The sequence below is a fragment of the Eumetopias jubatus genome, unplaced genomic scaffold (assembly GCF_037043125.1).
Source record: "Eumetopias jubatus isolate StellerSeaLion01/CBP00866 unplaced genomic scaffold, mEumJub1_p1.0 scaffold_7, whole genome shotgun sequence".
Lineage (NCBI taxonomy): Eukaryota > Metazoa > Chordata > Mammalia > Carnivora > Otariidae > Eumetopias > Eumetopias jubatus.
This window is the reverse complement of record NW_028274813.1, coordinates 114,519,624-114,660,890: the sequence shown is the minus strand read 5'-3', so window position 1 is coordinate 114,660,890 and position 141,267 is coordinate 114,519,624. Positions and strand designations below refer to the sequence as shown.

General features: G+C 55.7%; 1 protein-coding gene and 1 long non-coding RNA gene across 7 annotated transcripts; one reads left to right on the top strand and one right to left on the bottom strand.

Annotated features, from left to right (window-relative positions):
• Positions 1 to 40,667: 40,667 nt before the first annotated feature.
• Positions 40,668 to 116,248, bottom strand: LINGO1 (leucine rich repeat and Ig domain containing 1). 6 transcript variants are annotated; one of them, XM_088024901.1, is made up of 3 exons: positions 116,128 to 116,248; positions 102,552 to 102,637; positions 40,668 to 43,556 (listed from the first exon to the last, which is right to left on the bottom strand). In XM_088024901.1, exon 3 carries the CDS (start codon positions 43,542 to 43,544, stop codon positions 41,700 to 41,702), a length of 1,845 nt encoding a protein of 614 aa, XP_087881027.1. In that variant the 5' UTR covers positions 43,545 to 43,556; positions 102,552 to 102,637; positions 116,128 to 116,248; the 3' UTR covers positions 40,668 to 41,699. The 6 variants fall into 6 exon arrangements, with proteins under 6 accessions (XP_087881027.1, XP_087881023.1, XP_087881024.1 ...); XM_088024897.1 differs by lacking the exon at positions 116,128 to 116,248 and adding an exon at positions 70,720 to 70,861 and having other exon boundaries at positions 102,552 to 102,638; XM_088024898.1 differs by lacking the exons at positions 102,552 to 102,637; positions 116,128 to 116,248 and adding an exon at positions 92,840 to 93,051.
• Positions 60,204 to 64,869, top strand: LOC114206290 (uncharacterized). Its single transcript, XR_003608592.2, has 3 exons — positions 60,204 to 60,309; positions 61,301 to 61,537; positions 64,733 to 64,869. It is a non-coding gene; the product is annotated as an uncharacterized LOC114206290 (long non-coding RNA).
• Positions 116,249 to 141,267: the final 25,019 nt, after the last annotated feature.

Genomic DNA, 141,267 nt, shown 5'->3' with positions numbered 1-141,267 from the left:
TACTCTGGTGCAAGACGTTGATCATGGGGGAGGCTTTGCATGTGTGTGGGCAGGGATTATATGAGAAAACTCTGTAACTTCTGCTCAGTTTTGCTGTGAACCTAAAACTACACTACAAAACTAAAGTCTATTTAAAAATAAGTCTATTAATAAATGCCAGGGACCCAAAATAGACAAAGTAATCTTGAAAAAGAACAAAGTTGGCAGACTCATATTTCTCAATTTCAAAATTCACTGCAAAGCTACTAATCAAGACAATGTGGTACTGGCATAAGGACAGACACATAGAGATCAACGGAATAGAAATGAGAGTCCAGAAATAAACCCTCACATTTATGACCAATTGATTTTTAGCAAGAAAACTAAGACAATTCAATGGGGTAAAGAATAGTCTTTTCACCAAACGATGCTGAGACAACTGAATAGCCACACACACAAAAAATGCCATTGGACCCCTTCCTCACACCATACATAAAAATTAACTCAACATGGATCAAAGACCTAAATGTAAGGCCTGAGACTGGGAAAGGCCATGGTGTTGGGGGCTGGAGGCAGGAGAATTAGATTACCACCTAGGCAGGCCCTCTGAGTCTTCCACAATAATCATTACTTTTTCCCCTGGAATTTAGAGGTCAGTAAGTGTCAGTAACAGATCCTGGGGTGAATCAGTAGAGACAGAAAGGGTCTGTAAAGGTTTCCATTTCCCTCAATTTATCTGCTTTGAAAGTTAGTGGGAATGGTCATTGGTACAAACTTTTGGAGGACAACTTTGTAGTTAATAATACCCTCCCCCAAGAATGTGAGAGCCTTTCCATCCCATCATCCCTCCTTTGGCATCTGCAGAAATACCAGCCTGATGGAGCAGAGAGAAGTAGGTACAAAGGTGTCCACCACAGAACTGTTTGTGACAGCTTCTTCCTTAGATCAATTACAGAACATGTCCCAATTCCCCCATACTTTCCTGTATCCCTTTCATTCCCACTCTGCAAATCTTTCCATCAAGAGGTGGAGTTGGCTTCCCCACCCCTTGAATCTGGACTGGCTTCTGACTAGCTTTGGCCAATGGAACGTGGTGGAAGCGATCACGTGCCAGTTGCAAGTGTTGGCCTCAAGAGCCCTGGTATGCTCCCATTTGCTCTCTTGGAAACCTGCTACCAACATAAGGACAAGCCCAGGCTGGTCTGCTGCAGGATGAGAGACCACATGAAAGAGAATCGTCTCAGGGGAGGCCATCTTTGACCAGCCAGCCCCTAGCTGATCCTCCAGCTGACTGCAGATGCCCACGTGGCCCCACCTATAGGAATCAGCCTCACCTGGCCCAGACTGGGGCTGTTCAGCCGGCTTCCAGACTCATGAGCATAATAAATGTTTTCTTTTTTTTTAAACCACTAAGCTTTGGGGTTGTCAGGGAATCATTACTTATAGTGCTAAAAAACCCGATATAACCCCAAACTGGAGGTAACCCAGATGTCCATCGATGATGCAGGGCTGGAGGTATCAACAGTGGTAGCTGGAACACCCTGTAGCCATTAAGAAATGAGGTCAATCCATATGTACTGACCTGGAAGATGTCCATGATATATTGGTGAGGGAAAAAAGCAAGTGACTGATCAATATAGATGCCATGACCCCATTTTTGCGCTTTAAAAAAATCTGTATATGAAAATATAGAGAGTAGATACACTTAGGAAACAGCCTGTAATGATGTACGGCAAACTTTTCATAAGGGTTGCCTGTAGAGGAGACAAGAAGGAGTTTTATATTTTTTGCTTTCTTTCTTGTTTTTTTTTTTTTTTTAAGTGAAGATTATTTGGAAGCAAAACAAAGTTGGTGTTTTCAATAACGGGATTTGTTGAAATTGAGGCCCAGCTGTCCGCATGCAGATTTTGCAGCTTTTTCTCTTCTGCCCTGGCTCACGTGCACTCCTTCCTGCAGCAAGACCCACATCCTTGACCCCTTGACCACTCAGGCATTCACTGCACATCCCGAACCCCTCAGGTATTTATCTTCCAATATTAGAGCAGGAAGATCCTTTGGGGATTCAAGTCCCACCTTCATGGTACAGAAATAGGGAAACTGGGGCACAAAGGGGTCAAGGACATGTTGGAGGCCTCTTTGAGAGGCTGCAACTGAGCTGAGACAAGACACAGGTGTCCTGAAGAGCCATCCACTTCAAGTAGCCCAGAGCAACCCCCATGACCAGCCCTGACTCTGCCGGTCCCAATTCCCTGGAAGGGGGCGGGAGGATCAGGGACAACCTTGGTCCTTCTCAGGAGATGGAGGAGGGGCCGTGAGGAGAGGTAAAGGGACAGAGCCAAAGAGGAGGAGGGATGGGGGGGGCATCAGTGCCGGCCTCAGCCTAGAGCCTCCAGCAGCCGCTAGATAATAAGCAAGAATAATAGAGGAAAGAGAGCGAAATGTCACACACGCTCTGGTGCCATTAGCCACCAGAGAAGGGAAATATCACATAATTAGGCCAGGCCTTTGTTTGCCTTTGTGGAGGGGGAGTGTGAGGGGGTCTGGCTGTTGGTGGGGGGATGCTGCGCCTCTGGGGGCAGGGGGAGGAGGCTATGAGAGGGGGATTTCAGGGCTGGGGTTCCTGGACCCTTGGGCCTCCACTCCCCAGGCCCTGAGCTCCGCCCCCACCATGTGACTGGCAGGGGCTGGGGTGGCAATGGGGACAGCGAAGGCATGGGACTTGTTCCCCTCGGACCGAGACACAGAGCTCTGAGCCTCCTCGCTTAACTGTCTTTGCTGCTGTTTGTTTATATTTCCCTCGTTATTACCCAAGTCACAGAAACGCCCGGGTAATAGCTGTAAAATTACACACTCGCAGCTAATTCGGGGACGACTCTTGGCATAGCAGCCGCGTTTTAAGGAGAAATAAACAAGGCCTGAAATAAAAGTCGGCAGGAATACAAATCTGCAGCAATGAGGCCGGCTCCCCCCTCCCCCTCGCAACGAGCAGCACGAAGCTCACTCTGCGCGTGCGCACACGCACACCCAGGCCCGGGACGCGCAGGCCGGCCCTTCCCATTCCCTACGGGGCCTCTGAGAAGGCTCTTAGCACGGGCCTGTCCTACGTCGTCCCGTCTCCCCCGACCCCCGTCCCCGGAGTCCCAAATCCACGGCCGGGGCAGGTTACTCCCTTGCCCTGATTTCCCACCTCTCTGGGTACTCACCTTCCTTTCTCCCCTAGCCATGGCGGCTCTAAGCACCAGCTCAGCCTTCCTCTCTTCACTCCACGTGTTTCCTGAGCACATAATTTGTGCCACGCATTGTGCTCTAGTGGTAAACAGACACACATCCGGGTTCTTTCTTGTCTGGTGCATGATATTAGACAACAAAGTGCATGAACTAACTAACAAAGTGCATATACTAACAAGTGAGGATATGGGCTCTAAAGGAAGAGAACAGCGTGGAATGGGAGAGGAAAGGGTAGGAACTGCTTCAGATTGGGGGTTCAGGAAAGACCTCTCTTAGAGGAAAGGAGAGGCCTATTTGAATTGAGTACTGGAAGTGAGAGTTTTCTGGTTTGGGGGGGCGTCCAGTATTCGGGGGGGGGGGGAAACAGCATAAGCAAAGGCCCTGAGGCAGGAAGGCTGGTGAGGCACTGTGATGTGGCTGGCCTGACCACATAGGTGCTGTAGGCTTCTTTAATGATCTGGGAAGGTTTATGAGATTCTAAAGAAAGGGGGAATGAAATGCGATTTATGGTTTTGTGACAACTCCCTGCTTGGCTGCGAGAGGCTTGCAGAGGAGTGAGAGGGAAGGCCAGCAGCCGGGGGAGGCTGTTGCGGTCATCCTGGTGAGGGATGACAGTAGCTTGGGGAAAGGACTGTGGTGATGTGGACAGGAGGGGCATGAGAGAGATCCCAAAGGCAGACAGGACTTGGGTTTCTAGAGTGAAGGAGAAGGAGTCAAGGAGGCTGGAAGCTGAAGGTGCATTTCCTGAGATGGGGAGACTAGGAGGGGCAGGTTTGGGACATGTGTCTGAGGTGGATTGGTGCCTGTTGTCCTGGGGTTGGACCATGGGCCTTCTCTGGGAGCCTCACATTGACCGGTAGCTGTCCTGGAAGAGATGGGGGCTCCCCCTTGTTGTCAGGCTGGTGGGCTAGGCTGGGGGCAGAAGGACCCAGGGTCCTAGGACCTGCTGAGGGGAGACTGCTTTGGGACAACTGGCCTGGGGCTGCGAAGGGAGCTATGCACCTCAGCAATGACAAACTGGGCCCTGTGTACCCTGGACAGGGTCTGGCTCCAGCCTCCTTGCCTCTTGGCAGAGCCCTGGGAGGGAGAGGCTGCAGGCTAAACGGCCTCCTCATAACCAAGGACACCTGGTTAAGGGAGGTCTCACCATGCATTGTTAAATGACGTTTGGCTTACACACCATAGATTGGGTTCTTCCAGGTCTGGCCCTGCCACCGACATGCCCTTGATGCCCGACAACTCCCTCCTCCCAGGGCTTCCATTAGATCACCTGGGGTGTGGTATGGGGGTGGACCGGGTGTCCCCTGAGGACCTGTTTGGCTCTAATCCTTTCTTGCCTAATTGAGGCTGAGGCCAGCAACCCTTGGCCACTGAAGACCAGCCCTGTGGCACGAGTGGGTGGTCACGGGCAGGAAATCCAGAGAGCACAGCAGTGGAAGCAGTCCTAGGACCCTGCTGGCCACCAATGCACTTGCCCTGCTTTACATCACTCCACCCCTGCAGGATGGAGAGCCTGACCCTCAAACCTTGAGGGTCACTTAACAACTAGTCTGACTCTATGCCCCGGCAGGCCCACCGGGAGACAGACACTGTGCCATCTCCAGCCATGAGAGCTTGGAGACGCTCGTGTGGACGTCTGGCTCTCCCCCACGCCCCCACCCATGGCCCCCATGGAGGTCCACATCTATACCTTCCCATCTTCGCTCCTGCATCTAGACACAACTAGGGAGAGAAATAGTGGCTCCAGGAACAGCTGAAACATTTTATTTCTTATTTTGGAAAGGGAAAATAAAAATAATAATCTGGCATGGAACAACAAACTTTCCTCCTCGTCTTTATCCTGTAAGTCATCCTCTTAGTTTCTTGTGTGTCCGGCGGTCAGGATTTCATTTGCTTTCAGAAACCAACTCGAACGCAAACGGATGACTAAGTACTCTGGGGGCTTTCACGGCACAGCGAGGGCCGGGCCCCTGTCCCCGCCCACCCTCCAGCCCAGGGCTGCCACCATCACAGGAGGAGAATCAATCGGACACTTTCAAATATTTATGAAACACTGATGGATTTTCTCAGACCGGAGATGTAGCATTCATGGAATTTGGCTTTATTAGCCAGAAAGTCAATATTTTCCCTGGACCACCGCCGAGAGGCCTGCGTTCCTCTCATGCCCCCGGTCCTGCAGGCCCAGCTGCTCCTGCCGTGTCAGCTTCTTGTCGTTGGCTCTCGACTTCTCTGCCAATGGAAGCTGGTGGGGAGGGACACAGAGAGGCCAAGCCTCAGGAGTCTCCCTCCCTAAGCCTCAGCTACCCAATCTGGAAGAAGGGAAGCCCGGTGGATCGTTGAGTTCCATCGCTGCTCACGGGAGGCCTCTCCCAGCCTGGGGGCTCCCTAAGTGCAGGCCTCGATCTCTCTCTTCCCTGCATCCCCAGACACCGGGCAAAGCTTGGGTTGGGACGGCACAATCAAGGCTCCAGTATTCTGAGAGGAGGGCGTTTCCATGCGATCTAATGGGCCAGGACCTCTGGGCTTTGCCGCGTCGTGCGTCGTGGCTTCTTCCCACTGGGCCAGGGAGAGCCACTGTTGCAGAGCTGATGGGCTCCCAGTCTGATCGGGGTGAGGGATGGTCACAGAGCATGGCAGAGGTCAGAACCGGGGGAAGATGGGAGAACTAATGAGCTTGGCTGTGATGGGGGGGTGGGGGAGTGGGGGAGCGGGATGCCAGGGGAGAGGCAGGCAGGCGCCCTCCTGGCATGGGGGGGGGCTCTGCCGGGCCTACTTACCCCCGCCCAGCCTTTGGAAGTGTGTGTATGTATTTAATTTTATGGTCTTTTGATCTTAAAAAATATTTAAACATATATTCAAGTAATATGAATACATGAATACATTTTCACCACAATATACAGGCTTCCTCTCCCTACTGAGTATCCTCCACTGTTTACCATCCTTAACAGTCTGAGATGCAGCTTGCAGACTTTTCCCCATATATTATATTTATATACACAATACGTACATGTACATTGATACGATGTTCTTTAATAACATAAATAAGATCCTACTAAGATATATCCTAAGTTTGGGGATTTACTTTTTTCCCCATAAGCTTTAGGGATCTTTCCACATTATTATATGTAGATCTGCCTTCATTTAGCTGCTCCCAGGTATTTCTTACAAAGGATGGGTCTTAGTTCTTTTAACAATTTCTCTGCTGATGGGCATTCAGGCTGTTTCTGTTTTTTTGCTATTACAAACAGTGGTGCTGGAACATCCTGGATGATCCTGCTCTCCTGGCCTAGCCCAGACGTCCCTCAGTCTCCAGGTGTATGGGGCTCACCTGGTTGAGAGGAAGTGTCTGATACACACACACACACACACACACACACACACACACACACACACACACATGCCCCGAGTAGGAAGGGTGGAAGGCCTGGTCCCTTCTGTGGGAGAAGCTGAATGCTGAGCCCAAGGGCAGCTTGTCCAGCTCCGTGCTGGTCCCCAGTGGGGAAGTATTTCGGTGGGGGACAAATGAAGGAAGCCCTGTCCCACCCCCTCAGAGAAGCCCAGGCAGGCCTGGTGGACAAATTCCAAGCCAAGCCACAGAATTTGGACCCTGGGGCTGCAGGAGTTCAGGGAAGGAAGGAGCCCAGGGCCTGGATCCATCAACAAATGAGGCTCTGACATTGGCAGATGGCTTTAGCCGCACACAGGCAAGGCAGGCTTCCTGGAGGAGGAGGGAGACTGCATTGAGCGCGCCTCCTATGCATGTGCCCTGGTGCCAGACATGCCTGGTAACCCTCCCACCTCATCACTGTTTGGATGTGCAACCAGGAACAGCTGGCTTTGCTTCTCTGTGCCACAGTGCCCTTGTCTGTGAAATAGGAATTATAATAGCTGTGAACCCAGAGGGCTGTCGTGAGGATCCCAACTGTTTATAATGGTGCCTGGGACAAAGCAACTGCTCCACAAAGATGAGTCGTTTTTGTGATTATTTTCATCAGTATGATTAAAGGGTGGAAAGAATCTGAAAAACTGAAGGAGCAGTATGCACTCCAGGTGGCCGCCAGTGTGGGGCCAAGAGCCCCAAAGGCTGCGCTAATCTCAGAGGCTCCACCTCTCCAGGAACAAGGGGGCCCAGCACGGGTTTACAAGCAGCTGGGTTATCTAATGCCTGCTCTAGCACCCCCTCCCAGGGTACCGAACTTTGCCAGCTTTCTCCCCCAAGCTGTATGACAACCGGCCCCACCCTAAAGATCCAGTGCATGACTGGTGGAATCAGGGAGAGTGAAGGTTCGGGAAGATATGCAGTGGGGCAGGAAGTAAGTGGATGGCCACCCGCTTTGACCGTGCACAAGGTCAGCTCTCGTGGGAGGGAGCAGGTGGGTGGATCAGTCAGTCAACAGCTCTCAAGGGACAGACCAGGTGCTTTTCCTGGTCTGGGCCTCTACTTTCTCATCCATACAATGGGAAGGCGATGGTTGGACCAGGTGCCAGGACCCTCTCTGTCAGTGGCTGTCTCTGAGCTAGCAGTTCAGGGCAGAAGACGGATGTGGACGGTGGGGTAGGTCTGCTCTTGGGGAGAACCCCCCAGAGGGAAGGGCGGCAGAAACTGGGATAAGACAGACCCTGTCCCTCCCTGCTTACTGTCCCACAGGTGACATTTCCTCCACTCCCTGAAAGAGACTGAGGCTGACTGACAAGAAGGCTCCAGAGCCAAGCTGGCAGCAAGTGCCCCTGCCACCTTTGTGTGGCTAATTTGCATAAAATCTGCATGAATCTGCATAATTCAGGAAGCAGCCAGAGCTCATCTCAGGCAGTCCAATTCACTGATTTTATGAGCTTTGAAGTAGCCCTTTCTTTTCCTGCCCACTCCCCCTCCTTCCCTTTTCTCTGAGTCTGGCCTGTCAGATCCCACTGCCTCTGCTCACCTGTCCCAGGCTGGAGGCCGGGCCTCCCAGGCTTGCTTGGGTTCCCAGAGGGGGAGCCCTCTGAAGCTGCTGAGTGTCATTGCCTAGGAGCTTGACATAGGTCCCGGCCCAACCTTCTAAGAGGCATTCACAAAGGAGGTCTGGAGACTCTGAGAAAGCTCTAGGTGACTCCAAGAACGAGTCAGGTCAAAGTAACCAAACCCTTTGTCCTAACAGGGCATGAGGGTGCAGAGTGTGTCTAGATTCCTTCGAGACTTTGCACCTGATGTTGGGAAGACCAGGATGGTGTCCCGAGTCTCAGTGACGGGGCCAGGACTATGACCAATCAAACAGCTGTCCCCAAGGGAACTGACTCGTGGATTACTGTCAGTCCAGATGGATGTCCCTACAGCTATGCCACCAAGCTCGTCCCTGCCCTTCCAACATTTTTATTCTTGGATTAGTCAAGATTCCTTTGGGTACAAGTGACAATAACTCAACTCCAACTGGCTTAAGCAAAAGAAAAAAAAAGAGAGAGGAGGGATTTATTGGCTGATATAACTGAGAAAGCCAGGGATATTTGGACTTCTAGATCTAGAGGCTCAATTGTTATCAAGAGGGCATTGTCTCTATGCTCTGCGTCCCTTGGTGTTGGCTAAAGCTGTCATCATACCTGGAAGCTCCTGTGTTATATCCTACCAGCTCCAAGTCCAGAAGAGTCAGAGCTTCTTTCCACTAGTTCCAGTTCAAGTGTAGAACACAGTCTTATTGGGGTTAGCTTGGGTTGCATACCCAAAGCTGAAGCCATCACAGTGACCGGAAGTGTGTGGTCCTCTCGTTGGCCAGGCACAGGTCACATGGCCACCTGGGGCTGGGAAGGAGTCAGCCCTACTACACGGATTGAGAGTGGGAAGGGGGGGGTTCCTCTGGGGAAAATCAGGGACGCTTTCCTGAAGACAGAGAGATGGGGTACTGAGCAGGCTGACTCCAGCTGGGCACACAGTGCTTTCCATGAAAGAATATGTGGATGCCAACCTGAAGGGCAAGGAGCTGGAGACTGGTAAAGGGGAGGTCTGGGAGACTCTGGAGGGAGAGTGCGTGGTGGGTGCCTAGTGATGTGAATTTGCCTCCCTTCAGAAGCTAAGACAAGACTTGGATGGGATTTGCTGCCAGCCCCACTGGTACCTGGGCACTTGGTGGGGAAGCCAGGGTATCCAGTGAGTGCAGAGCCCTGAGCCACCTGGCCTCTGCAAAACAAAGACAATGAGCAACTGAGAGCAGAAGGGACTGCAGTGACTGTCTGGGTAAGGAACGGGAGACATTGTCATTTAGCTCTGATGGAGGGTAGGCAGGGAAGACCCTGGATTTCTTTCCAATAAACGCTGACCAAGCCCTGGCCCTTTAAAGCTAGGGAAGCAGAGAGAAGGCAGTAATCACAGACCCAAGAAGCCTCCATTTTAACACAATCCTTTATCAACTGCAGGCCCTCCATCCCATCAGAGGCTAGAATTGCTGAGTCTGCCCTCCTGCCTCAGATGAGCTCAGCACTTTCCCTGCACACACAGGTCCCTGTGCTGCCCTGTCCGGGATGGAGGCTGGAGCTCAGACCTGGGGCTCCCCGCCCTGCACGCACTCTGCTGCCTAGGCCAATGCAGTGGGGCAGACCCCGCCAGCTTCGCCTGGGGTCTAGCAGAGCTCAGGCTTTTCTTCATGCAGACTCTGTCTCCGGGAAAGGCCAACACTTGCCAGCACTCAGGATGAGCCAGGCACTGGGCTAAGTGCTGTTACTTGTTTAATCCTCAACAACCCACGAGACAGATGCGATGATCACTATCCACCTTCTCCCTGTTTTAAGAACAAAGAGACTTGAGACCCAGAGAAGTTAAGCAAATTGCTCAAGGTGGCACAACCAGCAAATAGCAGTGGGGTCTGAACTTCCAAGACCTGGGTTCTTTATATTGTACTGTGTCCCTTCCTGCTTTTGTACCTCAGTCCCACCATCTGCACAATGGGCAAAATATCACCTGTGTGCCATGCTGCCAGAGCTGTAGGGAAAATCACACAGCACTGTAAAAGACAGAGCTTGGGAAAGTACCCTGTAAGCCAGAGCCCTTGTCCTCATTGCCACGGACGAGCAGGGGGAGGTAGGAGCCCCAGAAGATCCGGGTAGACAGAATGTGTGGAGGAAGATGGTCAGCTGTGTTTCCCACTGCAAAGTGGAGGAGGAGGAGGAGAATGGCCTTTAGGGGTGGAGATTGGGGCCTTAAGTGCGGAGGCCTGAGGGTGGAGGATTTTAGCTAGCAAGGGGAGGAGGGAAGAAGGGAGAGTGGGGAACAGAGCTACTAGGAGAGAGCTTTCTGATCCTGAGGAAATGGGACATGCTTGGGTCAGAGTAGGGGCTGCCTGGAGGAGGAAGGGGCAAATGCTTCATCGCTTGGTTCCAGAGGCCCTGCTGGGGGCAGCTCTGTGGCAATTAACCATTGTCTCCTCACCACGGTCCCCTGCAATACTGGTGTCGTGCCCATTTTATGGAGGAGGAAATTGAAGCTCAGAGAAGCAAAGCCACTGACGGATCTCCCAGCTTGGGGGGGCGGGTTGCAGGGGATGGAGTTCACACAGGGCAGAGCTGCCTGACCACTCACTGTCTGTGGTTTGGGATACACGGATATTTGGGATGTTTCTGTACACTGTCCTACAGTTTTCCAGTCCTTGAGCATCAAGCCCTCTGTTGGAGGGCTCAGGGGTTCCCAGGGCAGGAGGGAAGCCCCCTTGGGATCATCACAGCCTTACATGTGACCAGCAATATCTCCCTTAGCCCCTGCCTTCCCCTACAAGGAGTTTCAGGAAGGTTCAGAGGAAGAGGCCCAGCATCAGGAACTTTCTCCCAGTCACTGCTCTCACCAAGATGACAAACTGCTTCTTGAGGTGGTGAGCTTCCCATTCCTCAGGATGTGCAGGCAGAGGCTAGATGCTGTCTGGTCTGGGCCACTGCAGCTGAGATGCTGCCCTGCATGTACATCATGCCTCCAATGCCCCTCCCGATTCTTAGGGAAGCTTCATACCGGATGATGAATTTCTAGAAGGCCAGGTCGCAGGAGTTGGGATGGGGGTGGGGCTGTCCCAGAGCCCTTCCGACTTCACTGTACAGCCCTTCTCTACTTTGTGTACACATGTCCCTGTCCCAGGTTGTCCCTGGACATAGGCTGGGCAGGTCCTCATAGAAATAGCCAGCATACGCTTGTGTGCGCCTGTGGCAGGTCTCCAGAGCAAAAGTGGAGAGAGTGGCCCGGGCCTGTGGGCCAGAGCCACAGGAGCTCCTTTGTGAGCTGCCTCAGGCTGCCTGGGGCTCCCTGGGAAGCCTCCTGCCTCCTGGGGGTGGGGGCAGCTTCCGGAGGATCAGCACACCCCACGCAGGAGACATTTGGGGCACTTCCCGACTTCACCGACTGTTTCTGCTTCCAAGCCCTGGGCGGCTGTGAATTTCCTTCCAAGTCTCAGTTCTGCAGATGCCAGCTTTCGGGGCCAACTGGTGGTTACCCGGCAACGCAGCAAATATTTGGGCCAGCCAGGCTGGTCTGTACCCCCCATCCTGGGTTTAGTGAGACCCTAGAAGGCATGCAACCCTGTTGGCTCAGCCTATTTTTTTTTTAAATATCGGGGCACGAAGTAAAAATAACTACCCTGGGCAAACACCTTCCTGCTGACCCCGTCTCGGGGGCTTTCTATTTAGGGATTTGGCCGGATAACTGGGGGGAACTGGCAGAGATAAGGTGGGGATGGGATGAGAAGGTAGCATGTGACAGTGGAAGGAGGAAGCACGGGCTTTGGGGTTTAAGCCTGGCTCCCCAACCTTTGGCAGGTGGGAAGGAGTGGGCCCCTCCCCCTCAGATCTGCTCTGCTCCCCACCCCCGGAGTTCCCCAACCCAGTCCCTGGCCTACCGTGTCCTCCCCTGCTTTGCCCCAGCTAAACAGGGCTCCTCCCCGTGACTCCCATACTGTGCCCCCACTGCCACCGCACTCAGACATCCATCTCTTTCCTGGATACTTGGTCCTCCTGGCTTCTCCATTTCAACCGCCATAGGGGAGCCAGAGAGCCTGCGCCGAAGCGCACCTCAGATTCCCACGTCAGATCCCGCTCGCAATACCTGGGGCCTGCCCAGCCTCTCCGCACAGCCTCTCCGCCACTCCTCTGCTCTGCCAGTTGCTACCATCGAAACCAAGGTTCTTCCAGGCCCTCGTGGGGGCCGCTCCCCTGGCACCACCCACACCCTCCTCCCCACCCTCCTGTGTCCACCTGGCTACCCCCAGCGCCTTCCTGATGATGTTCAGCCTGGGTTAGCTCCTCCGGCATCCCTGGCCCCTCCCGCCCTCCTCACGAGTGCTGCCTGGGCTGGACTTCAGGCCCTCCCTCTCTCCCAGCCAGACACTGTGACCCTGAACTTGGCTTGTCTCGGCTGCCTCCCCCAGGGCTGGTGCCGCCCCTTCACAGCGTGGGGACTCAGAAGAAGTCTGTGTGTCCAGCCTTCTGCCCCGAACTGGTCAGGTCTCCTGCGGAGGGCTTACGTTTTCTTCTCAGCTGTGGGGGCTTTCTGCTGTGTCTATTGCAATAGGGCTCTCACCGGGGTGGGGCTCCCCACTCCCATCCGGCCGGGCTCTGTCTGGCACTCTCTCCATCTTTGTAGAGGTTCGTTCTCATCAACTGAATTGATTTCATTCCTGTTCTTGTTGAGATTGCACAAACAGAATCGGTGGTTGGAACTGACGGGCTGGGCGTCCAGGATATGGAGGGCACTGGGAATGTGAGGCGGGAGGGCGGCTAGCTCCCACGGCAGGACAAGGCAGACCCTGGGACCCAGCCGCTGTGGTCCAGGGGTTGTCCTGAGGCAGAAGGGCCTGCGGAGGGGCTGGGGCCCCGGGGTCTACTCTGCCTCCCCACCCCCCATCCTTTCCTGTTCCAGGCTGCAGTTGCCTCCAGGGCTTCCCTGGGAAGAGTCAAGGCCTCCAACCTATCTACCCTGTCTTTGGGGAGCAGGCACCTGGCTCACTGGGGCACCGAAAGGGATGACACTCACTTATCAAGGGAGAAGGCTAACCCTGCCAGGGTTCCTGTCACCCTCAGAGAAGAAAGCCCTGGCCCTCACAGCGGCCTACATGGCCTTCATGATTTGGTCCTCTGCCCTCTCTGGCCTCTGGTTTTCCGCTCTCCCCCTCCCCCGCTCACACTGCTTCTACCATGCTGGCGTCTTTGATGGTCCTCCAACATGTCCGACACACTCGCACCTCAGGGCCTTTGTGCTTACTGTTCCCTCGATCTCAGATTCTGTTCTCCCAGACCCAAGGGAATCACTGCCTCACCCCCTGTGCACCTATTCTCAAAGGCCACCTTCCCAGCGAGGCCCTTCCTGACTGCTTGCATAAATTGCAGCCCCTCCCAGAACCCCCAGGTTCCTGCTGATTTTCTTCCACAGCACCTATCACCATCGAAAATGTAATTTATTTTACTTTCTTACTTGGTTTGGTGTTGGTCTCCCCTCTAGAATGAAGCCCCAGGAGGTCAGGCACTTTTCACTGCTCTCCCCCCCATGCCTGGCAGAGGGTAGGCAGAACGGAGTTTGTAGAATGAACGAATGAATGACTAAATAACCATAGTGATAAAAAAAATAACTGCCAGGTATGAGAGCAGCGGTGCCTGCCCTTTGCACCCCTTGTCTCCTCGAGTCCTGCCAACACCCCAAGAGTGAGAAAATTGAGCCTTAAGAGATTAAATGACTTCCCCAGGGTCACTCAGCCAGTCGGTGGTTGAGCCAGGCTGGGGGGAACCCTGGTCCCCAAATGTACCCACAGTGTGGCCACTACTGCAGGAGGGGTACAACCTCAGCTACCGCCATCTGCAGGCTCACTTGGCTTTGGCCTTGGTATCATCCCACTCTACCTGCAGGCCCTGACATTCCCGACCAGCGACGACCAGCGACGGGCCAGGGCCTTGGGCTGGGGAGGAGGTGGGAGGGGATAAGCGAGCATCTGTCCTCTGTGCGGGGAGCCCTCCTTTCTGGCCCCTGCAGGGTCCCTCCATGCGCGCAGGCCTCTGACGTCCTCCCATGGCTGGCCTACATCGGTGCTCCACTTGCAGCTTCCCAAGAGCACGACTTAGAAGGCACAGCCTTTCATCTCCCTGCTGCCTGGCCTGCTCCCCCGCCAGGCATTTCAGCAGTCCATGAAATATTGTCCGACTCAACCTCTTTCTAAATCTACTTGTCCTTCTCTCTTCTCCTATCAGCCCCCAGCCCCCATTCCCCGCCATCCTCCGCCACGGCCTCCTCAAGCAGGGCCCCCAGGAAATGTTGTATATGAAATTATTTTGTGAAATCCAATAAAAATTTTAACCAGGTCAACATCATTACAGGAAAAGGAAATGATGGATCTTCCGTGGTGCAGAAAAAATGTGAAGAAAGCAAACCCCCACCAATCCACCCGTGCGTGCAGTCAGGTGCACTTGCGTCCATGAGCGCGCACCCCCACTGAGACACGGGGTACCCTGCATTTGCACACACGTATGCATGCTCCTGGGGTTTGTGTACATCAGTGACAAGTCCTTGGAACACTCTAGGCCTCGGTTTTGCCATCTGTACAATGGGGAGTTCATTGCTGAACTCAAATCCCTACCAGCTGGGAGACGCCACAGGCTGGGGCTTGCTCGCAACTGTGCCCAGAGTCACATCACCTGGTGGCGGTGACTGCCTTGCCCCGCACCGCTGACAGAGACCTTCTCAGAGCATAGAAAACTGGGTCTAATGCCCCAGCCTCCCTCCCCAGGCTCACAGCTAACATTTGTGGGATCTGGGGCAACGGCACAAACAGAAGTCTATATGCCATAGGTCTAGATGTTTAAATTATAAATCAAGTTAACAAACTGTTAAACATGTTCTAGGCTCCTACTTTGACAAATATACCTTCATAGCAACTTGAAAGGCCAGGTTCAGATATAGAATTCTCGGGAAGAGCCGGCCCCCAGACTCTAGCCCTGGGCCCTGGCCAGCCCTCCGACTTCCCTCTATCCCTGGCTCTGTCCCATCCTGAAAAGGGCCTTGCTCACATACAGGGGGACAGACAACCTAGCCTGCAAGGCCACGCTCTGTCCCCATCCTGTGCACAGAGCCCCTGGGATGACCCTCAGACCCTGAGTGTGGACATCAGAGGCATGGTGCCCTCTCAGAAAGGTGGCCCAGGGAGGAGGTCCCTCTTGGCAGGGTTCCAGGGCCAGAACAGGCTGTCTAAAACGCAGGGCTCAGGGCAGGAGCCCCTCTTACCTGGTTTTAGGGTTTAGGGCCCTGACACCTGTGGCGTTGGCTCAGCAGTCTGCCCTTAGGCCCCTCTTTCTCCACACTTGTCTCCAGAGGCTCCCTCCATGGCTGGCGTACAGCATTTAAGGGGCGCATGCCAGGGCTACCCTGGGCACACAGGCATGGCCCCAAGTGGACAGGAAGCTTCTCTGCATCCGCCCAGTGTGGTGAGCTTCCTCACTCAGGGTTGTGGGTGGAAGCTGGCCGTGAGGAGACAGAGGGCGAGGGACGCCCAGCCAGGCACTTATGCTCGGGAGCAGTTGGCCCTTCTCAGATGGTCAGGGCGGATGTGCCCACGGGAGAAGCTATTAGGGCCCAGGCGGGTGTTTCGTGGGTACTGTAAGAGCCCTGCTCCAAGGCTACTCCAGGCTGCCAGAAACACTCCGTGTGTATGATTCTGGAAGACAAATGTATTAACCCACTGGTGCCCACTGCCCCTACTGCAAGGAAGAGGGTCCCGAACGTAACCAAGGGAAGACACAGCCTCCCTCTGATTCATTTCCCCGTTCATAGCATGCAGCAGTGACACTGGTCACGCTGGGGTTCTTGGGGCAGTTACAGGGGTTGCATCTCTGAGGTGAATAGGGTAGGGACAGAGGAGACCCCCCACTCCTCCCCTTCTCCACCTTTGTCTTTACCTCCCCTCCCCCACCCCCTCTCCACTTTTGCCTCTACCTCCCCTCCCCCACCCCCTCTCCACTTTTGCCTCTACCTCCCCTCCCCCACCCCCTCTCCACCTTTGCCTCTACCTCCCCTCCCCCACCCCTCCACCTTTGCCTCTACCTCCCCTCCCCCACCCCCTCCACCTTTGCCTCTACCTCCCCTCCCCCACCCCCTTCTCCACCTTTGCCTCTACCTCCCCTCCCCCACCCCACCCTCCACCTTTGCCTCTACCTCCCCTCCTCCCCTTCTGACGCTTACGGTGCCTGTCTCTCCTTTCCTCCCAGGTGACACCCGTGCCTCCATCTGGGCCAGCAGGGCAGTCTTGAGGGCAGGCCTGGGAAGCTGCTTAGCCTGACCCTCTCTGGGGGTGGGGGGCAAACGTCTGAGTTTCTGCCCTACCCAAGGCTGATAGGGGTGGAGAAGTAAAACAGAGCCAGAAGGATTGGGGGGAGGCTCCCCCTGCAAGCACAGCACCTCTCTTCTCCCTCCTCACCTCCTCCCAGGACTCCTCCACCGCCCCCCAGGATGAAGAGGTCTTGACCCCACGGTAATGTCCTCAGCTTTTCATTAGATGCTCATTCTGTAATCGGGGCCCGAGATTGCTCAGTGTCCTACACAGCCTGTCTCCTTCCTCCTTGGTCTTCCTGGCCCTGTGGCCTCCCCGACAACCAGGGTCTGGGATGAAGAGGGGGCAGGGCTTGCTCTCTGTGGATGCCCAGACCCCTGGGCAGTGCCCTGCAGGCTTCCCTGCCCCGTATGTCCAGTGGCACAGGCTGGTGGCACGCCTGGTGCCTGGAGCCAGGCTGAGAGGCATAGGCTGTCAGCCCTGGGAAAGTCCTCAGCTGCGCCCGATGGCCTTCCTAGTGGCTCTGAGCACCTGAAGAATAATCATTTACTCATGCTTCTGTTTATGGGCCTGGGGCTCTACCAGGGACTAGGCCCTGGGCAGTCATGAATGACCCCACAGCTCAAAAAATGGCTTTAGGATAGTCAACAGTGTTGCCAAAGAAGGAAAGAAATCTTTATTGAGCCTCTACTATGTGATGGGCACTGAGCTACTGTTATCTCATTTAAAGTTCAAAAAACTATGCCCATGTTATAGGTGAGCAGATTAAGGCTCAGAAGTTACATAACTTTCCCAAATGCACTGTGTAGCAGATGCCACTGGGCCCTGCCCATGACCCCTTCATGCCATGCAAGGCGACCCCCAGCTTCCCGTGCAAACGTTTGCAACTCTTCGCTAAGAGCTTCCTCTGGCCCAGGAGCTAGCTCAGCCCATGGGTCGGGACCCCAGCAGTGTCAGCTACTATCTTTGCCGAGAGTGCCTCAACCAAGGGACAGGGGTGGGCGGGGTGTGGATAACTACTCTAGCTCCTCACCCCACAATAACACAGCTCCGAGGGCGTGGTCCCTCAGGGGTCCCTGGGCAGGCGAGACCCTGGTTGCCCACAGCAGTGCCCCACATTGGCTTCCTTCCCTTTGCCCTCACTTCCCTTCTCCCCTTCCGGTGCTTCCTGGGCTCGCTTCCTGATTAAACTATTGCACTCAAATCCAGTAGATAAATAAGCAACATCTGCCAGACTATATAATGGTTAGATATCGAGAAATGCTAGGGAGAAAAATGAATCAAAAGAGTATAGAAAGTGTCAGTGGTGGTGGGGGTGATGGTGGGGCTGGAAGGCCTGCGATTTTGGGGGGCCAAGGAGGACCGCACTGAGGAGGGGACATTTGAGCAAGTTCTGAAGGAGGTGAGGGAGGAGGTCATGTAGGTCCTGGGAGAAAGCAGATCCAGCAAAGGGAACAGCAAGCCCTGAGGTGGGTCCTGTGGCTGAGGAGGTGGGGGGCTGGCAGGGAGGAGTTGGGAGACGTGAGGGAAGGAGATGGAGGGGTCATGCGAAGGACTTTGGCTCTTGCTCTCAGAAGGTGGGAGCCACTCAGGCACTAGGGAGAGGAGTGAGAGGACCTGACATGTGCTTTGACAAGTCACCATGGCCACTGAGGGGAAATGAGGCAAGGTGGCAGCCCGGACCCCGCCAGGAGGCTGCTGAGCCCGTCTTGGTGAGGGAGATGGCCCGGGGGTCCTGACGCGAGGGCTAACCTGGCGGGAACTGGTGATGACTGATGGTAGGGAGGTGGTTTTATGTCAGACATGGACAAGTCATCATGTCATTAAATGGTCACTTGATGGGAAATTTATTCTGCTTTCAGTTAGTCTCAAAAGCCTTCTGGAAATATTGAGAAAGTCTCGGTTCGCCTTCAGCACCTCTAACTCTTGCAAATTTCCTCCCCTTCAACAAAAATGACCAAAATGACAGGCCTCAGACTCAAAGACTGCCGACTTCCACAACTAGTTAATATTTTAGAATGGGGTTTCATTTTTATCACTGTAATTGTATTTGGTTTTACACGTACCTTCTATTTATGAAAATTGAGACCAGATTTTTTTCTGAAGTCACTAGTAGAAAGGTTTTCTTTTAATTTTATTATGCCCATGAGAGAGAGAGAGCATGAGCAGGAGGGGCAGAGAAAGAGGGAGAGAGAATCTGAAGCAGACTCCCTGCCAAGCAGACTCTCAAGACCCTGAGATCATGACCTCACTGGAAACCAAGAGTCAGATGCTTAACTGACTGTGCCCCCCAGGCACCCCTGGATAAATATATTTTAGAAAGAAACTTTTCTGGGGCTCAGGTCGTGATCTCAGGGTCATGAGATGGAGCTCCACATCAAATCCCGCGTGGAGCCCCACATTGGGCTCCGCTGATTACAGAGTCTGCTTAAGATCCTCTCTTCCTGGGGCGCCTGGGTGGCTCAGTTGGTTAAGCGATTGCCTTCGGCTCAGGTCATGATCCTGGAGTCTCGGGATTGAGTCCCACATCGGGCTCCCTGCTCAGCAGGGAGTCTGCTTCTCCCTCTGACCCTCTTCCCTCTCGTGCTCTCTATCTCTCATTCTCTCTCTCTCAAATAAATAAATAAAATCTTTAAAAAAAAAAAGATCCTCTCTTCCTTTGCCCCTGCCCCCCAGCTCTCTCTCGCTCGCTCGCTCTTAAATGAATAAATAAATAAATCTTTTTTAAAAAAATAAATAAATAAAATAAATTTATCAAAGTAAAAAAGTAAGTTGGCTTAAAGAGTATTAGAAAAAGAATACAAATAGTATAGCAGTTCAGCAAAAGTCGTGGGTGGAACCTGAAAGCCTGCGGTTCGGGAGTCTCCTAGCTGAGGTGGGGAGCCTGTCTGCCGCTGTGCACTGCCTCCGTACTTCCCGGACGCAAAACAGACATGGATGTGCCAAGGCCCTGTGGCCCTGAGCAATGCTTTGCACTTCCTGGTGTCCCCAGGCCTCCAAGGGCCCCCAAATCCCCACAGTGCCTCCCCTGACCAAGTCTGCTCTCTCTGCCCCTCCCCCATCCTGCTCTGGGAAGAGCTGGAGCGGGGGCAGGGGGCCAGGGGGCCGGAGGCCACAGGTTAAGAGCTGGGAAAGAAGGTGCCACACAGGGTACGGCTAGCACAGGAAACAGAGACCGATTCCTCTGGCTGCGCCTTGGCAACACGAGACAATAGCCTTTACCACCCCCTCCAAGGGAGTGTCTTAAGAGTAGGGGGAGAAGGCATTGGTGTCCGGAGGAAGCTGGGGAGGACTTCAAATACCATGACCATCAGGACCCTGAGCGAGCCTCCTGCTCTTGCCAGCCCCTTGGGAGCTGAACCGCCGTCACATTTTCTTAGCCTTCTCTTCAGTCTCAACTAGCCCTTTCTCCACATGCGGCCCGTACATCATCCTTGAAGGCTGGCACAAACCAGAAGGGAGGGAGCAAGGCGAGGGGAGTGGCCTGTGGGGACATCCCCAGGAAAGAGGTTTGTTTTGGCCCCAGTGTAGCTGTCTTGAGGCTCCATTCAAGAAGGATAGGCCTGGACAGCCACCCGCCCAGCCTTGGGGCTGGCTGGAGCCCTCCTGCCCTGCCCAGAACACGTGTGGTCAGGGCCAGGCCGGCTGAGCCTGGGGCTGACCATTTTGAGTGGTGTCATGTGACCCCATTGTCCCACCCATCCATTCTGCACACGGTGCTCCTGGGTTCCCATTCTGGCCACTCTCCTGTTCATGCATTGGCTCCTTATGACCTACAGATTTGGATTCAGAGCAAGCATACTGAGTACCTCCTGCTCTCCAAGCAAGATTCTGGGTGCTTCCATTAATATCACCCCTTTTGAAAGACTCTTCCAGGATTCCAAGGCTGTTTTGGCTAGAGAAGATCAGACCTCTGCTGCCTGCCTGCCCTTGCTGTTCCGGCTGTTGCTCCTGGGCCCAGGTCCTAGCCTCCCTCCAAGGTCAAAGTCCCAGTGCAGAGTTCAGGTTCTTGTCCTGAATCCCCTGACTTTTCCACCTTGGATGGCCACATCCAAGAAAGACCAGGAGGACAGGGGACATGCAGCCCGAATACCCAGGTGCATCCCCTTTGGCTCTTCTCCAACTGTGTGAGCTCCCCCCACACCTTTCTCTCCAGCCAGGACCCATTCTGGCCTGGCTCTGCCATTGACTTACTACTACATTAATCGGAGATATGGGGAGTGAGGATGGACATTGCACAGACAGGCCAACTTTAAACCCCAGGATTGGCTGGCCTGGCCTTGCCCACCTGTTCCTTTGTCTGACTCTCCCCCAGCCTCAGCAGCCCCACACTCTCCAAACCCTCCTCTGATGCCTCATGAGGGCTTTGCCACCTGTTACACAGGGGCTGGGGCCATCTCGGCTGGTTATCGAGGTCCCAGATGGTTCCTTGAGGGCTTCTTCTCCAGGTTTTGTCAGATAAGTTGGGAGGAGGGCACTGTACCTTCATGGACCCAGAACTTGACCTAGGAGCCTGGGTCAGTGAGGAGCAGAGAGTCAGGCAGGCTGTCCTGCCAGCTGGGCCCCTTCTTCCTTGGAGGGCTGGGCGCCTGGGTTGCCAGTTTCTTCTGGGTTCTGACTGAAGGGCCCCGCTGCTCTCGAGCCCTCCTCTGGGATAGCTAGGAGACAGTCTGTCAAATTTCTAGGGTGTTCTGGAGCAGCCCTGCCTGGATATCAGGAATGACAAGGAGAATTCCCAAGAGCCTTCCTGCCCTAAGGAATTAGAGTGCACAAAGGATTCAAGACCAAAGGTCGAGAGGGTAGGCAGTGGGGTTGTGGGATAGTGGTGGGAAGACAACACAGGAAGCCTGAGGAGAAGAAAGCATGGGAGCTAGGGTATGAGCAACAGCAGAGTTTTACCAGAACATTCCAAATCCCTAGAGTCAAGGGTTTAGACATTCACAGTAGTGTATGACAAGGACATGCAAAGCAAATAGGTCCCAACTATGGTGCATCTGGGAGGAAAATCCTGGGATGGCCCTGGGTCAAGGCAAATCAGTTTAGACCATGTTCTACCCCGAGCAGGGGCAGTGGGGAGGGGTGGGGAGGAGAAAGTGAGAGGGAAGGGGCCTGCCTCTGGGGAACACCTACACTCTGGGGAGACAGGGCATCCTCTGGTTTGGCTCTCTCTTCTCTGCCCCACCGGGAGGCCCCTAAGTTTAGAGCAGCAGCTGCTAGGTGTGGAGGGAGAGAGTGAGCAAAGGACGGTCTGGTTTCTCCTGTCTGCTAATGTGCCTTCCCTCCTCTTACCTGCCTAGACCCTCCAGGTCCAATTTCCCAGGGTCGGGCTCCTCTCCTCCGCACACCCTAGAGAACTAAGGTGGGGAATGCATCGCTTATATTCCTCCCTGTGGTTTTCCTCCTACAGGTCTCCTTGCTTGAGTGGGCTCAGACTGACCTTGAAGCAGGAACTCCATCCTCTCCTTTCTCGTGGTGTTTTACCAGCACACGGGGTGTGGCTGTCCAAGGCTGCGCTGTCCCACACGGAGCCCCCGGCCATACGTGGCCACTGGGCACTTGACATGGGGCTCATCTGAATCCAGCTGTGCCCTAAGTGGAAAATACGCACCAGATTTCAGAGACTGACGACTATAAAAGAACGTAAAAGAGCTCCATCGTTTTTAATACTGATTATACGTAGAAATGATACTATTTTAGATGCATTGGGTTAAATATATATATAAACTCATTACACTTGTTTCTTTTTTCCTTAAATGTGGTTACTTACTAGCAATTTTAAGTTGGTGTGTGCCTTGCACTTGTGGCTCATGTTACATTGCTGCTAGCTAATGTTGACTTAAGGGCAGGCTTTCAGATGTCCCTGACCCACAGAGCTGTCCGTGCAGGAGAACTCGGGGGGCTTGGAGGTGTTGACGGCGGGAGCCCTCGAGGAGTTTTAGCCTCTCACCTGAAAGCCAGTTCCGGGTTTGTGAGGAGGTACCTGAGGGGCGGTTGTGGCAGGTGTGGGGCCAACCTGGAGGGGGACTGGGGTCTCTGGGGCTCCTGGTGATGGAGGTCACAGAGTCTTGGCAGTGAGGTCCCAACACTGTGGCGCTGAGGGCTTAAGGCTCTGGAAGAAGCAGCACTTCGTTTAAATCCTAGCTCCACCATCAACCAGCTGCTGAGACTGGGGGCTCTGGGCCTCAGTTTCTTCATGTTAACATAGAGTTAATATGAATACCTCCCTCACGGGTGTTTGGAAGATTAAATGGGTTAATGCCGGTGAAGGAGAGAATAGTGTATAGCACGCGGTAAGCGCTCAGCGCCCGGCAGCCCAGGGTATCAGAGCCCTGAGGGGAGAGGAGAGAGGAGGTAAGGGGGTGGGGCAGGCCAGCTTGAGCGCCATTTCTGCTATGGCCTCACTGTCCTCAGTTTCCTCCCTGTCACACGAGGGCAACCAGACCCGGGACAGCCCGGGGTGGTAATGGTGGCCCAGGGAGCTCACACCCACCTCCTGATCCTCTTGCCCCTCAGGGGTCCCACCATGTCCCCCGGAAAGCCTGCGTGGAAGACTAGAGTCCCCCTGGGGCCTGGCTGGCTGGGGAAGGTGACCTTGAGGCCTGGGGGCAGCAGGGAGCAGGCCAGGCTGGTGAAGGGCTAATAGCTGGAGGAACCAGGAGCCTCGACTCTGCCAGCCCCTTGGAAAGCCTGGTCTTAACACCGCTGGAAATTCTTAAGCTGGGATTTCGGTTTAATTACATATTGATTAAATGGAACAAAGGCACAGGGGCTCCAGGGAGCAGGCTCAGTGAGTGCCTGATGGAATTTCAATCCTGCTTTTTTCCTGCTTCCTTCTCTCTTAGAGGCTTGGAGCCCTACCCGCTGAGGAGGTCTGGATCTACATGGGCCCTGCTCTGCGGGCATCACAGCCCCTGCCTTGGACAGAGGGGCAGCACGTGCCCTGGGCTCAGCTCCCTGCCCCAGCCCCGAGCATTCCCATCTACCCACCATTCCCAAACCCTGGTCAGGCCCAGAGAAGTCCTGCCCAAGATCACACCCAAGGTCAGAGGGAGATCTGGCACTTGAACTGGGGTCTCCTGACCTGGCCTCTCCCTGAGCAGGGTACTACTCTCTATAAGGCCCTGGGTGGCATGGGGACCTGCTCTGTCTTCCAGGCTCACCACAACTCCACAAGGAGAAGTGCCCAAAGATGGTCCTATTCCACACGCATTTATTAAGCACCTACTCTGTATAGGTTCTGTGCCAGGCACTGGGAAGTGAGTATGCTATGGTCTCTGTCCCTCATGGAGCCCTCGGTCTGATCTGGGGGACCAGGTGTGGTCTTCCTATGGAGATGGCATCTGGCCTGAAGCTTAGAGGACGAGAGGAAGTAGCCAGGCAAAGGTGAGGAGAGAGGCAGAGAATGGGAAAAGCATTTCAAGGAGACGGAACAGCATGTAGGAAGCCTTAAAGGCAAAGGAAGGCACTTCGGTGGGCCAGAGGAGGCTAGATCATAGAGTGTGAGGCCAAGGGTGGTGGGGATGCGCTGGAGGCATGAGCGGAACCCATGGCAAGAGAGCCGTCCTGGACGGCGGGCTGTTACCACATCCTCCCCACGCTTCCCCAACGCAGCTGGGGAATTGACCTCAGCGCGGGGTAGCGGAGGGGCCAGTCTATATCTTTACCAGTGAATGATTGGTTCGGGGATGGGCATGTGACCCGGTTCTGGCCAATGAGAAGTGAGGGGAGGTCCACCTACTTAGACTTCCTGCTTTGTGAGTACATTTGATTAGGTTTAAGGCAGTGCTAGTGTGACATTTTGTTACTTGCAGCAAAAACCATCCTGACATATATCCCTGTAGACCACAGGAAGGGACTTTGGACTTCACTTTGAGAGCAACGGGGAGCCACTGAAGAATCTTAACATGAAAATATTATGGATATATTGGCTTAAACTATATTATTAAAATTAATTTCACCTGTTTTGTTTCACTTTTTTAATGAAGCTACTAAAAATCTTAAATTACCCATGTGACTCACATTATCCTTCTATCGGATAGGTTGCACCAGACCGAGGATTGACAAACTAGGGCCCATGGGCCAAATTTAGCCAGCAATCTGTTTCTGTGCAGCCCATGAACTAAGAATCATTGATGCATTCTTAAAGGGTTGTAAGAATACAAATAAAGACGAATGTGCAACAAAGGCTGTATGTGGCCCATGTAGCATAAAATATTTACTTCCAGCCTTTACAGAAAATGTTTACACAAGACCCTATGATTGACAAAGGCAAGAACTTGTCTGGGTTTTTTTCTTCACTGTCCCCAGTGCCTACAGCTGGAGGAGCACTGCCTGGAACACAGTAGGTGTTGAATTAACTTTCGATGAATGAATGAATTGTTCCTACCCCGGATGCTGCTCCACCAGCTGGCCTGGCCGCCCTTTCCCCATGTACCCCACTACACAGCTAAACATGAGGCCTGCGGGTTGGGGTTGGGGGCAGGAACAATACACTCTGGGCGTGTGCTGCTTCCTCCCACCCCTTCAGAGGCCAAAGTCACCTCCATTATTCCTGCTGCTCCATCATCCCTGCTTGGGGGCAGGGGAGGTGGACAGAATTCACCCACCCCTTAAATCAGAGAAATCCAGATCCCTGTAAGGGACGAATCTCTTGACAGAGAGAGGGAATCAGCGTTGGCCTGGGCAGCTGGGTTTGGATTATTTCTTCTTCAGGGTCAGTTCTTCTCCAAGGAGTCTGTCAGTGAAAGGCAAGGTGGCCCAGAGTCACAGAGGCCCAGAGCCACCAGGCCCAGCAGACACGAGGCTCTACCTGCCCTGCACAGGACGCTGTGGCCTTGACAGATTAGAAACTGGGGCTTGGCAGTCATGTTCTCATGCTTTAAGAGAAAAAGTGTGTCTTGACGGTTTGTTTTTGGCTCCTTTGTGCTTTGTTTTTATTTTTTTTAAGATTTTTATTTATTTGAGAGAGAGCACGAGGAGGGGAAGGGGGAGGGGCAAGGGGCAGAGGGAGAGGGACAAGCAGACTCCCTGCTGAGTGGGGAGCCCAACTTGGACAGGGGCTTGAGCCCGATTCGGGGCTTGATCCCTGGACCCTGAGATCATGAACTGAGCCAAAGTCAGATGCTTAACCAACTGAGCCACCCAGGCGCCCCTGTGCTTTGTTTTTACATCCCTTGCAATAAAAATGCTTCTGACCATCTTCACCCATTCAGTATATGCAGTGAGAAAGGAGAAAGGATTTTGGTGGCTTTCCTTGTCCATTCTCAAGGCAGAGAGAAGAAAAGCGAGAGAATGTGGCCCTTGCTGGGGCAGCAGAGGTAATGGTGGGATTGCCCCGGAGATGCTCAAACCACCCCTCAGAGGGGGTCGGCTTGTTCATGTGGGAGGCAGCATAGTTTCATGGAAAGTGCAGACCTTGAAATCAGACCTACTTCCTAGTGGGCAATCACTTTATCTTTCTGGACCTCAGTTTCCCCCCTCTGGAATGGCCATGGTAAGTGTTCCTATGATGATCATAGCAGTGGTTGAGCCAAGTGCCCGACACACAGAAGGCCCTCAATAAACGGCAGTTGCAAAGGATTATCTTCATTTAGGAGACAATTCTCCCATCAGGGACCAGAGAGAGAGAGAGGTCTAGAGAGCTCCTACCTGCCCGGTGTAGCCAAGAAGGTCTCTGGCCTGGAGAGGCCCCAGTACAACTCATCTTGGAGCCAGAGATGATGAGGAGGTACCAGTGTGAGAACCACTCTCCGGTCTGAAAACCTCCCTCCCACCGCCTTTGTCCTGGCTCAGAGCTCCCGGGATGCCGCAGTGAGAGACTGGCAGCGTCTGCACTTTTCTTCCCTCCTTTATTTGTTACTTGTTACATGGGCTGTAATTAAGGAGGAAAAATCTGTAAAAATTAAGTGATTCTGAAGGTGCTGAGCAGGGACTTGGGAGAGAGTGGGGAAGGGATTGGAGGGAGGCTATGTCCTTCCTTCTTGCCAAGGGCTCTTTGGAGAAAAGGTACTGGAGGAAGCTCCTAGAACAATTCCCCCCTTGCTTCTTCTGGAAATCCAACAGAGGAGTGTACCTGTGTGCCTAGCACTGGGTGAGACAGACCTGGACTCTGGTCTCTCAAGTAGATGTAGCTGGTGGGGGAGACAAACACCTAAATAGACAACCACACCTCAGATGACAGAGAGAAGCTGGGGCCCTGTCCTGACCTCTGCTTTCTTCTTGACTTGCTTAGGAGCAAGCCCTTCAGGGCAATTCCTCATGGGGAAAGTGGGCTTTCTTTTAAATTTTTCCAAGATTACAGGGGTGCCTGGGTGGCTCAGTTGTTAAGCGTCTGCCTTCGGCTCAGGTCATAATCCCAGGGTCCTGGGATTGAGCCCCACGTCGGGCTCCCCGCTCGGCGGGAAGCCTGTTTTTCCCTCTCCCACTCCCCCTGCTTGTGTTCCCTCTTTCGCTGTGTCTCTCTCTGTCAAATAAATAAATAAAATCTTTAAAAAATATTTGTCCAAGACATAACCTCTCTTGTGGGTGGTTCCCTTAGGTGGCCCCAGAGAGAGGGACTACATAACCCAACCTGGGATGGGTGGTGGTCAGGGAAGCCTTCCTAGAGGAGGTAACACTGGCACAGGGGTTTGAAGGCTGCTCAGGAGTTTAGCGGCCTGGAGCAGAGCTAGGGAAAAAACAGAGTTGAATTTCCAGTCAGAGGAAGTAGCATGTGCAAAGCACAAATCTGTATGCAGGGGGTTGGGGTGGGGAGCTGGGTGGAGAAGTAACTACTAGAGAGGTGGAAAGAACCAGGCCAGGTGGCCTTGAATGCCGGCCTTAGGAGCTTAGGAATGTTGGCCTAGGGGCGCCTGGGTGGCTCAGTCAGTTGAGCGTCCATTGGACACTTAATTTCAGTTTGGGTCATGATCTCAGGGTTGTGAAATTGAGCCCCAGGTTGGGCTCTGCACTCAGCAGGGAGTCTGCTTAAGATTCTGTCTCTCCCTCCCCCTCTGCTTACCCCCTCAAATAAATAAATAAATAAATCTTTTAAAAAAATCTTGGCCTGTAGGTGATGGAAGCTACAGCGCTAAGTGTGTGTGTGTGTGTGTGTGTGTGTGTGTGTGTGTGTGGCGGGGAGGGGCACTTATGCCCCAATTTATAGGTGAGGGCCCTGAGATGTGAAGGCCTTGCTCAAGTTCCCTAGACTGTGGGCTGGGCCTAGGAGGCAGGCGCCAACCTCTGCCTGCCTCTGATAACAGTGTTAATGACTCTAATTCACTTAAGTCCATTAATGAGTCTTTATTGAGCAGAAGCAGGCGCCAGTGGTGAGTGTGTATCAGCTGCCATGTGGGCACTCCAGAGCCCTGCCCCCAGAGAAGATGGCCATCTGAGTCACCCTGGACAGCAACCTGGGAGGCCAAGATATCTCCTCCTGCTCCCTGTCACCACCCCTGGGCTGCAGTGCCCCCACATGTCCCTCCAGGCTAGTGAAGCCTTTATTCAGGAAGTAGATGGCAGACAAGGAGGTGGGCCATCACTGTAGTCGCTTATGACCTGCCTCTGCCTCATCCCTCTTGGGGTCCAACTTAGACCTTGGGGAGGTGACAGGATGTGTGGCAGCACTGGCCTGGCTGATGCAAATGTTCCTTCCCACCAGGTGGAAGGGTGCAGAAGCAGCCATAGCAGCAACCGGAGGAAGAAGGAAGGTATCCCAGCACCCAGAAGGAGCTCCCTGCCCAGTTTCCCCCTTCAGCTCCCAGTGCGTGTTGTTGTGGAGTAAAGAGGGCCTATCGGTGGGCTCCCTGAAGGAAACCTAGGAACATTGGTTGACAGAGAGGGCCCTAGAGCACAGGAGGACCTAGCTGGAAAGTACCGCCTTAGCTCAGCTTATAATAGGAATAAATCATACATATGCATGAGGCCTCATGACTATGCATGTCCAGAAGAAGCCTAAATGCTCCAAGGGGCTGGCTCAGCTGAGCTTGGGACAAGGCAGGGGTCTCTGGCCCCAACATCCCTGTGGCCCTAGGACTCTGGTTTATGTGGCTGACAGCTGTCAAAGCAGCTGGAGCTGGAACCAGAACCCCCCAGTTCCTGCCTTGGTTCTCCTCCTCTCTCCTGCTGTGAAACAGAGAAAATTACTGCCCTGAATTAGGCCTCAACTATCCTATCTGCAGAATTGGGATAAATTTCTGCTCAAATGCCTTTGTAGATTGTGCTGAAGGTCAAACCCAGGCAAAAGCCTTCATTTGGATTGGATTCCCCTGGGAAGTTCAAGAAGAGTCTTTTAGAGTCAGGGGTTGCCCAGGACTCGCAGTCAACGTCCCAAAGAAGCAGTGCTACAAAATTAACTCCTTTCACGGACTTGAATCCTGTGGCTCAGAAAGGTAGAGAGAGACTTGACCAAGGTTACACTAGGGGATTCTAAGCCCCGCGGCCCGGCCCTCGCCCGGGTCAACTTCAGCACCGCGGGCAGGACTGCTTCGGCCCAACCTAGGCACCCGTGCTGTTCAGTCATTTCCCCAGGGCTTTCTGAGCCATTTGTTTTTATGTCTGTCTGTCGGGCAGCCTGCGAGCAGGGCTGGCGTCCGCCTGTGAGTATAAAACTGACAAGAGGCGCTGGCGGAGTGTGGAAACTGTCAGCGGAGCAGCCGCCTGTGAAATTAACATGATATCGAAAGCGTCAATGTTTATTTACTGGAAATATCTGGACAGGATGCAAAGCAGGCCTGCAGCTGCTGCCTCAGGGGTGAGGGTGAGGGTCACCCCTGCCCGGCTCTCTGCCAGCTCCCCGGCCCCGCTAGCAGAATCAGCCGACCCCCTTGTTAAGACTTCCACTCTCTTCTTGACTTGCTGAGGATCAAACTCTCATGGAGAAAGTGTGGTTTCATTTAAGTTTATCCGAACGTAATCTCCCTCTTGTCCCAGAGTTCCAAGGACGGTGTCCAGGAGCTGGTGAGCAAGGGTGGGTCCTTGTTCTCCATGGCAGCCCTCCCCCGGCCCCAGCCGATTGGACCAGGTTGAGGTCACCTGACTACAACTCGGCCAATCAGAGTGTGTCTCATGGGAATTTAAAATCAGAGCACACCTATTAGGTTAGCTGCAGGGAACTGAGATTCCATGTTGTGAGGGCTCCTGGCAGGGGCTGCTATCTTGGGGTGGTCAAGCTCAGCTAAGTGCATGTTGGTAAGTAAAATATAAAAGCTTGGTTGTCAGAGATGAGGAGAATGGAGCAAATATGACAGAAGAGCAGAGATGAGAGAACTTCTAGATGGTTTTCAGTTTGGGGCAGGGAAACCTGGCAGTTCATGGTGCACCGTGTTTCTTTAAATTTCTCTGTAACCTTACATTCAAAGGGCGTTTTTCTGGAAAAGGAAAAAAATGCACTGAAACTGGCCCTGAAACAGAGGCTGACCCTAGGATTCAGGTGACAAGAAACAGACCTCAGATAAAATGTGGGATTAGCTGGGAAGGGGTAGCCAGTGGCCCGTGGTATGTGGTAGGAAAGGCGCTAATTATGCTGTGCCCATAGTTCTTGGGACTCAGACCTGGGGCCAACCAAGAGCCAGGCTCAGGGTACCACAGAGAAAAGCAGAATCAGGGACACTCCCTACAGTTTGCCTCTGCTTCTCCCTGCCTCCTCTGTGAACTGGAGGCTCATGGTAACTCCCAGATTCACCTTTCCCAGTCTGTACTCCAGAGAAACACCAATATTGGTATTCTCTGGTTCCAAGTTCAAATATCCTAGGGAAGGTTTCTGACTAGCTACACATGGGGTAGGTGCCATTTTTTCTTGTCTCCTCACACCAACAAAGAGAGGTGGCTATGGATCGGCTCAGCTGGTGTTGGGTACCCTCTCCTAGACGGAGCCATGGCTAGGAGAGAAGGTTCCATTAGAAGACAGAAGACAAGGGCACCTGGGTGGCTCAGTCAGTTAAGTGTCTGTCTTTGGCTCGGGTCATGATCCCAGGGTCCTGGGATCGAGCCCTGCATCGGGCTCCCCGCTCAGTGGGAAGCCTGCTTCTCCCTCTCCCACTCCCCCTGCTTGTGTTCCCTCTCTCGTTGTATCTCTCTCTGTCAAATAAATAAATAAAATATTTAAAAAAAAAAAGACAGAAGACAGTTCTTAGTCTCACCACGTGGTTGGAGGGCAGGCACCTCACACAAGGCAGACGGGACAATGGATGTCCACACTGTTCTTTGAGCATGGAGATCTGGGGGTGTCAGGCCTGCTCCCATCACTGACTTCTCTACAGAGGGGACAGGTGGGCCTCTGCTGATGGCAACTGTACAGTGCTGGCCTGGAAGCTTTTTTCTACTCCCCCTGCCTTGCTCCATGGAAGCGTTCACTGCACTTGGGGTGATTTCCCCCATGACTGAATGTCAGCTGCATGCAGAGTGGGTAACGTTATCATTTATCCCAGTGTCCCCACCTTGCTTGGTGATAAGAATCAGCAGAGCTCCTCTCCCAGTGTTCAGATTCAGTAGGGATTGACTGGACTGGGGAATCAGGATTCTGACCTTATCTTATCCGGGGGATGGCTTGGGAATCACTGATTTAGGCCATGGAGGATGAATTTCTCATCTGGCCCAAAGGGAGACCAACCTAGAGGAATGGATGACACTGCAATGTGGACTCAGCCAGCAGGAATTCTTGAAAGTAGTAGTCTGTACCTTGGCTGCACTTTAGAATCACCTGGGGAACTCTTGAAAATTTTATTACCCTGGCATCACCCCAAGCCAATGAATTCAGAATCTCTGGGAGTGGGAGTTAGGTAGCAGTATTTTTTTAAAGCTCCCCTGGTGACTCCAATGTGCAGCCAGCATTGTGAACCACAAGTCTAGAGAAAGCCACCTTTTTCACTATACTCACACTCCTACTTAAAGATCGCACTCCTCCTAAATCCCAGAAGAGGTGGCCTTCCCTACCTTCTGGTCCCTACCTCAGCTGATTGGACAAAGGGTGGACACCTGACCTCATCCTGCCCCATCATGGTTTCTTTAGAATTGAACACAGAGGCCATGGGGAGCCTTCCTAGCTTAGCTGTACTCAGTCAGACAGCCTCCGATCATCTCTGCAGAGACAGACAGGTGACCCGAGCCCCTGTGCAGCCAGAACCTGAGCCACCAGGAGAGAGGGGAAGCTGGCTGTGATGGGCTTCCCTGAGACTATCTGCTTACAGAAAATCCCTTGTGAGAGTACGTTTTTAAGTGGGTTTCTGCTCCTCGTCATCAAATCATTTTGGATACAGACAGCCCTGAAATCTAAAATGTACCCCAGCCTGGAGCCCCGTAGTCCTGGAGGGCCCAGCAAAGGACTGCAGCTGGCCCCTACTGGGCATATCCCACAAGCCAGGTACTTTCCATGGGAATTGAGGCCAAACTTCCCAACAAACTGTAAGGTGGGAATGATTATCCCTGTTTTAGGGAGAAGTGCAGTATTATGCTCCAGGGCGCCTGGCGTATCTGATTAGTGTGGAGCACTGACATAAACCAGGGTGTGCCAAATCGCTTCCAATGGATCTCACCAGAAGCCAATTATGCAAAGCAGGGCAGAGTGGAAGTCCTGCTGCGATGGGGGTGGAGGGCTGCTGCTTACCCACCCCCGAGAGTGGGCACGGGGATGAGAGGATGGGGGCTGGCCATTTGAAAACAACTCCAATTGGCCCAGGCCCTGAGAGAGACTGAAGAACTGGAGGCCAGGACCACACACAGGGCTTGCTCAGAGGTGGGGCACTGTGATCACGCTCGAAATCACTGTGGCTGTTATGCAGGCCACAGAGTGACAGAGTGATAAAAGACACCATGGACTCTTAATTTCTGCCCCAGTGGGACAAGTCTCCCTCTTGGACAGGGCACTTGGTGTTGGAATAAGTCTGGCCGTGTACCAGGGGCAAACCCTCCATTGCTCACCACCTTTGAGTCTCCTGGTCCATGGCCTCATGTTCTGAATGAGGCCGGGGTCTGGAAGCTCTGTGGGGAAGGTGGCATTATTTATAATGGGGAGTCCATAAGAAGAATTATAGCAGAAGCATTTACTGGTCAGTTGCTCCATGCCAGACACTGTTCTAAGTGCTTTGCAGGCATGACCTAATTTAATCCTCACAAGTTCCATGGGCAACTTGCCCAAAGTCACACATAGCTGCTCTATGTGGCAGAGGCAGGATTTAGACCCAGGTTGTCTGGCTCCAGATCCCTTGCATTCCTACACTTGACCCTTTTGACCAGCCTCCATCTCTTGGTATCGCCTGTGTTTCCAAATGCTCACGGTGTGCTCTTGCTAGTCCCGGTGTTGGCAGGCTCTAGCTCAGGGGATTGATTTCAAACGGGGGACAGGGACGGCGGTGCTGAGGAAAGGACTGTTTGGGGAGGCAACCTATACCACGAGCTGAAGGTTGCTAGAAGAAAAGAAGTGAGTGTTTGAGAGGGTATGGTGCAGGAAGAGGGGAGTAGGGGACATCCCAAGCAGAGGGAAGAACATGTGGGGAAGTCCCAAGGGAACAGCTTGGGCATTTGAGGAAAAGAAAGGAGGCCAATGAAGTCTTTCAGATTCCTCTGGCGAGAGGCGACGGACCTGGATCATAGAGGCCCCCCCCGGAGCTTTCAAAGCCAGGTCCTCCCATAGACCTCTTGGGGTGGGCCACACAGGGCGTCTTTGGCCAGGATGCTCACCTGCCCTGGCCCATAAGGGGGAACCAGCGTCATTGGGGTTCGCTTTGGGCTCGATATCTGGGCGTCTCCGACGTACCCCTCCCACTCCTGCCCTCAGCCTAGCTCTGCCTTCTAACCCTGTAAAAAAAACCGAGGGCCTCGGGGCACACAGGTCAGGAGTGAGGGGCGTCCCCATGGCCACGCCCTCCCCCCTTCCCAACCCGGAGCCGGACAGCTCCACTGGTTGCCTAGGAGACAGCACCCAGCGAGCTCTCATTGGCCAGCCGCAGGCCCGGGGGCGGAGCGAGGCTCGGGCCGCTGGCTGCATGGGCACGTGTGCGTGTGCGCAGGCTCACGTGTGTATCGCCGGGTGTGTGAGCGCTGAGCACAGGGCAGGGCGTGGACCTCTGCGAGGGGACGCCTGGCGACGTGTGTGCCGTGCTTCCGTGCGCCGCGCGAAGGGGGCTGCTCTGCGGGTCTGAGAATCAGGCGTGGTGTACCAGCGTGAGCACCTATTACCTGGACCAATGTGTACACGCGGGGTGTTTGCTTGCATGAGTGCGTGCAAGGGTTCTGTGTGGACACATAAGTTGCTGTGTGTTTGTGTGAGAGAATTGTGAGGTTGTAGAAATCCGTTTGCACATGTGCGTGCTGCAGTAGGTATGTGCATGCGTGTCTGTGAGCACAGAGGTGTGCAAACTCGTGTGCATTCTCCGCCTCTGCTTTCTCTGTTCCCACACCTCAAATCTTTCCTCCTTAGGTTCTGAGATGCGTCCCTTTCATGCTCAAACGCCCACCATAGCTCCCCATGGCCAGGATGGTGCTCTACAGAACTCCTGCCTCGGCTTCCGCAGCCCTGCCGCACCCCCCCCCCCACATCTGCCCTCCCTTTCACAGGAGCACTGAGAGCTCAGAAGAGGGATTCTATCCCTGCTACAGGGGAGGCTTCAAGGGCAGAGAGGAAGCAATCAAAACATTTTCCCTCATCCTAAACCAGGGAAACTGGAACTGAAGGCCTGTGGACCCTTGAAAAAGGCTTTGCTCTCCGCTATCTGCACTCTCGACATGAAAGGTTACCGTCTCTTAACCCCCCCATTGCCTGTGGGGCACTGCACTCCGCCGCTATGGGGTGTTTACCAGCTGTTTCTCCCTTATCTGCCTCCCCACCCCAGCCTCCCCTGCCTACACCCGTGTTTGGAAAGCCTCCTTTTGTGGGGAAGGGCTGGAGGCTGGCTGGAGGGCCCAGGGGGGACCCGGAAACCATCATGGGCCTCTCCAGCTCTTTGCCGCATCACAGAACAATTCTCCCATCTACCCTACACTTCCAGCTGTCCCTTCTGCCTCTGGCCAACTGTAAGGGCTCAGCAGCCTTGCGGTGTCCCTTTCCCTTCCAGCGGCCCCACAGGAGAAACAGAACATTTAGCCTCCTGGCTCCTGGCCAGCCAGGTGCCCCCAGTGGTCAGGCAGGCCTGCCCGGCCCATGTGGCCGCAGGGCCTTCGGCCAGTCTTACTGTCCTGCTGGTGGCTCCACCTGGACTCACCATGGAGCTGAGGATTTTGTCCCACTCTCCAGAGTCATCTCACCTAGCTGAGCTCTTGGAGCCCATCTGGTCCAGCTCCAGCTGGAGAGAGAGGGAAAGTAAGGCAGCGGGGGTAGGGACTCACCCCAAGGAGCAGAAGACAGCCAGGGTCCCTAGGAGGTCATCGGAAGACTCCAGAAAGGTGATCTCCAGGGTATGTTTGTGGAGATGGGGCTGCTCGGATGGCTAGGCCTCTGGGGACTTGGACTGTCCTGGCCCCACACTGAGAAGCACTGGAGGGAGGTTGGAGGGGATGGGTAAGAGATGGCCTGAGCGGGCCGGGGCCCAGGCGGGTGGATGGGCTGGCAGGCCCCTCGGGCCTCTGTTCGCAGTGACTGCATGGTCGGTGCCAAGCATGGCGAGGGCGATTTATGGGCACAGGTGCAAGGCCGGGCAGTAAATGTCGTTCTACTAGAGAGGTTATAACTCCTGCTTCGCTTCAGCAGCCGTGTGGAGGCAGGGAAGTGGGATGAGGGACACCATTGAGGTCTGGGGTGAACCCTGGAGGCAGAGGAAGTTGGGGAGTCCCCGTTGGGACAGCCTTTTCTCAGGCCCTTGGGAAGGGTCAGCCTAAAAGTGCTCAGGGATTGGAGCAAGGTCACACAGTGAAGTGTCTCACCTCACAGCATTGGGGTCAGGACAGAGCCCAGGAGAGACAGACACCCAATCCCAGCTCTGGGGGCTGCCACCCAGGTCTGCACCCTGCGTCCTTGGAGTGTCCTGTCAGAGGCTCTGGGCAGGCAAGAGACAAAGGAGATGTGGCTTTACTGGGACTGCGTCTGTCCTGTTTATGCCGCCGTAGTCCTTCATGAGCTATGTAAATGCCTGTTAGAGAGCAAAACAGGGCCTCGAGCTGCTCCCCTCTTCTGGGGCTGGGTGCCCCCCTGGGCCAGCCTCACCTGTGTCTCCCATGGGAAAGCTTTCTGGAGGCCACAGCAGTGGCCTGCCTATCGCCACCCCCCAGTTCAGTGGAGTCAGAGCTGGTGCTATGACTGACTCATTCATTTTGTGGCCTTGGACCTGTCAGCTCCCCTTTCTGAGTCTCAGTTCCTTATCTGCAAAATGGGAGCACCATGAACATTTTTGTGTGTGTGATTTCCAAGTTGTTACTGCTGAGCTGTGCAACCTCGGGCAGTGGCTCAGCCTCTCTGAGACTCATGTTTCTCATCATCAAAACCGGGAAACAGTCACGCTGGTCACGGCACTCAGGCCGAGCTCTGGATCCTGGGAACCCGGCGTGGTAGTCATCCCACCCGCCCTCCCTCCTGCCCGGCTGTTTCTTTCCTCTGCCATCAGCTTCCCCCTCCTCTTGCTCCAGAACATTCTTGCTGCTCCATCCCCAGGATGAGCCTTCTCCAGGGTATTGTGTCACAGCCCAGACCAAGAGTGAAGGGATGGGGGATATAGCTGGAGGGGCTGAGGAAGGGCCAGGCCCTGGTGCCTGCTGGGGTCACATCCAGGACAGGGGTTGGCGTGAGGGCCGAGGCATGACGGAACTGGGAGATGAGACACTGGGGCGTGCTTAGTCTCCATGGCTCCCAAAGGACCCACCCTAGCCTTCCCAGACACCAGCAGTCCGCCAGCACGATGACAGGGCCTGGGCTGGGGACACAGCATGAGCCGTAATAGGTTTATGGGGAGGCTGCAAATCCCTTTACAGGCTGAGCAGTCAACTACCTCGGGCAGTCAGAGCTGGCGCCGCCAGGGGAAGGCTCTGAACCCCCAGGGCTGCACTGCATGGACCCCCGCCCAGTAGTACCCAGTGCCCCAGTAGGTACCAGGGCCAGATTGCAGGTCTTCACAACAGGCTGCTGGGCCTCTGGGTCCCACAGAGAGGCCAGGTGGACTGGGGACTGGGAGGGGGAACTGGTAGAAGCCTTGATTGTGCCCCCCCCCAGCCCTGCACTCACCCACCTGTGCCACAGCACATGGTCCACTACCGACCCACAAAGGAAGGCGGCCATGGGAGGTGACGTGACTGTGGCCACATCCACACAGGAGAAGCCTGGTTCCGGGATGGTTCAGTGTGAGGGACCCAGTCTGGTGCTTTGTCTGCTGTGAAGTCCTGGCACCCTGAGTAGGAATCTGGGCTTCATCACCTCCCTGGTGGGCAGCCCGGGACAGTCACTTCTCCCTGGGCCTGCCTTCTCCTCGGAAAAGGAGATTAAACCTCCTCGTGGTGGGATTAAATGAGACAACATAAGTGAAGGGCACCTGGGTGGCCCAGGCAATTAAGCGACGGACTCTTGATCTCAGCTCAGGTCTTGATCTCAGGGTCGTGAGTTCAAGCCCCACGTTGGGCTCCGTGCTGGGTGTGCAGCCTACTTAAAAAAAAAAAAAAAATGTAGGGGTAGCATCTGGCCTGTGGGCAGTGATGACTATTACTATTGCCATATAACTCCCAGGGAGCCTCTGCCTCCTGCTTCTGCTCAAAGGGACACTGGCCCAGGGGCAGCAAGCTTGGTTCAAGTCCTGACTCTTTCCTTACCAGCTAGAGACCCATCTGTGGGGCAGTCATCATTGCTCTCGCTAATTCCCTACTCCCGGGTAAACTGTAGAGGTCTGTGCGCCAATGAGTGGTTCCTAAGAGGACAAAGGCGCCTCTGAGGTCCCTATGGAGGTCCCCAGAGGTGGCTGCACCAACCCTCGCGTCCTGCATGCCCTTGTGTCCTGTGACTTCGCGGCTTCTCCCACCGAGAGCTGGAGGCTGTCCTCCCTCCCCTCGAAGCGAGGCGGACCTGTGACTTGCCTTGATTACTGGCCTAGGCTTCGAGAGACCTGGCAGTTTCCGTTTTGCCGTCTTAGAGTGCCGAGCCACCATGAAAAAGTCCAGCTAGCCTGCTGGAGAGACCACAGGGAAATGGAGGAGCAGGCTGGCCTCCAGCCCTTCCGGCCTCCCCCGTTGAGACAGCCTTGGCCAGAAGCCGCTGTGGATCTTCCGGCCGCAGTCAAGGCTCCCTAATCAACACCACGCACAGCAGCGCCGAGCTGCCTTTACCAAGCCCTGCCCAGGTTGCGCGTTGGAGCAAATAAATGCTTGTTATTTTGAACCACTAAGTTTTGGGGTGGTTGTCATGTAGCAATAAATAACTGATAGGGTCCGTTAGCTCTTTCCGCGTCATCTTCACCCAAACTTGGCTTAGAGCGGGTTGAGTTCCTTGGCCTCAGCTAATTGGATAAAGGGATGAGCACCTGACTTAGGGCAGCCAATCCATTGATGGCAGGCGGCCAATCAGATTCTCCTGCTCAGGAGACTATGAATGAAGAGATCAGAGACCCTAGCAAGGCGGACTGGAGTTGGGGTTTTGTTACCAGAGGACATAATATTGGGGAGAGAAGCAGGAAAGATGATAGACCACGGAACCAGGTTCTGTGAGGTCCCCAATAAATCACTTAATCCCAGATGGTCTGTGCTGCGCCCCCTCCTTATACCTCATGAACATTGACTTCGGGCCCTAAAAGTCTGAAGGTCCCCCAGGACTCCTAATACTGGCCAGGGTCTACACTGCTCCTCTGACCCCTTCTCCCTGGCTCCCTGTCACCTCCATCCCCGCAAACACATGCAGGGGGAGGCCTTGTCCTCCAGGGCCCCAGAGCATGGCCACTCTTTCTGTCCTGGGCAAACTGCAGTGATGGCCTGCGTCTGCTCCCATCCTCCCACACAGCCCCGAGGCCTTCCGTGGCAAATCAGAGGGCATCACTAGGCTTGGCTTCTACCCCAGTCTCATTTGAAGTTCCAGCTGTTTCCCACTGTCCCCCGTCCGGTCCCTTTCCTTCCCTGTTCCTGAGTACACCTGCCACTTCCCTGCCTGTCTGTAAGGATACTGTGGTGGTGAAAATCGTACAACAGCAAACAACTGTCTCACCTGAGATGGAACTGGACCCAAGGTCTGCCTGACCCCAAAGCCCAGGCCCCATCCATCACTCTGCTGGGTGACTCTGCTGGGTTACTTCCCCTCTCCGGGCCCCCGATTCTCACTGGTGAGGGATACACCAGGGGCAGGGGCGGGGTGGCAGTGACCCAGGTGCTTGCTGCAGGCTGACTCTGCAGGCCATTCCCCCTTCAATCTGGCAGGGCTCTTGAGTTCATGACTATCTTTGATAGATGGAGGTCCCATGCCTAGGAAGGAGCAGTTCTAAAACCCAGACTGCCTTTGCTTGGGCCAACCCAGCCTCCTGCCCTGGGCATTGACATTCCCCCAAAAGGACTCTCTCTCCTATCTGAAAACCACCTCACAATTTTCTTGTGTCCTTGAAGTTCCTCAGAGGTCTGGTTCCCTCAAAGTAGCCAAGAATAAACTGGCCCCTTGAACCACTTGCTCTTACCAGAAGCTTGTGAAGCCCTAGGCCTCTCAGAGGGGTAAGTAACAATCCCACGGGCTGGCTCCTGAGGGAGAACGGTGCCCAACAAGGTATCTAGGGCTGGGGTCGTGGATAGGCTGTGTGCCTCTCTCTGGAGGTGAGCAGGCCTATCAGGTTCTTGGAACCTCAGGTGACACCACTGGCCTCTTGTTATGTACAAGCCACCCCCTTGCCCAAGGACTCCCCTCTCTGTTCCTGTGCTCCCCAAAGTGGTCTCCTGCTAGGTGGGGGTCCCCAGGCGTGGCTCCGAGAAGTCCCAAGCCAGACTTAGGAGTCTGTGGCTCTGGGAATCTGGAACTCCCAGGCCCTGGTCCTGTCACTTAGAAGCTGTGTGGCTTTGGATACACTACCACCCTCTCTGGTCCTCAGCCTCTGCATCTGTACCAGAGTTGGCCTTGATAGGAATCACCACCAGCACTGGTAGAGGGCTTACCGGGTGCCAGGTATCACACCGAACAACAAGTATACCTATGCTCCTTCATTTAATGTCCTAACGACGAAAAGCAGTAAGATCATCTTTATGTGACGGAGACCGAGGCTCAGAGGGGTTAAGTAACAGTCCCGAAGAGCTAGTCAGTGCTAGAACAGGACCTCAAACCCAAAGCTCAGAGCTCAGAGCCTATAATCACTAGTCTAGCCTGCTCCCCAGGGACCATCAACCTTTTCCACACCGGAATCCAATGGGGGGAGGTTCCTGTTTGTTCCAGGGGATAAAACCACAGTTCCAAGGGCTTGAGGCCCCCCCAGAGCCAGGGGCAGCCTGGGGTGGTTGCTGAGAGAGGGGGCCAGGGCGGCGTGGCCCAGCTACAAGCTGCATCAGCGGGGAGCCAGGAGCAGAGCTGGCTCTTGGGACATCGGTAGATCCAGGGAGGGAGGGAATGAGTGCCAACTCCATGCCAGACTCTGCTCACCATGCCCCCCCAACAGAAGCTTGCTTTAGAAGGTGCTACCTGGTCCATGCCAGCTCAGGTTGGGCATGTGCGCCCCAGGAGCACCCCCAGTTGGAGACGCTACCTTCTGGAAGTCTGCTGAGTGCTGACCCCCCTTAGGGCTTCCCCTCCACGTTCAGCTAAGTGTGTGCCCGTCCGTTCCTGCATCACTGGATCCTTCCCTGACCTGAGGACTTACAGGCAGCAGGGCTCACCCTGCCTCGGGGCTGAATCCAAGGGGTCCCTGAGGAGAAAGAGGAAACAGTGGAGGGGAGAAGTCAGGCCTGCCTGACCCTGGCACCCTCCTGGCCCAACAGAGATGCTGGCCGAGCTAGTCCCCAGCCTCTTGAGCCAGGGCCCATGGAGTCAGGGAAGGTGACAGGGCGACCGGACTGGCCCTTGGCAATTCTGTCATCTGGGACAGCCCTTCCGAGGGCCGAGTTTGGAGCGGCCCGGTTTGGTGTGAGCGGGCGGGGTGGTGTCTGACCCTCCAGGTCACCTCCAGTGCAGTGGACCCCGCTCCCACACCCATGACTCTTCAGAGCCCCGGCTAGGCTTATCGGACAGCGGCGGCCTGGGCCGCTGTTCTAAGGGGAGCCTCTTCAAGTCCCTGGAGCCAGCGGCCCTTCCCCGATCTGCCCCCAAGCCTGACCCCACACTCCCCCCATGGTGAGATAATAATGACCATAATGAGAACAGTCACCCACACATGTGCACAGCGCTTTACAGGTTACAAAGTGTTTCACATACATCATCTCATCAATTCCTCACAACAGCCCTGTGAGGTAGGCAGGGCGGGGGGTCACGTTTCCATTTGTACAGATGCGGAGACTGAGGCCCAGAGAGGGTCAGTGACCTGTCTGAAACCACACAGTAAGTCAGTGGCAGAGCTGGGACCAGAAGTTAGGCCTCGGTCCCGCCTCCAGCTCCCGGCCCTCTGCACTGACTGTGCCGTCCTGCAGGAGGACCCCAGCCCCTGTCCAGAGTCTCAGCCACACCCGAGTCGGGCCCCCGACCCCCGGCAGTACTGCTTCCCGGCGGCTTGGCCACCAGCCCCCACCCCCACCAGGCAGCCCTGTCTCCTCCGCCTGCTCCCTGCAGACGGCCAGCCCGGAGCCGGGCCCGCACCTGCCGCCCTGCCCGCTCCTGTCAGCTGCCCGGGCAGGGGGGTGCTGGAGCCTCCTTTCCTGTTTTCCTGAGTGATCCCTCCCCATAGGGGAAGAGAAGAGAAAGGAGGAAGAGAAGGAGGACGGGGAGGAAGAAGAGAAAAACAAGAAACCGAGTTGGAAGAGGGCCCTGGAGCAATCAGGACGTCAAAAGTTTGCATTCCGACTAGCTATAGGAAATAGGTTTTTTTTTTCTCTTTTTATTATTTCAAGTTTTCATAAAAATCCATAATTATTGAAACCCAAGTTACAGAGGAAGTTCGTAACTTTTTTTTATTGAATTATTGACTGTGCCGCGTGTCGGTCTGTCGGCTTCTGACTCCAGTCTGTCAACGTGTGGCCCTGTGCAGGTGGGGTCCCCAGGCCTGGCCTGCGGAGGTCCTGGTAGACAGAGGGCAGGCGGTGAGGGCCGGCAGGGGGTGGGGGGGGTGGGAGGGAGCCGCAGGGAACAGGGATGTGTGTGGAGGGCCAGGGGAGCGGCGGGAAGGACTGAGGAGCGAGTGCTCAGCGGCCAGGCCCCTTCCCCTGCCCGGCCTGCCCCGGGGGCCCCTGCCCCCCGCCCCCGCCCCGTCCTCAGATCATCTTCATGTTGAACTTGCGGGGCGCGTCGGCGGAGCTGATGCCCGCGTCCGACTTGCGGGGCACGTACTCGATCTCGATGTTGTGCTTCGTGTTGCCCTTGCCCCGGCTCCAGAGGAACAACAGCACCAGGCAGAACAGGACGACGCCCAGGAAAGAGATGAAGCCCATGGTAGTGGCGATGATGAGGGTCTTGATGTCGAAGGGGAAAGGCACGGTGGCTCGGGTGCTGTTGGCCTCTCCCTCGCCCGGCTGGTTGGAGATGAAAGCGAAGGTCTTGTTGGGCTGATGGGGCCAGTCGGGCGAGTAGCTGCGCACGTGCAGGTGGGCTGGCATCGAGTCGTTGCCGCCCGCGTTGGCCGCGATGCACAGGTACGTGCCGTTGTCCTGCACCTGGGCGTAGCGCACCTCCAGCGTGCCGTCGGGGAAGACTGTGAGTCGCCCGTTGCTCTTGGCCGAAACCAGGTGCTTGCGGGGCGAGAGCCAGAGGATGGCGGGCGGCGGGTCGCCGTCCGCCCGGCACACAAACTGCACCGTGTGGCCCTCGTCCACGAACACCTGCTGCGCCTTGCGGTCCCGGATGCGGGCGCGACGGCAGGTGAAGTAGTTGGGCAGGAGCACGTCGGGGAAGTCCTTGAACTCCTTGCCCTGGACGAATTCGGGCGTGGCGCACGTGGGCTGCTGCCGGTTGAAGTTGAGCCGCCAGCGGCGCCGGAACACCCACAGGAGCCGGCAGTCGCAGGCCAGCGGGTTGGAGTCCAGGATGAGCGTCTCCAGGTTGCCCACCGAGTGGAAGGCCGACTCCTCCAGGGTGGTCAGCTGGTTGCCCGAGACGTTGAGCACGCGCAGGTAGTTGAGGCCGCGGAAGGCGTAGGGCTCCACCACGGCCAGCTGCCCGCCCACCAGCTGGATCTCCTGCAGCCGCAGCAGCTCATGCAACATGGAGCCCTCGATGGTGCCGATGGGATTGTAGGAGAGGTTGAGGAAGCGGAGATAGACCAGGTGGCGCACGGCCAGGTAGGGCACAGCGGTCAGGTTGCAGTGGGTGATGGACAGGGAGGTCAGATTGAGGCCGTAGAGGCAGTTGGGTGTCATGGTGTCCAAATAGGGCCAGTGGGAGATCTCCAAGACCTTGAGCCGGTACAACCTCTTGAAGGAGTAGTCCCGAATGGCGTTGATGTTGAGGTGCCGGAGCCTCAGGACGATGAGGCTGTGCAGGTGGGACAGCGCCTCGGTGGGGATGGAGGTCAGGTTGCATTTCTCCAGCGTCAGCTGCTCTAGGCTGTTGAGGCCGCTGAAGGCCCGGTGGGAGATGTAGACAAGGTCGTTGTCGCCGACCTCCAGTGACTTGAGGTTGTACAGGTCCTGGAACATGTAGTCCAGCAGGATGACGATCTTGTTCTCGCTGATGTCCAGCTTGGTCAGGTTACTGAGGCCCGTGAAGACGCCGAGGGGGATGAGCTTCAGCCGGTTGCTGCGCAGCCCCAGCGTCCGCAGGCTGAAGAGGTTGTTGAAGGCGCCGGGCTCCACGGCGCTCACGATGTTCTCATTGAGCTCCAGCTCTTCCAGGTGCGGGAAGCTGGCAAACTCGTCCTGGTTGAGCGTCTTGATGCGGTTCTTGCCCAGGTCCAGCAGGCGGGTCTCGGTGGGGATACCCTCAGGAACTGCCACGAAGCGCTTGCGGTGGCAGAGCACGGCACGCTCCTGGGCCGAGCACTCACAGCGGGGCGGGCAGCCGGTGGCCGAGCCTGACAGCACCGAGCCCAGCACCAGCAGGAGGATGGGCTGCCAGCAGGCCAGGAGGGGGCTGGGCATGCTCCTCGCGCCCCCCGCCAGCATCCTCTCGCTCACCTGCAGCCAGGAGCAAGCACAGGACAGAAGCGATGGTTAGGGGACAGCGTTTGGCCGGCCCCACCCTGGGCCCTCCTGCCTTGTCAGGGGGTCCCTGACACAGACAGAGAGCGGGGGGCGGGGGGCCCAGAGTGGCACAGGACACTAGCCCGGGACCCCAGAGTGAGGTCCAGATGCCGAGGCCAGAGAGTCTCCTGCCACCCCATGCTGATTCCTCCATGCTCCTGACCCTGCCCAGAGCCCTCCCAAAGGAATTCCCCAGCATCCCTGGGATGGGGGGTGGGGTGCCCTGAAGAGGAGCCTGGTATTGGCACCCCAGGTGGCATCCACCTCCTTTACATTTTATGTTTCATAGGCAATGTGATCCAGGCATGCATCCCATACCCCACCGCACACCCTGAGCCTCAGCTTCCCCTGGTGCTCATCAGGGATAAAGCCAGACCTGCGGAGTTGCCCTCAGGGCTCACAGAGGGAATCAAAGGGACTCAAAGGCTGAAGCCTCCGGGAACAGCCTGCGGAGGAGTATGTCTGGTCCCCAGCCTGCCGGGCCAGGGCTCCTGCCGCTGCTGGGGGCCACCCTCTCAGCCTCAGCTTCCCCAGGCACCATGGCCCCCTCCTCACTGGCACTGCAGTTGAACCCCAGCCCAAGAGCCCTGGGATATCAGCAAACCCAGTGGCACCTGTCAGTGTTCATGAATCTGCTTCCCAGTGGGCTTTCCTGATCAGTGGCGGGCTCCCCAGCCAGAAAGCTGGGACTCTGCCCTGATGCCCCCCCCACCGCCCCGTGGAATCTCTCCGACTCTCCCCTTCTTCTGGGTCCGCTGTGACCCCACCCTGGCCTTCCGAACTCAGGGCTCAAGGCCCAGCGAATGAGTGTTCCTGACCTTGGTCCCTGCAGTTCTTTCTTCCTGGAATGCCCCTTCCCCTGCCTGTTGAAACCCCATCTCCATGGCCTGATTTAATGTCCACTGCTCCAAGAAGATTTTTCTGACCCCCAGGGGGAGATGGGGGGAGATGAAGGGCCATCAGACTTCATCTGTCTGTGTCTCGGGGTTCCGATCACGCCCCTCCTAGAGCCAGGGTTCTGTGCAGCTGGTGGCCTGAGCTGGGTAGAGTCAGGGCCATGGGCCGGGCGGTAGCTGGAGGCCAGTCCCCGCTGCAGCCCTGAGGACACAAGGCTCATCACAGCTGGGTCCTGAGGAACATGCAGGGCTTGGGTGGCGGTCACAGGGGTAACGGCACCAGGAGGGGGGCCCAGCTTGAGTGCAGGCTGCAAGAGGAGTAAGCAAGGGGTGTGCGGGAGCTAGCCCCCCATGACTCTCTCCCAGCATGTTGCAAGGCGACCTGTTCCTACTTGTGCCCAGACTGCCTCCCCATCTCCTCTGTCCCTCCTCTGTGCCACTGCCTGGGAAACTGGCCCAGCAGGGCAAGTAGGGGGCTAGGAGGACGAGTCTGGACTTCTCCAAACTCCAGAGGGTGGGCCTGATGGTCTCGGGGGGCTGAACCAGAGCCCGACTGCTGCCTGTTCAGACGCTCCACACGCATGGCGCCTGGGGGGCTCACTGCAGGAAGGGGAAGCCCAGGCTGGGGGGTCCCACATCCCTACCTCAACTCTCCCAGCGCCACTCCTACACCTGCACAGAGCCTCTGCTTTCAAGGCCACAGGTCTTGTCACCCACCATTCGCCCCTTCAGGCAACAGGGGCTCAAAGAGCTTGTGGCTTCAGCCCGTAGAGGGGGTGGATCTGGGAGCAGAGCTCTGCTCTGCAGGACATGCCACACACTTTCCGGTGCTCCAGCGGCCTCCCAGGCCTGACAGGTGCTCCCGGGTTGTTGATGGACTAAGTGACTGATTAACCAGAGGGGGCTCTGGGTGTCACTGACATGTTATGGAATCTGCAAGGTTTCACTATCCCCAGCGGCTTTGTCCACCCCCCTCCCTTCAGCCCCTCTCATCCTCTCCCTGGACTCTGTGGTTCGGCCTCCCCCACCCCACCCCCACCAGGCCATTTCCCACGATCACACACGCTCCAGTGACCCACCAGAAAAGCAAACATCCTGACAGGCGATCAATGCGTAATTGGGCCGGCAGCTGGGGCTGGCGTGGGAGTGAGGCTGGGGACCTGGGGAGGTCAACAGGACTTTGGGCGCCCAGCTCAGAGCTGAGCTGGTGGGTGAGGTGGGGGCTGCTGGAGAGGGGGCTGAGGACCAAGGGGGGGACAGCCAGGGCACAGGTCACCTGAGATGTTCAGAAACCCCTCACACACACCAGAATAAGGCATTCAAAGCCACCACCACCTTGCCTCCCCCCAACCCATGTTCACATCTCCCACTAGTCTGCCCCATGAAGCCAACCAGGTGTCCCCACCTTGTCCTGGCTCTAAACCATCCTTTTGGAGACCACTCTCAGCCTCCTGCCCCAGCGGCCTCCGTGACCTCCTTTCCCAAAGGCCACCTCCTCCAGGAAGCCATCTGTAACCTATGCAGTCAGAAATCATCTATCTCCCATAACTTCGAAGCATGTTATACTTATTAGTAGTGACATTATGCAACTGCTGTACAGCACATGCCTCATTCTAAAAAGCACTTGAGCCAATTGACAGAAAATATTATGCCACAAGACGACAAAACAATAAAGCAAGCCAACAAGGGAAGAATACCACCAAGTCCTGCATAATGACGAAAGCGGTGAGCTTCCTGGCAACCTGAACAAAGAGGGAAATCTGCTTCAAAGCCTCAGCACTTGGCGCTGTGCCTGTATGTTTAATGCTGGGTCAGTCATGGGTGCTTGTGTCTCACAGAAGAGCCCCCAGTGATGTTCTTGGACAGACAGAGCGTATGCAAGAGCTTTTGCAGGGGTTGAGGGCCCTCTGAGTGAGCAGTGAGGGACCTGGGGGAATTCAAATCCGTTGATGGAAAAGCTGACTGGCATGGCCTTGCATGGCCGCCCTCCGCCCTCCACCCCCTGACCCCGACCTGGCAGAGAGACCCGCACAACAACAGGCCATACTCCACAGGACCAAGACAGCTTCAGGAGGGCATGGCCCCAAACTGCCTCATCCCCCACCTTTTACATGTGGATGTCCTGAAAGGGGGGCGGAACTGAGGCCTGGAGCGGCTAAGATGCCTGCGCAAGCCGGCACACAGGCCCGAGTCTCCCAGTCTCACACCCCCATGGGGTCCCTGTCATCGAGGGGTGTGGACAGGGCTGCGCCTACAGGGGTCACCAGGGCTGCTGACACGCACCATGTTGCTCCTGCCTTTCTGGCACCATGAACCCTGCTGGTTACTCCTGCAATGGCAAAGGAGAAGTGTTTTATGCATTTTAATCAGCATTTTATTTTGGATCCCTGCCCCCTGAAGGGCTTCCCACAAGGCAAGAGTTTAAAAATTGGACCAATAAATACAAAAGGAATAAACATCAAAGGCAGGCAGGCGGGCAGGCAAAGGGAGAGCCGTGCCCGGGGCACAATGTTCAGAGCCCACAGCAGCCTGAGCCCTCCCAGTGCTGGAGCGGCGGTGGGAGCTGAGCCCTCAGACCCGCACTCAGAGTGCCGCGCCGCCACCACACTCTCACTCATATGCCAGGGTATGACTGCTTGGCTCTGTTGCTTCCCAGACAGGCCACTCTGCTGTGTGACCTCAGGCACGGCCTGCCCTCTCTGGTCTACTTCCACTGTGCAGTGAGGGGTGGATTCCAGGCTCCCTGAGGGAACCCACAGCAGACACTGACTTCTTCCAGCTAAAAAGTCAACATTCTCAAACCTGCTTAGGGGTGAAGAGGAGCGGGGGCTCAGGCCCCAAACTGCAGTTCCACTGGGGCTAGAAGGATCTACTTGAAAGGTCTCACCATGGGGCTGTCCCCTGTGAGGCTCAAGATGGGACAGGTGACTGATGGGGACAGGAGGGGCATGGGATCACCTGGGAGGGAGGCCAGGGGTCACTCCGTCTCATGAGGTAGATTTCAAAAGAGGTATGTTTTTTGAGCCATTTTACAGACGAGAACTCAGGCTTCCAAAAGGGAATTCATTTGCCCTCAGGCCTAGGCACAAAATGAGGAGGCAAGAGAGCTCCATTCCTCCTGGTCCACTCGCCTGCCCCAAGAGCTGCAGGCTGTGAATGCTTCTGGACACACAGGGAGGGGCAGGCATGTCAGGGTAGTGGGTGAGGCCGCGGGCCCAAGGCAGGCACCGGTCCTTGGATACCTGCAAGTAGGCACCCTGTGCCCCAATCCCCACAAAAGCCTTTCCTCAACTGTGTATGCTGAACACGCTGAATTTTTCCTCCGGCGCCTGTTGCCACTGTCTCTGCTAAAATCTCACCTAACTCGGGGTCGGCTGCAGCACAGAATGAAAGGTTTAGTTATTTTAGGTTTAGAGTATCAATATTTCATGGTGTTCCCACTCAGCGTTCTGCAGGGAGTGCAGGGCTCCCCAGCACACACGGGCATGAGGTCCCTGGCAGGGAGCCGCCTGCCGCCATGGCTGGGGGCCAGGGCCTCTGGGGGGCAGCCCGGCTGTGGGACCTGAGCACCTGCAGCGGGCTGTCTCCCTACGTGGACATGAGGCGGGCGTGCACCATCACGCCCTGACCTGACAGGCTCCGTGTCTGTGACGGGGTCTGCAGCAGGAGGGAGTGAGGAGGGACGGCTGACCTGGGAAGGGGGCTGAGGGTGTCAGAACGTCTGCCTACAGCCCCATCCAGCTCTGCCCCCCAGAAATGAGCAGAAGAGCAGGAGAGAGGAAAGGTGACAGAAATAGAGAAGACACACAGTGGGCCACACGGCAAAGAAAGGGAAGAGAAGAGAGAGGAAGAGAAAACGGAGGAGAAAGATGGGTACCCGGGGCAGCGGGCAGGTAGGGGCGGCCTGGGTTGGGGGGAGATGGAGCGAGCTTGGCCCGCAGACTCAGCTACCAGTCCCGGAGCTCCTGGGCTCACGATGCCCGTCCCAGAAAGGGGAAGGCACTCCTGCGGAGTGACCAAGGAACCGGCAGATTCCTCCTGACTTGCCCTGTCCCCCAGTGCCCGCCTGCCTGCCTGAGGTCCCTTCTTCACCTTCAGCTCCAGGGCATGGAGCCACTGGATCCCTGTCTTGAAATGATGAAGTGTGTCGGCGGGGGAGGGGGGGGTGGTGTGGGGGGGGTGGATGTGGGGGTGGAGGGAGGTCTGCCTAGGAAGCCCTCAACAGTCACCCCAGGTCAGGGACTTTCTTCTGCAGCACTGCTTGGCTGCCCACCACGTGCCCAGAGACCTCCCGCTCGGCTTGCAGACTCCAACTCAAGAAGGGATCACCCCCCTGGGAGCCCCCTCTGGATCTCTGTGGGGTCTGTGTGTGATCTGCTGTGTTTGCTTCTCTCCCTTGCCTCTCCCCTGTCGGAGTTTCTGGGCCTCCCCTCTGGGTCTCCCAGATTGAGAGCCCCCAGGGTAGGGCCAGGGCTGATAAAACCTCGGCCATCCTCAAAGGTGCAGTGAGAGCCAGTCAAACAATGGCTGGGGCAGTTCCTGAGAACAGCCCCTCCTAGTCTAGGCTCTTCCGAGAGCTTCCTGGAGGAGGAGGAGGCGTCCCCTGAGCTCAGGCTCCACAGGCCAAGAAGGGAAGGGGGGTGCATTTTTGGTGCAAACCAAGGTGTGCGGGGGTGGGGGGGGTGGAGAGCATCCAGGGACTCCTAATTGCTTTTCTCCTACCCCAAATCCTGATCGGTCTGGGCTCCTTCTAAAGCCACTCCATTCTGGCTTTCTAGGGCTAATCCCTGCTGAGGTGTGAATGGCTGATAACGGTTGAAGGTGTGAGCTGCTAATGGGGGAAACTCAGTCCCTGGCCAGCCTAATCGGGCGGGGGCTGCCTCCTGGCACAGGGCGTGTGGGAGGAGGACAGGGAACCCTGAGAGGAGGGGTCTGGTGCCCGGGCTGGGCTCCCGCAGGAGAGAGCCAGCCTGTGTGGCCAGTGGGCGAGCAGCACGGCAGCCTCCGTCTGTCTCCTCCTGGGCTGCTCTGCCTACCTTGGCCTATCCTCTCCCTTCTCCTCCTCCTTCAGCTGCCCCCCCCCCCACAGGGAGGAAAAAAAATCAACGTGGAAGAAAATTGAGGTCATGTCCTTTGTCGTGTATAATTTTTTATTTTCCTCTTGTTCTTGGTTCTGGCAGAGTTGCTGGGCCCCCTGGGGGGCAGGCTGTGTGTGTGTGTGTGTGTGTGTGTGTGTGTGTGTGTGTGTGCGCGCGCGCGTGTAGGGGAGGGTGGCCCCTGTGGGTGTGTGGGCCTGCCGCCCTCCTCCCACCACTCCACAGCCTCCCTGGCCCAGTGCCTCCAGCGCCATCCCTTAGGTTTGCATGGAAACTCAAGCCTCTCCGCCAGGCACTCAGCCGGCCTCTCAGCCGCGCCAGGTTGGAGGCTGCTGACTGGGCACAGTGGGCCTGCCTGCCCGTTCGCTAGGGCAGCTGCCCCTGTGTGGCCCCTGGGCAAGCACCCAGCCCGCGCACCTGAGGGCGGGATGCCCCTGCCTACCCCACAGCCCATCCAACGGGAGCAGAACTGCTCTCGAGCCGCCAGCCTCCCAGCCAGCCCACAGCTCCAGGCCATTTTCAGGATAAATTATGAATTTTAACTGTCCAAGCCTCTTAGCGTTTAAAGGCTTCTATATATAGGCTCTGCCCTCCAGGAGTGGCCGGCTTGGTGGAGAAGAGCAGGGGTAGGGCAAGGCCTAGAGGAGGCCACTTCTCAGGAAGCAAAGGGCACTGGGCCCACAGGTCCCACGCCGGGGATCCAGTCAGGGCCCACTGCACACCTGCCCTGCTGTGTGACCTTGGGTGAGTCCTGGACCACTCTGGCCCTGGATGCCCCTTCACAGGCTTGTTCTGAGGGAAGAGTCCAGCTGCGAAGCTAGGAGCTGTCCTGGGGAGGGTGGAAGGGAGTCACTGGTTCTAGGAAACTTACTGTCTGTGCTGAGCCCAACTGAGTGAAGAGCACCCCTCCTTGGATTGGAGCTGTCCCAGAATTGAGGAGGGGTAGGCAAGCACCCATGTGGTGACCTGAGGAGGCTCAAGGAAAACTCATGTCCGTACCACTACCTCTCCCTTCCCACGTCTCTCTGGCTCTAAAACACCAACTTAGGCTCACAGGGGCAAGAAGGTACTGCTGAAGGTCTCCGGCTCAATCTACCACCCAGGCCATCTTGGGAGGTGCCTGGCAGATCCCCTCATCCCTTCCTGACCGCCCCAGTCCTCAAGGCTCCTCTACCTTGCAAAGAGCTCAGGAGGGCGCATCTCAGGCTTTGGAGGCCTGGAAACCAGCCAATCCCCACCTGGGAGGGCCATCAGCCTCCAGGTTGGAAAGAGAAGGAGCTCACAGCCTCAGAGGACCAGGGCAGGGAGCAGGCAGGGGTGCAACCAGCAGGGCACTGGAAGGCCAGAGACCTGATAAATATGATGGTGGTGAGGGCCTTTCGTGTGCCAGGCATGATTCTAAGCACTTTACATACAAAAATTCATCTCTCCCACCACAACTTGTTGAGGTACGCTGTGTCATTAACCCCATTTGGCAGATGGAAAAAATAGAAGCACAAACAAGTTCTGTAACTTGCTCAAGGTCACAAAGAGGTTCTGTAACTTGTTCAAGGTCACATGGCGAGCAGGCTATGAACTCAAACATGAGCTTGTTTCCTCTTCACAACGATCTTATTAGATTAGTATTATGATCCCCGTTTTACAGATGAAAGAACTGAGGCACAGAGAGGTGGGGCAGCCTGCCACGAATCGTACAGCGATGAACGGCAGAGCTAGGACGGGGCCTGAGGTGCCGAGCCCAAGGCCGTCTGACCCCTCCTGCGTACTACACTGCCTTGCTCTGATTTGGGTTCAAGGGCCTGCTGAGCTGTAGGGCTGTGGGCAAGCGGCTTCATGTCCCAGGGCTCGAAACTCCTCAGAGAAGGGGAGGGCAGACTTCACGGTGCCCTCTTGGGGCTGGGGGCAGAGAGTTCAAAGAGAAGGAAGAAAAGAGATGTTTAGATTGAACACACCCAGAGTGCTTGGCAGAATGACCCCACCAACCCTCACCACATACCCCACTTCCTGGATGAGGAAGCTGAGGCTCTAAGCCATTAGTTCACCTCTCTCCTGCTCCCTGAGCTTGTCTGACTCCAGAGGCACGGTAACCCTAGAGACCCCCACACAGGCGAGGGAAGTGAGGCCCGAGAGCATCAGGGTCTTGTCCTAGGTCCCACAGCATCTCAGGGTTAGGGCCTCGGAAGAACCCCGGCCTCCCGACTACAGCCCCCTTCTCTCTTCAGCGTACTGCCAGGATACCGTGGTGGGGCTAGATCAGGGGCAAGTGAAGGTTTGTTATTTCTGCCTCAAAAGGGGGAAAAGATTTAAAAACAACCCCAACACATCCCAAACCAAGGTCCAGTGAGCTTTTTAGAACATGGACAGGCAAACTATAAATAAAAACGCCCTTCTACCACCACTGACTATTCAAAGCCCTCTTTGCTCAAGTGAATCTTGGCCAACCCCTTGCCAAAACCCATTTTTCCAAGTGTACACCGAAATCAGAGTCAAGAGGTGGTGAGCCTGTCTGGTCAGACACAGGCGGGTGCTAAGTTCTGCTCAGGTGCAACTGATGTCATTGCCTGGCTGCATGCCCATGAGAAGCCCAGGCTTGGGGGGAGGCATCTCTGCAAATCTCTAAGGGGTGTCCCAAGGAGGAGAGTGCAAAGAACCCGATGCAGGCCAAGAGGGTGGAGTCAAAACCCACAGGAGGCCCATTCAGCTCAGGGTGAGAAATCAAATGGAAGATCAGATGGCTCAGGATGGAAGATCTGCCTTAGCAGTAGTGGATGAGTAGCCTGCCAGGAGACGTATGCAAGCAGGGACACTGGTGGGAAACCCCTCTGCTAGGATATACACCTCAGCAGCCCCTCTTAGCTCTGAGACACCCCAAACTCACATCTACGTAAAGGGACTTGAGATGGCCACCCCCCTCCTCCCTAACTGCATCTATAGCCCTACTGGGCCTGGGCCAGGCAGAGGAAGCACGCTGGCCAGGCCCTCACCCCCTCTCAGAGACACCAGCAGGTTCTCTGTAGAGGGAAGCAGAGGAGGTGGCAGGGAGAGATTAATTCCCCGAAAGGGGAAAAAATAGAAAAACACACACACACCACACACCCTAATAACATGTAATAAGAGGTTGGAGACAAGGAACAATGCCCTGGTAATGTCACCCTGGCGGCAATCAATTTGGGTGTCACATGAAATAGGCATAATTATTCCACCAGCTCTGTCGCTCCTCTCTAACCAGCTCCAGGGGCCCAGGTCCAGGCGGGGAAAGCGGCCTGGAATCAATCGTTGGTGCACCAGGATGGTGGAGGGAGTGGCTCCAAATTACCTCGCCAGCACCGAGCTTCTCAGCCTCTGCAGGGATGCAGGGGGCTTGAGGGCCACCTGAGGGGACTTTGCTAAGGCCCAGGAGCCACCTTGCTCAGCCACCCCCCATCACTCACTCAATGGTCAAGAGCAATCAGGGAGGACTCCCCAGGAGGTGGGAATGAAGGAAGAACAAATACACATTTTTTCATCCAGTATTCAGTCCCCAGCTCACCAAACTCTTATTAAGTACTCACCAATGCCAAGCCCCAGGCTGGACCCCAGGGTGTGGAGACAGGGTTTTCAGGGGGCTGCACATAATTAAGATAATGAAACACAAGCTCTGTCCCTCTCCCAAGCCAGGACCACCCCTGCCCATCCTGGGGGTGAACACAGAACCATTGGGGTTCCTTGGGCTCTAATTGTGCAGGACGTAAGCTCTCTTTGCTCCTCCTTCATCCCCCCCTTCCCTGGGGAGTCCTCCTGAGTGCCCTTGCCCATCCCTGAGCTCAAGGCTTATAGAAACAGCACCCCCACTAACTGGGGAATGCTGAGGGACAAAAGGGACAATCGCTTCCTAAGCATCTGTAACACACTGGCTGCTGCCCATCTCAACCCCCATTTCCTATACCAGAAACCCTGAATTCTGGAAATGCAAATGAAGACCATAAGGTAACACCATTTTACACTCAATCAATCAGTGAAAACCAAGACGGCTGACCCCACCAAGCACTGGGGAGGGTGGGAGCTATGGAGACACTGGTCTCCTGCTGCAGGAAGCATAAATGGCCCAACCAATTTGGAAAACACTTTGGCACATTTTTTAGGAAAGCTGAATATGCATATGCCCTACAGCCCAGCAATTCCGCTCCTAGCTGTGTGCCCCAGAGACACTCTGCACGTTGCCTCAGGAGACAGGACAAGAATGTTCATGGCAGCATTGTTTGTAAGAACCAAAAGGGGAACAAGCCACATAGAAGAATGATAAATACATGGTGGTAGGTTCAAATGGCAGAACGTTATGCACCAGTGAAAATGAATGAACTATGTCTACCATTATTTACAACCACATGGATGAAGCTTATGAATATGATGTTGAAGGGGGGAAAAAAAGCAAATTCTAGAGGGCTGCATCTGGTTTCAGGTTCTTTTTACAAAGTTCAAAAGCAACCCAAACTGAACAATTTCCATATATTAAAATACATGATTTTAAAAAGGCAAGGGAATGCTAACTAGATAGGATAGTGGCCGTCTCAGAGAAAGAGGCCAAGGAATAAAGTGAGGGGAAGCTCATGGGAGATGTACACCATTGTTAGAGCACTAGTGTTCAGGTTGGGGAGCAGTACTGCCATATTTGTAATATTATTATTATCACTAATGCTAAAAACATTAATCAATTACCAGGCCATGCCCAGATGAGTGAGCCCTGAGCCCCAGGGGTCAGGAGGAAGGCATTCTAGACCACGCTTATGAGCTGGGAACTTTGGGCAAGTCATTCCACCTCTCTGGCTCTCTCCCTTTTCACAGCTATAAAATCAAATCTCTGTACCAGCTACAGGGAAAAGACTAAGAACACATCACCGATATAAATTATGAGTAGCTAGCGTTTCTTGGGAGCTTACTGTGTACTAGGCATGGTTCTAAATGCTTTGCATATATTAGCATACTTAATCCTCCTGCTGGCCCTAGAGGTAAATACCCTTGCTTTCCTCACTTTATGGGTAAGACTGAGGCCTGGCGAGATTAAGGAACTAGGCAGAGGTGGAGCAGAGGTCTGAACCCAGGCATCTGGCTCCAGGGTCCACACTCAGTAAGTTCACTACAAAGTGACATTAAAGGAACCAAGTACACACGAGGAGGAGGTTGTTGTCAGCACAGCTCTCCCGGGCCCACAGCACCCAAGGATGGTCATTCATTCGCACAATGCATAAACAAAAGTCACTATCAAGAATGCCTCAAATGCATTTGGAAATAAACTTGCCTTACCACACTCTTTTTACTAAGAACCCTTCCAATTATGGAATCCCCTGGTTTCTGTGTCTCTGCAAAGTCTGCTACCACCTGAGGACCCACTCAGTCTCTCTCTTTCTGGAGGACCCCTGACTACTTCAACCTCCCCCAAACAAATCCCATCCTTCTCTGAGTGCCTGGGTGTGCTACTAAGTATACTACCCGGGCATCCTTGACGTCACTTAGCTCTGGCCATCCATACAGGCAGAGGACACTGTGTCCCCTCCAGGTGGTCCTTGCCACCAGCCAAGAGCTGCTCCCCAGTGCCACCCAGTGTCTTCCTTATCCTGGGGGCCAAGCAGGGGAGCCCAGCGGGTGGGTACATGATTCCCCAGGGTTGAACGTTCAAGGTAATCCACGGAAGCCCGAAGAGGGCCTAGTCCAGGGCTAAACAGACAGCTCAGCCAGGATGTGTAGAATAAACACAGGAATTAATTGGCTGGTACAATATTAAGTACAAACCAGTGCGGGTCTTCACTGTGGGTGCCTGGAGGTGGAGGATCAGTAACTTGGAGCAGTCGGGGAGACTTCCCTGAGTAGAGGCGAGGAGAGGAGGGGAGGGCCTCTGGGTAGGGATGTTGGACCAAGACAGGTGATGGGGGGTAGGTAGAGGAACTGGTGGAAGAGACCAGAGATCCATCAGTGGGTAATCACTGGGAAGGGGGGAGGAGACCCTGGGACTGGAAGGCACCATCTGTCCACAGAGTGCCACACAGAGGGCAGCAGAACCAAGAGACCCTGGCTAACAGGCTAAGGCTCCGACTTTGAAAGCACCATCGTCTACGGCCTCCCCTCCCTGGCCTTTCACTGGCCCCACAGGACCCTCCGACACACTGCCTCGCGCCTCCGCGGGACCCTGTGGAAATCACTGCGGTGCCTCACTTCTCCACAGGAATGCACCCTTGGCCCCGGTCGTGATCCACCAGCCATTTGCTCTGGGAGGCACCTGGAGATGGTACCAGATGAGCCATCCCTGGTACCAGGGATCCTGTCTCGCTTTATGCTGAACAAAGACCCACACACAAGAGGGTTTTGGGTCCTTTTTTTTTTTTCTTCTGGCGTCTCTCTGAAATTCTGAGTTTTAGAAAACAGTATCTAGTAAAGGGCAACATGAGTGCTCAGAGGCAGTGGGTGCAGCAGCTGACCACTAGAATCAGAGGACTACCGCAAGGGGCACAATAGTCTCTCCACTTCCCTCCAGGCACACAGGGCCCTCTGCCCACAAGCCAAGATTCCTGGGCTTTGAGCACACACCCATCCCCCCAAATCTGGCCCCTGGGATTGAGGACCTTCTCTAACTCCAGGCCCTGGGGAGCCCTGCAGCCTTGACCAAGCCCTACCCAAGGCCAATCTCACGCTTAAATTGGCAGGAGGTGGGGGAGGGGACGGAGACAGCAAGCACATCACAGGGGGCCCGCCCTCACCTTTGCTAAACGCCCCTCTAGTGGGGGCATCAGGTGCTGCCAGGAGTCCCTACCTGGGCTCCAAGGAGTTCTTGGCCTCTCCCCTCTGCCACTTCATCCTCTCTCTCCTGCCTCAGGCAATGGGGAGAAAGCAGGCAAGCTGTCCCAGCACAGCACAGTCCCTCGTCCCACCCGGCAGACCAGGTCCACACAAGGACAAAGGGTGACCCTCCCTTCCCTCACCCGCACTCCTTGCTGGATGTGGGGAAGCCCCAGGCGCTTTGCCGCCTGGGTGCCCCGGCTCATTGCTCCCTGGGCATGGGAGACACCAGTGTTGGAGCTGTTGGCATAATGACCACCAGGGCTGAGCCCGGAGCCGTGGGCCAGGCTGGGCTGCGCACCCTCAGGCTGCCCAAGCCAAGCAAAGGAAGACTGATGGTGGGCTGGGCTGGCCCCTGGAAGGGGCTAGCCCAGATGGTACTGCCCCCCACCTCAGGGCAGGTGGGGCAGGGCACCTCCCACATGCCCCTTCTCCCCCACCCTGAGCCCAGGACCTCGGAGAACAAAGGGGATGCCTCCAGTATAACCAGGGCTGAATGGGGCTGGGCTGGGACCCAGGTCAGGAACAGGGAGGGGACAGCCCACTGGGCCTGGCCCCACCCCTCCCCAAAGTGGAAGCCACCTGGAGGGACACATCTGGGGCGGCGGGTGGGGGGGGAGCTCGGCCACCTCACAAGAGGGTGGGGAGGCAGAACAGGACGCTCCCTTCTCACCTCCCTTTTCTCAGCTGGTCCCCACCTCCCACCGCCTGCCTGAGAACGAAAAGTGGGGCAGGAGGAGGTGAGAAACCGGGGCCGGAGACAGACAAAGGGAGGCCCCTAAAGGGTTCCTGAGTCCTCCACAACCCCAACTCCCTCCCCTGCACTCTCCCCACCCCCCAATTCCCCTTTCCTCCCAATCCTCGGGCCAAAGCAGGAAAGGGGTTGCTCTTGTCAGGGGAGGGAGCTGGTGCCCAGGCTGAAGGCTGTGGAGAAAACTGGTCCCAGACCAGCATCCACCAGCGAGCCGGTGCCTGGTGCTGGCCAGGGCTGCCTGGCGGTATCTGGGATCTGTGGAGAGGTGCAGCCACCCGCTGAGCAAGGGGCTTACCGTCCAGGATGAATAGCGCTCAGAAGGGAGGGGGCATGAGGCGGGGGGGGGGGGGCAAGCACGGCTGGGACCCTGGCGGGTCCGCCCTCCACAGTTCCGGCGTCCCAGCTAGCCAACATGGAATTTGGTGGGGTGGGAGGAACGAGAAAGGAAGAATCTTCATTTCTGAGGCTTGAGGAGGGTGCGACCCCAAAGGGGAATCTGGTGGCGCTGGGGTGCCCCGCAGCCCCAGGAGGGCGCAGCCGGGCCAACGGCGGCCCCCACGGGAGCTCGCCGCGGGGCTGCCCGCGCGGGGCTGGGCCGCGGCCGCCGGGCTCACCTGCATCTCGGGCGCACCGTCCGTCCGCTCGGCTCGGTCACCAATCGCATGTCTCCCCCGCCGGGCTTCAGCCCCTGCCCAGCCCCCTCCTCCGTCTCCTCCTCCTCGTCCGACACCTCCGCCCGGCAGTCCGCGCGCCCTCGCGGGGCTGTCTGTCCGTCTGTCTGCCCCACGCGGGTGGGACCCGAGCCGGGGCCGGGGCAAGGGCGCGGGAGTGGAGAGGCGTGAGGCCGCGGCCCCGGCGGGCGGAGGGGCGGGCGCGCTCAGGGCGCGCGATGCGGACTCGGCGAGCCTGGTTCTGCGCCCCGAGCCGACCTGGAGCCGCCGCCACCGCCGCCTCTGCCGCTGGGGCCGGGGTCGAGGCCGGGCGCGCTCCGCAGCGGGGCCGGGGCCAGGGCTGAGGCCGGCAGGCAGCGGCCCCGCATGCTGCTCGGAGCCCCGCGGCGGGAGAGGGGCCGGAGCGGCGCGGGTGGGGACTCCGCGCGCTCCGGGCCCGGGGCCGGGACCCGCCGCCGCTGCCACCTGCGCTGTCGCCGGTCGCCCGCTCCGGCTCCCGCACCAGCTCCCGCCCGGGCTCCGCGCTCTGCCGCGGCGCGGGGAGGGAACGCGAGGAGCGAGGAGCGAGCCGGGGAGGGAGGAGGGACCGAGGGAGGGAGGGAGGGAGCAAGGAGCGGCGGGAGCCGGGCGGGGGAGGAGAAGGCGCGGCCGCAAAACCAAGGGGGGGGGGCCGGGGGCTCGTCTTCTTTCAGCGGAGGGGGCGGAGAGCGAGGAGCGCCCCAACCACTGCCCTGCACCGATGGGGCAGCGAAACTGGCAGAGGGGACGCTGGCGAGGGGCGCGCCAGGCTCGCGCCTGAGCCTGCGCCCCGGAGCGCCAGCCCCGCACCGGCCGCGCCCCTCCGAGTCCCGAGCTCTGGGCGAATCCCGGGCTAGGCCGACCCAGGGGAGTCCGGACTACGGTCCTCCTTGAGTTGCACACTCAGAGGGTGCACGCACCCTCTTGTGTGGCCACATGCGTGTGCACGTGAGCGCGTGAATGTATTCACACGTGTTGACCAGGGTCATTGCACACTGCCGTGTGGACGGACACACGCACGTGAACGGGCAAGGCTCCCCACCCAGCCAGGGTTGTTTGGAGGACGGCGTGGGAAGGGTCAGGCCCGGAGCCTCTGTCCTGCCCCTCTTCTCCAAATGTCCGCGAATCTCTGTAGGGCCCACACCCTGGCGGCCTTGGGGCCAGGCAGGCAGAGAGGGCAGCTCCGGGGGGGACCGAGAGGAAGGCGCCCCAGCTCGGCGGCTTTACCCCAAGCGGGGTCTTGCCCGGCCCTTTGCAGCCCGGATCCCCGCCCAACCCGGCTTCCTGTCCAGCAGAGGGCAGCAGGCCGCTATGGCCGGCTCCGGCCACGGGCACGGCACCCACGCACCAGCAGAGGGCAGTGAAGAGCCTGAGTCTGGGTATGGCTATCCCTCACTTTGATCCCAGTGATCCAGAGGATCCTGGGCTAGGGCCACACACTCAGATGGGCCTAGAGAATGGGACCACTCCTCAGAGAGCCAGATCCTCCTTGATCAGCAAATAGGGAGGATCAACTGTCTTGGCAGTCTGCGGAGTGGACTACCACCGTTAGGATCTCACCTCCTTCTACGTCCCCTCCATCTCCTTGAAGCCAGATGCCCTTTAACACTAAGTTAATTTGATTAGAATAACCATCAATGCTGACACCACCTGGCACATTCCACCCTTCTCCACTACTGAGAGTGCATCCCATTAGCACATTAGTGCTCCTGACACCGTGAGCCCACAGGGTAGGGGTTCTGGCAGGCGGAGAAGGAAACTGAGGCTGGGGAAGAGGAGACTGACCCAAGGCCTCTCAGTCTCTGAGACAAACCCCGGGATCCTGCTGCCAGTGTCCCCCTCCCCCAGCAGAGCCTGCCTGACATTCATTGCAGATACCTGACTGGCATGGTGGGGCTCCCAGTCTCCCCTGAACCCCAACACCATCTCCCATCTCCACTGTTCAGCCTCACACACACAGCCCAAACAGTTGCACAGACCTTCTGTTCCAGCTAAACAGATTCCGGGTACTTCTCAGTCTCACTGCCACACCACTGGTCTGGACAGTCCTGCCTGAAAAACCGTCCCGTGTCCATTCTTATCCTAGGCCTAGCAGGTGCGGATGCTGTGCGCTCTCCCTTCATCCTCCAACAAACCTCTGAGGAGGCGCTGTTGTTCCCCCGGGACGGAGAGAAGGAAGCCCAGCCTCAGAGAGATTACATGCCTTGCCTGCGGTCACACAGCGAGTAAAGCCTGGAATGGGAATTTGAATCGCCTTTCAGGGCTGAGTAAACCAGTAGGGGGCAGGCTTGGCAGAGGGACTTACAGGTGGGCGGGGAAGAGGGGAGGCGGCACAGGTGTCCTCGTCTCTCTCAAGAGCCCGGCGCAGGCGGCTCCCTGGTCCCTCAACTCTCTGCTGCCTGGACCCCCTTCCCAGACTCCCCAGCTCCCCCACCCCGGCTGCTGGTGAGTTACCCGTGAGCTCCCGCCCTCCTGCGCCGCCTCCTCCCACCAGCCCGACAGGAATAGACGCTCTCTAGCTGCTGCGTAAAGGCTCCGCCAGGCGCCCGCCGGGCGCGCAGACCCGCTGGGGGGCGGGGGCGGGGGCGGGGGCTATTCCTGGTGCGGCGACTGACGCAGGCACAGCGCGGCCACGGCATCTCCGCCCCCGACTCACCTGCTCCCAGCCTCAGTGATCTCGGAGGAGAAATGGGGGAGAGCCCACTGCCCCCACCCCCAAGCCCCAGATGCTGGCTAAGGAAGTCGGCGTCCGGGGGTGGGGCCTTCTGGGGCCCACCATTATCCCTCCGCGCCTTGAGGCAGCAGGGGTGACCAAAGAGCCTTGTCTGGAACTGACCCGCAGCCTTATTTTCTCCATTATACACGGTATCCGGGCCATTCCCCCTTGCCTGTCTCTCCAAAAGAAATAACTCCCTCTCTTACTTCACCAATGGAGACAATGGGGTGGGGGAGGAGATGGGGGAAGAACTCGGAGAAAAGGGTCCAGCCTGGGCCTGGTGGGAGTGCAGGCTGCTGGCCTTGTCACCCAAAGACCCCATAAAAGGGTGGGGAGGCCTGTCACTGGGTCCTCACCCAGTCAGATGTCTCTGCATGAGCTGTGGAACAGGCATCTCTCAGCTCCTGCTGGTGGGGTGGTGCCCAGCAGAGCCCTCTCAGGGATCCCAGGGCCATGGAGAATGTGAAACATTGGAGTGGCCTGGCCCACGGCTTAACCGACACAACCAGGCGGATTATAGGCTGGAGCTACAGCTGAAGAATGTTCCCACACTTTCAAGCCTTAGTCCTTGCTGATCCACCTGCATGGTGTGCCCTCTGCCTGGTTTCCACCCATGCTTCAAGACCAAACTGAGACCATTCTCATCTATTCCTGTCTCCCCTCCCCAAACTAAAATGGCCTTAGAAGCAAGGCCCCAGTCTCCTCTCTCTCTGTCCTCAGACTAGGAGCTCCCAGGAGCAGGCCTCAACCTACCTGTCTCACGAGTGGACACACAGCAGATCCTGGCTTCAGAGTGAAAATTCAGCAAGTCCCAATAAAGCAGGAACTGATGGCCAGAAGAAGAAGCCAGCCTGCCATGGCCTGAGTGAGAACAGCAAAGCATAGAAACTGAAGCGGGTCTGCCAGAGGACTCTGAAGGAGGGGACAGGGCCCTCGAACCTTTACTCAGCCCCTACTGTAAGCCAGGCTCTGAGCTATACTTAACATACTTTGCCCTTCAAGACTGGTATTGCTATCCCTACTGTACAGATGAAAAACTGAGGCTCTGGGGAGGGCTGCTGTCTTGCCCAAGTTCACTGTGTAAGAGGCAGAGCTGGGCTTTGAAGCTCAGTGTGTGTCTGATGTCACAGCCCAAGCGCTGCGCTCCCCCCCCCCCACTCTGGGCGGCTGAGGATGCAGGAAGAGGGGCCAGTCCCCCAGGGCTCAGGAATGAATGGGTGGCACAGCCAGGTCTGCCTGTATGCCTTCTCCGTGCTGGTGCTGCCCAGTTGCAGCCCAGCAGCCCGCGGGTTTTACGATGATGATTATTTCTGAAGCCACTTGAAATTAATGACAGCTCTAAAATGGCTGGGACAGTGGAGTCATTGCTGAGACCTCTAATTAGCAAGAAAAACAGAGACCAGGGGGCAGGGGGGTTTGGGGGGGCTGGGCAGGCAGCACAGGGCATGGAGCAGGGCTGGGGAGCAGGTTGGAGCCAGGATCTAGTAGGAGGTCCCTGTGGAGCTAGTGGACCCCGTGTCCCAATGTATACCACAAATTTGATTCTGAATGCTCTAAATAACTTGCTGTGTGACCTTGAGGGGCTGCCAATGCTCCCTGGGTGAAAGCTGCCCCAGCTAGGCAACGAGGGGATGGTAGGGGTGGGGAGGTGGTGTCTCTGTGGCCCCACCTAGGTAGCGGGGTGAATGGGATGCGGCCTCAAGAGGGGGCTCCTTCCAGGATTCTGAGTTCCTAGGAGGCTGGAGCCCAGGAGCTGGGGGCACTGCAGCCCCCCAGGAGTAGCAGAAGCCCCACATTCACCTCTGGCTATGGTAGCCCTCTATGCTGGGGTTGCTGAGGCCACGGGTATAATGAGGTCAGAAAGACTCGGCTAGAGGGAAGTGGATCAGGACGTGGCAGAAAGTCCACAGGTCAGGGCCCTGCACTGGTGCAGCTGTGGAGGGGGCAGGAGATGGGGGCACCTGAAGGGGCTGGCAGAGAAGTCCCTCTAGGAGGTGGGCCTGGAGGTGTGGCCAGGGTTAGGACCTTCCTGCCCCCTTGGAAGCCCCTCCCTGAGCCAGATGCCAGAGTCCCACTGAGGCATGTTACAGAGGGTCAGGCCCCGGAACCTGCAAGGGAAAAGACACTCATCCAGGTGCACCCTAGCTCCTGGCCTCCACGTCCTGCATGGGGCACCCAGCCCCAGGGAAGGGCACCGGGGCTCAGCTCAAAGGGACTCTGCACATAGCACATGTGGAGATGCACTGATCATAATGGAGGGACACCCACTGTGGCCAAGGCTGAGGCCAAGACTCCAAGGGCAGAGGTGCAGAAAGCCCCCATCGCTTCCTTGAGGTATCCTCTTCCCTGGCAGCCCCCCACCAAGCATGTCTTGTCACTGATAGCTTTCTCAGACTCTCGACCCATTTCCTCCCACCTTTCCCCTCTTCCCTTTCAATTCAGGGCTCTGTGTGGCCCCCTCCTTCCAGAAGCCTACTCTGAGCACCTCAGTCTCCTGCTCTGTATCCTTGGGTACCTCTCTGGGCCTCAGTTTCCTCCTTTGGAAGACAGAATATCAGTAGAACACATTTCATGGGGGATGGTGTGAGGATCTCGTGACTTAATATACATCCAGTACTTGATGCTGGGCCTGGCACACAGTGGGTGCTTGATAAATGGTTATTATACTGTTATGGTTGCTCTCTGTTCCCTGGCCCCCCAGCCCCTCCTCTGTAAATACAGGGGTTGACCCTAAGGTTCCTTTCAGCATTCCCACTAGGAGAAGCCTCGACCAAGTTCTTCATCCTCTGAGAATCAGGAACACCCTCAAGGCAGGGACTGATCTTGTGTCTCCTCCAGTTTCTGCAGAGAGCCCAGATTCCAGAGGGGCTGATGTGTGCAAATTAAACCCAACTGAAATCCACAAATCAGGAGGTACCAGTAGTTCCCCTCCCCAGAGGAGGGGGGCGGGGCCGGGGCATGGGGACAGGGGCACTGGAGTCCTCAACTCTCACTTCCCCTTATCTTGGGGCCTTGGTCACTCACGCCTCCACTGGAAATGTCCCAGCATCCGTGACATTCACTTATCTAGCAGCAATGTAGGCAGCAGCCTCCACTACTTGGAATCACACTGAGAACTGGGGGAAACCAAAAGGCTCCTGGAGGACCCAGGGCAGGAGCCCTGCAGAGACATAAGTCCTGGGGAATGGCCCTTACTCAGCCTGGCCACACAGCCCTGTTGGGTTGGGTGCCAGGTTGCTGCATCCATAAGAGCTGAGAAGCAGGAAATTTGTCTGAGGCCAGTGAAGGGGCTTGTCAGCCCTGCCCACCCCGAAGTCCCTCCTGATGTTCCTGACCTTGCAGTTAAAAGACAAGAAGTGTTCACTCCATAAAAACAAAAAGATTCCCCCCCACCAAATCACAAAAACACCCAAATGATTAAGTTGAGAACAAAAACAAAAAAAGCAAATATAAAAAGCAGTTTGTAAAAAGGGACCACTCTCTGGCTCTTTGGGAATCTGGGCTCCAGGCTTGGCAGAGCAGCTTCTCCTGAGAGCCTGGGCTCGGCTGTCCCCATGGATCATGTCAGGGGGCACTTGAGCTAATGTGTGCAAACAGGCAGCACTATTAGCAAATCCACTCATTAAGCGCTTGTCTTGAGTTCCATTGTGCAGCAGTCTTGTTTATTAACTTAAGTCGGAACCTGTTATTAAGTCAAAGCCAGTGGGCAGCGGCTCAGAAGGTGTCTAGCCTTAGAGCCGAGCAGTCCTGAGTTCCAGTTCTGGCTCTATCTCTAACCGCTGTGTGACCCTAAGAAAGTCACTTCACCTCTCTGAGCCTCAGCTGTCCTGTGATAGGCAGCTCCCTAAGATGACTCCCAGTGGTCCCTACCTCTGGCATCTCCCCTACTGCATGCAATCCCCTCCCCTTGAGTGTGGGCTGGACTAATGGAGTCACTTCTAATGAAGAGATTCTAAGAGGGTATCCCTTCTGAGATTAGGTTACGAAGAGACTAGCTTTCATCTTGGGTACCCTCTCTCCATCACTTGCTTGTTCGCTATGACACATAGCAGATGCCATATTATTAGCTGCCCTGTTGAGAAGCCCACATGGAAGGGAACTGATGTCTAACCAGCACGCCCACGAAGCCCTGAGACCTACCAATACCCACAGGAGCAAACATGGACCCAGACCCTGCTCAATTCAAGCCTTGGATGACTGATGCTCTGGCTAACACCTTGACTGCAGCCTTGTGAGAGACCTGGAGCCTCCAGCTAAGGCCCCCCGCTGAGCATCACTTCGATTCCTGACCCACAGACCTGTAAGATAATACAAATTTGTTGTCTTAAGCCACTAAGTTTCAGGGTGATTTGTTATGCAGCCACAGATAACTAACTCATACATACTCCATCCGTGAGATGGGCAAAAGTGTCTTTCTCTCAATATGGCTGGGGGCATTGAGATAATGCAGGCAAAGTGCCTGTTGCTGGTCAGGGTGAGAAATGACATAGCAAGTTGGCAGTTATCAAGTAAAGTTGAAAAGATGCACACTCTATAGTATATACCCTGGAAGAACATTCACGGAAGACAAGTACAGGAATGTTCACAAGTGTACACAGAGTTTGTACCAGTGGGGAACTGGAAACACCCTACATGTGTATCTCTAAAACAGTGTCTAATCAGACAGTGGAATACTAAGCAGCCCTGAAGATGGACATACTGGAGCTCCACGCATCAGCTGGGTGATCTCACAAACACAAGGCCAAGAAAAAAAAAGCCAAAGATACGTATAAGATGGTACCACCTATATAAGGTTTAAAAGCAAGTCCCAAACCTTATAAATTGTGTATAGATACCCATATATATAGGCAAAGTCTAAAAACATGCGTAAGAATGACCTATACTGGTTCCAGGGGAGTGCTCCCACTGGAGAGAGAGGGAGGGGGAGTGGTAGAGGCAGGCCCCCCCACAACCCCACACTCTGAGGTGCTCACCGTGAGCAGGCTTGGTGGTCCTAAGCAACACATTTTATCCTCTCAAAAGTCCCATGGGTCTATTCTTTTATTCTCTCTTCTTATAGAGGAGGACTTTGAGGCACAGCGTCTCCAGGGAGACCTTCCCAGGCCTTCGAGTCCAGTGGGAGGCCAGGGCTTGGTTCCTCACTCTGCCATCCCCTTGGGGGAGGAGGTCTCATTACCTCCCCGGCCCCCCTCTATTCTTCTGTAGCACGGGAGAGACTGGTCCTCTTCCCCCTTCCTGGGTGTGGATTGAGGTGCCGGGAGTCTTGATTCATCAATCTGGAATATTTACAGGGCCAAGCCTAGGGCCACACGGAGGTGTGGACAAGAGAAGGTGTGAATAAGAGGATTCAATTCAACACAATTCAGTTCATCGACTCATTCCCCAGACAGACAATGGTCGAGGTTGAGGAGTATTGTTTGAGCGCTTATGACACACCTGGCTTTGCATTTGGTGCTTTTATAAATCATGTCACATAAGCCTCAACCCCACCCAGCAAAGTAGGGACAGTTATTATCTCCATGTGCCCCCTTCCATGTCCAATGTGGCCAATGAACAAATGAACAGCAACTTCCCCAGGTCACACAGCAGAGCTGAGATGATCACCATTGGCCCTCCTTCCATCCTGACCTGCCCTCTGTTTGGTGCTGGGGGCAGAGATGGAGGGCCCAGGCTTTGCTGTCCTTTGGGGAATTTCAACCCAGCCGAGGAGGATCTGGAGGAGTTTCAAGGAGAAGGTGTGTGATGGGAGCGACCAAGACGGGTTTCCTGGAGGGGAAGGGGCAGGTGTTTCAGTGGGCTCACTGGTGGTGAGGGAGGCGGGGGAGCCATCCATCCATCTACCCATCCATTCACTCCTTCACTCAACAAACGTTCGATATAGCTTTCTCCGTGCCCCCAAAGAGCCCACGGTCTAGCGTGCAAGACTTAATGCAGTGTGATGCAGGTGGAGAAGAGGAGAGTGTGGGGAGATGCACACACACCGGAGTCAGGATGGATCACTGGGAGGTGGTGGAGGCTGAGCTGAAATCCAGACGCTAAGTAGGAGTCAACCAGCTGTACGGAGGGTGGGGGATGGTGTCCAAGCAGAGAGAACGGCAGGTGCAGAGGCCTGACCCCAGGATGGTGGGGATAGACAGCTGGCCCTCGGGAAGGCCAGAGCTGGCCCAAGTGGTTCCAGCTTCCCCAAGAGGGGGTGTGGAGCTGAGGCTGCCACAATCTGTCTCCCAGGTACGGTGCCTGCCTGCTGCATCCTCCAGCCAACTGGACCCCTGTGCCGGCTCAGCCCTGTTGGGCAGGCCGGGCCCTGCTCCAGAGGGACTAAGAGCAGGGGAGTTCGAACCGTCACGATGCATGTAATTATGTGCAAAAATGAAGGCTAGCTCCTTAATAACTGATGGTGGGAGAGAGTAAACATCAGCAGAGGCGCCCGGCTGTATCACCCCGTCCCGTCTGGCTGGGACCCAGGGCGGCCGCCTGGCCACTAATATGCCCATAAATTATTGAAGTTATAAAAAAGAAAGCAGGTGTCATGTCGCACCCATAAACAGCTTGTTAGCTGAGACTAACAAAGGGGCGGCTGGCCGCCAGGCAAGGCATGGACTCCCCAACACCCTGCCTGCTTGCAGAGGGAGATGGATGAGGGTGGGTGAGATGAGGGCCTGAGAGGCTGGCTGGCCCCGCTCCCTGCCCCCTCCCTCCTCCTGACCCCCTGGGGAGTCAGGCAGTACTGAGCAGATCCACTGACTCAAAGAGCCAGCACCGGACCCGTGAGCTCTCCCTCACTGCGGTGTGCACGCAGACGCCTGACAAACCAGCATGGAGAGCACTAGGGAGCCCAGAGAGCTCTGAGGCTGGGGCTGCGGAGAACCGGGGACTGGGCCCAGATACACATGGTATGCATCCCAGGGAAGCCACTTGCTGCTTGTGACCTTGAGCAAGTCACCTACCCTCTCTGAACCGCTCTCCGTTCATGCCACCTGGGGATAGTTGTGCCTACCCTGGGAGATTAGGAGGAGGGTCCCAGGACAATTTGTTTGTGATAGGTGCATAGGGCACTCCCTTGTCCCCCTAATCTCATAGGAGCTCCTAATTAGATCAGGCCTACTGAGGCTTCCCTCTGCTAGGCTCTCTTTCTGCTCCATTAAGGCCTGCGTCCAGGATATTAGTAGAAGGCGGCGGTGGGGGGGACTGAGAAGGAGAAAGGTGCCCAGCTGCCAGGGCTTGGCCCACCCCAGGCTCCACCACACACAGGACATCCCCACCCCCCAGGGAGCAGAGAAGGAAGATGGAGGCAGGGCTCCGGAGGCAGAGCTGCCAACAGAGAGAGGCCTCACCGGGCATGGGCAGGGAGGGAAGGGGTGGAGGGGAATGCTGGGATTTTGGATCCTCAGTGATGAAGAGCCTGGCACCCCACTCTCAGGCTGAGGGTCTTCAGTCCCTGGGATACTTCCTTCAGGGAAGTGGAACCAGGCAGCCAGATTTGGGCACTTGGGCACCCCTGGCGTGCTCAGCTCTGCCGAAGGCCACACAGGGCAAAGGGGGGGCAGTCCAGGCCTAGGAAGTCACCCCTCTCCCCAGCCTGGCCCTAAAGGGGCAGCCAGTTCACACATAACCTGCTGGAGGCCACACAGGGAGCAGGGCTGGGCACATCACCTGGGCTTTGGGTGGCCAACAGGCTCCTCTCTCTAGTCCTGAACTGTCCCCCACTAGTACATTAGTTCTGGAAGTGGTTTCCTGCTCCCAGAGGAAAGAAGGGAATCCTGAAAGTTCTTGTCAGCTACACTCTGGGCTGGGCCTCTCCTCTGGGGGTCCTCTCTGCACCCCTTATCTTGTGCAGCCTTGGTCTGTCCCATGGCAGCCTGTTTTGCACATGGACGAAGAGGCCTCCTAGCTGTCAGAGGCCACACAAGTCAGTGCTGGAGCCTGCAGCCTCGGCCCCCTGCCTCGCCCCACATCAGTTGGACTCCGTCCCAGGAGGAGGTGGGGAGATTCTCACGCTCACGCTCACGCTCCATGCTCAGCGTTATGTTGTGACAACTGGGACAAGCGCTCTGACAGCCACTGTTGTGTGGCATTCCCAGGAGCTCTCTTCCTGCCCAAGAATTCCTGGTCCTTGGCACCTGCCTGCCCATCACCTGCCCGCTGGGGTAGGGCCAGCTGGGGCAAGTGCCTGTAGTAGCAGCCAGATGGCCTGGGCAGGGAGGGATGGCTCTTGGGACTGGGTGCTCACTCAGAGCCCTAAGGATACCTCCCTCCTCCGAGAGGGGACCTCGTTGGCCCAGGATTACATAGGTCATTTGTGGGGGAAACCCAATACGTCTGTCGGGTTTCCAAGACTGCACCAAACTGAATGGCTGCAGGGGTACAGGGGGGCAGAGAGCACACAGAAGGTGCAGGGATAAGGCCATCAGCTGCTACAAGGACCCGAGCGGGAGGTGTACTTTTGGGGATGGACTGGTCAGGTCAGGCCACAGCCCCTTGTGGCCCCCAGAATTCAGCATCAGCCCCTCTCTGACCCCTTGAGGGTCTACCCCTTCCTGTCTCTGTCTCTCCCTCCATCTCTCGGGCTGACTTTCCTTCACTCAGAGGGTCAGGGGAGAGAAGGCAAGCTGCACCCCCGGACAGGTAGCAGGTGACCCTAACCAGGCCCCCTGGATGGTGCTGGAAGCTGAGAGGGAAGGGGGAGCAGGAAGGCTGCCTGTGCTGGACCAGGTGGGAGAGCAGGGCTGTCCGGGGGTTCAGGGGAGAACCAGGAGGACAACCTCAAAGGCGGGAAGGGTCACATCTTGGTAAGGACTGCCGGAACTATCAGCCGTGGTCAGGTTACACGGAGGTGTGAGAGGCTCACGGGGGCGTGTAGAAGGGGGGTACGCAGGGAGGAAAGCCCAGGAGCCTCGGGGCCCCGGGGCTTCTGTGGGGCCTCTTCTGGCTGTGTGGACTGCACTGTCTTTCCTGCCATTCTTGGGCGTGCCACCCTGCCAGTCACAGTATAGGGGCAGGGAGGGGAAGTACTGAAGATGGCCCCCCCAAGCGCCATGGTCTGGGGTTTGTACCCCGTGAGGAGCCACAGCACTGGCCCAGAGGCAGCAGGCCGAGGGAAAAATCTCAGGCAGCGACTTGGGAGACAGGGGTGTCTTTCCTGAGAGCCTGGTGCCACCCCCAGGCTGGATACCCAGGATTTTGCCATCCCACTTCATCTCCCTCTAGTATGGGGCTGGGTGGGGGGATGGTATCTGCAAACAGGGAAATGAGTGAATGTGATACACGGGAGAATATTATGGAATATGGACTCCTCTGGGCAGAGCACTTGGGCAAGCCCCTTCACCTGCTCCAAAGGGTCGTGAGGATTACTGAGGTAATCCATTCAGAGCCCTGGGAATTGGGTCCCGCATATGCTTAGCCCTCTAGAGGGCAAGCCGTTGTGATCATGAGTTTAGTAGGTAGAGTGGTGTCTGCTTTGTGTGTGTATCCAATGTTTGTGGCTGCTGTTGAAATATCACTGTGTTGTGCTGAAGATCTGTGCTGTGTGCATCACGGTTAAACATGATGTGTCGCTCGGCTGTATGTGTCGGGGTTTGGTGTCTTGAGCAGGACTCTCTTCTGTATCTCCCCCCATTCTCCAAGGCCCATCGGTCCAGACGGAAAACCCAGGGCCTCCTTCAGGGCTTCCCAGCTGTGCTGAGGCAGCCACTGGGGTCTGTTGTGGGCAGTGCCCTCCCTCTCTATCCCTTCTCTGCCCATGCTGACCTAGGAGCCCAGGAGGTCAGGTTGGTGAGGGGGTACCCTGGTTCCTGGGGTCCCCAAGGCAGGCCTGAGCATCTACCTGCTCCTTCTGGGCCCATCTGCTTGTGGCATTTCTGTTTCCTGGGAAATGAGGTTGACATTGCTACAAAGTGTGAATGACAGCAGGAGGGCAAGAGAGAAGCCAGCACATGCGCCCTGAGGTGCCAGGAAATGGGCTCCAGAGCAGGGCTGAGCCAGGAGCAGGCCGAGCCCTGGGCAACTTCTCACTGGCTGTTCCTGCAGCTGCTGGACACGGCACTGGCTCCCTCCATCCCTCCAGCAACACGTGCAGAAGGAGCTGCTGTGCCCATCTCACAGATGACAAAACGGAGGCTCAGAAAGGTGAGCTGACTCACCCTATTGCAGCCAAGAGCAGCAGCCAGGGCTGACCCAGGTGACGGTCCTAGAGGTTTGGGGTCAGATGGAGGGCCTCCGGTGGGGTCCTCTCCGTGGGGTAAGTGACGTGAGGCTCAGGCTGGCCGCCCAAGGTGGAGAGATCTGGAAGGCAGACAATGGGAGAGCCCCCACACTCTCAAACCAAAACAGAGACATTCAGGCAGTGTGTTCACACCACCTGCTGGGGCGCGAAAACCAGCCATAAATACCTGTACTGTTGTGGTGGCTCATCAGACAAGTGGGGACAGAGGCCCGGTGTGCCCTCAGGAAATTTCCCAGTGACTCACAGACTTGACCTCCCTCTGCATACCCAGACACCCCTCCTCCGCACACACACCCCCGGAACTCACTTGTCCGGGAGCCTCTAGGCTCCCCACGACGAGAGTGGGGTGGAGAAGACCACCCACCCACTCCCCAAACAAGGGGGCTGAGGGGTCTGGTAGGAAGGAGCCCTGGCCAGCCAGCTTGCAGACTTCACATAGCACAGCCCAGGAAGTCGGGGCTGGAGAGGGTCCCCGGGGGTGCACAATGGGGTGGGTAGGATGGGGTGGGATGGAGGGCTGACCCTGAGGCCGGCTCCTCCTCACCAGCTCCTTCTGTCATCAGCCCAAGCAGCAGGCGGAAGAGCAGACCTCACTTCCACAAGGGCCAAGCTCTCTCTCCACTCTTGAACTTGGCAGGAATATGTTCACATTTAGTGAACATGCTGGAGGTTGCGGCGAGGGAGGCATGTCCCTCCCTGCACATATCATGGCTGAAGAGAAATGACGGTAATGTCTGAAGTGTGGGAAGCATCCTGAACAAATTCAGACCCACTATGTTGGCCCTCCCGCCCCCAGGCAGTCTGGCCCCTCACACTTGCCGGGCTGCACACCGGCACCCACTCTGTGCCCACGCATGTCTTACTGGTCCCACCGGAAAGGTGGCTCCGGACCTACTTTAGAAAGCCTGGTGGCCCTTCCTTCAGCCAGAGGTTAGCCCTGGGAACCAAAGTCTAAAGAGAAGCAAAGTGAAACACCTTGCTGATAATTCTCTCCTTGTGGTGGACATTGACCAGCCTTCCTCAGGTGTGAAAGAAGAGACAGCCCAGGAAAGTAAGATCCCAAATGCCCCTCTGACACCTCTCCTGCCTAGGGGAGCCAGCGAAGGAGCCAGCACATGAGCAGGCCTCCGTTTCCCCATCTATAAACGGGGACAGCACTGCCTAGCCGGCCTGCTTCATGCAGGGGCCAGCAGCATGAGAGAGTGGTGAAGGGTCTTCTGCATGAGCCTGCTGGGGGTGTGATGGGGCAGAGACCCGCTGCAGAGGGGGCAAACACCTATGGCCCCCACAGTCAGTAAAGGCACTGACTGCTCCTGCATGTGCTCTAGCTGCATGTCAGGGAAGTATGCGGGGACCAGGACTGTGGCCCCAAAGGAACTCCACCCAAATACAGCCCCCACCCCAGCCCGCCACACACCAGCTTGCAGGAGGACCCGGGCGTGAAACAGAGGCGCCACCCACCCTGGGCACACATGCTGGCATACTCTGGTTCTGTCCCCAGTGCCCTGCTGTCATGGCAACCAAGAGAGCGGAGTCGGGGGTGTGGACGGGGAAGGAGGAGAGGGGTGAGGGGAATAGGCTGTGGCTCACGATTTCTCAAGAGGACTCAGCTCTCCTTCCCTCCTCTTTGTGCCCCAAATTTAGGTCACAAATCTATGAGCAGGTGGAGCAGGGCAGGAACCACCCCCAGGAGAGCCAAAGCGGAGGCCAGCCAGCCCTCTCTCCTGAGAGCAGATGTGGCAGAGTATAAACCTGCATGCGGGGCAAGATCTGAGGGCCAGCCTCTGGCCCAGACATCTCTCCATGCTGAGCATACCATGATGACTCTCCCGTCCCCTACCCAGCCTGAAGTTCCAGCAGGGAACATGCCCTCCACTGGGCCTCTGCGGCACTTCTGTCCCCCAAGAAGGGTGGGGACTTTGACAGCCTTAAGTGCCTGGCCTGGGATTAGCCTCCCGGCCAGGGAGGCTGTGCTCCTCTAAACTTGGCCCTGAAGGGAGCCACAGACCCTGGAGAAAAATAAAAATGCCTAACACTTCCTAAGCATTTACTCTGTACCAGGCACCAGGGCCCTCCCATACTCTAGGCATGAACTGTTCCATACTCTCAATAGCAAAACGAGGCAAGCTCTGTTAGTGGCCCACTTCACAGATGAGGGAACAGAGGCACAGAGAGGCACAGTGACTCACCCAGGGTCACAGAGACATCAGTGGCAAAGCTGGGACTGGCCCCAGGTACACTCTAGCTGAAGAGTGTGGAGGTGTGGGGAGGGCCCCCGGCTGTTTGGGTGTATGGTAAGGGACTTAGAACTTATGTAGTCTAACCGCCTATTTTATAGGTGCTGATGCTGAAGCCAAGGGGCAGTTTCCCTGGAGGCCTCCCTGGTGGGAGTCTAGGGATGGGCGAATGACCTGCTGAGAACCCAAGGCCCCTGGAGGCTCTCAGACCAGGCCCTACAATGGTCCCCAGGCTGTTCTGCCCCTGGCAGAGGGCACTAGAAAGCCAGAGCTGAAAGGGATCCAGTCCATCTGCCAGAGCACAAGCCAGTGGAGAGGCAGGCCCAGCTTACAAGAGGGTCTGAACAAGGTGGGTAGTCATCAGAGCAGGAAGGGAGGGGAGATGAACCCTGGGGGGTGGGAATCCCAGGGGTTCCCCTGGAGCAGGCAGTCTTGCAGGAGTGGTAAAGTCCTGACATGTAGACAGGGGAACAGACCTTCTAGGAGGAAGGAACAGAAGGTACAAGGTGCAGAGGCTGGACAGAGTACAAGGCCCATGGAGCGGCCACAGTTGTCCTGCATGGGGTCAGCATCAGTATATGCCAGAAGCCGAGTGGGAGCCTAGAAATTCCTCTCCAAGGTCTCCCTCCCCAGCACTGAGCCAGTGTTTAACCCATAGCTGAGATGCCTCCTATAAGGCCCGGGGGCCTGAGGTTCTCCCTGAGGTTGGGCCGGGAAGACTCACAAATGCACCCAGTGTTAACTCTCACAGAGAGCTTCTTTCATTGGCACTGCCTTTGAACCCAGGTTCTGGCAGGCATGCAGTGGCTGGTGGCTCAGAGCAGGTGCTGGGTCAGTGGCAGCCTTGCTGAACGCTCTAAGCCCAGGACAGGGCTGGTAACACCTGGGGATCCTCTCTGCTGCCACGCCCCGTGCCTTTCTCTTCCCTGTCTGCTTTGCCCTTCCCTCCCCACACCCCGCCCTTCTTGCCTTGTGTTTTCCTATCATTGTTCCTTGATTTTATTTTCAGCCTTCAGCGCTTTTCTTGAAAGGGAACAGCTGGGCTGCTGGAGTCACAGAGGAAATATTTTTTTGACTACTTTGCAGATTCCCCTTCTCTATGAAAACTGACACCACCATTGCTAACTGATGGACGGACAGAGAGCGATTTATTTCCTTGCTCCCTTCTTCCCTCCCTCTCTCTGTTCTAGGATCCCTAGGAAAGACAGGGCCAATGGACAGCAGATGGGGAGAGGGCGTGGGAAGCTGGGAGGACTTTGGTATCAGGTGGCAGCTGGGGCCCCCGGTAGCATCATTAACCCCATTTTACAGGTGAGGAGACTGAGCCCCAAGATCACCCAGACATAATAATTACATTACTAACATTAGCCATCGAGCTAGCATTTAGGGAGTCCCTGCTGTGTGCCTGGCACTGTGCCAGACACTTCACATGCAAGCAACCTTCCGACGCAGATACATCACTGGCCCTGTTTTATAGAGGGGAAACTGAGGCTCACAGAAGGGTAGTGACTAGCACCAGGCCACACACCTGGGCCAGGAGAGCTGGAATGCCACCCACGCAACCATGGATGTGGCCACTCTGCCAGACGCCCCCCTCCCCCCACTCCAGCTGGCTGGAAAGTGGGAGAACCAAGACTTGAACCCGCGTTGGTCTCCATTCTCATTCCAAGGCTGGGTTCTACTCCCAAGTTGATCGCTGTTACAGAGAGAACATTAAATAGCAATTCTAATCATAGGGTGACCTGGCCTGATCCTGACCCTGACCTTGATTCCTGAGGCCAAGGGGTACAGAGCTCCTGGCCCCTGGGGCTTTGCTGTCAAGAGACAACCACGGGGAGGCCCATTTGCTGTCTACACGGCGTGTAAGCACAGGCACAGCGTGTGCACAGATGTGACAGAAGACCCGAGGCTCTCAGCGACGGCCACGGAGGACAGAAGTGAGGGGAAGAGGAGGAAGTGAGATTTCAGGATAATCTTCAAAGTGAAAAAAAATTATTACGTGTCAAAAGGAGTCGGGAGGCTTAAATGGCTCCCAGGTGGGACACAGAATAAAACAGTCTTGGCTGTTATTTTCCGATGGTCTCCACACAGGGAAACTGGGCAAGGGTCGCCATAGCAACCTAGGCATCCGGCAGGGGGCGGCGAGCCTTGCAGCTCTGTCTGGGTGGAGCAGGGCCAGTCGGCGCCGCAGGCCCCACAGGGTCTGGTCCTGGGCCACCAGCTCCTCCTGCCCTTAGATGCCATCATGACAGGGAGAGGACAGACCAGAGTTGCCTGGTGGCAGGGCAGGCCAGGTGGGGCAGGCCAGGTGGGGCCTGGCAGCCGCAGCTGAACATGGAGATGTCTCGGGACGGGGCTGGGGTGAGGGGAAGGGCTGGGGGGTTGTCGGAGGGAGTAAGCGAGTCCTGCAGGGTGGGCCCAGAGGGCAGAAGCCATGCATGGTCACACTGACAGCTGGGTGAGGACTGGGGGAGGGGGGGCAAGCAGTAGGAGGGTCCAGGTGCTGGCGTGGACCAGCCATGGTGCAGATGCCGGAGGCTCTCCCCTGCTGCCCCACGTCTGTGTTAATGGAGGGCAAGTAGACATCTTAGAGACTGAGTCTAGAGTGAATCTGGCCTCCCTGGGGGGCTTTAAAGGCAGGGGTCAGGCAGGAGAGGACTGTGGAGAAGGAAAATACCACCTGGAAAAAAGTAGCTGTGGTCGACTCATGCATCTGGGTCCACACCCGGAGGCCACTTTTGATGGAAAACTGAACTGGGGGGAAGAGAGAGTCCTCCATTTGTGGAAAGAGAGCTGAGAGCTCACACCCTCTTTCACGGTGTAACCCTAGTACCTGACACTCAAGACAGACTTTTTGAATAAACGAATGGATGACAGAAGCCTGAATGAATAGTGTTTAGAAAGCTACACAGAAGCTCTAAGGAGACACCTTCTCTCTGATCATGTGCAGGCTGGTATTCAAAGAGCTGCACTGCTAAAGAAACCAAACCCACCAGAGAGTCTGCCTGGCTCGGTTGGTAGAACATGCGACTCTTGATTGCGGGGTCGTGGGTTCGAGCCCCACGTTGGGCGTAGAGATTACTAAAAAATATAAACTTAAAAAAAAAGAAGAAAAAGAAACCAAACTGACCTAAAAATGCAAATGAGGAAGTGGCTGGATCTAGAAGCCAGAGCAATCTTCACGCCACGGGGACCTGAGGCACGCCCAGAGCTTCCGGCAACCCCTATCTGGAAAATGTGCTAACAGTTCCTTCTTAAGGCCAGATGATAAAGGCCCAAATTTGTATCAAGTAGTGACTGGTAACAGTCAATTTCTACCAAGAAAGTACCACATCGTACCTCGGGGTTTAGATCTAAGTCGTGCTCTGACTTAATAAGCAATGATTCTGGAGCCCGCTAGCCTCCCCACTTGAAGCCGCACTTTCTCAACAGCTTCAGATGCGGAATAAGCACTGACAAACTTGAGGGCCCCCGATGGGTGAGCAACTGCAGCAAGAGGATCTACAGACTGGGGAGCAGAGTCCTGGCCGGCCCCGTGCCCGTGAACTGCCACACTCTTAACTTCCCGGGGAAAGAGGCCCTGCAGGAATGTAGGGGCGTGGGGGCTTTGGGTCTCGGGGAGCCTGGGCAGAAGGCTGAGCAAGGGTGGCCTTGGGAAACGTCTCAAACTCGAGAAGTCGAGGAAAGCCACAGAGCAGGAAACTGAGCGTTGTTTCCCATTTGGGCCAGAACCCTGCTCCATCTATTTGCAAAAGAAGAACTCCCCTTGATGACGGCGCACGAGACTCCTGAAAAGCAGGCACAGATACGCCATGGAGTCAGACGGTGCGAGCAGATGTCATGCACCCACGGGCTTTGGGCAAATCTTGCCTTCTCTGTGAATCAGGGAATCAGTGGGACAGAGCTGCCCTCGCAGGGCCATTGTGAGATTCGAATAAGATGACGGTGTCCTAACGGTAAAGTGCCAAAAAGAGTTACTACTGTTCTTGCTGTTATTGATTCACTGGGGAGAGAGGGCCCTTCCCACAGTCCCTGGGGGCGGGGGACTCAGAAGCCTCTCTGGACCTTCCAGCAACATGCTTTCTCCACACTATGAAATCCTGGCTGACAGCTCTTCTGTCCTCCTGAACAATCCCAACATCTCTTGCCTGTGTCTGCAGCTGGAGAACGAGTGTGTGTGTGTGTGTGTGTGTGTGTGTGTGTGTGTGTGTGTGTGTTGCTACTAGAACATGGAAATCACATTTCCCCGTGTCAATATATCCTCCAGGTAACGTCTGTACTCATACCCACTCCAGACACACCCCGCCTCCAAGCCTCTGCTCCTGCTGTTCTCCACCCGCAACCTGCTCCCCATCCTGGCCCAGTTTTGTGGTTCAGGGTCTAGCTCCAATTCCTCCTTCACCAGGGAGTCCTCCTGGATTTTCTCCAGCTCAGTGGTAGTCAATGGTGGGCCAAAGGGGAGAAGGTGGGAAGTGGGGTTCAACCTACAGGCTGTCTGTTTTGTGCCATGGCTAGTGACCAGTGAGCCTCCTTGGAGGGAGTGTGCCTCGTCACACTCCCTGGTCTTTGCCTGGTACCTGTCCGTCTCCCCTGACTGAGCTACAGCAGGGGAGGGTGGGGTCTGACAGGCCCACTAAGTGGAAAGTGAGGGACAGTAGATGCATAAGGCCCTCTCTCCCACACTAGCCACCTCACTTTGGGAAGGGGGAATACTGGCTGGTAAAGAAGCTCTCAGAACCCTTCTGTTAGGGTTGGGGATGGGGACTTAGGCCAATCTCTTAGTGGGGGGAGACTGAAAGCCAAAGAGGGGAAGGGACTTGCCCAAGGACACACAGCCTTGTGTGGCTGTGGACTCAAGCGCTCCAAGTCCTAAGTCACTGTCCCTGCCCGCTGTCCCTTACCCTCTCCACCTCCCCAGACCTTGCTCACTCATCTTGGGTTCATTCATCTTGGACTCTAGGGCAGACTTGCAGTTTCCAGCCAGGGAGGATGGCATCTTCCAGAGGGATGAGGGAAGGTGCTGAGTGAGAGGCGGGATCCCAGCCTGATGGGCCACCCAGACCACCCCAGGCCCTCTTGGTGTAGAACAGAACATTTGTTGAACAGAATTGAATTTACTGTTCGATTGCAGGAGATGTAATTTGATCTGGGTCTTATGAAGCCCTTAATAAAGTCAAGGTATTACTGGTATCTGCTGCTTTTTTTCATTTGTTAAAAGCAGCGTTGGGGTGCGGGGAGCTCAGCTAGGGGTGAGGGAGTCTGTCTGCCCATTCTGGCTCTGCTGCATCATGCTGTGTACCCCTGGGAAAGATACCACTCCTCTCTGTCCCACAAGCGAAGGTCTTCAACCACAAGGTGGGGTTCCCTGTTCCCTTGGAGGTTGGGCATGGCCACGTGACTTGCTTTGGCCAATGAACTGTTGGTGAAAGTGACCCGCGTCACTTATAAGAGGGAGCTTTAAGAGCCAGTGTAGCCTTGGCCAGGCCTCTTCTTGCTGCCATGGTACTTGGGGTGGACAGGTTGAGAGGTGGCAGCTCCTTCAGCCTGCAGTCTGGAGTGACAATGAAGAACAGACCAACCCTCCCCCCCGATGGCCATGAGGGCAAAAAATGCACCAAAGTGGTTTTAAATCTCTGAGATTTTAAAGGTTATTATTACAGCAAAACCCACTCAGTCTAATATGATGCCACTCCATTCCTTGTTTACTGGATGAGGAAAAGAGGGCTCAGAGGGGGTCACTTAACCTGCTAGGGAACCAGAGTGAATTAGTGGCAAAGTTCAGAATCAGTCTCAAGATGCCTGACGCCAAGACTGTGCTCTTCCTAAGCTGGGGTCCTGGGGCTGCCCCAGGCCGGCTAGGTATGGTCAGACTCCAGCCAGTGGGGACTGGGGTCGGCGGCTTAGCATCCACTCCTCCTAATTTTCCTATCTTTGCCAAGTGCAGTGTCCCTGCAACCCCACACAGTGGCCCACCGGGGAGGCCAGACTGGGGCCTTGGTCTGGGAGGGCTGGAGGAAAGGGGCCTAGAGGGGTCATGGATAGGGTTCCAGAGCTAGGCAGACCTGGGCTTTAATCCTGGCACTGCTGCCCTTGCTGGGCGAGCTGGGGCAAGTTACTCTCCTTCCCTGAGCCTTGGTCTTCTCAGGTGTCAAGTGGGAATAATGCTACTTCCCCAGTTATCAGAAGAATGACACGAGATGTAAAGACCTTGGCGCCTAGGAGGGCTTGACGCTTGGGCTCCATTATCGCTGGGGGCAGCACCCAGAGGTGAGATGGCCCCACTCTACCCCCCAGCTGGCATCCCCCCGACAGGAATAAAGCCAGACTTCCCTCCTGTTTTCTCTGGACACATCCCAAAGTAAGCTTGCCCCTCATCTCCTGGGGCCCTACTCAGCCCCTGGAATAGGGAAGGATAGCAGTCTATACCCCCATTTATGGTTGGGAAAGGGCAGTCCAGAGAGTAGGGGCTTGGCCAGGTCACACATCAGGAAGTCCTGGTGGAGCCGCTGTGCAGTGCTGATTTTACTCAGTAGCCTCGTTTTCCAAGGATCTGGAGGGGAGTTCCCCAGAAGGCAGGCTGGCTGCCCCAGACATGACCAGCAAGGCTTCCAGCAAAAGGAGCCGGGGAAGAGCTAGAGTTCAGTGGAGGTGGCAGTTCTGCTTTAGAGCTGCCCACGTGGCCCAGGCCTGCCCGGTTCTGCCCCTAGACCCCCAGCCCCCTAGTTATCACCCACTCTTCTTCCCGTCAGGACAGCTCCTCTCTACAGAGTCGCCTCCCCAGAACATGGCCATGCTGGGTCCCACCAGCACACCTGTGCTCAGGGTGGGTGCCCCTCCATGGTGGTGAGCACTGCAGGAAACCTGCAGGTAGGTGCCATCACCCCATTTTACAGAACGAGGAAATGGAGGCTCGAGGAGGCTCATTTGCCAGAGGTGCCACAGGTATGAAGAGACGGGGCCAGATTCACACCCAGATCTGTCTGCCCCCAGAGCCTGTATTCTTAGCACATCCACCCCCCTATCCCTTACCAGATGGATGGGTGGAAACAGCCTTCTCCTTTCAGCTCCCTGCATCCCCCAAGCCCCACCCCTGCACGACTCCCAGTTCTCCAGGCAGCCTTCCGCGTGCGGAATCCCACCGCCGAGCTACTAAAGCCCAAGGAGTCTGTGGTGCACTCGGGTTAGAATATTCGCCTGCCCCTGAACTCCTCTGCCCCAGTGTCGCTACCCACAGAGTGGGCACTCAGGGGACAGAGATGAGGATAGGAACCTGGAAAGGGGCCAACGAGTTGGCTTGAAACCTCAGGCAGGGTGCACGGCTGTGTGATGAAAGGAAAAGGTTTACCAAAGGCCTGGGCAAGGGGTCAGAGGGGACACCAGGCCCCACTTTGGCCCTGGGCTCAGCTCTGGGGAGCACAGGCCCCCGATCAACCCCCAAGAGCTCCAGAGAGCCCCCATCGCTCCCTCTGCCTCACGCCATCTCTCTCCGTCTTTTCCACCCCCTTCCCCTGCCCTTTTTCCCTTCCTAAAAAACACAGAGAAATGGGATTCAGAAGCCTACACTGCCTGCAAAGTATGGTTCAGCTTCCCCAAAAGAGGAAATGCCAGCGTGCGCGTTCTCATGGCAACCCCAGCTCCTCCCCCTGCACCCACCCCGCGCCCATATGGTGAGCTTCAAATGGCACTGACTCAGCTGGGCCCTGGGGTCCGGGGCTGGGCCACAAAGGGCTGATGCTGGTTTACTTGGCTGCTGGCTGCCCTAGCCAGAGCCCACCGTCCAAGGCAAATGAGCCTGTCACCTGCGGGGACTCTTGTGGGGGGTGGGGGGCTGGCTGCCTCCCCAAGCAGCAGAGAGGTGGGGGCAATACTCAGGAGCTGCCTGAGCCCTGACCGGGGTCGGTGGGGGGGGGGGGCGGGGTCTTGCTGCCCTTGCTGTGATCTGGCACAGACTTTGATGGGGGGAGGGAAACTGGGGCCACGGGACAGGCGATGACAGCCCCCTCTGCCTTCTGTTCCCTCTGCCTTTGCTCCCTGACACAGGCCCTGGACTTTGGGAGTCCGTGTTAGGTGCACAGGGATGGAGCCCGGCGGCTTTCTTTGCCCCTGGCAGTGGCACACTGGCTACCTGCCCCACGTCACCGCAAGCCACAGCACCGGGGTCCCGCAGCCCGGGCCTTGGAGCTGTGGAGGGAAGAAGTGAGGCTCGGGCCCCTGCCATGACGGAGCCACCCCAGGGCCCTGCCCTTTCGTACTCCTGGAGGTTCCCAGTGCCCAGGGCAGCTCCTACCAGTCTGCCATGGGCACTTCTGCTTTCCCAGGCCACTTGGCAGGTCCGTGACTAATGAAATGGAAGCCAGTGCCAGGCAGGCCTGAGGACAGCAGGGCTGGCTGCTGAGAAGCACATCTAGGACCTGGCCCGCACCCTGCTTCCTTTTCCATAGACACGCACCGCGGGGCAGTGGAGAGACGTCTAGGTCCCTGGTACCACTTCCTGGCTCCTCCTCCCTCCATCCATCTCCTCCCAGGAGCAGCTGCTCCAGACCTGGGCCAGCCCTGCGTCACCTCCAGAGCACCACCCTGGTGGGCTGGGCGGGGAGTGGGGATTAGGTTGTGAGGAACCCAAGCCCCAAACCTGAGAGGAGTGAAGGTTGGGACTTACTGAGTCTGGCGTCAGGAATGTGGTTCTCTCTGCCACCTTGGGGCCATTACCCCTGGAGGCTCTGAATCCCAAACGCCCCTCTCTTCATTCCTCCAGTATTCTTCCCACCTCTAATCCCTCTCCCCAGACATCTCTATGAGTGTCCGAGTCATGGAACTCCAAAGGGGATGGACCTGACCCCTTAGGAACATGTGGGTGGCGGGGAGGCCCAGAGTGGGTCAGGAACGGCACAAGGTCACACAGCAAGTCTGGGGTCAAGCTTAGGCCCCAAAACAGGTCCCCTGCCTCCCTGCCTGGGGTCGTCTTGGGAGTCTCAAGCTGCCTCCTCTGATTCTCTCTTCCCCTCAGCTGACAGGAAGGATGGATAGATGGATAGACGGATGGATAGATGGATGGATGTGGGTGGGGGGAGCAGGGATTCAGGAACAGATGGGCTTTGAGGCTCCGCCGCGGGGGCCTGGGGGAGGGGGAGGAGGCCTGGAGAAACTGGAGCTGTTACAAAGTTGCGAGTTAAAACATTCTCACACTCCCGCCTCCTTTACTGTTCTGATGCACCAAGACGTGACAAAAATGTGTCAGATTTTTAAAAAACCACACACATACACAAATGCCAGTCCCTGTCTCTGCCGCCCGCCCAAGCTTAGGCCATCTGTTTCCCGGGGGTGGGAGGGGGGAGTGGGGCTTGGCAGTCGGGGCCATCACTCTGGACACCCCCAACCCTGGGTCTGGACCAACAGCCTGGCCCAGAAATGGCCCTCAGGTGACGGTGGGACATCTAGGAAGGTGAGGGCTGCAACGCTCAGCTCTCTCCCAGCCCCGCTGCCCCACCCTGCTGCCGGGCCACCACCAGTTCTGCCAACCCAGGGGCCCAGCACATCTCAGCCCCTCCCTGAGACACCCAGAGCCCACCCTCCTGCTTCAGAAAGGAAACTCCGGCCAGAGAGAAAAGACACTCACTCAGGTCCAAGTCCACGCCCCTCACTCATTCATTCAACAAACCAACCACGCATGCCCTGGTGCCAGCATTCTTCTGGGCACGCAGGGTGTAGCTCTGGACAGACATGCAGGACCTGCTCTGCTCTCTGGCAGCTCAAGGCCAGTGGCAGGGACAGCTGATCAATGAGGAAAAGCACCCAGACAAGCTGGTCTTCCAGCAGAAGAGTGGTGAGGAAAAGAAAACAGGCAGGCTTGGCAGCAGGGGCTGGGGGGAAATTAGGGTGACCAATCACTCTGATGTGTCTGGGACTGTCCTGGTTTGAGCATTAAAAGTTTTCTGGAAAAGCCCTCGTCCCAGGCAAACCAGGATGTCACCTGGTGGCTACTTTAAGTTGGGCACACTCGAGCTGAGCCCCAAACAGGGGGACTCGACTCGAGGGTCTGGGACCCTGAGAGAGGGGGTGGGTTCTGGGGGGAGTCAGAAGCAGATCACATAGGGCCTGCTGAGCCCTGGAAGGGAGTGAGGGGGTTATCTGATCACAGAGTCAAACTTTATTGTGGTCAGAGAGTCAAATCAGAGAGCAGCTTGTACAGACTTAGAAAGAAACTCACCAAGGCTGGAGGCCTGGGACAAGGGCAGCAGCCTGGGTGCCTGAAGCTGGTGGGGACTAGATATTGCCAGGTCTCTGAAGCTTCCTGGGGGAGTGGGTACTTTAGGCCAAGGGCATCAGGGAGCCACTGAAGGGTGTAAGCAGGGGCTTGATATGGTCAAGCAAGGAAGAATTGCAAGTTAGAAACTCTAAGGCCCCAGGCCGGTCATGGCTCCATGGAGGGCTCCTTCTTGTCACCCCCAGAACACCATCCACCACTGTCCTCACCCCCAAATGTGGAAAGGCTGATCATCCTTCCAGGGCCAGCCCAAATGCCACTTCCTCTAAGAAGTCTTTCCTGACTTGCTGAGAGGCAGGTATAATCACGCCCTACTCTGGGCTCCTCCACCCTGAGGACCCCCAAGGATGAGTTTTATGGGAACCCTCATCACAGTGGCCACACTGCCAACTCCCACACTCTGTCACACTGCCATCTGACCTCAATCCACATCCTGGGTGTGGACACGGAGGCTCAGAGAAGGAAGCGGTTTGCTTGAGACCACACAGCAGTTGGTGGTTGAGATCAGTTCAGAACAATGTTACTTCTGAGTTCAGAGTCCCAGGGGCCCTGCCCTCAGGAGTGTGAGGTGGGAGAAGCAGGGAATGGCCAGCCACCTTCCCATGGAGGGATGGATGGCTGGTCACCATCAGGGTAGGCTGCATGGGATGGGCGGTGGGGTGTGGCAGCTGGCCATATGGGCAAAGCAGGCCACGCTGGGAGATTTGCAATGGAAGTCTCCCAGATCAATTACTGAATTTCCAGGCAGCCTGACCTTGAACACTAGCAGGCAGGAGAGGCTGAGGCGGGGGTGGTAGGCGGCCAATCTAGGAGCAGCTGCTCAGCCTCCTCCGACAGGGGATGCCCGGAGGATCCAGGAGACAGCGTGGTGGAGATGCAAAGGGCCGGGGCTGGAAATGCCACCACTACCTCACATTCGTTTGTTTGAAATGGTGAGCATCCCTGTTAGGGTGGGATAAGCCTTCCTCACCCCTCCCTTCAGAAGGAGTTCATTAGGCCATCCTTCTGGGTTGGAAGATTCAGCCCAGTGATTTCTCTTTGAGCCTCAGTCTCCCCACCTGCAAAATGGGGATCCTTGTCCCAGCTCCACTCACCTTGTAGAGTTTATTTGAGGCTCACATTAAATCACACTTAGAGATGGGCTCTGGGGCATGTCCAGCCTGGAGCAGAGTCAACAGTATGGTCAGAAGGCCAGGCGGCTATTCAGCCATAGGAGACTTGGAGGGGTTCAGAGATCACGGAGCACATTGCCTTTGACTCCTCAGGGGGTCTGTGTGATGACCCTTAACACCAAGGGACTTTTTAAAGGGTGCTCAGAGATTGGGGGCAGCGGGGAGGGGCAGGCTGCCTAGCCTGGGATGCCACCCTCCCAGGCATCACATGGGAGAACTGTGAGCCCCAGGGAGAAGCAGAGCCTACCCTGCCCTCCCAAGGTGAACTCAAGCAAATGCCTGACATGGTTTGCAGTGCAAACAACTGGACTTTTCTATAGCAAGTGGGAGCTGGGATGGAGGTGTGCAGGAGTGAGAGGTCTGTCTCCTGCTTCCTCATTCTCCTCCTGCCCCTCAACATTCTTTCCTTATCTTCCTACCAATTAGAAATTCATCTGGGTTAGTGGATCAATTAAATGATTTAATACATATACAGTGTTAACAACAGTACCTAACATAGTAAAAACTCAGTGTTAGAGGTTTATTCCTGTTATTATCAATATTATTGCTATAATGCTCCTCTGTTCAAATCCAAATACCACAGGTAGGATAAATTGCTATTAGTCACTCCCACTTTAGTATGAATTAGTTAAAAAGCCACCTTGCTTCCCTGCTCAACCTGATCTAAGGTCAGCTTCTCTCTGGATGAAGGCAAATATGGAGCTTGTTGGGGGGTGCATGGAGCAAGGTCTGGGCCACTTAGCATCAGATTTCAGGGTGAACCCTAGGTCTTCCTAGCCTGGGTGAATAAGGTGGAGAGGGAGTAGAGAAAAGCCTTCAAGGGCTTGAGAGTCTGCCCCTAGTTCTCAACCAAACTACATGTCTGGTCTGGGAGCAGGGAAATCCACAGGGGCAGGGATGCAACACTCACCTGGAGCACAAAACCCTTCCCAAGACAGGCAGAAGGGAGGAAGGAAGGGCTCTGAGCCATACCTGAGCCTGGCTGCCTTCTCACCACAGCGCGGGGCACTGCGGGGAGACTGGGGAGAGAGGAATGGGCCTGGGGGGTGATTATGGGCAAACAGAGTAGAAAATGAAGCCCTTCAGATGGCAAATGAGGTTTAGCAGGAAATGAGATGGGCAGAGGCTGTGATGAGGATGGCAACACTAGGCAAAGGGAAGCTGATCCTCAAATAGGCCTCTGTGGGAAGGTTGCTGTGGGTCACTCTCACCCCTCGCCCTCAGGAGCTGGCCAGGCTGCAGGGCCCAGTGGCCAAGCCCCGAGACCCATTCAGAACCAAGAAGACAGAGGAACAGAGGAGAGGTCGGTGCAGGCTTTGGATTGACAAGATCCCACAAGAGTTAAAGCACGAGGGACTGTGGTCACACTTACAGAAGAAATTCTTGGCGAGCACAGGGAACAAATTGGGAAGTCTGGAGTCCTAAAGACAAGTGTCTATCCTTCCCAGAGGAGCTAGTCTCAGCTCTGCCTTAGGCAGTGAGCAAAGCCTTGCTAAGAGTATTCAGTTGTGGGAGACCCCCTTACCAGGAGTAGGTCTGTGTCCCCTTTGGGCAGGCACTGTCCCTCCCTATCCATATGCCCTGGGAAGGCCTCACTTTGGGCCTCAGCCTGTGTATCTATGAAATGGAGATAATGGCACCTACCTTTCCAGGCCATGTGAGACTCCAAATGGGATCCAGTGCAAGTCACAGTCCATCCTCAGCTAGGCCACCATTGCTGAGGGCAGGGCTGAGACAAGCCCTTGTCTGGCCAACGGCTTAGACAACATTTGCTGGGGGAACAGCTGGTCACATGCCTCACACCACCCTAGATCTTGCATCCTATTTTCCTGCCTTCCCCACCCTCTGCTCCTTTTTCCCTTTAGCCCTTCCCGGAGGGGCCGAGCAAGCTGGGGCAGGCTGGTCCTCACCACACAAAGGCAGAGGCCAGCCCTCTACATTTACTGGGCCTCAGTTTCCCTGTCCACACAACAGCTGTGCTGAACCAGAGGGTCATACAGACCCTCCAAGGGCCAATGCTGGGGAAAGATTATCTCAGATTCTGCCGCAATCTTTCTGGGTCATCCCTGCCCAGGACACTGCCCACACCATAACCTGCCCTGCTCCCTTTCTAGTTCGGGATCCAGCACGGCCCTCGGAATGGAGGCAAGAGGAGGTGGGGGCTGAGGCAGGAACCACTTCTGGCACAATAACTGAAAACTGGGCTGAGAGTCCGAATTATACTTTTTCCAGTTCCTGACCCTATTGCTCAGGGAGGACGCACAAATATGTTTGTCTGTGCCCCTAGCCTTTGGAGTCCTGGGGGCTCCATGAATGCCCTGAGTCAGGCTAGCAGAGGGATGACATGCTGGCAGCCTGGATGCCCCTGGCCGGAGCCGGGCTTGAGCACAGGGCTGCAGCCTGGCCTGGCTGGCACGGCAGGGACCAAGGGAGGATGCGCCTGGGTATGGCCAGAAGGGAAAAGGGATGGGGCTGGCTGGGGCCCTTGGCGACAAGGGAGCAGGGAACTCTTTTCCAAAGGTTCTCAAGGAGGGGTGCGCTGTCCAGGAGCCTCACTATGCCACAGGGACGCCAGTCTGAAAAGGGAGACCCAGCCCTTCCCTGGGGCCCCATCTGAGGAGGCCATGACCCTGCCCTCACCTCTCCCTCTCAAACTCCAACACTCTCCACCCGCTCTTCAAGGCCTTCCTTGGCCCTCCTTGTCTCCTCACTGCCAGGCCTCAAGTGCAGGGAGCCACTGCCCTCTCCAGCTTTTCCCTGAATGCCCTGGCCTGGGAGTCGCCACTCCATAGTGGCTGGTGAGGAAGGGGAGGTGAACCACCCTCTCCATGGCCTAAAAAGCAATCCCTTGATCCCCTTCTAGAGCTGGCTGATCTCTGGTCCCATACTCTGAACAAGTTTTCAAGTCTGTGAGGTGACTCCTGAGCTGTCCTGTGCGCGTGCCCTCGCCTATCACACGCATGTACGTACATAGCAGGTGTCAACACACACGCAAGTAACTCCAGTATTTCAACAGCCAACCTCCCCCAAGGGGCACACACGTCCTATGCTCGAAAACAAAATGGGTGTCTCCGTGGGCTCCGGGCTGGAGTCCTGCAGGCGGGCAGGGACTGGCCTCTGGGGGAAGCTGGGAGGCCTGGGGTCACCCCCCCCCCCACCTGACAGCCCTTCAGAGGATCTGTCTCATCTCTATCAGCACCAAGCTGGAGGCTAAGGCTGCCCCAGTGGCATCACGAAGTCCTTCCCTGTATCTAGCTTAAATCAAATCAATTCTCTATCCCTTCAGTCGACTGACATTGAAAGGTCGGCACTGAGGACTCCATGGTCACCCTGTAGAAGGACACAGAGATCTGCTAGGTCACCTGAGAACTTTGTGCCAGGGGCAATAAGAAGGAAGTAGCTTTGGTGTCTCCCAAGGGTGGGGGTGGGAAAGCTGCCAGTGTCCCCAGGTGACTTAAAGCATGGCAACTCCCCGGGATCCTGTTTTCCCCAGAGAAACAGGAAACCCCACCACCTCCCTCCACCACCCAGTCCATTGAATGTCTCCCTGCAGTCACTGGGTGTGGCGGGGGCCCCCTATGGACTTCGGGCTTGTCTCAGGCACCCACTTAACCCCTCGGGCCTTTAGCTAAGTCCCCACTGCAAGCTCCATCCTGAAACGGCAGTGGTATCTTTAGCTGTTTCTCTACCTTCTCTCAGAAAACCCCTCCCTGAGGCATCCTACCAGACCCTGGCCCTCCACACTGCTTGAAATCCCACCATTAGGGACCCCTCCTCTGGTTCAGGCATTCTGTGCACGGGGTTCCTATTACATGGCCCCCAGCTCCAGAGACAGTCTTCCCCAAACCACTCCTCCCCCCATCCCCCAGACCTTAGGGGCTGAAGCTGGGGGGTCCAGTAGGAGATGAGAAAGCCTCTATCACACTCAGCATGGCAGAAATGACCTGCGAGTCCTGGCTGAGGGAGACACCGAGGCCACAGGGTAAGGTCACCTGGACAGGGAGGCCCAGAGAGGGCCCAGGAGGGGTGAGCCCGGGGTCCCTCTGTAAGGCATCTCTGGCAGGCTAGGGCAGGGCTGAGGCAGGCCTTGGCCATCAGACCACAGCCCAAGTTTGCAACACTGAGCATTTGCTGGGGAAGGTGGGGAGACACCATGGAGCCTTCTCTGGGAGACTGACCCAGATTTCTCTCCCTCTCTCGGCCACACAGGAACACCAAGCGTGTGTGTGCGTGTGTGTGTGCATGTGTGTGTGTGTATATTCTCAGCCCTGGCAGGCAGAAGGGTGGGAAGGGAGGAGGCTTGCTGAAAGCTCTGGGAAATGAAAGAGAAATCCTCCCCAAATCCTTTGCTGCTGTCACTAATAGCTGAAATATGCTCTTGACAACAAGGTAAAAGGCCCCGAATCCTCAAGCCTGCCCTTGCTGCCAGGAGCCAAAGCCCCAGCTGAGCCACGACCCCTACCCTCTGGCTCTCCTGACCTCTCCTTTCTGGGCGCCTTGGTGCTGCCCTGGGAGGCACTGAGCGCCCCACCATGGGGGCTATATAAGGGGCGCAGGGGGACCTCCCTGTCAGGATCCCATGGCAGGTACTTAGAGATGGGTAGGGAACACGAAAAAGAGGGACAGCCCCTCTCAGCCCGAGCTGTCCCCTTGATGCCCACCTGCACCCACAGTGTCTGTCCCCAGGAGGCCAGACCTCAGGACTCAGGGGCAGGCCTTGTGAGTGACAGGGCAGAGTCGGGCCCAGGCCTGGCAGCAGCAGGTTCAGGAGCTTTCCAGCTCCAGTGGGAAGAAAAGGGCGTGTCCTGTGGGGCTGCTGGCTGTAGCCAGGGGCTCTCAGGCACACATACAGATGCAGCTTTGTACTCCCAGGGACACCCTCCTTCGTTCATGTGGACACACAGCCATGTACATATACAGAGAGAGACACACTCATCACACACACACACACACACACACACAGAGGCCTCCGTGTACCGACAGAAACACGCCTGTAGACACATGGGCATGAGCAGCCCACACAGGCGGGCACAGGTCACACGTGCATGTACATGCTTGTACACGTGTGAACCTGGGCTAGGTGGTGCCTGGTTCCTTCATGGGCTACTCTGTGTCCCATGAGGCAGGTGAGAGAAATTCTCCCCAGAGCCTGGTCACTAGGTACTCAAGTCAAATCCTGGGAAACCTTCTGGCAGTAAATCTCCAGAGGGAAGCCTACTCCTCTGCCAGCCTTCAGGACTCCTTGCCTGACCTGTGCCCTCCCTGAGCCCTGCACCACCTCCTGTCCAGCTGGGCCTTCTCTATGCCCTGCCTGGTGGCAGCCTGGCTCTGCCCTGGACCCCAAGAGCGAAGGGTCTCGTCCTTCCGAAGGACCCCAATATCCATCTGAAGGGCGGGAGGTACCCTACCCCACCCACTGCTTGTGTGTGAGCCTGCGTGGGGCCCCGCCACCGTGGGGCCTCAGTGTCCCTCCTCCCACTGAGGCGACCCCGTTGGAGGGGCTGGGGCATTGAGGGCTGGGAGCGCTGACTGCCTAGAGGTGTGGCTCAGAGGAATGTAGCCCTGGTCCGGGTGCATCTGGTTCCTGAGCCCAAGGCAGCCTGCCAGTAGGTGTGGTCAGGGGACCCTTGGTCCTCACACGGCCTCTCCCTGGCTGGCTCAGTCACCATGCTGGAGAACAGAACTCCTTGACCCCTGGACACTGGCCTAGCACATGTCGCCCCACACTGGGCAGGGAAGGAGACATGCTGAAATTCCCTGCCACATGTCCTGGGCCTGTGACCGTGTACAGACGCCCTGGTCTTTAGGGACTGTCCTCACAGTTCTCTCCAGGGATCCCAAGCACCCGCAGGGGCTGGGGGTGCACCTATCCTCGCAATGGCTCCCAGAGCCAGCCCTACCCCTCCTCAAGCAGGCCCACCCACCTGGGTATTTCGTAATTGAACTTGCCTCTTCCTGAGCTCGACCTGCTCTCTCAGACTCAGAGCTTTGCACGGGCTGTTCCCTTTGCTGTGGTGCCCTTCCCTCTCCCTCAACTTGAAAATACTTCCTTCTGGCTGCCTTCCTCCTGCGTCCTGCCCATCCCCACACAATGCTCAGGTACTGCCTCCCCTGGGCAAATTTTAACATGCACTGGTCAGCTCAGTTCTGCTTTCGTCCCACTAGGCCCTGTGCTCCCAGGGCAGGGCCGGGACCCGGTCATCTCAGCATGCTGAAGACCCTCCATAGGGCCCGGTGCCAGAGCAAACAGCGGCCGGCAAGTGTTTGTCCAACAAAAGAATAAATGATGTGAATGACATCCTTGCCAAGTCCTGGAATGAGCTGAGACACAGTTTCGAAGGTCTCTTTGGGGTTGGGGGGGTGCAACTCAGCAGGCGAGGCTGCCTCTCTGCATCAGGGAGCCTTGCGGTCAGATGCTGGGGCCTCATGCGGAAAACGCCACGGGCAGGGCATAGAGTGCACGAGACCCCTGTCCACAGAGTGCACAGTGCTCCCAGGCAGCGGGCGCCCTCCAGAGAACCATGGAAGGGCAACCATCTGCTGAATGCAGCGCTCAGAGGACTGTGCCGTCGCCACCATGACCCGTGCTTGCCGATTATGCTGCCTGCTTTGGGCCCCGCCCTGGGTGGGGGGACCAAGGAAGACATGACCCCTGCCTGTCCTGGAGAGCCCAGGGAAGAGAGAGGTGGCTGGAGGAAATGACTTGATGGGCTACAGCTGGAGGCCGAGGAGGGGCAGCTCAGCAGGAGGGCTTGGGCATGCTCAATTTCCTTGCACCTCAGTTTTCCTCATCTGTAAAATGGGGATGATAAGTGTATTTATCCCCTAGAGTTGGTTTGAGGATCAGATTCTTGTAAGATGCTTTTAACCGACCCACCACAGGATAAACGGTCAAGAAACAAGGGTGGCCACCAGGGCTAGATTTACCTTTAGTGCAGAGGCGTCCTACACTAGGCATGCAGCCAACTGGCGGGCTGGCAGCTAGGGTGCTGGGGAGATGACAAGGGCTGAGTAACTTCTCCCTGGATGACGGCTGGCTTGGCTTCCTGCTCAAAGAACCGAAGGATCTAAAGAGATGTAGGTGGAGGGACACTGAGGGAAGAAGTCCCTGGAGGGGAGGGAAGAGGAGAGCCCAAAGTGGTGGACAAGGAGACTCCCAGGGTCTGGGAGTGCTCATCTTAGCCCTCCTGTTTGAAACAGCGCACAGATGAGGGGACGTGTGCAGTGACCTGCAGGAAGGGGCTGTGCTTGCTTCGCCATGGAGGCTGGCACCGTTGGGGGTATGCAGGTCTGACTGTGGCAGGGCTGGGGGAGCTTCTCCCAACTGGCCGAGGGCAGAGTGCTGAGGAGCTGCTCTCCTTCCCGGGATGTGGGAGGTCTCGCGCTGACGCCTGTGGGCTTTCCCTGGGGCTGTGGAGGCCACTCTTTAATGGAAGCCATCCTAGCAGAACAGTGAGGGGTGGGGGGCCGTGGAGCGAAGGAGACAGCCTGGGAAGTGAGCTCCAGGGAGAAGAACGGGATGAGGGCAGCTCTAGAGGTCTGTGCTCAAGGACAGCGAGTCCCCGGGAGAGAAGGGGAAAGCTACCGACCTTCTGCTCAGCCCTCCGCCTCTCCTCCTCCCTAGCTAAGGCCAGTCCCCCATCAGCCTTGTCAGTGTGACATTAACAGGCTGACATTAATAAGCCGGAGCTCCTCCACTTGTCTGCCAGATTGGGCCTCAGCCGTGGAGGAATTGCTAATCACAGCCACAATAAAGAAATACCAATGATGAACATCAATATTACTGCCTCCTGTAGCCCTGCCTGTTGATGTAGAGATGGCAAGAGCCCTGGGGCCATCTCTCCATGTGGAGAAGGAAGCACCCTCCAGCTGGATTCATTCATGAAACTAGGGCCTACTTCCTCTGGGCAGGCTCCCCTCCACCAAGGGCCACGGGTCCATGTGCAGGGAGGAGGAGCTAGTGCTCTTGCTCAAAGCCCTCGTTCACTGAGTGACTTCAGGCATGTCTCTTTGCCTCTCTGAACCTCAGTTTCCTCATCTGCCAAATGGGTATGATAATTCTAGTCCTGCCTATCTTGTGCAACATGGAAGAGAGCATGAACTTACAAAAGCAAGATTTTGTAGGATGACCCTCAGACCCTTCAGGGAAATACAAGATTTTATGGGCTGGACGAGACCAGTGGGGTAGCTGAGGGACTGTGGGGGGCGGGGTGCATTGACAAAGAGACAGACATGTCCCAGCTCAATGAACTCTCAGAAGCAAACATCCTACCCCCACCCTGCCCCAGCCCCACATCAAGCACTCAAAACTCGGTGGAAAACAAACACACACTAAAGTCAGAAGAGAGGCAAAGCCTGACTCACACGTATAGCAGGCCGGCTGCCATCTGGCGTCCCTGAGACCCTGAGCTGGTGAGGGCTTCAAGGCTGTCAAACCCTGCGTGCCATGCCAGGCACAGGCAGAACTCACACATTAGGGCAGCCTTCCTCCTGTCGGAGGGCGTTGCACTCGCTCTCCCACGCCGAGAATCAGAGACCAGGGCAGAGCGGGGAAGCACCTTCAGAGACAACCCGCAAGCTGACGAGCTGCACTGCCCATGCCAGACTGTCTGCACACAGACACATGCACACCCAGAACACACGTGGGGCCAAGTTCATAAACCAACACGCACAGGCTAGAAACAGGAAGCACACACAGGCCCGCGCACACACACACGCACGCAACATCTTAGGTCCTGAGCCCCGGGTTCTTCCTAGCCCATGGAAACCCCTCCCCATTGAGAAGGAAATAAAAAGCCCCATGTGGTCTTCCAGGCACGTGTGGCCTCTCAAGCTGTGGCCAAGCCAAGCAGCAGCGATTAGGCGGCTGGGAAGTGAAGCCCAGCGTGGCCTGAATATTTCACGGGAGATTTTGCTCCACAGAAAATCCCTTCTTTGCCTCTGTGCGTGTCAGGGTACAATTACCCATTAGGTAGTGGAGCAGAAGCCTGGGAGGTTGTTCGTGCAGCTCCGGGGCCTCTCGCTCTGCCTCTGCCCTGGGCCTCATCTAGCCTGGCCCAGCCCATCCGGCCTCTCACCTGCCCCCAAGGGAGGGACAAGCAGATGCCATTTGGGGACATGAGGTGTCCTGGCCCACGGTCACCTCTGCCCTAGGTCCTCAGACTCTGGCCTCAGCTAAGGAAGCGCCGAAGTCCCCCATCCTTTTGCCCACCCCACTCAGGCTCTCGCTGCAGGGGCCGCTGGCTTCTCACTCCCTCATCTTCCCCTTCTCTCAAGCTCCTTACAGTTCCCTGAACCAACGGCAGAGAAGACCAAGACAGAAGACAGAGAGAAGGTAAGCCCTGGAGGAAGGGAGAGAGGGCATCTTGGCTGGGCCCCGGAGCCCCCCTCGCCTCCCGGTGCTTGTCCTCCAGGGTGGGGAAAGAGGGGGCGTCTCACACCTTCCTGCTTTTGTCTCCCTCCAGGAGGACTCTTCCTCACTCTTTTTGCCCTAGAAAATGTCCACTGGGCCTAAGTAAGCTCAGGTGGTATCTCCTCCAGGAAGCCCTCCAGAACCCCTCTCTGGGTCAGGAACCTTCTCTGTCTCCTACAGCCCCCCACATTTCCCTCCATCACTGTTCCATAATCAAAGGCTGAAAACTTAGAAGCCTACAGGGGCCAGAGAGGAGATGACAGAGAGTGAAGGAGCACTCAGATGACACTGGGAGTGGCGGGGCCTGAGAGTGGAGAATACCTGCCCTGACGGAGGCAGAGACGCTGAGTCACCTCATGGCCCAGCGAACCCAGCCCCGGGGTAGACACAAGAGAACAGAAAACACATTCCCACAAGGACAGGTACACAAATGCTCCTAGCGGCATCATTCATAATTGCCAAAAAAAGAGGAATAATCTCAATGTCCATGGATGACCGCATAAACAAAACGTCGTACATCTGTAACATGGACTATTTTTGGGCCATAAAAAGGAATACTGATACACGTTACAACATGGATGAACTTCAAAAACATTATCTTAAGGGAAAGATGTCAGACCCAACAGGTGACCTGGTGTATGATTCCATCAATATGAAATGTCCAGACTAGGCAAGTCCCAAGAGAGGAAAGTAGATTAGTGGTTGCCAGGGCCTGGGAGATGGACAGAGGGGGAGTAACCACTAATGGGTACAGGGTTCCCTTTGAGGGTGACGGAAAGGCTCTGAAATTAGAACAGTGATTGTTATACACGCTTGTGAATATAAAAAAGACTGAATTGTACACTTTAAAATGACAAGCTTTATGGGATGTGAATTATATCTCAATTTTAAAAAACCAAATTGTTTGAAATGGAACAAAACACATCCATAAGCCACATCCCTGGTTGGGGCCTCCAATTTTTATCCTCTCATTCACACGTCGGTCTCTGCCACAAGAAGGGAGAGCTGGCCCTCCCCGAGGCCCCTCTGTGGTCCCCAGAGCCAGCACCCAAGGGCAGACCCTTGAGCCACAACGGTGACCAAAGCAGCACATGAACTGTGCTTTCCAAAGCCTGCCTCAGGTGGCTCTGGCCCAGAGTCACGGCCGTGTCTCAGGTAAAGCCACTGAGGTCCAGTTTCAGGGTCGCCTGTCCTAAGGACACACAACCAGCTGGAGGCAGAACCAGGCAGAGAAGCCAGGACTCCGGACTGGGGCTGCATGACCCAGGGCAGCTGTCGGCCAGCCCCCAGTGGGCCCAAGAAGTGGACAAACAGTGCAGGCACCTTTGCTGTTGCTTCCTGCCTCAAGCCCCCCAGACTCCCCGGGCCTCAGAACGGAGCCCACCTGCTCCATCAGGCCTCAGTCTTCTTTGGGGCCCCGAAGGCGGCTCAGCCACAGCAGGGAGGTCCCTCCCCTCACTCCTTCAGCTGCACCCCGAGCCAGCCCACAATCGCTTCCCATAATCCTTAGGCATAACTGGCACCATGACCTAGACACCCGGTTTCTCAGATGCCCAGCACAACTTGACTGGATGCTCTGGGTTGGCCAGGGGCAGAGGCTGAGCTTCAGGTACAGAGTGGCCCTCAGGTGGTATGACTGACCATCCTGGCACTGACATGTGCTAAAAGCAGGACAGTCCTGAGCAAATCAGGACAACTGGCCACCATACCTGGGAGGGCCTCATCCCTTTTCTCTGCCCTAGTGGGTGAGCCACAGGGCACGGGGGTCTCCTCTCCTGAGAGGGCCTTCTCTCTCTCCCTCTCCTGCTCACCTCCTCTTTGACTCTGCCATCCTCCCTCCCAGAACCTTCCATCAGCAGGAAGAAATCTCTTGCAGCATCTCCTTCAGGCTCCTTAAGGACAGCAGGTTTCCAGGACCCGCCCTGGGAGCCCCTGTTTGCAGAGCTGCCCCGGGGAACGGGCAGTAGAGTAAGGCTTCCTTTAGCCACAGCCGCCCTGTAGCTGTCAGCTCGCTGAGGGCAGGGAACTGTTTCCTCTTTGGTTCACAGCGGTGTCTCTGGGGCTAGAAGACTAGGTGCCCAGTAAACATTTGCTGAATGAACAACTGAGTCTGTTTTCCACTCTAGGCTTCCATGTGACAGGTTTGAACTGCTACAGAATAAAACGGGGGAAACTGCTGGCCTTGGGAATAAATTCTGAAGTCTCTAAGTAGCCATGGAGGCCTCCTCCGTCTGACCCCTCACACTTCTCAGCTGCCCCCCAATTTACATAGGCCCCACCCCAGCACCTGCAGAGACCCCCAGCCTCTGCTCTGGCCCATGCCCTGCCTGGAGATGCTCTCGAGCCTGCAACCAGGCACTGAGCTCAGAGGCTCTTCCCCACCTGGAAGTCTTACTTCATCGCTAAGGGGCTCCCTTCCCAGCCGAGCCCTTGTGTGACCGCTGGGTACAGAGAATGTGCAGGAGAGAATGAGGGAAGAGCTAGAGGTGTACCTGATGCAGGTTACCTGGGACCTGGGCCAGCTTCGGGCTGGAAGGGTGTCTGGGAGTCTCAGGGTCTGGCTGCCAGCAACTGGGTGCAAGACCAGGGGAGGCAGGCAGGGGAGAGGAGGGAAGGAAAAGACGGGGAGGAAGAGGGGAGCTGCTCCAGGATTGCGGGAAGGCTGTCAGTGTCCACACAGTGATGAAGCAGTTGGGTGGCCGGTCACCTTTAGGCTCATGATATCTCCCAAAGACAAAGATCAGTCCCCCTGTGCAGAGTGAACAAAATGGGGAAGGAAGCCCTTCTGGGAGAGAAAGGCCAGCTTTAGACAAGCAGTCACATCTTTCTTTACCCCCTGCCCTCCTGCACCACTGGGCTGGGAGGCTGTCAGCTACCTATCCAGGGCCTCACACTGAGTCTTGACCCTGCTTTCACACTGAGCCCTAATCCTGGTCACACACTGAGCCCTGACCCTGGTCACACACCGAGCCCTAACCCTGCTCACATATTGAGCCCTGACCCTGGTCACACACTGAGCCCCAATGCTGGTCACCCTCTGAGCACTGACCCTGGTCACACACTGAGCCCTGACCTGCTCACACCTAGCCTGACCCTAGCAGGGTAGACTGGCCCTCAAAAAACTAGAAGAGGTTCCACACGCCTCAGCCTCTCTCCTACAACTACTCCTCAGGGCTAGGTGACAGATTTGGTCTATGGGCGTCAGAGACAAGTCCCAGCTCTGAATGACTGCTGGCAACTGGTGCCCGAGGTAGCTAATGGGTGGCTGATTTCCCTGACGTCCTCAAGGCCAAGACTGAGAATGTGACAAGCCTTCTCTGATACCAGAACACAGTAAGTGTCGAATAGATGTCAGCTCCTCTATGAGCCCCAGCCCCAGACTTCACAGAGTAGGAGCCACTCCCCTGCTGCCCCACCACCCACCACCTGGATCCCTCTCCACCTCCTGGTCTCTTTCCCAAGGGCCCAGAAGAAAGCTGTGAATTGCTGGGTACCTGCCTCCTCCTCTATCCCCGTTCCTGGCCTTTCCCATCCCAAATACACATCACATCGGCCCCCATTCAGTGTCCTCAGCTGGCTGTCAGCTAATCCCAGCAGAGGTGTTAACTGATAATTAAGATGTTAGCTGTAAACTTAACGTGTGATTCCCTGCCAGGAGTATTCTGATTTTAACAGGTTCCTCTTCAAAATGGGAAAACCTTCAAGACCCAGCCAAATGGCAGACGGGGAAGCAGAGTGGGGGGGGGTGGATTTTGTGCCTGGAGCCCTTCCAGCATTTCTGGAAACTGCTCCCCTTCGCCTCTCCCTTCACCTGGGCAGACAGAACACAGGCGTGGTTACAGAGCTGCCTCCCAGGCTCAGCTCCATCTCCTGAGAGCTGATGCCATTGGACATGTGATGACTGCTCGCAGAGACTCCTCATCTGCAAATGGGTATACAGAATATCACCCCTGCAGAACTGTGTGGGCACCCAGGAGGCCCTCCATACTTGAGAGCTCCCATCCTTCCCAACTTCCCTTTGCCTCTTCCCTCACTGAAGGCAACTGTGTCCGCTTCCACTTCTGCCCCCACACACTCCACCCCCCATCAATGACCAAGCCTCCATTCTCTCGACTTCCCAAATGTCTCCCCAGGCACAGATCAGCGGATCGAATGGTGGCCAAGGAGCTGCAGAGCAGGGAAGAAAGCTTCCTCAGTCAAGTGTCAAAGCAACTGGCTGATCACTTGGGGAAAAACACTTGGATCCCTACCTCAAACCACACACACAAAAATATTCCAGATGAACTACAGATTTAAACATTTTTAAATCTTATAAACAAGTAGAAAACAATGTAAGGCAATATTTTCAATACTTTGCAGTTGGGGAAGGCCAGAAACTGTAAAGGTCAAGAGAGGCCAACCTGACCACAGGACAGTTTTCAACATGTAAGGGGTTAAGAAAAGCTCTATAAACTTAAATGACAAAACCCCTCACAAAATTGTGAGAAAATATTTGCAACATATGACAGATAAAGGGTTAAATCCCTTAACCTCTTATAAATCAATTTGTTCCTGCAAGTCAATAAGATACATTTCACACATCCGCCCCCCCATCACTAAAACCAAGGTCATCTGTGATCTCCCGCAGCTAATGCATGATCAATGTTCCCTCTGCATCTTACTCGACCTCATGCTTGAAGCATGTCTTGCCCTTGGCTTCCAGGACCTCATACCTGCCTGGTTCTCCTCTACCTCACTGGTTGCTTTTTCTTACTCACCTTTTTGGTTCCTACTCAGCTCCCCAACTTTTTTTTTTAAAGATTTTATTTATTTATTCATGAGAGACAGGGGGGGAGAGAGAGAGAGAGGCAGAGGGAGAAGCAGGCTCCCAAGGAGCAAGGAGCCTGATGTGGGACTCGATCCCAGGACTCTGGGATCATGACCTGAGCCGAAGGCAGACGCTCAACCATCTGAGCTACCCAGGCACCCGAGCTCCCCAACTTCTAACTGAAGGAGGTCCCAGGGCCAAGTCTTTGGTGCTTCTCTTTGCTATATATATCCACTCCCTTGATGTGCTCAACCAATCTCAAGGCTTGAAATACTACCTTTATGCTGATAATCCCAGATTTGTGTCTCCAGCCCAGACCTCTCCCCTGAACTCCAGCCTCACACATCCAACTATCAACTCCACCCTTCTTGGACGTCTGCAGGCACTTTGCATGTCCCCAGCTGGGGCCTGCTCACTCGTGTGCCCACTGGGCAGTCACACAAGGCCCCCAAATGTGGTTTCATGCTATTGGTTTAATGCCCTACTGTTATCGCTTTGCAATTCTTAATAATATTTTTAAACAGAGGTCCACTCATTTTCATTTTGCTCCAGGTCCCATACATTATGCAGCCAGTCCTGTCCACAGACGAGCCCCTCTCCTCCCCTACACCAAACTCACTCCTCCTTATTCTCTGTCCAATCTCTGTTGATGGTAGCCCCACACCTCTGGCTGCTTGGGCCCAAACCCTTGGAGTCACTGGACTCCATGGATTGACTCCATTATGGACTGAATGTTTGTGCTCCTCAGAATTCATCAGCTGAAGCCCTAACCCCTAATGTGGTCCTGGGAGGTGGGGCCTTTGGGAGGTAATTAGGATGAGATGAGGTCGTGAGGGTGGGGCCTCTTGATGAGATTAGTGTCCTTACAAGAGGAAGAGACACCAGGGCTCTCTGTGGGTGAGTAAATTAGAGGTTATGGGAGCACATGGTGAGATGGTGGCTGTCTGCAAGCCAAGCAGGGGTCCTCACCAAGAACTGAGTCTGCCAGCACCTTGATCTTGGACTTCCCAGTCTCCGGAAGTGTGAGGAATACATGTGTGTTGTTTAAGCCACCCAAGTTTATGATGTTTGGTTATGGCAGCCCAAGATGACTAATGCAGTCATCCTTGGCTCCCTCTCTGACTCACACACACACTCCACCTCATCCAAACTGTCAGCAAGCCCTATTGGCTCTACCATTAGCACCCACCCAGAACCCATCTACTTCTCCCCACCTCCATCAAGCCCCCTCCACTCCAAGCCCCCCCCATCTCCCCCCTAGATCATTACAACAGCCTACTGACTGATCTCCCTGCTTCCCTGGTCCCTTTCACAGCAGCCAGGGGGACCTGGTTAAAATGACATTCAGATCACATCATGTCACTATTCGGAACTTTTCATGGCTCCCTGCTTCATCCTGATTAAAAGCCAAGGGTGGTCCATGTGGCCCTGCGTGATCTGCTTCTGGTCCCTCTCCGGCCATACCTCCCACCCTCTCTCACTCTCCATGTCCCAGCCACTCTGGCCTTCCTGATGTGCCCTGAACAGACCCGGCCTGCCTGGCACCCAGGCTCCCATCCACGGGCCTCACTCACTCGCTTCCTGCCAGTGCTTCCTGCAGCACCATCTCCCAGGGAGGCCTTCCTGACTACCAGCTCCAGCTGCCCAACGCTTCCCATCCCCTGCCCTGCTTTATTTTTCCCTCCTTCGCACTTAACACTCAACACACACATTAGATTTCACTCACATACCCATATCTCTCCTCCACTAGAGCCTAAGTTCCAGGGGGTAGGTCTCTGTTGTCAGTGTTGTTCACTGTTAGGTCCCTAACCAAAACAGTGCCCCACATAGTAGGTGCTCAAGAAATGCCTGCTGAATGAGTGGACAGATGAGTAGAAAAACGAGCTGAGAACATGCCATCAACAGGCAATTCATAAACGAAGAAATGAAAATGGCCAACAAACATGTACACATATGCTCAACCTCATTCGTAATCAAAGAAATGCAGAAGAAAAGCCATTTTACCTAACAGATCAGCAGAGATTTAAGTGATTGCTAATGCCCACGGCTGGCAAGGATGAGGGGCCGAGGCCTCTTGCACGTGGGAAGTCAGCATAACCTTCTGGAGGTTGACCTGGCTGTAGAGATCACACCTGGAAAGGCGTGTGCCGTCTGACCCAGCCGGTCCACTTGCAGAAACACTCCTGAAGGACGCATAACACAAGTGCACACAGAGGTACCAACGGGGAGGTTCCCTGAGGGAGGTTTATAAACAGCCACACACTTGCAATAACCTGAATGGCCACTGGCAGGATTGATCATTGATACATAACTTAAAGATCACTCAAAAATGGGCATAAAAGGCTAAGGAAGAACTCTAGAATGATCTATACAGTATGTTGTTAGGTGAAAACTCGTGACAGAGTGCGAGTTTTAAAATACATCTCTAAGTGCACCAAAAAAGAGTCTGGAGGGAGATATATTGAACTAGTTAGCAGCGTTTAGTCCTGGGGAGGAAGAGATTATGGGAAGGGCTCCAACAGCATGCTTTAAACACTTTCGGGTTGTTAGATAGATAGGTAGAGGACACATGGAGAACATTACCTTACTGGTCAGAAAAATGACTCCACTTGCCATGGAAACACTTCCCCTGTGTCCCCAGTGTTGCAAGATGCAGAAATAGGACATTGCAAGCCCTCCATTGTTTGGCCCTGTCTTACCCCTGTTACCCCCCACCTGTACCCCCTGCACCCCAAGCACTCTGGGTTCCAAGCTCGTGAAACAATTTTCTATTCTTGGTTCTTTTCACAGCTCCAGCCCTGTCTCACAGCTCTGTTCACGGGCACAGAGGCCCAGCCGGCTCCACCCCATGACCTCCTCAGCCCGGACTCTGCTGTCAGAGAGCCACACAGGGGAGGGCAAGGACCCTGAGAACATTCTCAACAGCCTCCAGCGGGAACCCCCAGGTCTCTGCCCAGGGCTGGCCTGTGGAACCTGGGGGATCAGGAGATGTCCACTGATTGTGACCTGAGCAGGCCTGCGCCCCCCCCCCCCCCGGCTCCAGGACATCCGTCTTAGGCACTGGAGGCAGCTGATCTAAGGGGGCCCGTGTGGACCCATCAAGGACTCGTCAGAAGAAGAGGGGGACTGGGGCGCCAGACAACTAGAGTTGTCAGATGTAGCAAAAATTGTATATCCAATGCAGTATTGGGGATATACTTATGCTAAAAAATGATTTGTTATCTGTATGAAGCTCTAATTTAACTGGACATCCTGTAAATTTTTCTGGCAAGCCTAGCCCACAACCCAGCCCACCTTTGGAGCTCTTGGCCCTAAGCAGAAAGCCTCCATCCAGGGCGCCCAGGAGCAGCAGAGAAACGCCAAGTGGAGTAAAAGTGAGCTGGGCTGCTCCTGGTGCCGGGAGGAGCACCCCGGCCCCGGGGGAGTCCTGCAGAGAGCTGGGGCCTTCCAGAGTAAGAGCCGTCACTCATGGAAGCACACACACAAGGCTGGTGCAGTGACTCTGGCAGAGAAAAGCTAGAGTGACAGCAAAGGGAGCCCCACAGATGCAGAAGCTACCACAGCCAACGTACTTAGCAAGCGCGTGCCGGGAAAGGATGCTGAACAGACCGCAGAGAGCAAGCATGTCAGAGAACAACTGGGCTGGCAGAATGATATGTCCTGGGGCCTCTCGGTACCCCCCAAGCCCCCCAGCAGGCCCTGCTGTGGCCAGAGCCTTCAAACCCCCCCGCCGTGTCCCACAGCATCGCGCCTGGCAGGGGCTCATTCACCAAGGCCCATCCCACTCCTCGCTCCCAGAGCCCTCCCACCCAAAGCAGAGGCACGAGGCAGTGGGAGCCCCCCTGCCCTCCCCCTACCTGGGTCAGACGGCACCGGGAGGCAAACAGATCAGCCTCTGGGGGCCCAGGGAGCAGCAGCCTATCAGTCGCGGTCCCAGCATGCACTGCAGGGGAAGAACAGGAAGGTTAGTGCCGCTAAGATGGGCTTGTACTACTCAACCCAGGATGTCTGGCTCCAGCCTCCCCACCACCCACAACAGCCCCTGCAAGTTTCCAGGAGGACGCCCCACCATCCGTGCCGGTCCCCCGGCCGAGCCTGCGGGTCTCTGGCTAGCCGGCCACTCCTCCCTCACTCAGCGCCAACCACACCGCCACCCTGCTGCTCCCTCTGCCCACGGCCCCCACTACCTCCTGATCCTCACAGGCCCGGCTCCTTCTGATCCAGGTTCAGCTCAAGGCACCTCCTCAGAAAGCCCTCCCTGAGCTCCAGATGCGGGAGGCCCTCCTTCCCCGTGTCACACGACCCTGATTGACTGATCTGTCATTCCGGTTGCCCTGTCTCAACAATCTCACAGAGAGCTTTTTTTTTTTTTTCCAGGCAGGTTAATTGAGCTATAATTTACCTAGAGTAAAATTTACTCTTTCTAGTGCGCAGTTCTATGCATTCTCAAAGCTGCAGACAGCCATGTAACCACTACCACACTCAAGACAGAGAACAATGCTATCAAAACTCTCCAGGTGCTGTCCTTTGTAGCCAACTCCCCGCCAACCCCAGCCCCAAACAACCACTGACCTATTTTCTGTCTCTATAGTTTTGCCTTTTCCAGAATGTCAAACAAATGGAGTCATCTACAGGTATCTTTTTGAGTCTGGCTTTATTCATTTAGCATATAATGCATTTGCGATTTACCTTCGTTGTTTCTTTGTTGTTCCCAGTTTCATTCTTTTTTTATTGCTGAGTAGTATTCAATTGTTCATCCATTTACTAGCTGAAGGACTTTGAGTTGTTTCCAGTTTGGGGCAACTATGAATAAAGCCACTATCAATAGTCACATACAGGTTTTTATGTGAACATAAGTTGTTACTTCTCTTGGGTAAATACCTAGCAGTAGGATTGCTGGGTTATACAGTAAACATATTTTTAACTTTATAAGAAACTGCCAAACTGTGGGGTTTTTTTGTTTTGTTTTGTTTTTTGCCAAACTGTTTTCTAAAGTGGCTATACCATTTTGCATTCCCTCCAGCAACACCTGAGAGTTCTAGCTGCTCTGTATCCTCACCTGGACTTGGTATTGCCAATTTTGTAGATATCAGTGTAATAGACATGCAGTGGTGGCTCCCTGGCTTTATTTTTTCACATACCTGATTTATTGCTTTCATACCATCTCTATTTGAAATTATTATCTTAATTTAATTATTTATCTCTTTATCTTCCATTTTCCCAATCATATGGGAGAGCAGGGACCTTGACATCTCCCCCCCGCCTCCCGCATCGCCTAGCACAGTATCTGGTACTGGGTGATGGTGATGATGATGGTGATGGTGATGATGGTGATGATGGTGATGATTGTGATGATGATGGTGGTGATGACGGTGATGTGATAATGATGGTGATGATGATGATGATGATGATGGTGATAATGATGGTGATGATGGTGATGGTGATGGTGATAATGATGGTGATGATGGTGATGGTGATAATGATGGTGATGGTGATGATGTGATAATGATGGTGATGGTGATAATGATGGTGATGGTGATGGTGATGATGGTGATGATGGTGATGAGGATGGCGATGGTGATGATGGTGATGATGACAATGATGGTGATGATGATGGTGAAGATGATGGTGATAGTGGTGGCGGCTGCAGTGGTGATAGTTGGCATTTATAGAGTACTTATCATGTGCCCAGCACTGTTCTGAGTACTTCACAAATACTAACTCATTTAATGCTCACACTTACCCTAAGAGAGATAGGTACTATCATACTATCCATATCCCCGTTTTAAGAGGAGCAAGCTGAGGCAGAGGGAAGTACCTAGCCCAACATCACATAGCTGATGAGGGGCCAAGCCAAGCTTCAATCCCAGTTCTGGAATCAGACCCCACAGTTGTAATCAGTACACTCTATGGCCCACAGCGGCCACATTTGCTGAAGGAATGAAAGCCTGGAAGGAAGACAGTATCTTCCAGCTCTCTCTCATGGCAAGGGTATGCTCTTGGGCTTGGGCTCATGTCCAGTGTGCCATAGACGGAGTGTTTGTGTCCCCTTCACCCCAATTTCATATGTTGAAACCGAAGCCCAGTATAATGGTATTTGGCAGTGAGGCTTTGAGGGGAGGGATTAGGTCATGAAGGTCTCATGAGTCTCATGAATGGGATTAACACCCTTACAAAAGGGACCCCAGAGAGCTCCCTTGTGCCTTGTGCCTTGTGCCATATAAGGACACCATAAAAAGATGGCCGTCTATGAACCAGGAAATGAGCCCCCACTAGACACCAAATCTGCCAGCATCTTGATCTCAGACTTCCCGGCCTCCAGAACTGTGAGAAATAAACTTCTCTTGTTTATAAGCCACCCAGTCTGTGGTATTTTGTTAGAGCAGCCCAAACGGACTAGACACAATGGCTTCTGGAAGTCTCCTCTTGGATTTTCTCCCTCCAAAACTGAACTCATCCTCACTCTCATTCCTGCTTCTCCTCTTGAGAAATTCATTTTTTGGGATGGTGTTGGTATTGAAAGCAGTCAATGGGGTAAGGGGGGGAGAGGCGGAGTCAAACCTAGAGCCTGGTGGGTGGAGGCCCTGGACCCGGGCCTGCCATGGGGCTTATTTATCCGTAGGGACTCTTCCTCAAAGCTTTTCCCATCAGGCTCTCCCAGACACCCTGGGCTTCCCCAGCCTTAGCCACCTCAGGTGGAAAGAATGAACAGCAAGTCAGGGCCTTGGCTCTTCTGAAACCCTGGCTCTGAGAGGGGTCCCACAACACCCACTGTACAGAAGATTTTACTGGTCGCTGAATGTCTGGGCACATTTCCTCCACACCCTCCTCATCCCAGTATGATGTGCCCCCTTTCCTCAGCCCCCTTACAGTTAATGGAGGCTATAGGAGAATTTCTGGCCAACGGGTTGTAAACAAAAGTGATGTGTGTCACTGCTGGGCCAAGGCATTTAAGAGCAGAGTGTGACTCTACCATTTTTTCTTCTTTGCCACAGTGACTGATGGAGACCACATGTTCCAGATGGGGCAGCTACAAGATGGTGGAGCTTCTGTCAGCCCGGGTCCCTGGATGTCTGTATGGACCAGAGTCTGCCACCCTCCCTACTTCCCACATTGGACAAGTAATGTGAGGTCATACTGTAAATAAAGGAAGAAAGGATATGGGAACCTTTGTTGTACTAAATCCCTGAGAGTTCCCAGAGAAGCTGTTGTGCAGCACAACTCTGCCTACCCTACTGCATCCCCACTGGCCACTTGGGGCACGTGACCTTGCCGTATTTGGTTTGAGAGCGTATTTGGATGACTTTCTGAGTGAGAGAACCAAGCTCCATTTGGGAGCCCTAAATAACTAGGATTTCGGTGGGGGACAGAAATATGTCAATCCCCAAACTCAAGGGTTCCCTATCGACAAGGGAAAGGGGGGAGTTTCAGGCCCTGTAGCAGGATCATCACCGGGACAATTCTCACCTGGAGAAGGGAGGTGTGAGCAGATGCAAGTGACAGCATCTCCATGACAGTTGAGGCCTTGGCCTACGTTCAAGGGCTTGAATTTGACTTTAGAACAAAGGCTGGGGCATCCTCAGAGCTTTACCCCTGGCTCAGGTCTGGGATCAGCTTTGGAAAGGCCCTGGGGCCCCCTACTTGTCTGCCCTGGATTAACAGCTGGGGGCTGGGGGACTCCAACAGGGCTTGGAGCCACAAATGAGAGCAAGCAGCAAGCTGAATTATACATTTATATTTTGAACTTAACTGGCACTTTACTTCGGCAATTATCGCCTTAAATGTTGTGTGTTCCTGTGGGACAATAAAGGGAACAGGGAGAAGAGGCAGCCCCTCAAGATAACAGCAGGCTCTGGCAGGCGACCCAAGAGGAAAGCCCCTAATGTCCATGAATGCCCCTGTGATTCCTCGTTCTTTCCAAGAAGTAAGATTTGGCTGTAGTGGATTATACTGCCTCCCCTTCACCCCCTCCTGAAAAAAAAAAAAAAAAGAGTAGCATACAGCTTCCTTGTGGCTGCTAGAAAGACTTCTATTGTAAGGGCAAACTTGAAAAGTTTCTTATGTATGAGTGCTGATGCTGGTGTCAGTACTTGTTTACGAGCATCCAAAGGCTCGTCTGGCTTTGAACTTGGGCCAGGTTAGCTGGAAGTCAGAGCGTGGTGCAGCACCCTGCAGAGGTCCTGGGATATACTGGGGAAAGGTATACTGGTATACTGGGGAAAGGGGGCTTGGGTTGGAGGTGGGGGGAGATGTTGAAGAAACCCCTGGGACAAAGCCAAGCTTGGTGGAACCTGGGGACCCTGGAGACCCAGGGACCAGGCTTCCCAAAAGCAGTCATAAAGAATCCTCTCTTAGAGGCTTTGGGGTAGGGGGGTCTGCTGTGTAATTGGGTGTAACTGTCCCCTGGGAAGCACTGAAGCAAGGTCAGCCACCCTTTGGGTTAAAAATAAACAGGTGTGACTGATAACCGTGCAACTGAAAACAAAATCCTGCAAGCAACAGGCAATAACTGCTCCATTCTTTAACACCAGGATTTATTTACCTGGGAGTTTATTTTGATGATGAGAAATCCATAATGGTGAGTTTGGTGATTTCGGTGAGAAATTTTTAACTGGGTGCAGACCTGAGGTTTTAACCCAGTTTGAGCACCTTGCACGGACCCTCACAGCCATGGGATTTGCTTGGATATGCTAATGGGAAGAAACTGCACAGAATCTGCTGTACTTTCTGTTTTTGTTTCCTATGGGCAAGTTTCCTGGCCAACGATGCTGCGAATGACTCATCCCACGGTCAGGGATCCAGTGATGGCTGTGGCTAGAGGGGAGAGTTGCCTGGGCTGGGGTCAGCTCAGACCCCCCGCCGAAAGTACACCTGAGCATCTCCACTCAGGGAGGAAGGAGTTTTAGATCTGGCTGTTATGGTCTGGTTCTCAGAGACCAGATAATGTTGGGATGAGTGCATGGGCTTGCAGAAAAGTCTGGTTCTCAGAGACCAGATAATGTTGGGATGAGTGCACGGGCTTGCAGAAAAGTCTGGTTCTCAGAGACCAGATAATGTTGGGATGAGTGCATGGGCTTGCAGAAAAGTCTGGTTCTCAGAGACCAGATAATGTTGGGATGAGTGCACGGGCTTGCAGAAAAGTCTGGTTCTCAGAGACCAGATAATGTTGGGATGAGTGCACGGGCTTGCAGAAAAGTCTGGTTCTCAGAGACCAGATAATGTTGGGATGAGTGCACGGGCTTGCAGAAAATGCCCAACTAGACCTGCCTGGGGGAGGACCCCCTGAGTGCAACCTGAATCGTTCTCCCCTGAATGCTTCTTGCTGACTGACTGGGCTTTAATTCACTGCCTGCCGAGGGCTTGGGGGCTGAAAACAGAGGACAGAGGTTCAAAGGCAAGTGTTGGACAAAGTTCCTGCAGGGAATTGAGGAAGAGCTGGCCCAGGGGTGAGGTGACAGGTGGAGGGAAGATGGAGGGGAAGGAGAAGGGAAAGAGGCACAGACACAGGTGAAGGTGAACGCCTTGCCATCATCGTCATCAGACCCATCACAGAGAGCATCCAAGGAGACCTCATGGGCTAAGCACTTCCTAGGCGCTAACACATTTAATCTCCATGAACATCTTGCGAGGCGGGTACCGTGATTCTCTACATTTTCAGAATGGGGAAACTGAGGCACAGACAGGTGAAGTAACGCCTTGTAAGGAATGGGGCTGCATGTCCAACCCAGGCAGTGTGGTTCCTGCACTTGTCCTAAGAGTCCCTGGTGAAACCGGGTTGGTCAGGTTAGAAGTGAATGAAGGTTCCTCCACGCTGTTGGTGGCAATTCTGTCTGGGTGGGTCAGATCTAAGATGTCGAAAAAAATCCCCTTTTTGTCACTTACTGCTGTGTCACCTTGAGCAAGTTACTTAACCTCTCTGAGTCTGGTTCCTTGTCCGTAAGACATACTTCATACAGTAGTCGAGATTACAGAGTGTGCATGCGTGGTGCCGCATACAGTACCTGGCGGGGAACAGACACTCCACACCCCCTCCCCTCCGTGCAGCCACAGTACAGATGGCCCATCTCCAGAACCTGAAGCATGTACGTGCATGCACACATGTACTCCTCTGTGCTGTGTCCCTGCTCAGGTGAACACTCACATTCACCTGCATGCATTTCCCTCCCTAATCCTGTCCCCAACTCAGGGTGGTGGGGGCACCGCCACGCAGTCTCCTAGCCACACACCCAGGCGTTGCTCCGAAGTCCTTTCTCTCTCCCTCTCTCATCCTCACATCCTATCACCATGGGCAGCCAATCCTTGAGTATTTCCCAAACTCACCTTGTCCCTAATTTTCCCCTGCCCGCCCCCCTGCCCCAGCGCAAAGGTCTCAGCTGCTTCCTATCTTCCGGCTTGCCTTGCTGTCCCCCTCTGCCCGCCCTCTGCACAGTGGCAATCAGAGCAACCTTTCCCAGTTCCCAATCTGGTCTCCGCTTAAAACCCTTCCAGGAAGCCTGGCCAAGCAGGATGTGAAACTCAGAAGCTCTGAGGAGAAGTCTGACAGATTTGACCAAATAAAGATCTAAAGCCTCTATATGGCCAAAGAGACCATAAACCAAGTTAAAAAGACAAACAGCAGACTAGGGAAAACATTTCCAACACACACCTCAGACAGAAAGTTTGAAAATTCCTAATATACTAAAAGCTCCTTTATATCAATAAGAAAAAGGAAAAAAAGAAAAAGAAAAATGGGCAAAGATATGAACAGTCAATTCACAGAGGAGGAAATACAAAAGGTCCACAACCGCATGAGAAGATGCTCAGCCTCGCTGCGGAGAAGGCAAGTGAGTGTTGAAACCACAGCAAGACATTTTCCTGGACGAGCACAAATTAGAAAGCTTGATAATGTTCAGTGCGGAGGATGGTGTGGGGAAATGGCCAGCCACAGATACCGAGGGTGGGAGCGTAAACTGGCCAAACCTTTTGGAAGAGCACTGTGGCGGTACCTATCAAAATGTAATAAACGTACCCTTCAGCCAGGCAATTCCATGTCTAGAAATCCATCCTACACAAATGCTTACACGTGTCAGCAAGATATATATACAAGGATGGTCACTGAAGCGTCATTTGTAAGAGTGAAAGATTGAAGACAACCTAAATATTCCATCAGCCCAGGACTAGTTACATAAATTACACTCCGGCCAAATAAGGGAATATTAGGCAACCATTAAAAGGGACACCACTGATCTGTGTGCCGTGACACTGACAGATGCCCACAACACACTGGAAGGTGAAAAAGGGAAGTTGTAGCGTAATGTGCATAATATGACTGTATTTCTTTTTTTTATAAAGTAATATACAGGGGCACCTGGCTGACTCAGTCACTGGAGCATGTGACTCTTGATCTTGGGGTTGTGGATTCGAGCCCCACATTGGGTGTAGAGATTACTAAAAAAAGAAAAAAATCTTAAAAAAAATTAATATACAACAAATATGTTTATAAGGCACAGAAAAAAGTTCTGGAAGGAGGCACCAGACCAACAACTGTGAGATCTTGGCAGAACGATTTAAGGGCAAAGAGGGAACTTCCATACTTAACAGGGCACATGTCTACTATTTCGATGTTTTTGCATGAGCAAATACTAAAAAAGAAAAAATACCCCATTCCATGGCCCCTCACAGGCTGCAGGGCAAATTCCTCAGTGTGGTTCCCAAGGTCCCTCAGGACACAGCCCTTGTGTGCCACCAGCCTGGGATCTCCCCTTGACCTGTTCTTAAGTCTAGACACAGCCGGAACCCTTGCATGTCCCCCAAACTGCCTCTGGATCTTCGTCTGTGTGGTTCCCTCTCCTCAGCATGTCCTTCCCTGCCTCTGGGCCTCGTCTTTCAAGTTGCTGCTCATATGTCACCACCTTCTGGAAACTCTCCCTCAACACTCTGCCTTCAGGCCCCCTCACATGGCCACCGTGACGACCGACGGTCAGGGAGCCATACTGTGTATCTGTGTCTTTACTGTGTGCTTTCCCCTGTGTTGACTGCTCTGGTCCTCAGAGCAACCCTAGGTAGGTTTGTCATCACCTCATTGAACAGATGAGGAAACTGAGGCACAGAGAAATTCCAGTCATCGGCAGAGCCAGTGAGTAGAGCCGGGGAGAGTGCCCATGGAGCCCTCCACCAAGCACTGGACTTGCCTTGTTCTTGCCCTCCACAACCTGGGCCCAGGGAAGTCCTCTGGGGCCACCAGCCGGCCCCCCAACCTCACCAGCCAGGGCTCCAGTGAGCATCTGGCCAGCCGCGGGGCTGGGACCAGGGCTGTGAGGGGCTCGTGGGTCCAGGACTGCCGAGGAAAGGGTCGAGTTTGCAGAGGTGCGGCCCCTCCCAAAGCAAGGCCCCTGCTACCTCCTGGGCACCTAGTGTGTGCCAGGCCCTGGGGGTACCTAGCCTGGGAAGCCGGGGCCCCACCTTCCACATAGCTACCAAGTCAGACACAGGAAAGCCAGGAGGCTCGGGGGGCGGGGGCAGGAAAGAGCTGTAGGACGGTGCTCAGGGAGGGTGGTGGGTGACTTCTGACTGCAGTGACAGCAGACAGGGTGTCTCCATGAAGGAAGTGGCATTTGGGCCCAGCCTGGAAAGATGAAGGGGGTTTGGGCAGATGGAGTTGGGGAGGGGAACTCCAGGGGGCTGGAACAGCTTGAACGAGGGCCTGGGGGTGGGAAAGCGTGGGGCGGGCTGGGGAAGAGTCACTGGTTCTGGCTGGAGGACACAGCGAGGAGGGAGGAGGGATGTGGCAGTGGATGGGGAGGGAGGTGGGGGGAGGCTTGGAGAGACGGAGGGAGGGGGAGCTGCCCGGAAGCAAGAGGTGCTAATCTGGAGGGGTGGCTTGGCCTAGGATTTGAGCTTGTCAGGCAAGCTTCACCTTTGCACTTAGCGGTGTGAGTTGGGCCTAGTTCCTGACCTTGCTTGCTTCCTTCACCTGGATAAGCACCTTCCCAGACTGCTGAGGATTCAGTGAGACAGTGGTTTAGGGAGGGGGAGCATGGTGCCTGAGGACAGAGGGCTGGCTCCCTGGGGCCATCTCCTGTGGAGTGTGAACTTGTGTGTGCGCAGGGCCACAGAAAGTGTCCAAGTGCCATCCTGTGTTTACATTCGAGATAATGTGACTTCAGACCCTTTAACCTTAAAGACAGATGAGAGGCAGAGCCCCACGATCTTGACGATTTCCCCATGTGAGTGGTGGGTGGGCAGGCTGGGTGGTTTCTCTAGGCCTGGGTTTTCAGAAAGGAAAGAAGAAAGGAAATGGGGAAGAAGAAGAATCGGGAGGAATCCAGTGGAGTCAGGAGAGGGGAGGGGCAGGGATGAAGACAGCAGGAGAGCCTCGTGCCTGGGGCTCATCCCCTCCCTAGCTGGGACCCTCCGTTTCCCTCACTCCTCACGCCCCAGATGCCAGTCTGACGGGCCCAGCCAGGTAGGGGTGGAGGAGTCAGAAGCGGAGGCCTCCTGCCCCCCAGGGCAAGTCCATTCCCGGGCAGATGCACAGGAACAGCAGTGAGCCCGGCCTGGAGGCCCGAAAGCTCTGGGAACTCGCCCCACCAGGCTAGTGCGGGCTCAGCACCTCTTTCCTCTTGGATGAGATGGGTAAAACTGCTTGCCTTGTAAGGTAACGTTATCGGCCCAGTGCCCCGTACTCCGTCAACCCTTTCCACAAGAGGCCCTTGGTTCACCAGGAGCTTAGGGTGGCCTGGGGGCGTCCCAGCCAGTTCTCGTAGGGACAACTGCTCACCCAAGGCCCCTGCAGCCACCGCCATGGGCACCATCCTCCTCACCTCTGGCAGACCAGTCTCAGCCTCCCCCAGGGGCCCCGCTTTCAGCCCCTCTCCCCCACCTGCCATTGGAGGAAGCTCTTAGTGTGGATCCAGAGCCCCCAGCCCTCTGGGTCTCCCCCACCTCAGCTCTGATCACTCGGTGCCTGTTTGCTTGTCACCTCCCCCACCAGCCTTGTGGGCAGGGATCTGACTCATCTTGGCCATTCCAGAGACAAGTGTGGGGCCTGGCACAGGAATCCTGCCCACAGGCAAGAGAGCTGGCAGTGAGGATGGACACACAGGGCTGCTCACCCTTCCCACCCCAGCACTCGTTAGTTACTCTGTTTGCAAATCCATGACAATGCTGGGCTAAGTGTGGGGCTGGGGTCAGGGCTCCTCTAGGACTGGGATCAAGGTTCAGTCTGTCCAGGATCAAGGCTCAGTGTGGGGGTAGGGTCAGGTCTCACTAAAGGAAGTTTTCTGCCTCCCCACCATGAAAGACTCAGGACTCTCCTCAGCCTTACCACCCACTGCTTGAAAACATGTTCTGCCCCTCGGGTACAGGGGCCTGTCTTCTGGGTCCTCATTATGCCCACCTTCTACCCTGGCACGGCCCGTCCTATGCTCTACCTCACACAGCTATGCTGGGATTCCCATATTCCCTTTACCCCAGCCCCCACCTGACCCCAGCAAAAGTGGCCCAAGGCAGGAAGTACTTCCTTGCAGTCCTAACTGGCCTTCGGAAATGTAGCAAGGATCCGTCCTTCTGGCACGGATGCATTCCCAAGTAAAGGAGGAGTGGTTTGCGGGTTATCTCAGATTTCTTGATTATCCACCCCACGGCCCTCACTCCATTAGCCCAGATAGAGCCAACGGAGGTAAAGCCAGGTCTGGCTGAACATGCAGGTAAAGGTGTCCACTGGCCCATGCAATGAGATGTGATACCCAAAATGCCCCCACCACTCGCAGGGCCTGAAATCCCTCCACCGTGCTCCTTGCTTTAAGCCCCTCTCTGAAACCTCTGTTCTGGGTCAGTGTTCAGCTCTGAGTGTGGGGAATGTTGGATCCCTCAGCCCCGGGAGACTCAGGCCTAGCCCAGTCCAGGCTCTCGCAGCTCGGAAATGGGGGCTGCACCAGGGGCTGCCCTGGGTGGGCAGCAGAACCAGGCTTACTTCCAAGAACGGGGGCTGCACCCACCCTTCACCCCCACCCACGCAGCCAAGCCCTCCACCATCTCTGTTTGCTGCTCTCAAACAGAGGGTCAAGCTGGTTTGCTGGCAAGACACATGGTTCTCATTTTAATTAATTAAAGAAAAATCTAATCACTGCATTAAACTTCTCATTACTCCACTTGAATACCCGTTAAGTAAATTTAATTATCAGAGGATTGGGTTTCCCAGCCTCTTTCATTAGCTTCTGATAAGATGAAAAGGGGGGAAGGAGAAAGTTGGGAAGCAGAACAATGTCCTTCCTGACCCACGGAGGGCAGGGTGGGCACCGTACCAGGGCTGCCATGGTCAAGCTTGGGTGTCTCCCCGGGGACAGGTTCAGCCCAGGGCCTTGGGGGAGACCCTCCCTCTCCAGCTGCCCTTAGGAAGGGGAAAGCCTCGCACTTGGCTGAATGCTTTAACCAAGGCCAGTCTTGGTTATTTATAATTTATACCCCACCACCTTCTAAAAGAGTTTGAGGCTGCTGAGAAGAGCACAGGCTGAAAAATAAGAAAAGAAATCAGAAGAAGAAAAAAATGAGAGAGAAGAAGCCAGAGGTAAGGCCACTGAGCAACTGTACGCCAGCATTCTGAGCACTTTCTAGACATGGGCCACAAACCAGCTATGAGCTTCCTAGCAACCAAGGCAAAGAGAGCAACACACTTTGGCACTGCTGCTGGAACCCCCAGAGTATTCATGAGGGAGTGCACACTGGACCTTGGCCTCTCCATCTGTAAAAAGGGTGGAGCTGGAGGAAGGACTACAGGAGAGCAAGTTGGGGGGAGCAGTGAGCAGAGGCTTCCTGGAGAGCGAGGGACCCACACAGGCCCTAAAGAGAGGATGGGGTAGAGAGCAAGAAAGGGCATAGCAGGTGGGGGAATCGCATGGCTGAGGTTGAAGGGAAAAACAAACAATTAGAGGGGAAGAGGCCGGGGGCAGAGGGAGGACAAGGAGGCCTGGGGTGGAAAAAGCTTCTCGAAAGGAGGGGATGAAGGTCCACGCCATCACCAGACCCCAGGGTGGAAGGGACTGGCCCTGCCGGCTGGGGCAGAAGGAGCCAAAGCCAGAGGAGGCAGCAGGACAGGGGGCTCCAGGACGGGCCAGGTCGGGGACACGGGTCCCACCTTCCTATACTAGATGGTGCCTGCCCAGAGCCCCTCCCCGGTCGCTGGGAGTGTGGGCTGCTTCAGCTCACGGCACCCCCTTTTCCAGAGAACTGCCCTCTGCCAACGGGGGCCACTACAGGACCACAGGCACGGCCCACAGTCAGTGACTGATTGATACAGGGGTACAAAAGCCCAGCCACCCCGTGTGGGCGGCAAGTCTATGGTGTCAACTCTACTCCAGGGCCCCCGGGGCCAGCCCAAGCCTAGACTTTCCCTGAGACCATGATCTCCCTCACTCCGGGGCTCTCATTCCTGCGCCGATTTCTTCTCTTCCTCCCTTCTCCCAAGAGCCCATGCTCCGTAAGTCTCATGTTCACAAATCCTTGTCTCAGACTTTGCTTCTAGGAATCCTGACTGACAATTCTCGCTCTGCAGCTCCTTCCACATTTAAGAAAACAGGGTGTTCCAAACTCCCCGGGAGGGAAATGGAAGGGGAAGAGAAGCAGGATTTACGGAGTACCTGCTAGATGCCCATGCTTCCCATAAATCATTTCAAGTAGCTCTGATAGCACCCTTATCAGGGGTTCATCATCAGATAAGGGAACTGAGGCTCAGAGAGGCAAAGGGATTTGCCCAAGGACACACCACACATCTGCATCTATCTGGGACTGCCTTCAAGCTGTCCAAGCTGGACAGACTCCACCGATCATTTGTCACTTGTCTCCCTCAGTTGGGGGTAACTCCTTCCACCAGCTAGACCCCAAGCTTCCTTTGGGAAACACCCTCCCCTCATTCCTGGTCACATGGCTGGGGAAGGACAGACCCTGGCCCCCAGCCCCTTTATGTTTCTAGGACCTGTGGACCCAGTTAAAGGGTCAGGACAATCCAAACAAGGATCCAATAGGGCCCAAGAGATCAACCCCAGGACTTTTATTTGTTCTATCAAGAAAGCAGAATTTGTCTCCAACCCTGACCCCAGATTTAAACCTGGAAGCATGTTGCCCCAGAAACTGTTGGCTGACATCTTGTGACCAAGTCATGTGAAATGCTCCTAGGAGTGGAGGTGAAGCATAGAAATACAGACAGAAAACAGGTCCTGGTCACATTGTTCGAATCACTGGATCAAACCCTGCCTGAAGCCCAACCTACCTCTGGACCCTTCAGTTACATGAGCCGATAATTTTATTTTATTTAAACAGGTTTTTTGCTACTTGCGACCAAGGGGATTCTGACAGACACAGTGTTCAGAAAGGTATTTTTCCTATTCCCAAGACCAAGAAGGCCCAGCTGAGGATCCCCAGGGGCCAGGGAGTGAGTAGAGTGGGGATGCCACCTACCGTGACTGCTACTGTGCCCCTCTGAGTCCTGAAGCTTGAGGAGTCCCCAGGCTGGGGTGAGGAGTGGGTTTGGAAGTTGGTCCAGGAGCTGCACAGGGACAGAGCCCTGTAGATGCAGGTGGGGGGCTGTGTGGCCTCACAGACTCAGGGCAGCCAGGACATGGCCATGGGATCCCTGGAAAACAGGAGAAACAAGAGTGAGCAGTGGGGTTTATAGGGGCACAGAGGGGCCCATGGGCGTGGGGGTAGGGCAGAAGGCAGCTACACTTCAGCAAAGGTGAGAGCCAAGTTTCTCTTCATTTCCTCATACCTCGCCTCGTATTTCCCCTATTCACTATACCCTGCCCCCACCCCGTACCTCTCCCTCCCCCTGTGACACCTCCGGGCTGCAGAAAAGCAACTGTGGGAGGGAGGGGCTCCCTCTGACAGGAAGGGAGAGGTGGGGGACAGGCGTGGCCAGAATCCCTGGGTAGCCAGCGCGTGTGTGCCTACTGCTGGGGAGAGAAGCAGCTTCACCCTCATGCTTGGGCTCACTTCTCATGGCTCCTCTCCCAGCAGGTGCCCAGAGCCGGCTTAGGGCCTGAGTAGGGCAAGATGAGCCAGGTGGCCATCTTCTCTGCTCCCTAGTCTAGACTTCTAAAAGAATCCCAAAGAGGACAATGCTTTCCCCGAGGGAACCAGTGACGTTTCAGGCGGGGGCAGAGAGCAACTCCGACTGCCCCCCAGCTGCCCTCCCACCTGAGGAATCAGGAGACCACCTACTCTGTCTTCATGCCAGCCTCCCCTGGGCACTGTCCCCGGCTGGGGCCACCCCTCTTGGGGCCCATACGCTTGCCCAGCTTCTCTCAGAGGCCACACTGAGACCTCTGGGGAGAGAAGCAGGCATGGATATTTCAGACTCTAGACGCTACCAGAGGTCCCGGCCTGTGTAAAGTCACGAAGCCTTGTTAGGCCCTTAATGAGTCCTCTGAGCTCAGGGCTGCCGGCCTTCTTCTTGGTTCCATAAGAAGACATGATGACAGAGATCCTGAACCACAGCACATTAGGGCTGATTGGATTTCTGGAAATGTCTCTTGACCAGCAACAGTCCCACAGAGCTTTCTGCAGTGAAGGGAACGTTCTATACCTGTGCTGCCCAGTGTGGTAGCCACTAGCCACGACTGGATTCAGAAACGTGGACAGTGTGACTAAGAAACTGATTTCAAAATTTTTATCTAATTACTTTATATTTAAATCAAAACAGCCACAGGTGGCTAGTGGCAAACAGAGGAGACAGTGCAGCTCTGGACCAAGCCTTGCCCAGCCCCTCGCCACAGCACACGAGGAAAACGGAGGTCCACAGAGAGGAATGGATTTGCTCAAGGTCAGACAGACAGAGTGTGTGACAGAGACACAAAGGCCAAAGCAGGACCTTGTTCCTCCGGCTCCTAGTGCCACTGCCCGCCCCACGGTGGCCTCATGCCCTCCCACCACATTCGGCCCCGTCACACTAGATGCCCTGCCTTCCCCACCATGCTCAGGGCTCACACTGCGCGTCTCGCTGCCGCCCCCCCCCCCAAGCAGGCTATCAGGACACCTTGGAAGGGACCCACCTCTCCCAGCCACTGCCGCTGGCCCATCCCTCCGTCCTCCCGACAAAGCAGCCTCAACCAATGTCCCTGAAGTTGCCTGGGGAAATCATCCATCAGAGGGAAGTGCTCCGGGCACACAGATGTTCATGCAAGGGTCATTTATAACAGCAAGATACCGGAAGCTGCCCGACCATCCCACAACAGAGATGACAAAGTGCATCGGGACACCTCCACTCGAAGGACTATTACACAGCCGTCAACAGTGATAACCATGAGCTCTAATGACATTGAGCAAGAAAACGGAGAAGATGGGTGGGGGCAGGGCAGGCGGCAGCGGTGGCCGGGGCCCCACACGCACTGAGCCCCGCACAGCCATGACCCCCCCGCCCCATGCCGCAGCGTCGTGGGGGGCTGATGACATAACCACTTTACAGATGGACGAGCGGAGTCCAGAGAAGCCACGCGTGCTCCTGGTTACAGGGGGAGTAAGGGCAGAGTCGGGGCCTGCGCTCTCGCTTTCTGACCCTCAGGCCAGACTTCCACGGAGGCCTCTTCTTGCCATGATGGCAACATCATGGGTGCCCCTTCCTTTCTATTTATTTACTCCTCTTATTTAACAAACACATACAAAGTGCCCGGCACCTTTCACAGTGCTTTCTAGATGTTGACTTGTGTAATCTGCACAAGAACTATAAGATGGAGCAATTACGATGCCCTGATTTTTTTTTTTTTTTTTTTGGATGAGGAAAGCAAGGTATAGAGATGAAGCCACTTGTCTAAGGTCAAGAGCCCCCTGGACACCCTGCACGTTTGGCAAGGTTCCAGCATTGTCTTCACAGGAAAAGGGCAAGGAGACAGGGAAGGAACAGTTGTTGCCTTGGGTGGGTGAAAACAAGTGTGTGTGTGTGTGTGTGTGTGTGTGTTTTCCCTTTTAAATTTCATAAAAATTCTTTTTATGGCAATTGAAAGAAAAAAGTTCAAGAAATAAAATAAATGTCTCAAAATCTGTCTTTAAAAAACAAGCACACACACACAAAATGAAAACATATCAAGGTCAAGCTCCTGATGCTTCCAAGAGACCTCCACTGTGAACATAATCCACCTCCCAGAAGCAAAGTTCCTGTCTCCAGGCTTTTCTGCTCACTTCCTGTCGCCCTGGCCACTCCCTCCTGCCTGGGCGAGATCCTCACCTCAGAGGTCAGTGGGGAGCGGCCCTGGGTGGAGGCAGACTTCAATAAACGCCTCCTGGCCCCTCTGCACAGCGCCGTGGGCCAGTGGGCCTGCTGCCTGTGGGGTCCAGCCACTGGCAAGGGCTGACCTCGAGAGGCCATGGCATCCGGGCCTCTGCCTCCAGCCCCAGCCAACCCCACTCCACAGGTGGAGAGACTGAGGCCTAAGGGGTGAAAGACCTCAGCAGAGGTTACACTGCTACCGAACAGCGAGACAGGTACGTGCCTACACACACGTGTGACCCATATGTTCATGCATGCCGTGCTTCAGGTTCATGGCCAGCCCTCTCAATGAAGGAGCAGATGATTCCCAGGTTACCCACATATACTCTCACACACACAATCGTTACATCATCAACGATATGCTACCATATCCACAATTGTATAATTTGCTCTTTCTCCTTTACACGTTTCTGCGTTTTCATTTTTTCTCCACATCTTGTTGAGCCTTTACTATATGCTAGGCATATTATAGATGCTGAGAATTCAGTGGGCTACAAAACAGACAAATCTGATGCTCTCGTGGGGAGGGGGGGTACAGATGATTAGCAAATAAACAAGGAAGTTAACTGCAAAGAGCAACAAGTACAATTAAGATAATCAAACCAGGTAACAGGAGAGAGAGGTCCTGGGGTGGGGCTAGCTGGTGGGTCAGGGAAGGTCTCTGTGCAGATGCCATACCCGAATTCACACCTAGAAGATAAGGAACCAGTCTCACCTTGAGCCAGAGGAGGAGAGCAGAGGCGGGTGGGAGGCCGGTGTTTCTGGGGCCTGGCAGGAGGTGGGCAGAGGTGAGAACAACTGTGAGAAATGAGGCCGCAGAGGAAGGACGGGGCCTTGGGGCCAAGGTCAGGGCCTTGGGCTTCGCCTCCCGGGTGATGAAAAGTCACTAGGGAAGGGCTGTGAGGTCTTCTTCACTGTGAAAAGTTCCCTGGGGCTGCTGAGTGGAGGCTGGATTTAAAGGAGCGGGCACGGGAGCAAGGGCCCAGTGGGTTGGCTGCCGCAGCTGCCAACACACAGCGACAAGTCTGGGCCCAGGTGAGGGAGGACTAGACGGATTCAGGGTGCGTGCGGGAGCAGGGCCAGCTCCTCCGAAGTTGGCGGGTGAGCTGGATGTGAGGGAGTGGGGGTAAGAAAAGGAAACACGGATGACTCTTATCTCCCACCGCACACATGCCCTGCTTTTACCACCCCCCCATACGATTTGCACGATTGGCACAGATGAGCAAATACCACCCCCCACACCGAGGCTCATGTGCCCCTGAGGCATCTTACTCCCAGAGCCCCTGCTCCGTTCCCTGTCCTGTGTGTGGTGCGTGAGGAGGAGCAAGACCGGGTCCCGCCCTCAGGTTGACAAGACTGTCCGAAAAGGCAGGATAGGAGGGGGTTTCGGGGGCTGGCCCAGAGCCGGCCCCCAGCTGGCTGCACCTGTGAGCAGTGAGGTTGGGGAAAAGCCAGCTTCAGAGCCCTTGCACCAGCCCCTGCTAGCCCCCCTGCTAGCCGTGGGACCCTGGGGAAGTTCTTCCACGTCCCCGGACGCGCTCAGCCCCCTCGTCTCCCGAGTGGCAACCACCATCCTCCCACATAAGGCTGTGATGAAGGGTCAGTGAAATGAGACATGTCAAGAACTGGCATTTGTAAATATTAGCATCCTTCCCCTTTTGTTTTCAAAAGGGAGCCAAAAAAGCCAATTCGGGCTTAGACCGGTAAGCTTGCCATCCATTCTAATAAGAAATTCTAGAAGTGCTGCACAGAACAAAAAGAAAATGGCAAGTTTGAGTTCACTTACCAAAGAATCTTGCAGGATAACTACACGTCCCCTCTTGGCTGTTTGAAAGGATGACATGCATGTACGATGACATGCATGTAGGAGACAGAAAGCTCACTCAGTGGTTAGCTAAATAACCATGTCCAAGAATGTGGGAGAGTGGGTCACAGTGGCTCTTGGGGGAGGACTCGGCCCTGGCCGTGGCAGGGCCAGTCCTTGGCCCTGCCCGGAACAACTTTTTTGGCAGAGACTAGGATGAAACCTTGAAGGTAGGTCCAGCCTGTGAGGGGTCAACTAGGGAGGCAGGGTCCCCTGTTCAAGGCCTTCCATGCACCCTAGGAATGGGCCACAGTATATAAAAGAGAGCTACCAGAACCTGGGTAAGCTGAGTAGCTCCAAGAACCACTATACAGAGAGGCCAGGGACTCTGGTCATGGACTCTGTGGAGCCTGGTGGCCAGGAGACAGAGAGGTTAGGTAAGCCAGTTGCTTCAGCTCTGGAGACAGTGCACCTACTTCCAGAAAGCCATGCCCAGGCATCTGTGTGCCTGTCTAGAAGGTATTTGATAACGTGAAATCTGCCCATGGGGATCTTGACAGGAAGAGGTGGGCCTGGAACCATGTTCCCTGGGGACGTCTCAAAAGGCCTGGTCAGGATGTTAGGTCCCTGACAAAGACACTTAGCATTTATGTGCCCAGAGAGCCAAGCTAAGCCCAGTGGGAAAAAAAGATTCTAGGGAGACAGATTTCTGTCCATCACGAGGAGTAGTGAGCTCCCTGTCCCTGGGGGCATGCAAGCAGAAGTCTGGGAACCAAGTATGTTGGGTGGGGATTTTGCACTAAATGGGGAAGTTGCTTTCAGCCATGTGTTTCTTTAATTCTATCACCATATGAATCAGGGCAAAGTGGGTGTCAGAGAGAGTGAAGGGAAAGGAAGGTAATGACCATAATGACAGTTATTATTAGTACTACATTATAGAGCACTGCACATTTCCATATATTCTCTAACTGGATCTTCTGCCCATCCCAGGGCAGGATGATTAACCCTATTTATAGGATGAGGCAACGGAGGCCCAGACAGGAAATGGGACCAGCCCAAGTTCCCACAGCACATCAGCCCCAGATTCCTTCTATGGCCCAAAACCTAGGGGGCCTTCCCCTCCTGCACCCTCAATGGTCATCCCACCACCCCTGCCCCAGAAGGAGTAGAAATCTCTCCACCACGTGGGATTTCATCCAGGTGCCAAGACTCCTCATTCCCAATGGTTAGAGGTTCTTTTTGCCCAACCCCCCGGAACCTGGGAGGAGAATCCCAGCCCAGAAGGCTTCTCCTCCCTGGCTACCCAGGCCCTGCTCTTCCATTCTCCCCGCTCCGTCCCGTGGTGGTCCAGCCACAGCCCCTTGTGTGGGTTCCTTCAAACCAGACCTGCATCCAGACACTAGGCTTGCCCAGGAAGTGAACTTAAGAAGGGTCCCTCCCCCAGGCCTCATTCTCCTCAAACTTACACAGGTGGCTTGTGAATGAGAGAACCGGACCCCACCCTGCCAGGCACCCCTCCTGGCCACCTTCCCCCTTCCTAGCCAAGAGGGGCCAAGAGAGAGGAAGAGAGGGCATCTGGGCAGAGGCGGTGGGAGTACCTAGGGGAGAGGACCTGCAGGGCAGCCGCACCTGGTACCGCTCCTTGCCCCAGCACGCCCTGAGCCCTCAGGATCCTTTTACTTTCCAGGTGAGGGAATGAAGGCTCAGAGAGATGAAGGAACTTGTCCAAGTTCAAAATATTAAATGGAACAGAAGAAACAGCCTGTAAGTCCTGGAGTCAGGGTTTGAACCCAGGACCAGCTGAATCCAAACACCTGGCGCTTTCGCGTGCCCCGTGCTGTTGGTGCAGAAGTAGCAGGTGGCTCGGACAGGTGGCCTGGTGGGCAGAAGACAGGGGTGAGATGGCAAGACAGAGAGACACGGGGCAGTGGGGACGGATGAACCGACAAGTGGCTCCTGCAGGGGCCGGAACGAGACAGCTCCAGAAGCCACCCTCCTGATCGACGAAAGGCCACCAAGTGCCACCTTTGCTGCCTTCTGCCCCTCAAACCTGCCCCGAGTGTTGCCTGGGTCCTTCCCCGGACGTCCAGGCCTGAGCGGCAGACAAAACTCCCCTCTTAGGAGTCTCCCATTCTCGGAGGGTCCCAGGCCAGGCCCCGGGGGGGGTCCACCCTGGGGCAGGGGCCAGGGGTGGGCAGAGGGAGTAGGGGGCTGGTCCTAGCCCCAGGCAAGACCGTCTGCCCAGCTTCCGCGGCCCACGCCCAGCCAGTGGGTGTAGCACACAGACTGCCCACACGCACGGCATACCCTCCAGCCCCGTGTGGCCGAGCCGGGTGTCCCTGGGCCCTGCTGGCGGCCAAGCACAACCCGCCTGTCCTCAGAGCATGCAGGCTTTGAGCAACAGCCTCGCCACTGAATATTTAAGAAGGAAAATACCTTTTTTTTCCAAGAAAGAGAGAGAGAGAAGGAGAGGGAGGAGGAAGCCCGCAAAGAAGGAGGAGGGAAAGAGGGAGGGAGGAACCTACCCCATCACTGCAGTCAAGGTCACAGGCATCGTTGTGGGGCGGGCGCGGGCAAGGAGCCTTTAATCTGAGAGTTCAGGCTGAGGAAACTAAACGCTTGAAGCCGGAGTACATTACTGCTCTGAATGATCTGTCGGCTTCTATTAGGCTAAATATCTCTGTATAATGGGGAATTATCCTCTGAAAAGGCAAACTGCCGGCCTCTGCAGGGAGGGGGCGCGCGGTGGGAACCTCTCCTCGTGAGGGTTCTCCCACGGGAGGGGGGAAGAACAGGACCAACTCAGAAAGCCACCCCCCACCCACATCCCCTCCCCGGAAAGTCACAGTCAGCAGCTGTTTGATGCTTCTGGCGGACGCCAGCCGCCCTCCCCCTCCTCCTCAGACTCTCCCTCACTCCCTCCACATAGGAGCCTGAAAAGATGCCAGACCCAGGGTAGAGGCCTGACAATGCCTTGGTGACAGCAGGTGACCTAGGGGGAGTCCCTGAGCCTCTCTGAACCTCTGCTTCCCCACCTTTTAGACGGAGCTCATAACAGCCACCCAAAGGCTGTACCGGGGCAGGGTATGAAGCTGGCCCAGGGCCCAGCAGAGTGAGTACCCAGGACGATTTCACTCATGCTGATCCACCCACTGGTGAGGACCTCCCCCTCCAAGTCCCCTCCTCCTCCTCCTCACTCTCCACTGGGCACCAGCACCTCCTCCAGGAAACATGCCCTCCAGGAACCCCACTCATGGGTATCTCCTCCAGCCAGAAACCCAGAAACCCACCTTCTGGGCTCCCCCCCAAGTGTCTAGCGGTTGTGTGCCTTAGGGGTTCCCTCAGACCGGGGCAGCATTGCCTCCTTCCCATCTTCCCCAGGCCCCCTTCTCGGACAGGGAGCCTCAAACTCTGCCCAGATTCGGCAGGCTCGGAGGCAGGGGCTGGGTCCCCTGGAAGGTGACACTCGGGGGAAGGTGGTCAGCACCAGGGAAGCGGAGCCAGAAAGCCAGAAACCCCAGGACATGAGTCTGTGAGAGCAAAGCGGTGGGCAGACCGTCTGCAGGACTGTCAGGGCCCAAGGCAGGGCTGAGGCCGGGTCAGAGCAGCACAGAGGCGGGACTCGGTGCTGGGTTCCCTGCACAGGGCTGAGGTGCTGCAGGTTCAGACCGGGAGGACTCTTAGGGGTCAAGAGGGGCAGGGCTGACCTGGGAGGGGGCAAGGGCCAAATGGCTCTAGCTGGGTGGGGAACAGGGCAGGAGGGCTGAGAGCCAGGTGGGGAGATGCTGCAGACCCTCTGGCTCTTCAGGATTCCTGCGCCACTCTCAGTCTGCAGGAAATCCCTGGGACAGCTCAGGACCCCTCACTGCAGATCCAGCTACTGCTGTCTCAAGGCACGTGGCTGGGCCAGGAAGGCCCATTCTGAGGGTGATTCCAGAACCAGTGACTACCCCCAGTGGGACATCAGAAAGGAAGGCCACCCTGAGGGTAGGTAGAGGCTGCTGCGTGCTCCCACACCCCACTATAGACCCAAAGGCCCAGCCCAGAGTCCCCACAGCAGGCGAGGGCAACTTATTCCTTGATTCATTCCTTGATTCATTCAGCAAATGCTCTCTAATGCTTTCTGTGAACTAAAGGTACAAAAATTCCCAAGATCCTGCATCAGGGAGTTCACAGTCTAATGGGACAAGTGCGTAGGGGGGGCCCACAGGGAGATAAGGGACACGACTCAGGGACTGTGTGAGAGTGAGAGCCCAAGTTGCTGGGGAAACAGGGTCGGGGGGCCCCCAATCCAGGGGAAGGGTCTTTGAGAAGGGCCTTGAGGGAAAAGGAACCGGGTTTGAAAGCAATGGGGAAGGGTCCTGCAGGCAGAGGGGCAGCCTGTGCCAATGCCCAGGGGTACGAAAGACGGGTACGGAGGGACACAGCTCCTCTCCCCTGGGGAGGGTCTCGTGTGCAGAGACAGGGCTTTCGCTCTCGGCCCGGGAGCCATGAGCAGCTGGAAGGGTTTCAAGTGGGGCGTGACAGGCCCCAATCTGTGCTTCCGAAATACCACCCCAGCTGCCCCCGGGTCGAGAACGGAGGACACAGGAGAAGATAGGAAGCAGTGACTGAGGCAGGACTCAGGCAATGAGTAGGGGAGAGAAGCTGGGGCCCAAGGCAGGCAAAGGGCTGGAAAGGAGGAGAGGATGCATGAGGGACTCCGGAGGCTGCATCTGCCAAGGGAAGGCCGTGGTTCTAACACCGCGGTAAGACAACAGCAGTGTCCCACCGAGCATGATGGATGCTCCTGTCCAAACAACACTGTCAAACTTTGCAAGGCTTTTTAAATCCAGGAGTTGCCTTGATCACACAACATTCAGGTGAGCCAGATGAGCCAGGGATGAGTTACTTAGTTCACTAATTCAACAAGAATTTGTTGAGCGCCCGCTATGTTCCGGGCCTTGTTCCGATCTTACTCAGCAGAATGGGAAACTGAGACCCAGGAGTGCTGCCCAGGAAGTTCCACGGCCACACGGTGTGGGTGGGCATCCACAGCTGCTGCCAGTCTCCAGTGGTGAGAGCTGGGGCGGGGCTCAGACCACAGCCCGGCAGCCTGCAGGGCTGACCGGGGATGGCCACTGGCTCAGGGCACTCATATCCTCCAGAACTGGGGAACGGCTAAGAGCAAAAGCCACAAAGGAGCTGTGGAAGGGGAAGGCCTGACAACAAGGGCTGGCTCGCGGGCCAGGACAGGAATGAGACTCAGTCTGGAGTAGAAGCACCTCTCCTTCCCCGATGGGGTGGGAAGCCAGAGAAAAAGTATGAAATGAAAGGAGGCAGGTTCACAGTGCAAAGCACCGATCTCCTCTGTGGGCAGGAGGCCGGAAAGGGCAGATGGGGCACGGAGAGGGAACGGCTGGGCCTTCAGGCCCACTTGAGAGAGGAGGGGGCACGCGGGCAGGGCCAGAGGGTAAGAGCTTCCTGGGCCCCCTGAGATGGCTACAGGGAGGGGAGAGTCAGGGAGCCCCAGCAGGGAAGAGCAGGCCCCACGACCGCCCTAGCAGGTGCCCTGTGCAGTGGCCTCAGGCTGCCCTATGCTCAAGGGGTGCTAAGAGTCTCCCCAGAGTGTAGGCTCCCAAGGGCCCAGCCAGGTGTCTGGAAAAGCGAAGAGCAGCCTAACTGCCTCCAGCTTCTGCTGCCACTGATGGAAGCCACCTGGGTCAGCACCGGAGCGACTCCCCCATTCTGGTCCCAGGGGAGGCCCCAAGGCCAGCCCGTCCATGCCAAGCACTTGCAAGCAGGTTCCCTGCTTCCCTGGGCCCTAGTTTCCTCATCGGTAAGCCCGGGCAGCACCCGCCTCTCAGGTGCTCAGGTAGGGAGAGCAGTTCCCAGTGCCCGGTAGGTGCACCCAGACGACTGTCCCCTTCCCCTCTCAGGCGGCGGGGCCTCTTGGAGTCCAGTCCTCACAGGAGCCCCAGTGCCTGGCACACACTTTTGCTCAATTAACTTTTACTGACCTGAGTTTAACTGCTAACCAGCTGGTAGTGAACTAAGGCGATCAGAATCTTGCCCGCTGGGGAGGGGGCTAAGAGGAAGGTGGACCTCCATAGGAGGACAGGGCAGATGCCCCAGGAGCAGACATGCAGATGCGGCAGAGGCCAAGGTTGTCGGGTGGGGGGACGGCCCGGTTCTCACCACACCTGTTAGTCAGGCGGTGCTGGCAGGGGAGCCGGTAAAGGGGAGTGCGAGCTGGGGCTGGGGTGCACCCAACTGTAGGGTCCCTGGGCAGATGGGCCTCCTGGCTGCAGGCCCCCTGATAGCACCCAGAGCCTTGGGGAGCTGCTCCTCCAAACTACCCCTTCCCCACTTTGGAATCCACCCCACTGTGTGCCCTGCCCAAGCTAGAGCACTGGAAAGAAACTGCAAGAAGTCAAAAGGAAGGAGGAGCCACTTCTGGGAGAAGGGGCAGAGCCTGGAAGGCTTCACAGAGGTGGTGGCTTTTAACTGCTCTGGGCCTCACCTTGCTCTTCCATGAAACGGGACTGCTATCCTCCCCCTCCTCCTCTTACTACTACTACTAATAAAAATAGCTAAAGCATGTGGAGCACTAAAATATGTGCCAGGCTCTGTGTGAGCACTTGGTGCACAGAGAGACTGAGGTAGAGATGAGGCTGAGCCTGCCCTGCTCCTAGACTCCCTTTCACTGGACTGGCTTGTGGAGGGTCGACTGGGATCTAGGGCTTGGGCGGCAGGCAAGGTGGGTGTCACTAGTGGCCAAGGTCTGCGAGTTCCCAGTGTCGGCGGCATCACTCTAAGCGGCCCTCCTGAGCTGGGTAAGTGAAATGGGGCTGGGGGCTGCAGGGGGGACGCTTCCAGAGCCAGGTCAGAGGCTACACAGCGTCTGCAGGGGCAGCTCAGCTTGGCCCTCATGGTGTACAAAACACTGGTGCTGAGTGTGGCCCTATACCTGCAGCTTCCCCCATGCTGTCCTCCCAGGACCAACCTCACTCACACTCCAGGTTCTAGAAGTTCTCAGGCTCTAAGCAGGCAGGGGTGAAGGGAGAGGGAAGAGGAGAAAAGCAGCCGTGGCCTTCGCTGTGTGTCTGTGCTGGAACTGCACACCAACCCGGGTCGGTATGATTATTCCCACTTAATGAGGAAACGGGCTCCTGGGGGTAATGCCCCTTGCCCAAGGTCACAGCTGGGAGTGGCTGAGCTGGGACTCACCTAGGACTGTCTGTTCCTCATGGACCAGGAGGTGCCAAAGGCCAGAAGGGCTCATGGGGCTGACGGTGGAAGGCACGTCAAAGCATAATCAGCAGGCCCAGGAGGGGTCTTTAGGGGCGGACTCTTCCTGACACCCCTCCCAGTGCTGCAAGTTGCCCCATACCAGAGCTGGCAGGGGGCCAGGCAGTTTGAGAAGACGAGGCAGGAGAGGGTGACAGAGGTCTCTCCTTTGACTTCCAGCAGCCCTCTGCCCCACTTACCCCTCCCCAAAAGCATCCCATCTTCCTGGTGAGATGGGGCACCTAGGAGGCCTTATGTTGCCAACAGGGCTTGAGAAGGATCTTTGCATGGGGCCGGGGGGGGGGGGCGGTGGGCGAGGAAGTGTGGTTAAGGGGAGATGAAACTCAGCCCAGAACTATGACAAGGCCACCTGGGGGCTATGGCTAGTGCAGGGAGAGGGTAAGGAAGGCCCAAGAGAACAGAAGTCACGGCGCCTGGACTCCCACTGGTAGAGCACCATTCCTTTGAGTCCTCAGAGCTGTTCAGTTTCCACAAGGCTTCTGAGCCTGGGAAAGGCACCATCTAGGAATACTGGCAGTGGGAGAGAGGATGCTGAGGATGGCCCCTTCCTCTCCTAATACACTGTGTTTCTTGGCACAAGTGTCTTTCCCTCTCTGGTCCCCGGGTGCCCTGTCTGCCACATGAGGTATCCAGGCCTAAAGGCTGGCGGACACCTAAGAGAGGTGGTGAGGCCCCAAATAAGCCACCCCTCCCTATGCCTGTATCGACTACAGGTTGCGAGCTCAGCACAATCCTCAATGGCCGTCCCTTATCCTCTCAACAAGGCCATGATGCAGATAGCAGCACTCGATTTGCCAGGAGAGCAAACTGAGGCTCAGGCATAAGGAGGGATACTCCAAGGTGTCCAGGAAGGACTGCAGACAAACCCTACGGACCTGGTTTTGTTCAGCACCGGACAGCTCTTGGCTGCAGCCTTCCTGGCCCCCAGCCCTATACCCACAGCCTTAGCAATCCGTCCTCATTCTAAACTTCACCCAGCCTTCCCCACTCGCCTCTCCTGGGCTCCTGGCACGGCTGCGATCCGTGCACACAGCACTAATGGAGCCCTTGCTCCCTTCTACTTTTCTGACTTCAATCTCATTCTCTCAACAGCTTCTTAAGGGCAGGGAACTCTCACCCTCTCTCCTTTCTAATGCCCCAGTCTGGGTACATAATGGGGACTGGCTTCAGAGCAGGCAGATGCGGGTGAGAACCTGGCTGGAAAACTCTAGGCCCATCACTCTACCCCCCTGAGCTGCAGACGCCCCCGCTGGAACACAAGATGGTCCTGTCCACCTCACAGGCCTGCTGGGGTTTCCATCTCACAGGGCAGGTAAGCCATGCAAGGGGCTGCTGCTGACCCTCCCTCCTGGGACTTCACTCAAATTCCGGACCACTCCTCTCCCATGAAACTGTCCAAATGACTTACAAACGGGCAGACTCTTATCACTGAGAAATGTCTGAGAAGGGTCAGGAAGCCCCAAGAGAACAGCTGGTCCAGTGCTCAGAATCCCACTGTTAGAATGTGATTGCTCTGTGGGCTCGTGGGCGTTCAGTTTCCCCAAGGGCTTTGAGCCTGGGAGAGGGAACATCGAGGAATATTGGCAGTGAGGGATAGGGCCCTGGGGTGCTGGTCCCTCTTCTCTACTAACATACCATGTGTCTTGGCACAAATGTCTCTCCTCTCTGGCCCTCAGTGACCCCCTCTGTAGTGTGAGGTGTCCAGGCCTACAGGATGCAGGGGGGTCCTAGTCACACTATTTCCTGGAGGCAGAAGAGGAAAATGCCTGTAGCGGTGATGTCAGGGGTGCTGGGAAGGACCCTCCAAAGCTCTCAAATTCAGGACCATGATTTCCAAATGCCTCCACTCAGTCTGTCCCCTTCCCTTCCAACAAAAGGGCAAAGCCAAATTCCTGGGCTTTCTGGGCCCCCACCAACAAGCCCCACCCATTCCCAGCTGCTGTGAGGACAGGACCTGCCTATATATAAGCCTTGGACCTTGGAGGAGGGTCTCCTAGTCCATCCTCAGCCCCACCTGGCCTGCCCAGGGAGCTTCAGCCTGAGGAAGGCTGAACTGACAGCCCCCAGTGTATATGGAAAAGAGAATAAGATTCCATGGGGGGCCTGGGCGGGAAGAATTCTGCTGAGCCCCTCTCTGCCCCAGGGAGGGATGCTGAGGGAGCCTGGAAAGGGGGAAAGGAACAGAGAGATTTATCCCAGCTCAACCACGTAACTAGCTGGCTGACCTCAGAAAGTCCCTTCACCTCTGAGTTCCAGGTTCCTGGTCTATCAAATGGGGAGAATAAAACACACACACACACAGTGTCTGGTACATGGTAAGTTCTGGAGGGGCTCCAGACATTATAACCAGATTCCTGGCCAGGGCTTTGGCTTTTTCACACCAAGGCCCAGAGTAAGTGACGTCAGCCTTGGGCACTTAAATAATAAGCCCCATGGGGGGAGATGAGCACTGAGAGCTCAGAGGGAGTATGGCTGAGGAGGGCACTGGGTCTGCCCTGGTGGGACTCCACCTAGAGAAACAGGCAGAGCCCTGACCCTGGTCATACACTGAGCCTCAACCCTGCTCACATACTGATCCCTGATCCTGCTCTCACAGGAGCCCTGACCCTGGTCATACACTGAGCCTCAACCCTGCTCACATACTGATCCCTGATCCTGCTCTCACAGGAGCCCTGACCCTGGTCATACACTGAGCCTCAACCCTGTTCACATACTGATCCCTGATCCTGCTCTCACAGGAGCCCTGACCCTGGTCATACACTGAGCCTCAACCCTGCTCACATACTGATCCCTGATCCTGCTCTCACAGGAGCCCTGACCTTGGTCACACACTGAGCCCTGACCCAGTCACCAGCTACTGTGGCCAGTCCACACCAGAGGCCAATGTCATAGTTGGCTCTAAAGAGAGCTGCTGCACTCCCATATTCTTACAGAGAACCTGCGGGGTTAATCTTTCGTCATATGAACTGGCTCATGTCTGTGTGTGCCCCCTAGTCCCTTGTCCCTCCCCAGATCTTCCCCATGCTGCTGCCTTCTGCCTTGAAGTTGCCCCCCGACCACCACCCCACCACTAGCTCGGCATCCATCACCCTGGCTATGTTTTCTAGGCCCCCTAACCAGTTCTGTCCCCTGACCACAACTCCACAGTCCAAGCCTTTTCCTCTCTGACCTCAGACGATGGAGATCCTGGAATGCCTGAGGGAGAAGGCCTTAGGACTCATTCATTCATTGGGTTCTCCGTCCAGGTGGGGACACTGAGGTCACTAGGGGTGAATGGCAGCCCCAGGACTCCCATCCTGGTCCAGTGCTTTTTCTACCAGCCCTCTGACTGCCCAACCCAGCCAGCAGAGGAGGGGCCCCAGTAGATGGGGGTCTGGCAAGCCCTAAGCCCCCTCCCAGGCCCAGGAAGGGAACAGGAGGTGGCAGAGCCCCAGGGAGCCACCCTGTCCTGGGCTCCTCTGCCTCAACTCAGGGCTGATTTGAGACCTCTTCTCAGGCTCAAAAATTGAAAGACTTTTTGAGATGCCCTCCTGGCATAATGGGGCCACAGAGCTGAGCTGCCCCCAACCCTCCCCAGGGCAGCTAAGGCCTCCTGATAAAGGGCACTACAAGTGTAATACTGGGGAGAGAGTCCGAAAGTGAACCCAGGTGTAGCCCTGGGTGAAGACCAAGGTGGCAACACTGGGAGATGCCCTGCCCACCCACACCTAAAGTCCCACCACTCACAACTCATCCTTTCAGATAAAGCACTGCTCTTCTCAGACAGAAGACTACACAAGTTTGGGGGGTCAGCTCAAGAGGGGACAGCTCTGGGTTCATATCCCAGCTGAGCAAGACCAGACGTGTGGCCTTCCTGAGCTTCAGAGCCATCATCCGTAAAATGGTGATAAGAATATGTCAGTCACCTGATTGCTACCATGAAGATCCTGACATCCCTGCCATCTCCCCCACTCCCCGGATATCCCACAAACACCTCATCCCTCCTCTTCCCCCAAGCCCGCTCCTCTACCAGCATCCCTGTTTTTATGAATATCTCCACCATTGGCCCAGCTGTGCACACAAGAAAACTAGGAGCCCTTGGGACTCCTTCCCAACTCCCTCCCTCTGACCCAGCACAAGTCCTGAATGTGTCTCCAACCCAACCTTCTCTCTGCACCTTCATCCCCAGCAGGGCCCACCATCACCTGCTGGATATACCCTTTGTCCTTGTGCCACCCCAATGTCCCCCACAAGGCGAGCAGGGCAGTATCACTGAGCCCTAAATTAGATGAGATCCCTTCCCTGCTGGAAACCCTCCATTAACTTCCTCTTAGAACAAGATGCACCCAGCCTCCTTACCATGGCCCACAGATTGTGCCTGATGGGTCAGGCACAATCTGTGGGTCAGCCCTGCCACCTACCCTGACCCCACCTCCTCCGGCTCTCTTCCTCCCATTCCATGAATTTTCTTCCAGCTCCTCAACACACCAAGGTTCCTCCAGGTTTCTTCACCCCTCCTTGCACACAGCTTCCTCCTCACCATCCGATTATGGGATGAGACACTGCCTCAGAGAAGCCCTCCCAGACTGTGCTGTCTCAGTGGGCCACCCCCAACTCTGCATTCTCTATCATTCCCCTGTACCACTTGTCAAAATTTGCAATTATACATCTATTTGTTTGTTGACTTGTTTATTATCTGTCCCACCTCCATCCCCCCAAACCTGTGAGCTTCGTAAGGGAAGGGGCCACAGCTACCTTGTTGCCATGCTTGGAACACAGGAGGTGCTCAATAAACAGGAATCCCGCCTGAGGTTCATCACTCAGGAGCAGACAGGGGCGAGTCTGCCCTCCCTGCCTCGCCAGGCAGTCCCAGAAGCCATATCTGGAGTCCCAGAAGAGGATGTTGGCAGGCGCAGACACTCAAATAGGCACGGCTCTGGGGCGCCTGGGTGGCTCAGTCGTTAAGCGTCTGCCTTCAGCTCAGGTCGTGGTCCCAGGGTCCTGGGATCGAGCCTCATGTCGGGCTCCCTGCTCCTCGGGGAAGCCTGCTTCTCCCTCTCCTACTCCCCCTGCTTGTGTTCCCTCTCTTGCTATGTCTCCCTCTGTCAAATAAATAAATAAAATCTTAAAAAAAAAAAAAAGGCACGGCTCTGCCTCCCTGGCCTGCGCCCATGGTGGTGGCTGTGCCGGGACGCCATGCAGACCCCCTGCGGGAGACAGGGCAGCTGGGGACTGAGCAGAGCAGGGCCTGCAGCAAACCATGGCCATGCATGTTGTGAGCACTGGGACCTCCTGCTCCATCGCTGGGCAGGCCCAAGGGACAGACGTCTGGGAGGAGGGCGGCAGGGGAGGAGACACCTCCTGCCCTCAGATGAGCCTGTCTCAGAGGCAGGCAGGGCCCCTGCCCCTAGGGTTCACTGGTCTGGTCAAGGAGACTTAGCCATGAGGCCCAACCCTCCTATCACTCGATCTCTGCATAAATCTGCCCCAGGCAGCGGTCACTGCTTGGGCACTGGGGGTGCCAAGTGAATAAGCCCAGCGTGGTCGGTCCCCTGAGTAGCTCTGGGGAGAGGCACCCACACAAACGTGACTCCTTCCAGCCGCCTATGCAGGGCCTCCAGTGTCCTGAATGGGCTGTGGTGGCAGTCCAGGGCTGAGGGGGCACAAGCGGGACCACCTAGGCCAGACTGGGAGGGGGCGAAGGGATCCTGGAGACAAACGCTCCCTAGGAAGGCATCTGTGCTGACGAGGCTGGGGAGGGTCTAAACCTCGACTGCTCTATCCTCCCTCCCAGGGGCCTCTTCACACACACCCTCCCCCCAACCCCCGACCAGCAGGTCTATGGTTTGGGAAACCAGGTCTCTCTCCAGAGCTGTCCTACACAGGCACAGCGGCCCCTCTCCCGAGGGAGCCACTCTGCCAGGCTCTGCAGACATCACTGACATTTCCACACGCCTCCAGCCCCTCACCATGGCCCACCTAACTAGTCAGTGAGGACCAAATTCGTCCCGGCAGCCTATCAGCATGCCAAAAACTGAAAAGGTCAGGACAGCAACAACAACAACAAAAAAAGCCCCACGGGGGTTATCTCCCATGAGGGGCACCCTGAGGCCCTCATTTCTCCCTCTACAGCTACCCTGACACATGCTGGCCACCTCGGGAGAGGGTAAGGCTTGGGAAGTGGCCCCCACTGTAACCACAGCTCTGGCCTGGGCAGAGCTGGGAAGGGGATCAAGAAAAAGGGAAGCAATCATCCCTGTAACCACCCCCCAAAACACACACACATAACCCCCTGGGCAGGGGAGGGGGAGGGGCACAGGGGAGGAGAGCCCCACCTACCCAGGGCCACTGAGGGCCACTGAGCTGCTCTTAGCCTCCCCTGGGGCAAGGGCAGCATCATGGGTTTTCTTACCACTATGTGCCCAACACCAGGCATCCCCCACCCATGGCCACAGCCCATGCCTACCATGACCCTTGAAGAAGAAACAATCCTGATCACTCTGCACGTGAGGAAACAAGCTCGAAAAGGTCATGTGACTTGCCCAAGGTCACACAGCCGGGGGGGGGGGGGGGAAGAGGAGCTCAACATCAGGTGAGCACTGGGGCAGCAGGAGTTTTAGCCAGACACAAAGGAAATCTCCCAAACAGGTTGGACAGAAGCCTTGATTCCGGGAAGACGATCCCAGGAAGATGGGCTGGGGTCCCTTCTCAGGAGGCTGCCAGGGGGTGGGGGAGAGGGCTGAGCAAGGGGTTGAGGGCAGGGGCTGGACCTACTGACCTCGGGAGTCTCCCCCGGCTGCGATTTTCTGGGACCACCAGGCAAGCTCCACCAGGCTCCAGGAGGGTGAGCTTGGGAAGAGGCTGGACAGTCCCCGACAACAGCTAGGGGGGCTCTGACCATCACATGAGCACCAATCCAAGCCCAGGGCCCTCTGCAACTCTGTCTTTCTGTGGGAGGCTCTGACTTCCTGGGGCCACCAACAGAGACGAGGGTGCCCAGATCCCAGGAGACAAGAGGTCCTAGAGGATTAAATGGGGGAGAGGAGGAGCTCAGCCTCCTGGCCAGACTAGCCAGTCGGGAACCCTGTCCCGCGGTTTTGACAGCACCAGGCACCAGCTCGTCCAGAACCCCCATCTTGAGCAAGGTAATTACAGTTCTTCCTGTGTAATGAGATGGTTTTTAAAGCCATTCAAAAGAAATTTCCTATAATGAGGTGAAGGGGTTTATAGTGTTACACATCAAGGCGGCTGGTAATTGGTGGGACCAGGGCTGAGTCCCGGAGCGCAGCCCTGGGAGTTCTGAACCTAAGAGGTGAGAAGAATAGGAGAGACTCCAAAGCCCAGGAGATAAGACAGGCCCTCGGCCAGATAAGTGTCTGTGACACCAGCAAGCCGGTATGCCCCAAAGAGCGGACAAGGGCACAGCGGGGCTGGAACCCGGTTGGGGCACAGGAGGCTGACAGAGCGGGGACTGGGCAGGGGGAGAACCTGCAGGGGTGAAGTCACAGGATGGATGTCTGGGCTCCAGAGAAGGAAGATGAATGTACCGGGTTGAACTGTGCCCCCCCCCAATTCATGTCCACCTGGAACTTCAGACTGTGACTTTATTTGGAAAGAGCTCATTCGTAATTGCAGAGGTAACTAGTTAAGACGGGGTCATACTGGATTCGGGTGGATTCCAATGCAGCAACTGGTGTCTTTATAAAAAGAGGTAAATTTGGACACAGACGCACACACGGGAGAATGTCATGTGAAGACAAAGGCAGAGACTGGCGTGATGCATCTGTGAGCCAAGGAACACCAAAGGTTGCCAGCAACCTTGGGAAGCTGGAAGAGGCAAGAAGCCTCCTCCTCCAGGGCCTTCAGAGGGAGCATGACCCTGCCAACACCTTCATTTCAGACGTTCAGCCTCCAGAACCATGAGAGACGATATTCCTGTTGTTCTGAGGCAGCAGGTTTGCGGCTGTTTGTTTCAGCAGCCCCGGGAAGTTAACACCATGACCACTCTAATGAGGGCAACTACCCAGCAGTGAAAATGGCAGCCTCAAAAGGTGGAGAATGCCCCACCTCCAGAGGTGTGCAAGCAAAACCAGGAGTGTGTCTAGTCCCCCCACCTCCCCGTATCTTGGATAGCTGCCGGGGCAGGTCCAGGCTTAGTCCCCCATCTGGCCTTACTGTATGAAGTCCAAGAAACTGGACAAGACGGAGCAATCATTCTCAACCCACAGATTTGGAAACTGAGGCTCGCAGAAGGCAGACAACCTGTACAAGGTGGCCAGTCAGCGGCAACAGCAGGCTTGGGATCCTGGAATCCTGACTGCCAGTCTGGGGCTCTTTCAGGCTCCCTGCCCGGAGTCTGCCTCCTGTGCCTTCCTGGTCTCTAGCCTCAACTGCAGTTAGCTGACCATCCTGGAAGGCAGACAAAAATCCAGTCTCCCTGTCCCCAGCTGTTCCACACTGAAGTGCCATCAATGCTAAGAGCCTTGCCCAACTCCAACCGGATGCATCCAAGGGACACTGTTGGCCTGTGGCCTCTGATGTGCATGTCAGGGTGCAGTCACCAGCTGAGACAAATGCTACACTGGCCAACGGACCCTTACTGAGCACCTGCTGTGTACAGAGCCCTGGGCACAGTGGGGGATGGGGGTCAAAACAGGGGAAGGCGGGACCCTATATCTCCAGAGTCCTGCAGATCAGACCACTCAGCGAGACCCCACAGGGTGTCCCCAGACCAAGTGTGACCTCTGACTGGGCATCCAAGGCTGGCTCCTCGGCCCTCTCAGGAGGAGTCCTACCTGGAAGGGGAAGGAAGGAAGGAGAGAGTATGGCCAAGAGACATCAGTGGCTTCTCTGCCTTCTCTGGCTCCTTCCAGGCCTCTGGGCCCCATGAGGCAGGGCTAGCCCTCACCCCCACCTGTGCCTGCACTCCTGTCCCCCCAGGAGCTAGCAAGCTGAGTGGAGGCCCCCAGCTCTGGCACCGACCGAAGCGCAGCCAAGCTCGCCAGCCAGGGCAGCCCGGCTCTAAACGCTGGTTAGTGGGCACTGCTCGGCAGAGGGACGCAGAGGAGCGCGCTTTGAAGTCACCTGGTGCGACTTGTCCAGTGGGAACGATGGGCCACCCAGCCGGGGGCGAGTCACGGCTCCTTCTAATTAGGTGCGGCTTTGAACACGGAGGCATCAGATTAATGAGGCTGACAGCGTTCAGTCTCACCGCGTGGCGGGTCGTCTCTACTCTCTCATCGCCGTTTGATGCCAAAACCTTGTTCCCTAAATCAAAGGATCTCCTGAAACTGCTTTCTGACGCGCCTTGGGTTTCTGCTCGGCATCTCTGCCAGAGCTAAAAGCCTTCACCTCCAACCCACCACTCCCAGCGCTGGTTTCAGTTTGGCTGAGGAAGGAGCAAGGGGTGCTGTGAGAGCCCCATTTGCAGAGTTTGCTGGCTCAAGGTCACAAGGCAGCTGGCCAGTCGCCCCCAGGGGCCAGCCCCGCTCTGCCTACAGGCCCCCTGCCACAGCTCTTGGCAGCTGCAGGCATGCTGGGCCATGGGGGACCCATCGTTGGCATCAGCTCACAAGCCTCTGGGGCATCTGGTTCACCCGTCTTCGGAGAAGACTGAGATGTCTCAGGAGTCAGCCCGCACAGCCTTGTCTTCTCGCCTCCTCTGCTCTAGCCGGACACCTCCTCCCCAGCCCCTCTCTGGGCCTTTGCTCACGCAGCTCCCCTCCCTCGTCCCCCTGGTGCCCTCCTCTCCTGCCTCCAGTTTGCTAAGCTCACACCACCCTTCAAAACCCGGCTCCTTCACCACCAGAGTCCTTCTTTCCTTCTCTCCAGCCCTTAAATCTGTCTCCTTGAGCAATTGTCTCTTGACCTGTATTCCACTGTTTAATATTACTACCTTTGCTCATTATTTTGTCCTGTCTCCCCTACGAGACTGTGGCACAGGGACAGGAAGAGCATCTGTGTCATTTTTGTGTTCCCCACAGTGAAGACTGGCTGATAATAAAGATTCTACCCTACCTCGGCACTCTGGGAGACACAGGGAGTGAAGACACCATCTTGCCCTCGGTTTCCACATCTATCAAATGGGAATGAGGCCCTCACCCTGCTTCCTCCATGGGGCTGCTGGAGCATCCAGGATGAGGCTGGACAGAGCATGTGTTCTGGGGAAGGGGGGGCCATGCCGTGGGTGGGGTGCCCCTGGGGCAGGGGGATTGGCCCTGGCAGGGAGGTTGAGGACCACTGGGGCTTGGACAGGTCAATTCCTCTCTCTGGGTCTCAATTTCCCTATATGTAAAAACGGTTGGCCCAGTGATTCACAAGATGGATGCATTAACTCATTCAATCCTCAGGGCCACCTCTGTAGTATGTACTGTCAATAGCTCCATTTCAGAAAGGCCCAGAAAGATTTAAAAAACAGCGTATGTGTAGAAGAGGCAGGACTCAAGCCCAGGCAACATGCTAGTCCAGAACCTGCCTTCTTCCCTACTCCACTGACTTTCAGGCCCTAGGCTAAGCTCCAGCCATTTCTGAAACTTGTTTCACCTCTCTGGGCCTCTGTTTTCCCATCTGAGGGCTGGACGCATAGTGACACTTTGTAGATGATTTCTCCTAGGCCAGGGCAGGATGACATGTTCTGGCTCTTCTGAGCCCCTTCCAGAACCCAGCTCCAAATCTTTCCACCTAGAATTTTCTTTCCTGCCCCTTTAATGCCTACCCCATCAGGCTATGCCCCCCTCACCTCTTCCTTCCAACTTTCTAGCCACCTCTCCTCATCCACAGCAAGGTCCTGTCTCCCTCTGCACTCCAAGCCTTGTCATCCTCGAGGTGGCTTCACCATGCTAGGGATGACCAGCACTGGGGCACACTCGTCCCTGACCTCCGGCCTCATCCCCTGCAGCCTCTGTCCCAGGCCACAGCCTGGCCCTCACCTCTGCCACAGCTCTTGGTCAGGCACCACCCCCCCAGCCCACCACTGCCTCCCCTGAGCCCTCTTGCCACACTTCCTTCACCGCATTGAGACCATCATACCTCCCCCACCTCATCTCTTCTCTTCTGTCCCCATTCCCCTTGCCTCGCTTGGGGTCCACAGTCCATCGCTGTAACGCATCTCTCAGACGCACTGCTCCCCTCTCCCTCGGCAATCCTTTCATAAACCCCCATCTGGATGAACCCAAATGACACCCTCTTCACACCTGTGGCTGGAAAATGAGCACAGCATGAAGGTTGTGCCCTTCGTGAGCTGGAATCTCAGACCTCCAAGCCCCGGCCCACTCACTTTCCTGCCCTCCAAGAGGGCCCTGTCATCCCTTTTCCCCTGGCCCCGTGCCTCCCATCTCCACCTGACTGGTCCCTGTCAACGGACACCTCCGCCCATCTTCACTGAGAAAGCAGTCGCCGGCAGATGTGGATCCCCTCATGGGCCCACTGCAGATTCTAGAAACCCACCTGCTCCTGCCCGCATCCTCTCTTCCTGCCTGGGGAGCGGTCGTGCTGCCCGCCAAAGCTGAGGTGTTCCACTCGGACTCTGAACCCACCGCTCTGGCCCCAGGAAGTTGGCTCCCATCACCCCCTTGTCTTTGGGCACCGAAGATCTTGCCTTCTCTCCTGGATCCCGTCATCCTCCCCACCAGCAAACAATCAGGTTTTGGTTATCTCCCACCCTTTAAAAATCCCCTCCTTTTGTTGTGCTGAATTTAAAAACACTTCCATCTCAGAAGGTTCTATACCATATGATTCCATTTACATAACACTCACGAAGTGACAAAACTACAGAGATGGAGGACCAGGTAGCAGGAGCTCTAGGAGGGACGGCGGCTGGGCAGAGGGGTGCGTGGCAGCACAGGGACCCCATTGATGCGACAGTCCTGTGTCCCGAGTGCGGTGCCGGTTACACAAAGCTACACTGCCCCGCGTACACACACCCTGTGTACACACCCACACACAAGTGCTTGTACAACTGGGAAATCCCAATAAGGTCTGAGCATCACACCAGCGTCGATGAGCCAGTTCGGTCCTGCGCTCGAGTTACACGAGCCTTCCCTAACTGAGGGCGGCTGGCGGAGGGCGTCCGCGACACGCCAGCACCTTCCTTGGCGGTTTCCTGTGACTCGCCCGCCTCCAGCCATGTCTCTTCTCCTCTTCCCAAGACTTCCAAGAAGAGTCAATGACATCCTTTCTCCCTTCCCGCTCCTCCCACTCTCCTCAGCCACTCAGTGGCTTCCATTCACTTGCTCACCCCAGCCCCCCACGGCCTCCACGTTGTCAGCTGTGGGGCGGCATCTGTGTCTCCATCATGCCCACCCTCGCTGCATCATCCAGCACAGCTGACTTGCCCCTTCCTGTTGGAACCGCTTTTGGCTTCTGAGAGGCCACACCACCTTACCTCTCCTCCCTCTCCCTGGACATGCCCTGCCAGCCTCCTATGGTGGCTCCTTCTCCCTCTCGACTCTCCATGCCAGCGAGCCCTGGGCCCAGGCCTTGGCCCTCTCCCTCCCCCATCCACACCTCTTCCTGGGCACTCTGCACTATGTCTATAAACACTGCCTGCAGCTGCTGACTCCCACAGCTCTGTCCCCTGAACCCAACGGCCGATGGACATCTCTGCTCCAGGAGATAGTCACAAACTCCTGCCCGCCTCCCGGTCCCGAACCTCCACTGGTCCTCCCCTTCTCAGAAAACGGCCATGGTGGCTCAAGCCAAGAACCAAGGGGTCCTCCTTGCCTTCTTCCCTAACCCCAGTTCTGACTCCATCATAGGTCTAGAATTGTTTGCCTCTCTCTATCACCATGGCTACCACTTTTGCCCCAGCCTTCGTGACTTCTACCTTACCCTGTTTCCCCTTTTGGCCCCTCCTGGAGCAGCCAGAGAGATCTTTTAAAAGCATAAATCAGATCAGTCACCCTGGTTGACCACCTGCTTAACCCATCAGTAGCTGGTCACTGCCCCTTAGAAAACATCTCTGCTCCTCCCCACAGCCCCAGAATCCCATGCCAATGCCCTCATTTGGGATCCCTCCCCCTGCCATACAACCTCCTCTTCCTCATTCAGCGCCCTCCCTCAGGTGCTTCCTTACTTGAGAGAGGGCTGGGCCTCATCTCATAGGTGACCCCACTCATCCCATCACTGCACCATTAGCAATCTCAAATTCCCTATTTGCCTTTATTTTACTGGTGTCTGCCTTACCCACCAGGAGGGAGCCTGCACAGTCAGCCCCTGGCACACAGTAGGTGCTCAATAAAGCTTGTTGTGTGAATGGACAAGAGCT